Source organism: Tenrec ecaudatus, chromosome 10 (assembly GCF_050624435.1).
Source record: "Tenrec ecaudatus isolate mTenEca1 chromosome 10, mTenEca1.hap1, whole genome shotgun sequence".
NCBI classification, from domain to species: domain Eukaryota; kingdom Metazoa; phylum Chordata; class Mammalia; order Afrosoricida; family Tenrecidae; genus Tenrec; species Tenrec ecaudatus.
In genome coordinates this window covers 84,258,721-84,386,109 of record NC_134539.1, presented here as the reverse complement: position 1 = coordinate 84,386,109, position 127,389 = coordinate 84,258,721, and the positions used below count along the sequence as shown (strand labels likewise).

Genomic DNA, 127,389 nt, shown 5'->3' with positions numbered 1-127,389 from the left:
CCCCATGCTATTTATACACCTAACCAAAACCAAAATTGCTGTGCCAAATATGGGCTCATAGCGACCCTATAGGACAGGGTAGAACGGCCCCTGTGGGTTTCTGAGACGGTAACTCTTTATGGGTGTAGAAAGCCCAGTCTTTCTCCTGAAGAGCAGCTGGTGGTTTCAAACTGTTGACCTTCTGGTGAGTAGACAAGCATGCAACCACTACGCCACCACAGCGCCACCTATTTACACACAAACCTCCATATATTCATAGGTCTTCTCCTGTTCTCCTTCCCACACCTGTTCAGCTTGCCTGTCTGTTGATGTATCCACTTGTAGATTATTGCAAGATACTGTTATTATAATAGTATTTACGGTACTTCTGTTGCCTTTAATTCCTCCCCCCCCAACAGTTTTATTGGCACATAATTTACATATCATACAATTCAATAGTTCAATCATATCAAGAAGAATTGTATAATCATCACCACACCAATTTCAGAACATCCCCACCCCGATGGTTTAAAAGCCCTTATAATGAGTTGGGGGATCACAATCAGTTCTAGTGCCCCTCCCTCCTCCTGTCTTCACTGTTTATTCCTGAAGTCCCCTTTCTCTCCCTAACGCCCCCGCCCCTGCATCCCCTATAAACCCTTGTGAGGAAGTTAGTTTATTGTGCCAGCCTGCCTGACAAACACAAGTGGGATTAATTGAAGGGCGGAGAGATAAAGGGCTCGGTGAGCTGGTGAGATGCCTTTCTTGTCTCTTGCTCTTTGATGAAGACTGCCTTGCTTGTTCTGTGCCTCAATTTGCAGCTACACTACCTGTGGGAAACCTAACCTGTGGACTGTGTCACTGTAATTTGAGGTTTCTTCAAGACCTGCTTTGCCACACCATTGGAATTTACATCTCGAGCTAGGGACTTACTGTTGGTGACCTGCCTGGCTGTTCGCTGCCTGTGCTCAGATAGCTGGAATTCTCTCTACAGAGGACTACCTGGTGGCCCTCAAGACTTGAGGGACTGCCAGTGTCTCACAACTCTCTCACGGGAATGAGTTGCACTGAGCCATTTGTACTGCTTTATAATTTAACTGTTAATTTCTTGTATTATATATCTATCTGCATATAATTTAACTGTTCATTTCTTGTGTTATATATCTATCTATCTGTATAAATATATATATAAATTATTAGCACTCTGGTTTGTCTCTCTAAAGAACCCTGTCTAACACACCTTGTCTCAGTTATTACCACTATGCATCCACCCCTCCCGTGCTTCACAAATTGGGAATCCCAACAGAAACAATAACAAACAAAATTGAACTAAGATGGTAAGTATTAAATAACATAAAGACAAGAATACAAATAATGAGTAAGAAAGAAAAATCCCCCATCAACCTTGAAAAAGCCAGGGAAGAAACTTCTGTTGCGGAACAAGTAAGAGAGTCTAGCACCCAGAACACATTCAGATTGGGTCTATAGCAAGGCCAACTGGCCAAGCAATGAGTCTGTGTCATCTTATTCAAGAATGCAATGGTGTCTGCCTATTACTAAGAGGCTGTCTGAGCCTCTTGCCTGTGGCTAGCCGGGATCTGCCGGCGTCCGTTTGGCTATTCACCAGGTGGGTTTGGGGCTCCCACTGCCCTCCATACCCTTCTCCAAGTGGGGTGTTCACAATTTTAGCCCTGATGCTTTCCCCTTCACCATATTCTAATGTCCTGTCATGTTTGGCTCACACAGCTGGTGGGCTGCTTGTTGCCTGTAGTTGTCTTCGCCTTCATCAACTTTTGCTGACCTTCCTCCTACGGTATATTTCCCTTCACCCAAGTTAATATGCATCTACCTCCCAGTTAACCACGCCCCTCTCGCCCTCTCACCCCTGGTAAACATCAAATAATGTTTCCTTCAGTGTGGAAATCGTTACTTTTAAAACATAGTATTCTCATGTCATATTTGCCGTTCTATGATTTGCTGTCTCACTCAGCAAATGCTCTTCCAAGTTTCTCCATGTTGCTTGCGGGTTGGCCCTTGCTCTTTAACGGCGCCTGCTGTTCCGTGGTGTGTGTGCGCTGTGATTTGTTTAGCCCTTCCTTAAGATGTTTCCATCTTTTTATTATTGTGAATTGTTTTGCAATGAACATGTGTGTGTGTGTCAGTTCTTATTTATCTAGGATCTCTACCTGGTAGTGACATTGCTGAACCATATAGCATTTCTATTTCCATTTTTTCTCAGACAGCACCATGGTTTTCACACTGGCGACATCATTTACAATCCTACCACCCATGTATGAGGGTTCCGGTCTCTCTCTCTCCATCATTTGTTATTTTCTGCTATTGTTTTGAAATTTGCTATTAATTTGAACTTTGTTTTCATGAGCATCTGGTTTTTCTTTTAAAAAAATCATTTTATTGGGGGCTCATACAATTATCACAATCCATACACAATCCGTGGTGTCAAGCACATTTGTACATTTGCTGCCATCATCATTCTCAGAACATTTGCTTTCTACTTGGGCCCTTAATATCAGCTCTTCATTTTTGCCCCTCCCTCCCCATTCCCCCTCCCTCATGAACCCTTGATAATTTATATATTATTATTTTGTCATATCTTACACTGTCTGACGTCTCCCTTCATCCACTTTTCTGTTGTCCATCCCTGACGTCTCCCTTCATCCACTTTTCTGTTGTCCATCCCTGACGTCTCCCTTCATCCACTTTTCTGTTGTCCATCCCTGACGTCTCCCTTCATCCACTTTTCTGTTGTCCATCCCTGACGTCTCCCTTCATCCACTTTTCTGTTGTCCATCCCCCAGGGAGGAGGTTATAGATAGATCTGTGTAATCAGTTCCTCCTTTCTACCCCACCTTCCCTCCACCCTCACCACTGGTACTGAAGGGATCATCTGTCCTGGATTCCCTGTGCTTCCAGTTCCTATCTGTACCAGTGTACATCCTCTGGTCTAGCCAGATTTGTAAGGTAGAATTGGGATCACGATAGTGGGGGGGGGGGGGAGGAAGCATTTAGGAACTAGAGGAAAATTGTATGTTTCATCGTTGCTACCCCACAACCTGACTGGCTCGGCTCATCTCCTCTCCGCGACCCTTCAGTAAGGGGGTATCCAGTTGCCTACAGATGGGCTTTGGGTCTCCACTCTGCACTCACCCTCATTTACAATGATATGATTTTTTTGTTCTTTGATGCCTGATATCTGATCCCTTTGACATCTTGTGATCATAAGGCTGGTGTGCTTCTCCCATGTGGGCTTTGTTGCTTCTGAGCTAGATGGCCGCTTGTTTATCTTCAATCCTTTAAGACCCCAGATGGTATATCTTTTGATAGCCAAGCACCATCAACTTTCTTCACCACATTTGCTTATGCACACATTTGTCTTCAGTAATCATATTAGGAAGGTGGGCATCCACTGAAATTATTTTTGTTCTTTGATGCCTGATACCTTGTCCCTTCTACACCTTATGGTCACACATTGTGCATCATGGAATGCCAATTTAATAGAACAAAGTGTTCTTGCATTGAGTAAGTACTTGAGTGGAGGTCCAAGGTCCATCTGCTGCCTTAATACTAAACCTATAAATATATACACATAGATCTATTTCCCCACCAGCCTATATATACTTACATAGGTATATGCCTCTATTTAGATCTCTATATCTTTTGCCTCCTACTTCTTTCCTCTATTTCCTTTTACTTTCCTCTTGTCCCACTCTCATAGATGAGCATTTTTCTAAAGGCTAGTAATCGGGAGCATCTCTTCATGTTGGCTACCTGAATATATCCTTTGCAGAAGTGTAAGTTCATGGCCTTTACTCATTTTAAAATTGGGTAGTTTTTCTTTTTTTTTCTTCGAGGGGTTCTATAAATTTCAGAGACTTAGCTATTGTTGCAAAAGAAAAAATTTCCCCCAGTGGGGTCTCTCTCACTCACTCCTTTGGTGCCGTCATTGGAGAACAAAGACGCCCTGGTGATGTACTAGGTTACGTGTGTGTCGTGTCGGGTTTACTGTCTTGCACACGCAAAGGGGAAGTCAGTTCTACTTTGTCCTATTAAAGCAGCGGTTCTCAACCTGTGGGTAAGAAATTAAGAGAGAGACAAATGTTTTGGGGTGCTCACTTCTTCGGTGCTTCAGGAGCCAGGTCCACTCAGAGTGAAATAATGTATCCCCAACATCAGGTTATATATTCTCAGGGCATGCAAGCCCCCTGATTACAGGTAAGCACATAGGTGACCCTTAAGGTCCCCGAGTTTATTGGAGGAGTAACCTGCCACCAGTGCTGGGGTAGGTAAGGGGGAGTGGCCATCCACTGAGCAGTGAGAGCGGCAGCAACATGTCTGCTTCTACGCATAAGGCTGCCGGCTAAATAGCAATCAGCTATGTGTTGTAAGAGGTAACTTTAAGGCAGCACTATCTATGGGAGAATATAGTGGGGATTAATATTAATTATGAGAAAGTGATTGTCACTCATCTCTAGCCCACAAGTGTGAAGGCCTCCCTCCACCCAGAATCTTAAAATATGAGACTAAATAATTTGTCCACCTACACTCTCTTCCCAGTTCTCTGTTTCCCACAGGATACCAGGGTCAAGGCCAGGCATTTGGTCTGGCTCATGACTGATGCTGGGGGAGGGGTGGACATAGAACAGAAGTGTCCCAAACCTGTATCTCGGTTGCTTCTGTTGGTGGATCATACTTCCATCTACCTGGCTACCAGGAAGACATCTGGGGTCATCACAGACTACATCTTGACATCTCACCCACCCACCAACTCTGACATAGTCTAGTTACTAGGCACCCTCAAACGATGGCCCGTGGGCCACATGCGGCCTGCCGAGGACATTTATCCAGCCTGCCGGATGTTTTTTCCCTGTTTTTTTTTTTAACTCCAAAATAAGATATGTGCAGTGTGCATAGGAATTTGTTCAAATTGTTTTAACTATAGTCTGGCCCTCCATTGGGTCTGAGGGACAGTGAACTGGCCCTTAAAAAGCTTGAGGCCCCCTGGTAGTATCTCTAAAACAGGCCACATCTCTTTGGGCCCACCACTATGACTTTAGCCCAACACACCATTGCTTCTTCCTCAGACAACAGCCAACCACTCAGCCCTGGACCTCCCATTCTCCACATTGTATAAATGGTCTCTCAAAACACAAGTCTGACTTTCTCCCTCCATAGAGTCCTGGTGGGGCCACAGTGAAGCACCCCACTGCTAACTGCAGAGTCAGAAATGTGAATCTGCTAGGAGCTCCTTGGAGAAGGATGCACCGGTCTGCACCCATAGAGATGTTCAATCCTGGAGTGCTACTGCGCTGCGGGGTTACTGTCTCAGCCAACAGCTGAAAACAACGGTCTGGCCCTCTGTCAGGAGGCCGCCCTGGGAGCCAGCCTCCGCTCTCTGGAGACCCTCTGGTAAGTGTGGTGGCCTACTTCTCTTGACTGTAGTTCCAGAGGCCTAGGGCTTTCTCAAATATGTGAGCTGTAGCAGATTACTCAAAAAGCACAATTTCACCGTTTTCACCATACCAAAGCCTCTGCTTCTAGGTATGGCTGGTGTCTGCTGCTTTCTTTCCCAATTGGAAGGCACTTTCCCACAGAATCAAAGCCTCTTTTCAAACTTACAATTCCCGACAGAGATGGGTACCCAGTAAACAAGGTAAGCATGAGCGTGTTGTGCTTACTTACAAATGCTTGCTTACTGGTGACTCCCTCTGCCTGGGAGTCTGGGTGTGGGGTGCAGAGAACAGGCAGAGTGTTTATGGTGCATCCTTTAGTCTCATACATGAAGACGCCTGGCAGGTTGGGTTTCTGGGGTGGAGGGAGGCCTTCACCCTCGTGAGTTGGAGGTGAGTCCCAATCACAGTCTCATAATGAATCTAGATCCTCCCATAACAGTGCTACCTTAAAGTTACCGCTTACAAGCACACGGCCGATTGCCGTGTAGCCTGAGCTCTAACTACAGAAGCAGACAGCCTTTCACTCTATCTTCCAGCGTGACACCCAGCCAGCCCCTCTTTAATCTCCCCTCAATGCAGGTATTAGGTTTCCTCACCTGTGAGCTCAGGGACCTTGATGTAGCCCGGACTCACCTTGTGACAACAACGACTGAATATGCCTAAGATAGTACAGGGTGTCTTTCTTCTCCAGTTCCACATGGGCCATGGAGAAGAGCTGGGGTGAGCATGCTCCCATAAAATGTGTCTGACTTCTTTCTTGTCTTCTCTCCTATCTCCTTCTGATCCTTTATGACTTTTCTTGATACACTATCTTGATACACTATCGCTCTGGCCCTCTGACAACTGGGTTTAGGACCCTGTCCAAGTGACTCCTCCGGGAGGAAGCCTTCTCTGACCTGGCTTCCCCTTCTGGTCCTCAGCCTCTGGTCCCACGCACGCTCACTGTGCACGCGGTTTGGCAGCCTGTCTGTCACCCACTCTGCTGGGAGCACCAGTAAGGGCCAATTGCAAGGTGTCTATGTGGGTCACCGCTGAGTCCGGAAAGGCGACAGCAAGGTAGCCCCCTGGGCCCAAGAAAGGGGGCTGGAACCTGTCCCAGAAGCTGGAGTGGGGGTATGGAGCCCGTTCCGCTGCGTCAGGGAGGCGCTGACCGACTGGGGAGGAAGGAGGAGCCGGGGTTGGTTCCACATGGCCAGGCCCGGGAGCGCAGCGCGGGCGGTCCTCGTGCCCACCAGAGGGGCAGGGCGCTCTGGGCTGGCGGGGGTCGCGGGGCTGGGGGTCCGCGGTGCCCCGTCCCCAGGAAATTCCTCTCCGCAGCCGCAATCGGAGCGGAAGAGGCGGGGACGCCCGCAGGGCCTGGGAGCGCGCGGTCCCGGGCCTGCGCCCCGACGGAGGAGCGCCGCCTCTTCTCCGCGCAGGGGCGCCCCCTTGCCAGCAGGGGTGGGGCGTGGACGGGTCGAGGGGCGGAGTCAAATCCTGGGCCCGCCTCCCCCAGCTCTTAGTTGCCCCGGAGTGCCTGGCACCTAGGTAATTCTGGGGGGTTCAGGTGAGCATGGGGCTTGAAGGGACCCGGGAGGCCTCTCTCGGGGTCAGGCCGGTGGTCTGACTGCGGGCCCCTCCGTGTCCTGCCGTCCGGCCGGGCCGCCTCCGCGGAGCATGGGAGAACAAAGGGAGGGGGCGGTTCTGGGGCCCCTGAGGGAATCCAGGGTCCCAGGTACCTCGCCCCGCCCGCTGACGCTTTCGGTTTCTCCTCGAGTCAGAGGCGCCGCCCACGGGACCCTGGGCCGGCGGGCTCGGCTACCGCTCCGCGTTTGCCTGTCGGGCTTTGTGTCTGTCTGTGTGTCTGTCTGCCTATCTCCAAGCCGACCTCCGCTTCTAAAGCGAAGCGGCCCCGACACCGACATCCCCGGGAGCCCCGGCCCTGACCCATGGCAGGTAAGTGGGCACAGGCTGGAGGTCTCCGTTATCCCCCCCCCCCCCCCCCCACACACACACACCACACATCTGGGGGCCGGGCGTTGAATACATCCTCCGGGAATGTGAACGGACTGGCTTTGTGGGCCCCTCCCTTCCTCCCGGGAAGCCGACAGCCCGCTCCCCCGCCCCATCTTTCCCACCAAGTTAACTCTGCAGCCTCCTGGCCTGGCATGGACGTCGAGGCAATGGGACCGCGGACCTTTGCCCCCTAATCTTGACCTCTGTTTCCACAGGCTACTTGCCCCCCAAAGGCTACGCCCCTTCGCCTCCACCTCCCTATCCTGTGACCACCGCATACCCGGAGCCAACGCTGCATCCTGGGCCGGGGCAGGCGCCAGTGCCCGCCCAAGTGCCCGTACCCGTGCCCACTCAGGTGCCCAACCCCGCACCAGGCTTTGCGCTCTTCCCCTCGCCCGGCCCTGTGGCCCCAGGGCCTCCGGCACACTTCTTGCCACTGCCTGGGGTGCCTTCTGGACTTGAATTCCTGGTGCAGGTAAGTGATCCAGAGGCAGGGGTGACAGGGAGCCGGTTGTCCAGGCCAACCAGCTGACGTTGGGGGCGGCCCCTGTGCTCATTTTAGATTGACCAGATCTTGATTCACCAGAAGGTTGAGAGAGTGGAAGGTGAGTGGAGGCCAACAGCAAAGGAGCTTGGGCCCCGTGATGCGGGCTGGTCTGGTGGGCGCTAGGGACATGCCAATATTGGCACTGGAGCCTTAGTGAGACTCCTGTCTCCCTGGCAGCGCTCCTAGGCTGGGAAGCCTGCAACCGGTATGAACTCCGCTCAGGGGCTGGGCAGCCTCTGGGCCAGGCGGCCGAGGAGAGCAACTGTTGCGCCCGCCTCTGCTGTGGCGCCCGCCGCCCGCTGCGTGTCCGCCTGGTGGACCCTGGGGACCGAGAAGTGCTGCGCCTGCTCCGCCCACTCCATTGTGGCTGCAGCTGCTGCCCCTGCGGCCTCCAAGAGGTGGGCGGGTAGGGGTGGGGCCAAGGAGGGGCTGGGGTAGGTGGCTGGGTTGTGATGGGCAGGGACTGGGTGTGGTTCCATTGTGCATAGAGGGTTTGTGGGGATGGGAGGGCTAAGGGGAAGGCTGGGTGGAAGGGATAGAACCAGGGCCAGAGTGGTAGCTTGGACCAGGGAACTCTGACTTGACAGTGAGTGGCCCTGTGTGTCTCCTGCCCCAGATGGAAGTGCAGGCTCCACCCGGCACCACCATTGGCCATGTACTACAGACCTGGCATCCCTTCATCCCCAAGTTCTCCATCCAGGATGCCGATCGCCAGACTGTCCTGCGAGTGGTGGGGCCCTGCTGGACCTGTGGCTGTGGCACAGACACCAACTTCGAGGTAGTAAGCAGGGCAAACCAAGATGGCTACCTCCGTGACCCAAAATGGCATCCCCCATGAGTCAGGATGGCTCCTCCATCCAAAGGCACTGCCATTCCTACAGCCTCCATCTGGAAATGAATGGCTCCATGGTCTTCCACAGACATGGCAACGAGGGTTTCATCTTAAGAACGGAAGCCGATTGGTACCCACAGCTCTGTGTTGTAGAGGAACATCAAGGGCAGCGTGCCTCTAGGGGGAAGGTGGCTGAGTTTGAGGTAGGCTGGGCCCGTGTTACTGCTGCACATAATTCCCTGAGCCAAGGTCTAGTGGCAAGCACTCACCTCAAAGGTTAACCAGAAGTCCTAGAATCTGGATGACATCCTTCCCACTATGCATTCGTGTTACCGACCTGGAGCTTAGAGTGCCCAAGTGGTGAGACCTGGGAAGCACTTTGTTTGAGTTCTGGAAGGGAAAGACATCCAGCAGACCCTTGAGTTCTTTAAGAGCTCATTACCTCGACAGGTAAGGGAGAGGCAGCAGGTACAATGAAGCCGGCTTTCTAAAGCTTCAGGTGAGCTACCCCGCCCACTTTGAAACATTGAGTCGCCTGGAAGGGTTCGGTAATGGGAACTGGGTGAGCGTTGGCTGGGAAGGTGGCAACTTTGGAGTCTTACAGGGCCCGTCTTTTTACGTAATCATGAATGGCTCATAGTTGAGATTACACCCTTGGCACCACTGGACTGACTGCCTGGAATAGACAGGCCCCGCCCAACCTGGGGCTGGGCTGCACCAAGTGCGCCGGATCTATAGGACAGTGGAGGAAGAGGACAAAGGACGTCAAAGGAACTTCTACTTTAGATCCAATCCCTGGGAGATAAGCAGAGGAAAGGGCCCCTAGTGTCTTTGTGAATTCCAGCCACACTGGCGGGGCTTCTTGCTGCTGGGCTTGGAGAGGAAATTATAGGCCTCAGGGACCAATTCACTGCTGCCCCCTCTCATCTCTCCTAAGAGATGGTTTGAATCCCCTCTAGCTGCAGTTTACATGCAATGCTGGGTAGGGACCCCACTTGGTTTTCAAATTGGAGAAACGTTGGGTCTACCTCTGGGGCGGACACAGAGTCCCTGCGTGGTGTAAGTGATAAATAAATATATTCCGCTGCTAATAGAGAGGCTAAAGATTGGAGTCCACCTAGAAGTGCCTTGGAAGAAAGATCTAGTGATCTGCTTCCAAAATCTCGGCCACTGGAAACCTAATGGAGCCACCGTTCTGCGCTTCCCACCGCTCTCTTCATGCGTCAGCTCCAGCCCAGTGGCAACTGGTGTGGTTTTGGGTGGGAAGGTGGAAGCAGCCCTCCTCCCAGGGCCTGGGGGACTGGTGGAGCGCAGCCAGCATTGCAGCAGTCTTGCCCTCTTGGGCAGGCTCCTTGGTGAAGGACATGCGCGGCACCACCGGCAAGTGGCAGGGACACTGGAAACCGAAGCAGTCCTAGCAACCAGCCATCCACGGAGGGAATCAGACTATATCCTGTTTCCCTCTCTCCCACCACTGATGCTCAGCCATGGCTCCTACAACTTTTGGAGAGCAACAGACTCCAGTTGGAATGTCCGTTTTGCACACACCTGCCACCCTGGTTTCCAGTCATCATGGAAATCCAAGGTTGGGGAGAATCACTGTACCTGGAGGGGTAGTGGTTGCACGTTCAGGTGCGATCCACAAGGTCAGTAGGTCAAAAGCCCCAGCTGCTCCTTGGGAGAAAGACGAGGATTTCTGCTCCCCTGAACAAGAGTCGCAGAAACTCACAAGGCTGTTCTACCCTGTCCTATCAGGGTGGCAATGAGTCAGCACTGACTCCATGGCAATGAAGTTGGCTTTTTGGAGTACTTGGTCTAGTGATTTGGGCTGTGACCCATATGGTTGGTAGTTCAAAACCACCAGCAGCTCTTCAGGTGAAAGACTAGACTTTCTACTCCTGTAAACTTCTGTTTGCAGACTCAGAAGCTCATAGGGAGTCGCTATGAGACAGCATTGGCTTGATAGCAGTGAGTTTGTAGGTTTTGGGGGTTGGTGTAGTGATTCTGTATTGCGCTGTTCACCACAAGGTCAGCAGTTTGAAACCACCAGCTGCTCCTAGGGAGAGAGATGAAACATTCTACTCCCATAAAGAGTTACAGTTCTACTTTTGCCTGTAGAGTCACCATGAGTCAGAATCCACTGGATGGCAGTGGGTTTGGTTTTCTGAGGGCCTGGAAGGTACTTTTAAAATGTTTTTCTCGATGTTTCGTCTGCCAAAGACCTAATGTTACGAGTGAGAGCACTCGATGGTACCAGGGTCCTGAGCGTGGGGACAGGTGGGAGTGATCCCCTCCTCCCCAGCTGGGTCTCCTCCGCCTGACCCCCATTCCCCTCCTGGCAGGTGAAGACCCGTGATGAGTCTCGCAGTGTGGGCCGCATCAGCAAGCAGTGGGGCGGCCTGCTCCGGGAGGCCCTCACGGATGCAGATGACTTTGGCCTCCAGTTCCCGATGGATCTGGACGTGAAGGTCAAGGCTGTGCTACTGGGAGCCACATTCCTTATTGTGAGTGGCTGCACACCCCCACACACACTCTCTCTCTACCCTTTGCTTCAAACTTGGAGCTCTGTGCCCTTCCTGGCCTCCTGCAGGGCAGTTGGTGGGGACTTGGTGTAGGAACCTGGCTTGTGGTGGCTGAGCTCAGCTGGCTGTCCTGCTAACAGTATATCCTCCCCACAGGACTACATGTTCTTTGAGAAGCGAGGCGGTTCTGGGCCCGCCGCCATCACCAGCTAGAGGCTGCTTCACTGGGGGAGACCATCACTGACAGAATTCGATGGTCACGGGCTCTGGCTGGTCCACTTCTGTCCTCCACGGAGAGGCTGGGGGCCACGTGCAGTGCGCTATCCCTGCCCTGCCTCTCTGGCCTCCTTCACCTGTGGCCTCCGCAGAAGGGTGTGTACAAGAGCCCTTCCTCTGCTCCCCTCCACCACTGCATAGCTTTTACCACGCCCGCCCTCCATCCCCTCCCCTTCCGGGGCCTCTGTTCCTCAAGAGGCCTTTGGGAGCCAGGACTTTGGGGTGTTCTGGCTTGGAGGACCTGGTGAACCGCACCAAAGACTAGCAGGCGGGACCGCCCCTCCCTGCATGAGCTTAGCCAATCAGTTCAGCCTGCTCCAGAGGACAGCACTTTGAGGGGACTCCCTTCCCCCATGAACAGCTGTGGGGGTGGGTTGGGCCCTGCCCACAGCTGGTGCTTGTGCAGCTTCCTGTGTCTTATTTAACCACCTCTTCCTTCCCTCGCCCGGAAGGAGGCTGCATCTTTGTATGTTATATATCCATATAAACTTTATAATGTTTTGAACATTGGAAACTGTATGTCCTGGGGGGAGGGGCGTGGGAGACGGTCTGTGCAGAGACACAAGCAAACATGATGGGCTGCCGGCCCGTCCCATAAGACACGGCACCAGGACCAACTACCCTCGAGCCCAGAGCAGCAGGCTTCCACCACCACGCCTTTCCTGAAAAGCCAAGGCAGTCGGGGCCACGTGACCCAAGTCAACAGGGCCTCGTCTGTCCACCAGGATGGCTGTTCCCATGACCATGCGGCCCCAGCCGCTCTGAATGGCGTGTAGCAGCTCTGTTCCTCCAACTCCTCAGTTGGCAGTGTTGTAGGCAGCGTGGACTACACCTGCTCTGGCCCAGCCAGGGACCCGAGCCCTCAGAGGTCCAGGGGCAGGGGAGCGAGGAGGCACTGGCCAGTGGCAACCCTAGACTCCTGTACCTGCCTGTACCGAATCTTCCCACAGTGGCAGTCTGCCTCTGCCAGGCGCATGCCCCACTTAGCCCCACAGGGCCAGGTGCCAAAGGTCCCAGGTGTTACGTGCCCGTGTCCTTTCCCAAGGGGCAGCGCTCAGGGCCGTGCCAGGACGTAGCGGCTGGCGGCTGAGAGGTCCCAGTGGTAATGCTCCAGGATGTGGCGGCAGTCAGCCCTGGAGCGGCTGCTCAGGTGGAATAGCTGATCTACCTGTGGGGCCAGGAGAGTAGGCAGGCTGAGCTGGCTGCCCTGGGGCAGGGGCAGGGGAGGAAGTTGCTGAGAAGAGCTGGCTCTACCTTGAGGTTCTGGATGGCAGAGGCCACATCTCCCCCTGTGGTTATCAGTGCATCCCGGCACTCCTGGTGGGTGACTCCGTGCACACTGAGCTCCACCTTCGGGAGAGAAAGCCACCTCAGGGCCCCACTCTAGTCCCACAGTGCCTTCTGGATATGGGGCCCCTCCAGGCAGGTCTCACCTCTACCATCCTCCTTTGCAACTCGGGGTCCAGCAGGTGGCCTCCAGAGGGCCCCACAGCTTTGTTGGCTCCAGCTGCTCCCCTGGCGTGACTGTGGAGGGGTTCTCTTTGGGGCCAGGTTGGCCGCATGCTGGGGGACAATCTGGACTGAGAGGAAGAGCTGGATGCCAAGGGTGGGCGGGGTGGCAGGGCTGGGGGTCCCTCTGGCCCAGTTCTGACATGTCGAAGTTCAGGGGGACTCGAGCCACCTCCTGTGGGGTGAGGGCCCAGGGACAGGACTGACTCCAAGCTCTTGGACAGGACTGCAGAGTTGAGAAAGGGGCCATGTGAGAAGGGACCCCAGAAGCCCAGCCCTGCCGTCCTCAGGGTCCTGTCCTGCCAGCCCGCCAAGCCCAGCTGGATGGCTCTGCCAGCAAGCACAGATGAGCCACCTGGTGTTTTAAAGGGGGGTCCGTGTGTCCGGCAGGCCAACAACAGGAGCAGAATAGACTCAGCAAGGAGGGGATACCCCACCCCTACCGAGCCCTGAGAGCGGGCAATGCTTTGAGCAGGGGGTCTTTGTGCCTGAAGAAAGACCTAAAAGCAGTGGTTCTCAACCTGTGGGTCGTGACCCCTTTGTGGGGTCGCCAGATTCATAACAGAAGCAAAATGACAGTGATGACGTAGCAACGAAAACAATTTTATGGTTGGAGGTCACCACGACATGAGGACCTGTATGAAAGGGTCATGGCGTGAGGAAGGTGGAGAACTGCTGCCCCGGAGCAGAGCCAGGAAGTCAGCAGGCAGACTTTGGGGAAAGCATCTATGCGGAGGCCAGTGCTTCGGGGCAGGAGTAGAGACTCGTACTTATCTCCGACCTGGTGGCCGGTCCTGCTGCGTACCCACCTCTCATCCTAGGCAGGGGCATGTTCCTTCTCTGGCCCCGTGCTGGAGGTAGATCCTGAAGCTTGACCTTGGCTCTGTCCCTGTGGGAGAATGACCCAGTGTACCCTCTCTGGCCTGCCAAGGAGACCAAAATCCAGGCCAGAAGCTCGATTGGGGAGGCCAGTACAGCCTCACCTCTGGATTCCTCCCCAGGCCTCCCTCCAGGAGGAGTTGCTAGACTTGGGCCCTCCGACCCAGCTCGGCCCCTCACCCGTCGGCGCTGCCCCGGTGTCGCTGGCCCCGTGCTTTGGGGCCTCTGTGCACTGGGCTGGCGGCTGGAGGGTCTGCCAATGTAACTGCTGAGGCGGGGAAGCTGCCCACTTTGAACGTTTTTCCATTCTGGCCTTTCCAGGTGGGGGAGTCCGGGCTGTGGAAAGAGAGGCTTATGAGGGAAGAGTGGGAACAGGTTACCACCCTCCCTTTCCCAAGCTGGGGGCTATGGAGCTGTACAGCAGGGGGGGGTGGATGGGAGAGTCTTTTTCTCAATAACACAAAAACCTGTTCAGGCCACCCGTGGTTTCGGCAGAGGCCAGGGTTGTGACAATTTCCTCAGGGCCCAGGGCGGAACAAAAGATTCCCAAACTTATTTGGCCCACTGCTTCCTTTTCAGGAAAAAAAAATTACTGCGTGTTCCCCCAACCCGTGTCCAGTGAAAACTGTTTGTACAGTAGCCCATCCTCCAGGATAAAGTGTAGGTATCTGCTTTTGCAGCTTCCTGGATTGTGGCAGCCACCTGCAGGGGGCGTTATCACCCACGGTGGGAAACAGTGGGACAGACGGATCATAATTCAAAGGAGCCGGGCAGATGCCCTGAGGGAACGAAGCTCACCTGCCCTCGATGATGGTGACAGGGTCACCAAGCTCCATCCTCAGGGCACCTGGCTCCGTGACAGCCCTCACACAGTGTCCCTCAGGAGGCCAGGCCTGCAGAGACAGGAAGGAAGGGGACTGACTTGTAGTCCAGTTGGAAGGGGCATGTGGATAGCACAGAGGAAAGGAACCCTCCCTGGTGTGTGTGGCTGCCAATCAAAGCCTTGCCTGGTGTGTCCTGTGTGTTGGGCCTCTGCCCCTCCAGAGTTTAGTCCAATGGGGGAGGAAGGCACGGGGCTATGCCAAGCTAGGCACAGCCCAGGGGTCAAAGAGAAACCTGTCCATTCGGAGGGGGACCAAGGGAACTCTAGGCAAGTCATTTCAACTGACCGTGCCTCCATGGGCCCATCTGTAAAACTGAACTGATGACAGTGACCCCACTGGGTTGACAAGAGGATTAAATGAGATGCACCTGAAGTGCTCAGTATCGCATCTGACACAGATCAAGTGCGGGGAGATGCTTGCTGCTGGTTAAGAGCCACACAGATCCCTCCGTGGCACAGCCCTGCTCTTGAAGCCTGGCCACTCATACTTCCCCCTCCCACGGTGACCTTCTCATCCTCTGTGCTCCCCACAGCTAGGGCCCCAAGGGGTTTTGTTCAGAGGCCAGCACAGCGGTCAATGCGTGGGTCCTGTACGTGGAACCCAACCCTGGGGACGAAGGAAAGGGAAGGGAGGCTGTGTTTGGGGAAGGAGGGGTCCCCACCTCTTGGAGCAGACTCTCCAGGTGGGTAAAGCTAGGCCGGTCAACAGGGTAGGGGGCCCAGCAGCGCAGGGCTAGGGTGTAGAGGGCCCGGGAGCAGATCGGGGGCCTGGGCAGCCGGGCACAGTCCTTCTCTAGGCGATGCAGGATGAGGTAGGGGGGGAGGCCTGCCCAGGGCTCCTCACCCCCAGAGAACATCTCCCACAGTGTCACCCCAAACATCCATACGTCCGAGGCGGAAGAGAAGGCCCCTTGGCGCAGACTTTCTGGGGCACACCTGTGGAAACGATATTGAAGGGCCTGAGATAGGAAGAGCCCCTTAGGGTTCCCACGGCCCGCTGAGCACGCCTGCGGTGCTCCCCAAGTCGGCCCTAACCCTTCTGGTCCCAGCCTCCCAAGCCAAGCCCACAGTATATGCCCTTCGGCCCCGCCCATCCACCCGGCTCCACCCACCTCCCCGCCCCTCACCAGGCATAGGGGATGGGGCGTGGCCCGCCCATGACGTAGCGCCCCCGGGCACCGCCCAGCGGCCGCACCAGCCCGAAATCCGCCACCTTGATGGTGCGCGGCGTGGCCATCAACAGGTTGCGCGTGGCGAGGTCTCGGTGTACCAGCCCGAGGGCTGCCAGGTAGGCCATGGCCCCTGCCAGCTGCCGCAGAAAGAGGCAGAGCAGGGACACGGGCAGCGGGGGTGCAGGCGCCGGGGCTGTGAGGCGCGCGTGCAGGGAGCCCAGCGGTGCCAGCTCCATGACCTGCGGGAGCACAGCACTGTGGGAGCCGTTCCCAGTGTGCCACCCAGCCTCCGGTGACGCGCCACCAGCGCCAAGCTGTTGGGGAACCCGGGGGAGCAGGTTGGCTTTACCCACCATCTGCAGGGGCTGGCCCAGGACGAGTCCGTGCAGGCGCAGCACGTGGGGGTGTTCCAAGTTCATCATGACTGACACCTCTCGTAGGAAGTCCCCCAGCTGGTCTCCCATGGGTCCTCCCGCACCCACCCGGAGGGACTTGACAGCAACTGGGACCTGGGGAGAGGAGACCAACAGGCATGTTAAGGAACGGCTATGGGGAGGGGCGGGCGCAGGGAAGAGACTGCCTGGGACGCCTGGCCAGGGGCTCCCTGGGCACTCACACTCTTGCCACCCGACAGCATCCACAGCCCTCGATGCACCACACCAAAGCAGCCGGAGCCCAGCAGCTCCCCTCTGCACACAGCACCCTCCGGGATCAGACACTTGAGGCCTCCCTCAGGTTCAGTAGGGTACAAAGGGCTCTTTGAGGGTGGAGTAGTCTCCTGCTCAGGGACAAACCCCCCAAGGATCTAAAAAAGGAGGGAGAAATCAGAGTATGCCCAGAGGAAGACACCGCCCCCCATACTCAGCTCCACCCTGCCCACAGGCCCTGTAAGTGACCCCACCTTCTCCCCACCAGACACACCTTGTAGACCCAGTTCTTGGACTTGAGCCCAGAACGGTTCTTCTTTAGAGCTTCAGCCAGTCTGCGCTGGGCTGGAAGAGACCAGAATCAGAGGACTGGGATTGGGGACCAGGGTGCTGAAGAATGTGCAGGCCAGAAGAAGGCTAGAGGTGGGGGTGTTGGGGAGGGGTGCGGAGTTGTTTGGGGAGGAGGAGGCCAAGGACTTCAAAGGTGGGAGGTTCTCACCAGGGCGGCCCATTCCAATGCTGTCCAGGTCCTGGGGCCTTACAAAGTCAAAGTGTTCTGGCAGAGTGACATTCAGTTCTTCAAGAATGGGTCGGTAAAACTGGGCCAGCTGGATGCCCCTGAGCAGCTGGAGCAGCCACAGAGAACTCTGCTCTGGGAGCATGTCTGGGGAAGGGACCCTGCCAGAGAGAGTGTCTCACTCAAACCCCACTTGAGTACAGCAGGAGGGACATTATCAGAAACAGCCAGAACCCTACCATTCATACACACAAGGCCCCTTCCCCAGAGAACTCCCTCCTCACCACCACAGGTAAGAAACCGCTCTCCTCACACCTGGAACTTGAGTACACGCCCTGGGTGGTGCAAATGGCTGAGTGACCAGGACCAGCTGGACAGTTGTTGAAGATCTGCATCCGCGGAAGAAAGGCCTGGTGATCTACTTCTGAAAAGTCAGCCACTGGGAACCTTTTTTGTTGTTGTTACTTATTTTTTCAACCATTTTATTGGGGGCTTGTATAGCTCTTATCACAATCCATCCATCCATTGTGTCAAGCACATTTGTGCATATGTCACTCTCATTGTTTTCCAGACATCTTCTTTCTCCTTGAGCCCTTGGGATCAGCCCCTCATTGGAAACCTTATGAGCACAGTCCTACTCTGACACGCACGGGTCACCATGAGTTGGGATCAACTAGAGGCAAGGGGCTTTGGGTTTGCTTGCCTGTACTACAGAGTCAAGCTATGCTGTCCCCAGCCCACCCCATTTCCTGAGAGGACATGGCGAGCTACTTCTGTAACCCCTATGACTGCCCTTTTACACCCGAGTGACCCAGATTCACATTTGCTTGGATACACCTGAGCCACGCCCCACCCTCCGCATCCGTGAGCCCTTTTGGTCCTACCACAACATATGAGGGGGCTTCCAAAAGTTGCTGGGAAAATGCCAGTACTTTTTCATTCCATTCCCCCCGGACTTTCTGCAGTCCTCTTTCGGTACAGACACTGGGAGATATTCAGGTAGGCTAACCATACTCCCTCTCAGCCGTGCACATACACGGGAGACATGATACTCTGCCACATCCGTGTAAGGAGACATACCAAACCTAACTCACTGCCAGTGAGTGGATGCCGATTCACAGCGACCCGACAGTACAAGGTAGACCTGCCCTGAGAGTGTCTAAAACAGTAACTATTTGTGGGAGTAGAAAGCCTGTCTTTCTCCCGAGGAGCTGCAGGTGGCTTTGAACTGTTGATCTGGTAGTTAGGAGCCCAACTCGTAACCACTATGCTCATCACCAGGGCTCCTAAGGAGACACACAGCTGTGGAGAAACTTGTGAGTGTGGGACTGCTTTGTTTTTTCAGGACTCACAACTTTTCGGTGTTTAGGTAGGGCTCCACCTTTTTCACCGTCCTCATTTTTCGATGACTCTCTTAGAGGAAAATATCATCTTTGAGTTTTCCTTTTCTGACAGGTTCTGCCTTGCACAGGGTCTGACCTTCACAGCTTTTACTGTATCAACCATGTTGATACAGTAACTAGAGATGCAGCCCTCAAGGCTGAGACGCACCAGGACGCTGACAGCAACCAACACGCCTGGCTTTACTGCCACACCCCTCTTGTACACCACCTGTGCTTGAGACATGAAAGTTCACTGCTGCCCACACCTGAGATGATCGGGCCCACAGAAATACATAAGACGACAAGGGACAGCGTTCACACACACCTGGGCTAAGCAGGCACTCTGACCACAGAGAGGCCCAGGTACACTGCCTTTTAGCCAGCGTCAACCAGGGCCGAGCTGGAAATCCCAGCAGGCGTTTGTGATGGGCGGCGAAGTGTAGGCCTGCCCTGCGCTCAGGCATTGCCCAAAGAACCACCCGTGGTAGTTGCCAGGTGCACAGTCCCATCCACACCCACCTGAGCTCAGCTCCAGGTACACAGAGCCCTGCCCGCACACCTGAGTCACCCCTGTAACCTGACTGCAAGGCAGTTCCACCAACCTTTGATAAATACGGCTCTAGGCTTTCCCGTACTGGCTGCCCCGGGACACACACTTAGATACACCTGGACCTCTCCTCCATTCCCCCCACCCCCACTTTGGTTCCATGAGAGCAAGAACAGAAGGTAGGGGCTCTTACCGGCAGCCGCAGCCAGGCAGGAATCAGCGTGCGAGGGGTGGGAGCATTGGTCCCTGGAGATCCTGGACCACGGTGCTGGAAAGGACTCCAGGAGAGAAGGGGGATCCAGAAGGCCCAGCCCCCGTGGACGCGTCCCGAGCGACGGCTGCTTGGCCGGCCTGCCCCCGGCGTGGAGCGGCGCTGGGACCCTCACCTGGCGAAGGCGGAAACGGCAGCTGCGGAGCTGCCCCGCTGCCCTGAGTAAATCCCAGGGAGGGCGGGGCGGGCGGCCGCTGGGGGCGGGACCTGGCGACGGGCCGGGCCGCAGGCGTGGCGGCCCCCTGCCCCCGTGGGGGACTCGGGGTGGGTGACTAACGGACCCTCCCCCACTGCAGGCGACTGGTTCCCAGCGTAGGAGAAATCGCCCCCACCCGCCTCCGCTCTGCTGGCCCTTTCTTCCCTCTGGGCGCCTTCTCGCAAGAGCCTTGCTCACCTTGGACTTCGCTCCGAAAACTCCTCCCCTGCCAGGTCCCGCTCCCCCAATCCCTCGTCCACTAGCTCTACTTGAGCTATAGGAAGGGGCTTCCCATAGTTTGGTAGTGGGGGGGATTCGTTATCTTCCCATTCTCCCCCCACCCCATGAACTTTTGGAAGCCCCTGGCATCTATACACAAAGTTCAGAAGTTCCATTCCACCTAAGGAGTTTGGAAGGGCTCTTGGTGACCCACTTCCAATCCATCCAAACAAAGTCACTGCCATCCAGCGAGCCCCTTGTGGGTTTCCAAGACTGTCACTGTGGACAGGAGTTGAAAGCCTGGGCCAGCTGGTGTTTTCTCAACTGCAGACCGCCAGGATCGCAGCCCAACCATCAGCCCTGGCAAACCCCACCGGAGCAGTTCGACCCGATGGATTGCGTCACCTCTGAGACAACTAGGTCTGTTGTAGAGCCGCCCCCCACCCCCAATTGTATCTTGGACTTGGAAGTTCTGCAGGGCCTTAGACTCTGGGTTCCCTCCTCCTCCTCAGCGGAGGCCATTCCTAGGTCCTGAGAATGTGGAGCTGAACTGGACACCACAATCCCTTGCCGTCTAACGAGGACCAGTGTGTCATCATATTCTCTTAATAAATGGAAACAGGCTGGGCAAGGCAGGGGACTCCTTTGTAATAGAACCCGAGGATCCATGAGGGGTGGGTACTGGGCAGGAAGGCAGCTTCCCGCAGAGACTGAGCCTAAGCTGGAAACAATTGCCCTCTCCGTGTTATGGGCAGAAAGAAAAAAAACCAACTTTAGCAGACGTTTCCCAGGGTGGCCCATTTGGGAGGTCTGAAGGGAGGGGTACTTCTGAGTGACTCCCAGCCCCACCCTGGCTTCAGACTGAACAGGCATCTGTTTTTGGTGAGCCAGGACTGCTGCCATGCCTCAGGGCACCTTTCCCCATCACAGATAATCCCTGGCTTCATTTGGTTATAAGAGCCTCTCCAGACAGGCAGCCTCTGATGACCTCAGGTTCGGGCCTACAGCCTACAGCTCTGGAAAAGGGCATGCTCTCTCTTCTTACTGTAAATCCCAGACAGTTAACTGCAGTCTTAGAGACCTGGTCTGTTTCCTTCTGGTCTCAAGGAAGAAGGTATGAACCCAAGCAGCTGCCTGCTGTCCCCAGAGCCCCTTGGAGGAAAAATGCCTCTTTGTCTGGTGGCCAAGAGGTTATATGTTGGGCTGCTAACTGCAAGGTCAGCAGTTTGAAACCGGCAGCTGTTCCTTGGGAGAAAGATGGGACTTTCTACTCTCGCAAAGAGTGACAGTCTCAGAAACTCACAGGGGAAGTTCTACCCGAGGATCCATGTAGGGTGACTGTGAGTTGCATCCACTCGAGGGAAGTGAGCTGATATCTGGGTAAACACACAGAATGTTCCAGCACTGGCAGTAGCCTCATCACAGCATGGTTCTGTGGTCTCTGTGAGCCCAGTAGAGGGTCACTATGAGTTGGAACTGGCTCAAGGACACCTAACAACATCAACAATATTATTCAATAGTTTTAAAATAGGATGCTATTCAATTTCCACGTATTTTATTTTTCCCCGGATCGTCCTATTGCTAATATCTAAACTTGTAGCATTGTGATCTGAGAATATGTTTTGTAATCTTTCACTATTTCACTTTCTGAGGCTACCTCTGTGGCCTAACATGTGGTCTATTCTGGAGACTGCTCCATGTGCACTGAATAAAGAATGTATGTTGCATTGCTGTTCAGTGGACTGCTCTGTATATGTCTAAGAGCTCAAGTTGGTTGACTGTCTTTATTAAGTGTGGGGGACCAGCCCCTCACACTATCACGGATCCGGTAGGCACAATTGTATGGTCATGATATATAAAGATTATAAAGTCATAGAGAATAAGAGAGATAGAAGAGAAGGTAAAATAAAGCAGTCACACATTTCATAGTAGCATGCTCTCCTCCTGGTCGGCCATGATCTCACCAGCCAGGTCCATGCACAGTGCAGATGGAGGAGAGGAGAGGAGAGAGAGAGGGAAGGAGGGAAGGGGACTGGAGGAGAGGGAGATACTGGAGGTGTATTTAAGACCCACCATTATTATACAGTTATATGTTTCTCTCATCAATTATTGTTGAATGTATTTTGAGATTTTCATTGGGTAAATATGTGTTTATTATGATTCTATCCTCTGGTTCAGCGGACCCTTTCTTCAGTATACAATGCCCTTGTTTGTCTCTGAAGGGGCTCTGGGGGCACAGTGGTTACTTGTTGGACTGTGAACCATAAGGTCAGCAGTTTGAATTTACCAGTCACTCCTTGGGAGAAAGCACCAGCTCCTCCTCAGGAAAAAAAACAGGGCTTTCTACTCCTGTAAAGAGTTACAGTCTCAGAAACTTACAGGGGGCAGTTCTACCCTGTCCTATAGGGTCACTATGAGCCCAGGATAGACTCAATAGCAGTAAGTTTGGTTTTGAGTTCTTGTCTCTTATGCTGGATTTGGCCTTAAGGTTTATTTTATCAGAAATTAATATTGCTCGTTCCATCTCCCGCCACTGCAGGGAGAGGAGCTGCTGCCAGGCCTGTGCACCTGCAATGGATGGTCGTGCGGAAGTGCTCGAGTATCCTGATCAAGAGGAACAAGCGGACATACAGCACAGAGGCCAATACCCTGAAAGCCCACAATTCTGCTACAGCGGGCTAATTCACTGCAAGACCGTGGGAGTTGAGCCACTGCCAATGGCAAAGGGGTGGTGGTTGTCCTAAAGCAGAGGTCAGGCCAGCAGAAGCGGGTCACCTCCTACATGTGGACCACCGTGAACAAGAACGCCTGGGCCATACTCAGCAGCATCAGGTACATGATCCTCAAGAACGAGTACAACCCCCACCTACTCATGGCCGCCATCCACAGAGCCAGGGCCATCCTACGCAGCCAGAAGCCCGTGATGGTGAAGAGGAAGTGGACTCACCCCACCAAGAGCTCCTGAGCACCCCTTGCCCAGAGCACTAAAGAAAACTGACCTCCAAAAAGAAAGAAAGAAATGAACATTGCCATTCCTGCTCTTTGTGATTGCCGTTACCCTGCTTCCTCGGAAGTAAGACATCCCTGAAAATAAGACCTACTTACAGTTTTGCCTCTCGCTGAAATATAAGGCATCCCTCCGAAAATAAGGGTTTGGATGGTTATGATGATGTTCCAGAAGATGATGACATGACTGTCATTGAATAAATGAGTAAATGTACCACAGGTTGTTGTACATGGAAATAATGGTAGTAACAAGAAATTCTTGATACTGTAGGATTCACAGTTTGTCTGGTTATGCTAGTTTGTGATGACAACTACTACCGTACCGTATACAGGTAATAAATTTCCTTTTTTGTTGTTCAACAATGAATGCGTATTGTATTCTTCTTCTTGGAAAAATAAGACATCCCCTGAAAATGAGACCTAACGCATCTTTGGGAGCAAAAATTAATATAAGACACTGTCTTATTTGGGGGGAAACAGGGGAGCGTGATAGATTCTTTCCATCCTTTGATTTTAGTCTATTTTTGTCTTTGTGTCGAAGGTGTTTCTCTGGAAAGCAGCATATTGATGGTCCTGTAAAGCCGTAAACTTTGTAGGAGAACAGATGCAGACAATGCTGTCAGGTCTACTGTCAACAATGGATTAGTGGTGCGTCAGGGGTGGGGGTGGGGAGCACCTTCAAGATCTCTGTCTGAAGTGGTGGAGGCTGAGACCAGAGGCACCAGAGTCTGCGGCCACCACCAGGAGGGGATAGGGGACAGAGCAAAGCAGCCCAGCTGAGCGCGGCGTCTGAGACAAGGAGAGCGTGAGTTGATGACAGAAGCAGTACCGAGATCAGGGAACTGTTGCTACGAGTCAGAATCAACCCGACAGGCAGTGAGTTTGGCTGGTCGTTTAGTTTGGCTGGTAGTTTGACTGGTCGTTTGGCTGGTCGTTCGGCTGGTCGTTTGACTGGTCGTTCGGCTGGTCGTTCGGCTGGTCGTTCGGCTGGTCGTTCGGCTGGTCGTTCGGCTGGTTGTTCGGCTGGTAGCTGGAGGCAGAGCAACGGTTGGTTTCCTGGTCCTTCCAGGCAGAGGCCCAGGGTCCGTGTGTCTGAGAAGCTGAGGACCAGAGAGACACTTGGCTGCTGGCTGAGGAGAGGCCCAATAACTGTATCTTTACTATCTGTTGATCCGGACTTGGAGTAGCCTTTTAACTTCCCTAATAAAGCCTAGTAATGGAGGGAGGGGACAAATAGAGTATCTCATCAAATAACAGAAACACAAACAGCAAAAGGCAACAGGCATAAATGAGACCTCACAAAAATTAGAAACTTGTTCATCAAAAGGTTTTACCCCCTAAAAAGTGAAATGACAAGCTACTGAAGCAGAGAATATCTTTGGAAACGAGACATCTGACAAGAATCTAATAACCAAAAATAGATAAACCTTTGACAAACAAAAAGACAAATGGCTCAATCACAAAACATACAAAAGACTTGACTGGACATTCAAATGGCCCCAAACTCATGAAAAGCTGCTCAGGCCCGTTAGCCATCAGAGAGATGGGAATCCAAACTGTAACGAAGATGCCCTTTCACTCTCACCAGGGTGGCTAATATTTTTAAAGACAAAAGAGCCTAAAAACAAAACAAAACAGGGGAAAAATATCAAGGATGTGGTGGGAATACAAAATGTGACAGCTAGCAATTCCACGCCAAGGTATGTATCCAAGACTTGAAGCCGAGGTTCAGACAGAGACTTGTACACCAATGTCCATAGCAACGCTACTCACAATCTCCAAAAGGCGGAAACAACCTCAATGCCCATCGCCAGATGAGTGGACAAACACAAATGTGGTTTCTACAAACCATGACTCCATCTCAGCCAGTAGGAGAAAGGAAGTCTTGATAGGGGCTACGGTATGGAGGGAGCTTGAAGACATTATTCTAGATGAACAAACCAGCCAGAAAAGGGCAAACAGTGTACAACTTCACCTATATAAAAAGATAAGAAAAAGTAAATGCATAGAAACTGCAGTTTATGAGTGGTTACCAGGGATGAGAGGGAAGGAAAGGGGGGGGCGGCAGGGTTGATGGTGATCAAGAAATCTCACTGATTCAGGGGGAAGTGCACGGCTGATGATTGTAACTGCTGTCGACAAGCCCTTTGGTGGCCCAGCAGTTGTGAGTTGGACTGTGAACTGCAAGGTTAGCAGTTTGAAAACACCAGCCGCTCCTCAGGAGAAAGATGAGTCTTTACTCCCATGAACGGAAACCTACAGGGGGCACTTCTACCTTGTTCCATAGAGTCACTATGAGTTGGCATCAACTCGATGACAGCGAGAGGTAGTGTCACCAAATTATAGATCTGAAAAAAATTCTTGTGACTGGGCGAAAGTAGTGTGACAGATACATTTACCACACCTGCAAACAAACAAATAGCGACTGGGGCTGCTTGTAGACAACCCAACAACCTCACAGACTTGGCTTCTTGGTTTGTAGGTTTAGTGTCATGGTTTCATGCGATATCCCAGTTATCAGCCTAATCACTTGTTTAGGGCCTCTGTCCTCCCTCTTAGTTTGTTATGTAGTGTATGGGGCCACATGCGGCCCTCCGAGGACATTTATCTGACCCGCCGGGCGTTTTTGGCCCATTTTGTTTTTTACTTCAAAATAAAATATGTGCAGTGTTCATAGGAATTCGTTTGTGTGTGTGTATATATATATATATATAACTATAGTCTGGCCCTCCAATGGGTCTGAGGGACAGTGACTGGCCCCTTATTTAAAAAGTTTGAGGACCCCTCCTGTGGGTTCTTAAAAGCTTGCAAATAGGCTTCCAAGACACAACAATAGGTCTCTGTTTGCCTGAATCAACACCTAGAGGAGGAGAGGAGGGAGGAGAAGGAGGAGGAGGAAGAGGAAGAGGAGGAGAAAGAGGAGGAGGAAAAGGAAGAGGAGGAGGAGCAGGAGGAGGAGGAGATGTACTATGTGGTCACTGCTTCCATCAACAACCATCTCCTTTGCCACAAGATTGGAAGAATTAGGTGGCGCTCAGCTACCATTACTGAACATTTTGAAGATTCCATACAAGACTCCTGACCAAAAGAGGAGACATAGGAAATAGAGTTTCGAATTCCCATGGAGTCAAGAATTCTTGGAGTCATGGAGGATGGATGAACTCCTGAAACTATTCCCCAGAGGCCAGCTTTAAACCTAAACTAAAAACATCCCCTGAAGTCGTCTCAGCACCTAATAATAGTTTAGCTTCACTAGTAATTCAAGACAATCTGCCTTGAGCATCATTGCCTTTTATGAACTGTCTAGTGGGGTCAGATTGACAACAGCAACTCAAAAGATTAGACGAGAGCCTGAGGAGGCAACCAGTTGATGCTGACGACGGACAAAGGAATGCAGAGTAAGAATGGCTACCCAACAGGAAGAAGGTAATCAAAATCATGGGATTGTACACCTGAAAACTGTTGGGGAAAGGAAGGAAGGAAGGAAGGGAGGAAGGGAGGAAGGGAGGGAGGGAGGAAGGAAGGAAGGAAGGGAGGGAGGAAGGGAGGGAGGAAGGGAGGGAGGAAGGGAGGGAGGGAGGGAGGGAGGAAGGAAGGGAGGGAGGGAGGGAGGAAGGGAGGGAGGGAGGGAGGGAGGAAGGGAGGGAGGGAGGGAGGGAGGGAGGAAGAAAGGAACTGTTGAATTAGGGGCGGAGGGAATGATAAAAACACAAGTTTAACCAAGACTGGCCCAGCCCCTGCCCTGTGGAGCTCACAATATTTCACAATATATCCCCCTGGGGGGAGCAGTTTACTCTATGATGAGCTGGTCTGCTGGACAGCCAGAGAACTGACAAGAAGCGAAGGGCTTCATGAACTTCTATGTGTATACTGCCTGTGAAACCTCATTTTCCTCTGAAAGTCTACTGTCTCCTTACGTTCACTGAAGGTGGTGATCGATGGGAGGTGCATGAACAAATAAATATATAGGAGAGAAATGAGGGCTGATTCAGCCAGAGAGGTTGGCAGAGGCCAGGCTGTCGTCACTTAGCTTAACATAAGGGACTCTGTCTTGGTTCAAACTGCCTTGAGGCCCTGCTAGCAGTTAGCCCCTCTTCTTCTCTTCCCACTCTTGGTGCTCCCAACAAGAGCTGAGCTCTTCCGAGAGGTCTCCAAACCCTGCCTACCCAATTAGCCAGAAATGTACTCTATCTTGAAAGACCTTGAATGAGCTCCTGCAGCTGTGCTGTTCCCCGCAGCCCCGCTCTCCAGCCAACCTGATAAGAATGTAATGGCTGGACTATCCCTCCCTTTGAGCCAGCCCCCTCTGGTGAACTATGAAAAGTTTGGAATTTCCTTGTTTTGAATCAAGAGGTTTTCCAGGCGCTAGCCTACTGTTGGTCCAGCTGTTGAATAAAAACTTTAGTAATTAATATAGTGGTGTGGTTGATCTCTCCCAACAAGGCTAGACTTTACGGCATCTTTCCAGCGCCAGGTTCTGGGGACCCCGGGGAACAAGCAGACACCAGCTCAGTCCTGATGGGGTTTCAGTCTACAGAGCTTCACAGAGCCCAGGAAGGAGCTTGCCCCTTACCTGAGGGCTCTGCAAGGGGGTTTAAAGAAAGGAGTCACAGAAGGAACCCGATGGAGTCAGAGGCTGGGGAAGGGCGAGAGAGCAGAAGCCATAGGCGTGGTGAAGAGATTCTGCCCATCCAGTCAGGAGAGAGAGGCTGGCCTGCTTTGGCTGGAGGCTGGAGGGGAGGCTGAGGCCAGGGCAGCATATAGACTGGAGGCCTGATCCGCTCTACCCTGGCCTAGCAGGAAACTAGAGGCAGAGGCTCAGTCTCCCTTTCATCTCGTTGGTTTGGAAAACAAACCCAGTGTATTCAAGGCCACTTCTCATTCCTTTGGGGGTTGGCCCTCTCTGCCAAGAAGGGTGAGGTGTAGAGGGTCCGAGACAAGAACAGCCTTGACATCACTGAGGTCTGGAAGCCTCTACTGGGCACTGCCCACGTCATTTGTTTCCTCAGCCTCCGCCCTACCCTGCAGGCTCTGCTTTCGAGAAAGATGATCACATTTATAGGAACAGGGGCCAAATCTTCCCCCACAGGGCAGAGAACCAGGCGGGAAAGCAGAGGACACCCAGCTGCCTGCTCCACCACCCTGCCTTGGGTCTGGCGGGGAGGGGGCAATGGCACAGGGTGGGGAGCATCTCTGTGCTGAGCTCTGTCCTCTCCGACCCGATCGGAGCCTCCTTAGCTTCTCTTCTCCTGGCCTGATCCCTGAGATCACTGGACTCTTCTACCTCCCCGTGTGTACGCTGTGAGTTGCTGTTAAGTCCTTTTCAATGCATGAGGACCCCTTGTGTACAAAGTCGAGCTCCACTTGGCCGGGTTGTCAAGACTGACTTTTCAAAAGCAGATCGCCAGGTCCTCCTGCTGCAGCACCTCAGGGTAGATGAGAAGAGCCAGACTTTCAACAAAAGTTGTTGGTTGTCCAGTGCTTAACCCAGGCACTAAAGAAGCGAAAACACCTCAATGGCCTGGCTCTTCTGAGCCTTTGCCCAGCAGTTCACTTGACTTGAAACTTTCCTATCCCAAGATGGACTGCCTCTGACTGGCCTGGTTAAGGCCGAGAAGCCTTTCTGATCGGCTAAGCCTTTTGCTCTGCTCCCCAAGAATCAAGTGCTTCCCTGTCATTTCACTCATCACTGTTAGAACTGTTAGATCTCATCGGCCTGCTTTCTTGCTATACTTGCTTTAAGTGCCAAGGAGGCAAGGACTTTATCTTGCCTGGACCTTGCTGGGCCCACCATGCTGTCAGGACCCGATTCATGTGATAAGTACGCAGTAACCTTAGCCGCCACCGTCAGCTGTCGGTGGTAGCCCACGGATGGCTGTGATACCGGAGCTCTATCTGTCACTAGGACTGCAAATGCTAGCGACCATGGGCACCCGGGCTGGTTAGGCTTCAGCAGAAACTTCCAGACCAAGACAGATTCGAAATAAAGGTTTGGTGATCTACTTCCAAAAATTAACCAGTAAAGATCTTATAGCTAAAAAAAAAAAAAAAAAAAAAGATCTTATAGCTCACAACAGAACATCGTCAAGCCCGCTTGCTTTGGATCTGTTAGCAAGAGAAATCAGACACGGAGAGAAGACATCGTGCCTACAAGTAACCGAGATGAACATGAACATGCTGGCGACCATGAAGCTTCCTAGAAGATGTACAGCCTTGGAGACTCACAGGGGACAGGTCCCAGGCTGTTCTGTAGGGCCACTATGAGCCAGAGTCAACGTGATGGCAACAGGTCGGCCCTACTGTGCAGGGGCACTGGCGAAGGCCCATGCTCACACGGAAGCTTCTTTGTTCCCATCACCACCACACCTTGTCGACACGTCAGAGTCCAGGTTCAAAGGAAGGGACATGGGCCTGAGTTCTCCGGGGGAGAAGTGTCCAAAAGGAAAATGAGGGCAACGTTTTAAAAATCATAGTACACTGGGGGAGAAAGGGGGAACTAACCACAGGGATCTACATATACCCCCTCCCAGGGGATGGACAACAGAAAAGTGAGTGAAGGGAGACAGCGGTTGGTTGAAGACATAAAAAAAATAATTTATAAATTACCAAGGGCTCGTGGGGAGGGGGGGATGAGCTGATACCAAGGGCTCAAGTAGAAAGAAATGTTTTTTAAATGATTATGGCAACATATGTGCAAATGTGCTTGACACAATGGATGGATGGTGATAAGAACTGTTCAAGCCCCCAATAAAATGATTTAAAAAATGAAACCGCAGCACAGCAGCCTCCCTTGGGGAGGGCACAGGCCATGGAACTGGTCACAAAGGTTCAGTGAGCCCTGCATGGCCTGGGGATTGGCTTGACGTGGAGGTAGAATAGCCCCCAGCTCCATCAGACATGCTCAGCGCTTTTGTGGGGAATGCAGATCACAAGTGTTCACGGAAAGGGTTGGCACTTGCTGGGCTGCTTCCTGGTGTCTACCATGTGCCAGGCACTCAGGAAACCCAAATAAGAAACCACAGACCAGCCCTGGGTCATGGTCTCGATATGGAAAGAAACACCCCCACCTGATTTATAGGCGCACACTTGGAGAGCTGTCAGAGGTGGGACTCCCTGCCTCAGGGCTCCGAGTTGGAACCCAGGCAAAGGGAAGAGGCATGAGAAAGCTGCAGGCTGGGGGGGGGGCGCGGGAGGGTGAGAAGGGGAGGGGGCATCCAGCCAAGGGCTGTATCAGGCCTGTGAGATCATCAATGCCAGCCAACACCATTTGCCTCACCAAAGAGCAGCAGTCCCAGCCATTACATCAGGGGTGTGCTAATTGAATGTTGGACCAATGCGGCCCTTGATGGATGTTATAGATATCCGAATGGCCCTTGGCAGAAAAAAAAAATCCTGGTTAGGCAAATACTAGTGATTCAGTGTGACTCTAAGGGGTGGGGTGAAGGGGCAGAAGTGAGAGGTGAGTCTCCAGGGATGAGTGGAGCCGATACCCAGAAGCACTGCAGAGGCAGACATGTGGGCGTTCCAGGCAGAGTGGACGCGGACAATGTCCATGAGCCAGGCTTTGACAGCTCAGAGGTTCTCACGCCTTTGGGAGGTCACAGAAGGGAGGTGGGGCTGAGGAGAGGGCTACCTTTAGGACAGATGGGATCTGAGGCGCCTCTGGAGATTCTCTTTAGGTCAGGGTTTGGGGCGATCTGGCCGGAGGATCAAGGAACCCTGGGCTGCAGTGAGTTCAAGTGTACGCTGTTGTCTGCAAGATCAACCCCGCTAACCACTCTGAGGGAGACAGATGAGGCTGTGTCCTCTCACAGGTTTACCGGCTGCAACCCCCTAAGAGCAGTGACATCAGCTCGCTGTGGGCTGGAGTCTGCTCCCCAGCAGTGGGCGGGTGGCCTGAGGATCAGGGCAGAGCAGCTTGTGGGGGAGCCTGGGCTGTCAGGTGAGAAAGGCAGGCCTACGTTCTATAGGAGAGGAGGATCTCGGCAGAAGTTTAGGCAAGCAATAGTTAATATGTAATGAATGCCCATTATATGTTGGGCACTGTCCCAAGCCCTTTATATGAACATGCATTTGAACCTCACAACCATCCTGTGAGGGAAGTGGGATTGCATGTCCTCGAGTTCCAGATCTTGTGGATGGTCACACATATCCTTCTTTGCCGTGTTACCAAGGGGAAATGCCACAGATGAACACAACATACCTCCAATCGTAAGAGGACATTCGGTGTCAGAGCTGTTAAAAGGTTAAGAAGAAGCAGAGGAAGCAGACAGGGCCATGTTGGGCCGTGAAGGCGGCAAGCAGCAGCCCCTGAAAATAACCCAAGAAGCAGACCAAGGAAATGGATGAGGAAGAGGAGGCTTTCAAGTAGAAACAGGAAGAAGAGCAGAAGAAACCCCAGGAGCTGAAAGCAAAGGCTTCCGGGAAGGACCCCCCTGGCCGTAGGCGAAATCAAGAAATCGGGCAAAAAGTAAGCTGTTCTGGGTGACTGGGGCAATGATGACCCTTGAGTCCATTCCTCTGAAAACACCTGTATTCCCAGCTGTGATAGCTGTTGTCACTTACAGTTAGAATGAAGTGTTTGCTGTCTTGGAGCCTGCTGTACATTTAAGCATAAACTTTTGTAAAAAAGAAGAAAAAAAAAGAATCAATGAAATATATCCTTCTCTGCATTTGAAAGATAAGGAAAACGAGGCACCGAGAGGTCAAACTCCCTTGTTGGAAGTTCGGTAAGACACGAAGCCAGGATTTGAAATCAGGCAGCCTGGCTCCAGAGCTCCAGTTCTTCGCCATCATTTGACCCTTGGCAAGGGTTAATGAGCAGTGTGGAGGCTCAAAGGGACCAGTGTGGCCCCTGGGGTTGAAATGGGACCAGGTAGACTCAGGTGGTATACTGGGGAGACTAGAGCCCACTGTGAGAAGGCTCTAGAATGGGAAGGGCAGGGGGCTAATTAGGGTAGAGGCCCCTCAAGAATGGATAGGACTTGCTGGCCTGCTGAGCAACGTTGGAGGTGGGAAACGACAACTCCAGGATGGTGAGTGTGGGGAGACGGTCCGTCACGGGAGGGCACAGGCGGCTCGTCCAGTGCCCAGGCGAGCTGCGGGACCCAGGCAGTGGGGATGGGGGTGCTGTCCTTCAGCTTGGGCAGTACAAGGCTGACCTGTGCCTGGCAGCATTCACAAAGAATGCTAGATGGTCTTGGGCAAATCGGTCTGGGCTACACTTGAACATAAAGAAAATTAAAATCCTCACAACTGGACCAGTACACAACAGCAGGAGAAAAAGGGAGAAAAGAGCGAAGGGGTCAAGGATTTCACTTGGCTTGGATCCATAATCAGTGCCCTTGGAAACAGCAGCTGAGAATTCAAAAGACATATTGCAAGACAACTAGAGCTGGAAGCACCTCAGAATGAAGTGCGCCGGGACTTCATCTCACAGTGATTACGAGGAACCCGTTTCTGGAGAAGGACGTGGGGCAAAGGGGAAGGGCCTGTAGGAGGTGGGTTGACACCAAAGCTGCAACCATGGGCTCAGGCACAGGGACAATTGTGAGGATGGCGTGGGACTGTTTCCTTCTGTGCTGCCCTCGTTTGTAGATGAAGCGAATGAATTCGAACAGAATACAAAAAAGGGAAGAACTCTGCTTGAAGTTTCCCGAGTCTCTCCGGAAACCACCAGAGCGGTGGTTTTAACCCGAGTGCAGGGCAGCCTCCCCCCAAGCCCCGTCCTAGACCACGGAATTCAGAGTCCCCGGAGGTTATTTTCCAAATCGCCCAGGTGATCCCAATGTGCAGGTGGCGGTGAACCCCTGCTCTAGGCCCGCCGAGTGCCCGGTGTGGACACTGCTGTGCTAGGCAAGGACTGGGGTCCTCTCACTCTGTAGTTGAGGATAAATTAAAACAAAACAATGCTCACTGTCATTGAGTTGGATCGGTCTCAGGAGACAGGGTAGAACTGCTCCTGTGGGTTTCAGAGACCCTGTCTTTCTCCCGTGGTTGAGGGCGGGCCTCTCTTTGACATTCCATCGCTTAGCCCCCAACCACCAACTGTGACAGCCAGGAGAGCAAACCCAGGGGTGCGCCACCACGGAGCCACTGCTGCCCTATTGCCAGCTATCTCCAGGGGTGCCCAGACACTCCCAGTTGAGGAAAACAGTGCTGTGATGGGGGGGGGGGGGTTCCCCATCCTCCCTTGACCCTCTCCATCTGCAGAGGGAAGCCAGACAGGGGAGGCCAGCCAAGGCGGGTTCAGTTGAGCCTGGCAGCAGGGAGCCTTCCCAGGAGCCCAGGGCCTCACAGAGAACACAATGGAGAGCCAGCCTGCCAGCGGGACTGACAGATGTGGTCGCAGGCACGCACTCAGCCGGAGAAAGTTTTCCAGAGCATTCATTCCCGGATTCTTGATCAGTCATGGGAAGGCCCAGAGCCACTTCTGGGGCAAACAGCCCAGCTTTCCGGAAACGGGCAGAAGGGGATGTGGGAGGGGCGGTGATTCTTTCCTTGGAAGATATTTTCCTGGCATTGTTGGCTGCCTCTGCCTGATTGGCTGCGGGCTGGAAGGGAAGAACTTTCCAGCGTGGGTGCCCAGGGCCCAGGAGGCCATCTGACACGGAATTGTTGGGATGTCTGTCTTGGGCCATCTGGAAGTAAGTGGGTGATGAGACCTTTGGGGCTGGGACTGAGAGGTTGGCTGGGTGCTCTTCAAGGCCAGTGGGAGTCGCAGGCCCCCACGGAGAGACATGGGCATCTTCACAGGCTCCGTTTGGCCTGGAGCTGGTGAGACCTAAGGGGAAAGAGTGGGCAAGGAGAGTGAAGGGAAGGGGCGGCGGGGCAGGAGAAGGCAAGGTGGGCGGTGGGTGGGCTGGAAAGGATCAGAAGTCCAGGGAGCCGCTGTGGGCGGCCATCCTCAACTCACTCCACGAGGAGGCTCAGAACGCCCAGGAGGAGGGCAGCAGAGAAGATGGCGAGGAGCAGAATCCGGGCTTCCCAAAGATCATGACTTCCTGCAGGGAACCCCGATGGACCCATGAGCAGCCCGGGGCCACATCTGCCGCCCGCCTAAGGGATGGGATCAGGTATCTGGGTGGCGCGGTGTAACCACCTGGGAAGCAGCGCTTGCGGGGCCAGCAGAGCACGTCCATGCCACTGCAGGTGGAGCAGTTGTACAGGGTGGTGCTGCCCCCTGCAGGACAGAGCAGGACTTCAGCTGGACAGCAGAACCACCCCTCTCCCCCAAGGCCATCCTTTCAGACTGCCCACCATCCTGCCCTCTAACTCCCAGGCCTAGGGGGCGCCTGGTTCTTGATACCCCATCTGGTTTCTACTCACGGCAGGCGGGAGCACAGAGAGCTGAAATGAGAAGAAAGAAGTGTGTGTGTGTGTGTGTGTGTGTGTGTGTCTCGGGGTGTGTGTGGGGGGTGTCACTCAGCCGTACACCTCTCTTTCGCAAGGTCCCAGGCCATCTCACCACATCAGTACCTTCCCTGGTGTACTCTGGGATCTTGGTATTGCGAAGCCATTCCCAGTACAAAGGGAGCGAGACGAAAGAACCTTTGATCTCTGGGGGTGCAGAGAGCAGCTATATTGCCCAGGGCCCCACCACAGGACCAGTTCCCCTCTCCCCCTTCCCCTGCTGCCGCCTCTCCCGACGACGCAGGCCCTCATCTCCTCTCCCTGCCTCCTCAGCTCTGTCCTCCCCAATCCCTGGGCTTGGCTTTTCCCCTTGGCCTCACCCATGACCCTCAGGACTCTGTGAGTCTTCTCTGTGATTCTGTCCATGGACTCCTCATCTGGGGAGGAGGGTAAAGACCAGAGAGTCCCTCGTCAGCCCAGAAGCAGACACCTGGCCTGTTTGAGGTTCTTGAGACGCTCTCTCTGAATGAGAGGCGAGTGTGTGTCCAGAGAGGGCGGTGGACGGAGGTGAGAGTGGTGTGGCCCAGCCAAGAAGTCATACGCTATCTCCCTCGGGATATCCGATGACTGGGCCCGCCCTTGGATGCCTAGTCTCACCTAAGGCAAAGGCTGAGAAGTATCTGGAGGCCCCACAAGCCTCCCACTGGAGCCCGGTCCCACTGCAGATCCTCTCCAGGCGATCCCACAAGTCATGGGCCGGGAGGCGGCAGAAGACACAGGCCCGGGCAGCTGCCAGGACAACCCAACCTAGTCCTAGCACCCACATGAGGTCTGCTGAGGGCCGGAGGCCGACCCCACTTGTGCTGGGAAGGGCTCAGAATGCTCTGTGACCCCGATTCCAGCTCTTTGCCTGGAAGTTCTAGATTGTTTCTGACAGTGTCACTGTCCTCAGCCTGCCTGGGGAGAGCTGGGGTCCCCGGAACTGGGGGGAGGGGAGGGTGGCAGTCAGAAGGAGTTCTCTCTAGTGGGAGATGGGCAGAGAAAGCAAGACTCTCGTAAGAGAAAATGCCATTCACTCTCAGCACTCTCTCCAAGTTTGGGGTTACAAAGCAATTTTATTTGTCTTTTTATCACTCGTGGCCAGTGGTAATTAGTGACTCGCCCATGAAGAAGCTGTACAGTGAGCATCAAATCCCCTGAGACCCAGAAATCCCATCCCTTCCCAGATCCTCCCCCACTCTTCCAAACTTTGCTGTTCAGCGCCTGCCTCCCAGCCCTGGGCAGCCTTGGGCCTTCCCCAGCCATCTCCTAGCAACGGGCCCATGGTTACCCCAGCAACCAAGAGTTCCAAACAGGCCTCAGAGGGCTGGCCAAGCCTAGTGACTTCTCCCTCACTTCTCACTGTTAGTGACTGAAATCCTACCAGGGTCCTCTCTGCCTACCTGACAATACGTGAGCGTACATACACACGCACACACACACACACACCCTGTGATTAGACTCATTCTCAGTCTACTCACACTTACTACAGACACACCCTGCGCCAATTCAGTCGCTGGGCAAACCCACACGAGCCTGGACATGCACAGCACACAGAGGGCCCGGCTCACAACACAGATGGGGAGACCCAGGGTATCGGGGACGCACACATCCATCCACCAGCCATACTAGCTGACTCTCACACATGCACACCTTGGTCCCCAAGAGGGAAGGGAGGCCAGGACCCAAGAAGATGCCACTCTCCTCCCCATGGCCAGCCCCACCCTTAATATAGAATCCTTACTTGGAATCTGGAGTCCAGCCTCACAGTTAATGGGGCTACTCCTAGCTCCCTTGGGCCAACCTGGGGGCAGTCTTAGTCCCCTTTCTGTTTCTCCCTGCAAGTGGCTTGGAATACAGCAAAGAGCACCCCTCACCACATTCCAGAGGTTTCTGGCCTCTCATTGGCCAGGCCAGGCCAGCAGTTTCAGGAGAAACCTAGGTGGATCCATGCCCTTCAGCCCTGCGAGGGCCCTCCAGGGCGTGGCTGCAGCTGTTGGAGACTTTGGCAGACCCTGAACACAGTGAAGAAGTGCTGGGGGGTGGCCAGCCTGAGGCAGCCAGCAAAGCCTTAAGAAGGGGAACCTCTCCCCTCACTCCTCCAACCTCTGGGTAGGTGGCAGCCCTCACAGAGGCTCAAGTTGGAGAATCCCACCCACCCTTGGGCTCTACTCAGGTGTCCTGGGACCCCTGGCTCTCAAGGCTCCGCAGAAAGCTGGGAAAAGGCTTCAGGGAACTGCACCCTACTGCCCTCACCCAAACCGCTGCCTCTGGTCTCCCCACAAGGAAACTGAGGGCAGCATCCACCTTCAGTGTCGAACAAAGCGCAAAGATCGAGAGTTGAGCAGGTCCTCCGGGTCCGGAAAAACGGAGTCCAGGCGGAAGCCGTGCTCCAGCGCCACCCGAAGCACCTCTTCCAGGAAGCCCGCTGTGCCCATTACCTCTCGCCGCTCTGTTGGCCCCCCCACCCATAGGGGTTGCAGCCCCAGTCTCCCATACTCCACCTCAGGGAGTTCCTCAGGACGGGGAGCCCACTCCAACCGAAAGTGTGGTCCCCCCTCGGCTCGGTCCCCATTGGCCACACCAAATCGGGCCCGCATGGCGCCCAGACACTCGGGGTCCGTGCAGAAGAGGTTAGCGCAGAAGGTGTCCACCTGGACGGCGCTCAGCTCATAGTGGTGAGGGCCCCGACGGGCAGAGAAGTGCACCAGGCGGGGGCTGGCATCCACATCTGCGTGCAGCAGGGCGGCAGTGGGCGCAGGGTTCACCCGTGATGTCTCCAGGTCCCGTAGAGCATCCAGGAGGGGCCGGATCTGGTAGAAGTCAGCCTCTGCCCGCAGAAGGGCCGTCTCCCCGTACCCCTGGGGCAGGTCCAGGCGGCCCAGCCGCAGGAAGTTAAGGATGTGGCGGAAGGCCTTGCCATCCCTATCGATGAAGTATTGGCCGCCTCCCTGTGGGTTCAGGTTCGGGGCCATGGGTGTGCCAGCCCTAAACATAGCCCCCAGCATGGAGTCTGGGAAGCGAGTCAGGGTCTCCAAAGTAGTGGAATATAGCGTGCCCCCCACATTCAGGGTCACGGGGCCCCCAAAGGAGGGGGGCGAAGGAGACGAAGGAGGGGGGGAAATTTTGGGGGGTACAGGAGACACTAAAAAAGAAGAAACAGCAGAACTTCTTGGATGTGTGAAAAAAAAATGGGTTTTAACGTTCAGGATCACTGGGCTGGAGGCACAGGCGCTGGGAATTCAGGCAGCAAAGTTTGGGTGTCGGTGGTGCCCGGTGGCGCCGGGTGGTTTTGGGGGTCCAGAAGCGACCTGCAGGCGTATAGATCGGATGGAAGGGAGCTTCGGGCTAGTCGTGGGCGGTTCTGGGGGGTCCGCGGTCCTTTCAGTGGTCTTCCGGAATGCAACCAGCAGGTGACGGTGGCGAGCACAGGGCGGACTTCGTGGAAGGACCCAGCTTCCGAGTTCCAGGGCGGGTCGCTGGCGCCGCGGGCGCGTCCACGCGGGCTCCCGACGCCGGCCACGGGGAAGCCGGCCTGGGCTGGGGCGGCTCCCTGCGAGCGAGGCGAGGCTGGCGAGAACGGGCGCGGAGCCGCGTCCGCAGCGGCTGGGGTTCCGGGAGCCAGAGGGCCAGGTGGAAGCAGCCGGCGTCTCGGCGCTTGGGCGCGGCCGCCTCAAACTGCGGCCGTGAGGTCCGCTCGAGCCCAGGAAGTGGCCGAAGGGTAGCGGCCAGCGGCCCTTTAAGGGACAGCCCCGCCCCTGCGCGCCCCGCCCCCCGCCCCCGCCCCGGAGGCCCCGCGCGGCGCGCGCGGGTGGAGGTGGAAGCAGGGACTCACCCCCGACCGGAGGGACGGGGCAGGCAGGCTGGGCCGGCGGGTGGGGTCCAGACGGTGACTCAGGCACGTCGCCCGGATGTGGCTGCGAGGACCCCGCTGGCCGCGAGTGTGTGCATGACCTCACGTATGCAACTTAGCCTCTGGCCGGGTCTCGAACCCGCCACTCCTCCAAGAAGACGGGATCCCCGCGGCCCCTTACTAGTTACTCCCGCGGGGAAGTCCCTGAGGGGGCGCGTGCTGAGCTGCGGCATTCCGAGGATGTCTCAGGGCTGCCAGGCAGGGGAAGGCCATCCCTCACCCCACGCGGGCGGGTGGCCCTCACCCCTCTGGCCTGACCAGTCTGACCACGTCGTCCGAGCCCGGCCCCGCCCTCCAGCCGCTGGCCTGCGGCCGCAGTTTCCACTTCTCCCCCTTGGGCCTCTTGCGGGACTAGTCTCCGGTCCCTTCCTCCGCCTGCCCGCCCGAGGGGCTGCCGCCGAGGGGCACGGAATGAAGGAATTAGGGGGGGCGGGGGAATGAGCTGATAGCAAGGACTCAAGTCCAAAGAAAACATTTTGAAAATGATGATGGCAACATGTGTACAAATGTGCTTGGCACAAAGGATGGATGGATGGTGATAAGAGCTGTAAGAGCCCCCAATAAAATAATTTAAAAAAAAGGAATTACGAAGACACAAGCAAAGTGAAAGGATATAATGACGCTGGAGGCGGGGAGGGCGGTGGGGAGGGTCTGAGGGTGCAGGGCCATCAAAGCGTGTGAAGATCGTGGCTCCGCCGGCTCAGCTTCTCTGGGTCATCCGATGCCATGAGGGAAAAGTCACGGAAGATGTCCAGATACGTCTCATCTCCTGAAGGGAAGGGGAGGCAGGGCTGGGCGGCAGAGAACTGGGCCCCAGCCCTAGAAAGGGTGCTGGGGCCCGCAGGGCCTGGCGTGGTACGAGCCAGAGTGGAAGGGGCTCCTGCGTCCTGAACACAGCCCCTTCGTCTAATCTTTGCCCTGCCTCCGGGGCGCCTGGCACTGCGGCTGCATCCCAAACGCTGGCTGGGTACGCGGAACAAGGCCGAAGCCGGGTGCTGGACCCAGGGGTGGATACCATACCTGCCTGGCCCTGGGCAGCTTCGGCCTCCCTCATCTTTGCTAATCGCAGCCTGAAAAGAAGCGGAGTAGAGAATGACTGGTTCTCCCTGCCCGCCACATCCCTTCCTTTAGCTGGGGGGTTGCCCCAGGACCTGGTGCTTAAAAGGTGCCAGACGACAAAGCTGAGACACGGACAGCTAGCTGCTCCTCACTCAGGATGAGCTCACCAGCCTCGAACCTGGGTCCCGCCTTCCTATTACACAATTCACCCAGGTTACATCCTTTCTCTTGTCGCTGGGCACCAGACTTCGGGTCCAGAAGGGGCCGCCCCGCCCCCGACCCGGGCCCCGAGGCGCAAGCTCAGGGTCTCCCTGTTCATCCCACCCACGTGGGCGGGCCAAGCGATGGCTCCGCCCCTACACATCCTTACAACGTGACGATATCCGCGTTGGCGGTTTCCATGGCGATGGTCAGAGGGTCTCTGCCTTCAGAGTCCCGAGCCCCCAGGTCAGCTCCGCGTTTGAGAAACAGGCAGGCGAGCCTGGAGAGGGGGGCCTGGTTCAGCCGCGTTCCTTCCCGCCCCCCCCACACCCCGGAGAGCCTTCTTCCCCGCTCCCGCTCCTGCCGCCGCGCTGCCCCTACCCCGTGTGGCCCAGAATGGTTGCGTGATGGAGCGGGCCCCTGCCGGCGCTGTCTGCTTGGTTCACGTTCGCTCCGTTTTGGAGCAGAAACTCACAGGCCAGGAGAGAATTCTGTCCCAAGTGTTGAGAAAGGCCGATTTAAAGAGGCTCTGGGGGGGGGGGGGGCGGAGGCGGGGGCAGGAATCAGGAGTTCAGGGTTCTGCTGGCGCTCCCTATGTATTCATACATTAAATTCCCAGCACAACCTTATGAGGTGTGACATTCCAGTGTTACAGATTAAGGAAACAGCACAGCCAACAGGTTAGTAATTGCCCCAAGTCTCCTTCCTGGAAGGGCTGAGCTCAGGTTCACACTGCGGTCTGTCTCTGCATGGCGCCCTGTTGGGAACTAGTTGATCTAGCTTATCACTCAGGCGCTGTGGGGTGGGCCTCCCGGGGAGCAGGGGGAGGGGGAGGGGGAGGAGGGCATGGGACAAGGCTCTCACAGCAGCTGTGGCCTGGATCAGAGGTGTGGCATTCTCTTGACCACCGTTAACCCAGTTGACATCAGCTCCATGGGCAAGGGCGTCAGCCATGGTGGGAAGCGATGGTGGATGCCCAGCGGCTCGAAACAGGAGAGCCCCAGAGTGCAGGCTGCCCAGGTCATCAGAGGAGGGCTCTGCTACAGAGATTTGGTTCTGTTAAGGAGATCAGCTGGCAGGCTGGAGGAAAGTCCCTGGCATGGCTCCCTGTTACTGTGATGGGATCACAGCCCCACTCCAACCCACGGTACCCTGAGTGTTAAAAGAATAGAGTTGTTCCACAAGGTCAGTAGTTTGAAACCACCTGTGGCTCTGAGAGCAAGATGAGGCTTTCTTCTCCTGTATTTGAGAAGGATGAGGGCAACGAATGTACAAATGTGCTTGACACAATTGATGGATGTATGGATTGTGATAAGAGCTGTATGAGCCCCTAATAAAATGATTAATAATAAAAAAAGAACCCCAGTCTAAGAAACCCACAGACAGTTCTACCCTGTCTTATAGGGTCACTGTCTGATTCTACTTGATGGCAGTGAGTTTGTGTGTGTGTGTTTAATTTTTATGGAATCAGATCACCAGGCTTTGTTCCCATGTAAGTTTGAAAAGGTGAGTTAAAGAAACACAAACCAAAAACCAAAAAACCCCCAAATTCTGCCATTGAGTCAATGCCAACTCCTAGTGACAGGGTAGAACTGCCCAAGGGGGTTTCTGAAATTATAGCTCTTAACAGGAGTAGAAAGCCCCATCTTTCTAGAGGATGATGGTTTTGAACTGCTGACCTTGCAGTTAGCAGTCCAACTCATAGCCACTGTGCCACCAGTGCTCCTAGATAGGTGAGTCATGGAGCGTAAACCAAGAGCACATGTAACTTGTGCTGAGGTCTTCATGACACTTGGGCCCGTGAGGGGAGGTGGAGCTGGGTGGGGGTGTGTATTTGGGTGCATAAGTGTTCATGGTGTGAGGACTTCTGGGTGTGGGGGGCAGACGGTTTCACGTACCTCACCCTGTCCAACCACCCAGACCAGCTAGGAAGCCGGCCTGCTGACACTCGGACTCAGCTCTTGAGGCTAGCTCGGCTCCAAGCTCATCCCCATTCCCACTTTTTCTCAGGCTTGGTGATACCTCCTTATGGAGCCCTCCCTGCCTACCCCTAGCCCCATCCCTTCCATTCTTAGTGCCATGTCACTAAGGGCATCGTCTTAGTGCATCGTCACTCCCTGACACCCTTCCCTCCCTGGTAAAGTCCGGGACAGTGTTTTCTTGTCCCTGACATCCTCAAGGGAGCAGCTTAGGCCTCACACACTGTGCAACCCCTACCACCCCCCCACCCCCCCTCCCCCGCAGGCCCGACACCCAAGCTCACAGGCCCTCCATGAACGCCCACCTAACACATATACCTGTCTTTCCACTGAAGCCCCCTGGTCTGGACCTAATGATGGAAGGCTTCGGGGGCACAGGAGGATGCCCCCTGGGAGGTCCCCGGCCGCCTCTTCGTGCCTGCACTTCAGGAAGCTTGGTCAGGAATTTCTTTTCCACATATTTGGCATGAATCCAGGCCTCCTTCTCCTGCCTGGGAGAAAGGGAGAGGGAAAGTCTTCCTCTTCCCATCCCAGGCCCTCCTCTCCTCTACCCTGACCCCTCAACGGCCCCTAAAGGGCCTTCGCCCACGCCTCAGCCTCACCCACCGGGAGCAGCTGGGCCCTGGCTTCTTCACCGCCATAGCATCCACCCGCGCCTCGTAGATCTGGTTGATGACTACGTTCCCCAGCTCACACATCAGCTGCAGGCAGATGCAGACAGACAGGGAGGTGGTGGTATGTGAATGCTGGTGCCCTCACTCAAGGTCCCCCCTCTCCCCCCGTCCCTCCTGCCTCCCCGAGTCTGCACTATGTCCCAAGTCACCTTCACTAGTTCTGGCTCCCAGGAATCAAGAGTCAGAGACCGGACTTTGGAGAAATGGACACCCAGGCTCCTGGAGGGTCAGAGTGGGAGTCAGGCCCCCTGTGGGGCAGTGGAGTGGAGAGGAGGCGTCCGCTACTGTCACTCCTGAAAGGACTTGGGAGCGAGGTCCTGCCTGGGAGAGTGGGAGCTAGACCAGGAGGCAGCAGGGCGGCTGCAGCATGTAGCCTTGACCTGGTTCTGGAGGATTCAGCCTGCTCTCTGTCCCCACGCCCCATCCTGCATTTTTAGGGCCTCATACTCCTTCACCAGCCACCACTCTTCCCTTGAGACCCTTGGGTGTGGGTAACTCTCATCATGCCTTGCCCCTTCCCTCCCGCAGCACACTGACCCAGGTTGGATGGCTTTGTGGACTTGCTCCCCCATGGCCGCTTCTCTGCTATGCCATCTCACCTCTTCCAATCAAGCCAACCAAACAAACCCCTCTGAAGGGGTCCCCTAACCCTGGCCCAGACCAACCCATCAAGTGCCCTCCTAGGTCCGCCTTGTGCTCCTCTGCGCTCCGCCCAGCACTGGGATACGAGATAGAAGAGATAGAACAGAAGCTAAGGGGGGTGGGGCAAGACATACAGGAAAAGAAAGGTCCTGTATAACGGACTCTATCTGGGGCGGAGGGCGTGTGTGCATGCAGCTTGGAGTGGGGCAGGGGGGTCCACATTTGGGACTCTGAGGGGAGGGTGTGACCTGTGGATGCCAGAGCACTGGATGCAGAGGGTGACACCAAGGTTGATGCTGGCCCACTCTGGGGCTGGCTCCCGACAGTCACAGCACTGGGCATTGCCATCCACACTTTGTACCTGGGCTGCCACGTGCCCAATGCCCCCAGACTCCCTGCCCCTGGCCATCCCGCCGCAGCCCAGAGTAGCGGCAGAGCCCATGGCCAGGTGTCCTGAGCCCTAGAGAGACAGGAAGGGAAGGGAATGAAGAACGAGGGCCCCATCTCCTGGGCTAGCCTGGCCCTGCACGCCCAGGGGAAGGCACCTGGCCTGGGGTCCGCAGGTTGTCATCAGGGTGAGCCTGGCTGAAGGCAGTGGCGATGCTGCTCTGCACGGCACTAACCCACAGCTGCAGCAGACGCTCCGAGTCAGCCTGGAGGAAGCAGGACCTGGATGGGAAGTGCAAGGGAGACAGGGGGAGGGGGCAACTGAGGCCTGGGGAGCAATGCAGCAAACTGGGCAGGTGGACATTCAGTTGGTAGTCAATGGTAGCAGCGGCATTGGAAGATTTCCATGCCAATTTCCATGCCAATTGATAATACCCATGTTAACTATCACTTATAAAGGAGCCCTGGTGGTGTAGTGGTTATTCATTGGGTTGCTAACTGCAAGGTCAGCAGTTCAAAACTATCAGCTGCTTCTCAGGAGAAAGGGCCTTCTACTCCTGTAAAGGGTTACCGTCTCAGAAACCCACAGGGGCAGTTCTACCCTGTCCTATAGAGTCATGATGAGTCAGAATTGACTCAATAGCAGTGAGTTTGGCCAGGAGCAGTGGTGGAGTGGTTACTCATTGGGCTGCTAACTGCAAGGTCAGCAGTTCTAAACTACCAGCTGCTTAGAAAGATGGGGGCTTTCTATTCCTGAAGAGTTATAGTCCCAGAAACTCACAAGGGCAGTTCTACCCTGCCCCTAGGTTTGCTATGAATCAGAATCCACTTGATGGGGTGTTTGGGTTTGGAGTTAACCACTCCTGATCCTGGGCCCTCAGTCCCGGGTCACAACCTAACCACCCGTGGGTGGAGGCTGGAGCTGCCTAGACACCTGGGAGACCCGCTCCAGGGATGCCCTGTCGTCAGCCCTGCCTCTTCGGTGGGTCTCTCCTGGCCTGTCACCCCGGGGCCTGCACTCACTTGCTGGGGGACACCACCTCAAAGGAGAAGCGCCTCTCTGAGTCGGGGCAGAGCTTCACTGTGCAGAGTCGCAGGTCGTCCACCACCACAGTCACGGGGTCCTGGGAGGGAGAGGTAGTCAGGGGTGCAGCTGGTGGCAGGCAAGAGCTGTGTCTCCCTGGGATCCAGGCATCCGAGGCCCTGGGCCTACCCACCTTGTACTTCTTCTGGTACACCAGCTGGTTGCTCTGAATGGTGAACCAGCGTCTGGCAGGAGTGGACACAGAGTGAGAGACTGAGAAAACATCAAGGTGAGCTTGGGACAGGAACCAGAGGGAGGCTGTCTCCTTTGCCCTAGAAGGATCGTGCTGAGAGATGTGTGGGGCTAAGACATCCCAGAGAAGGGGGGCTATCCAAAGTGGAGGCCCTTCAGATCTTATAGAGTCCAGAGTGGACAGACTGATGACGTGAAATGCCTTGCCTATTCAAAAAAATAAAGTTTGACAAACACAAGTCTCTTGGGGATAGGCTCTCTTTTTGAATTTGTACCAAAAGTTCCAGATGTGCTGGCAATGGCTTTATAGGGGAAAGAGTCAAGTCTGAGCACATCATGTTGACGTGGGTCCCCAAGGTCCTCAGAGTGGAGTCCAAGGGCCAGGAAGGGCCTGCAGGGTCCCCAGCGACCTCATCCTCATGTACCCCAACTTGTGACATCCTTTCCCTCTGTCCAGGCCCACAGCTCCTCTTGGTTCCTGGAACATCCTAGGCACCCCAGGGTCTTGGCACTAGCTCTTCCTTCTGCCTAGAACACCCTTCCCCCAGACAGCTTCCAAGTCTTTCCCTAGAAGTCAACCTGCTCATGAGCCCTGCCCAGAGCCCCTACGTAAAAGTGGCCACGCCTCCCAGGTTTTGACCTCCTTCTCACCTTACCTTGTGCTTTCCCCTGTGGCATTCTTACCTTTGCCCATAACGTCCCATCCATCTAATGACTATACTGTTCCTCTTTGCTGCCAGACTAGAAACTCTCTGAAGGCAGGGTTCTGTCTGTACTTAGCATACAGTAACCACTCAGAGCGACAGACACCACATTTGGTGGGCCTGGCTGCTTGGGCATCCTCTCCTCACCGGCTCCATGTCTTAAACGCATTGCTGGCCCGTTTGAAGAGATGTCCTTCCATGGCCAGGCCCCCGGGGCCCTCCTTTAGGCTTGGCTCAGGCTCCTCCCCACCCAGCTCCTGGGGAACAAGAGGGTCAGAGGGCACCTGGGCCAGGCTGAGAACAGGGCCACAGGCCTGTCTGCCTTCAGGCGGCAGCCTCCCCGCTCACCTTCTGTTTCAGCAGCACATGCCTCTGCTCCATGTCCCTCTTTTCTCGTGCTGAATTCAAGACCAGCTGGTGCAACTGGGCATAGGAGAGACAGCTCAGAACCCGGTGGTCTCCCCCAACGATGCCAGGACCCACGAACCTCCCGCCATTTCCTGCTACCTGGGCACCTAGCTCCTTGCGATACTGGCTCAGCTGGCTCAGCTCCTCATGGCCCTGCTGGAAATGGACAGCCTGGGCCTCTACCAATCGCAGCACCTGGGGCGTGTGGGGAGCAGGGTAGAGCAGAGGAAGGACCCCCTTTTCCCTTCCCATCTCCATTAATCGGCTCTTCCCTCTCACCCTGGCCACCACAAACTCACAAATTCCATGATGTCAAACTTCCTTTTGTCCTCAATCACATTGATCTGAGGGCCCCCAAAAGATCTTAGGTCAGTCTGGAAAACATGGCCGCCCTCCCACTCTGCATGAGGACTGCCCCCAGCCTCCAACCTGACCCTGAGGCCCTGGCACCCCGAGGAAGGCAGGTTGAGGGCAGGCAGGTACCTGCAGGGCGTAATCCAATGCCCGTCCCCGGTACCCAGCCCGAGCAGTCCGCAAAGCAGTTCCGGCCTCTTCTGCTTCCTGGGTCCGGCGCCGGGGAACCTCAGCATTGTGAGTAAGAGCCGCCTCCAGGCTTTCGGACCCCCGCCAGAAGTCCCGGCGAGCTTCCCGGAAAGCTCGGAGACCTCTGAAGGCACGAGGAGAGGGGGTGGGTAGATAATGCAGGAATCTCGACGGGCCCAGCTACCCCACCCCACTGAGAAACCCCAGTCCCTTCAGCTAGCCTCTGTGGGTTGTCAGATGTGTTCTAGCTGGCTCATGAATAATGAAGGTGGGACCATTGTGACCATGTTTTCGTTAGCTGATTGTCAGGAGATTGGCAGGCTTTTCTTCCTGGTCTTTCTTAGTCTGGGGCATGAGGTGCAATGGCCAAGAATGAAGCCTAACCTGGGTCTCCTGCGCAGAGGTCAAGAAGTCCACAGCTAAACCTCCACTGCTCTCAAACAGCCTCTGCCCATGTGCTACTCAAGGGGGTCCCCAATGACGGGGACTCAATGTCACACTGTGTAGACATCCAGGGAAGAGGTGATAATGGGACAGAATGCTGAGGGCCCAACTCCGTTGTTCTGGGAAGTCCCATGGTCATGGGAAGAGGGCTGGAGGGCTGCTTTGGGGTCGGGTCCTCCTTCCCCCCCAACTCACTCCTTGACCAGGGTCTGGATTTGCTGCTGCAGGGTGTGCTGGGTAGCATCTAGAAGCTCCTGAGGGGAAGCAGAAGTTGGGGGTGAGGGTCTTGACCCCCACCTCAAACCATCTTGTTTCCCCCTCCAGTCCTGCCAGCCCACACTCACTGCCTGGCTGTCCAGCTTGTGGCTCAGGCTCGCAGTGAACTTTTCCAGACACTCCTAGGGAGAAGAGGCACGGAGACAGTCTTGTTCGTGAGGTGGTGGGCCCTCCCGATGCTGGACGCAGCCTGCTCTGGTGGTCTCTGGGCTTGCCCCAACCTTGCTCTGAGGTGGGCCCAGCAGACCCAAAGTCAAGCCTCCCCTCTCCATAGGACCTCCTAACACCCCAGGCCCCATCCTACCCTGGACAGAGCCCTCCACATACCGCCATCATGGGCTCTGGTGGGCCCAGGCGACCCAGATCACAAATGCCGAGGATGAAGGCGCGGCCGGTGGCAACGTAATGGCGCCCACTTTCCAAGAGGCAGGTGCCCAGCTTGAGGAGCTGGGGAGCAACACAAGGCAATGGGAGTGGTGCTGGCCATCGCCTCACCTGGTGATGCCCCTACTCCACGTCACCTCCCCACCCCCAGATCTGGTGCCCCTCCATCCGTCTAGCCCTGTCCACAATCCTCTCCTGCTCTGCCCACCCCTGCCGGGTTATTCCCACACCTGGTTGTATTCTTAACTCAGTCCCTTTGCTTGTTCTGCCCTGATTCTGGAATTAGCCCCCTGGCCATTCTCCCCAGTCTGCCACTAAGACCAGTGCGTGCTTCAACTTCACCGTGACCTTCACCCACTCCCATGCCCTGTCTGCCTGCTGGACTCAGAGCTTCCCAGAAACTAGACTTCGCTCAGTCTGACTCATAAAGAGAATGTTCAAGGTGACTGGAATTAACTTTTATCCGATTTCGGGTATCTGCTTGTCAGATTTGTGCTCACAGGAATTCTCTCTCTCACTCTGCCACTGAGTCTATTCCAACTCTTAATGACCCTAGAGGACAGAGTAGCGCCTGTAGGTTTCCGAGGCTATAAATCTTTATGGGAGCAGACAGCCTCGTCTGTCTCTCAGACATTCTCTCCGAGCACATTAATTGGTCACCTATCAGCGGTCAGGCCCTGGTATACACAATGGGGATTGAGCAAAACCCAAAACATCCACTTCCCTGTGCTCACTGAACTTAGTCTAAACCCTTGGCCACCAAGCTGATTCTGACGTAGAGTGACCGTGTGCAGGGCTTGTGAGGCTGGATATTCTTTACGGGGTCAGACAGCCTGCTTCTTCGGAGGAGCGGCCGGTGGCTGGAAGTGCTCCGTGAGAGCTCTTTGCATGCACACCCCAGGCGGCGAAAAGAATCGTCGGAAACCAACTAAGCAACTGTGATGGGCACACTCCAGTGACGCACATGCCTAGCAGGATCCCATATGATTCGGATCCTCATTTGATCCTTTCCCCTGTGGAAGAGCAGCACCTGTGACAGGTTTCTAACCACTAGGATGTGGTGAGGAGGAGGCACGCCACTTCCGAGATGGTGACAGGATAGGGATGACTTGCTCTTGCTAGCACATACTAGCCATGGGCTGTGAGGATGGGAATCGCCTAGGGAGAGAACCAGGTGGCAGGGAACTAGGTGCCGCTTCTAGGAGACATCAGCCTCCACTGTGAAATAGCAAGGCATTCAATCTGGCGCCCAAACCCCGGGTGAGACTGCGGCCCAGGTGGAAACCTTGCTTGCCGGCTGAGAACCTGACTCAGCCAGGCCCAAGCTCTTGACCTGCCGAAAGTGTTAGGCAATTCAGCCCATTGTGTTCAGCCGCTAGACTGTACTCGTTTCTTGTATGGCAGCAGAAAATTAATATAGCAGTGATCCTCCCTACCCTGGTCCCTACCAGGGCCCCTGGCCCTGCCCTCTAATCTTCATCTCGACCCCATTCCCTCCTGCTCCTGCTCCTGGAGCTTGTCTCTCGGTCAGAATCACCTTCTCCAGACGAGTCTCCAATTCTGACACTTCGGCTTCCACCAGCTCGATAGAGGCTCTGGGAAAGGAGGGTTGGGGTCACGGGCGCAGAGCTTGGGACCCTCTGGTCTGTCAGCCTGCTCCACCACACTGAGAGGTTGGGGCCTGGTGGTAGTGGGGGCAGACAGGGAACTACTGGGCTGAGAAGATCCGCCCACGCGCCCTTGCTCACTGCACACAGCCTAGGAGCCACCACGGCCCAGGCCTGAGCAGGAAGGGTAGGAGGGTGGCTGTGTCGCAGGCAGGAAGTCGCTAACCGCCCCAGAGCAGGACTGGGGGAGGGGCAGGGGTCTTGATGAGAGGTAAGGAAGGAATGCCAGTTGGGGGGGTTGGATGGGGGAAGGGGAGCTGGGGAAGACAAGAAGTTTCAGGCAGGTGGCAGAGAGCACCGAAGCAGCCAGATTTGTTAGCAGAGGCTACCGCTTGGGCCCACAACCTCACTCTTGTCCCTTTGGGGCATGCTCCCTGGAAGGAAATCGTGTGTGTGTGTGTGTGTGTGTGTGTGTGTGTGTCCCTGCGTGGGGGATGGAGGGCCTGGATCTTACCACCTCCCCCTACCTGCACCATCCTTACCGGAACCGGGGCGAGTCCTTCAGACACTCTTCAAAATCCAGCTTGACTGTCATCGCGGTGGCTGCGGCCACAGGCCCTGGAGGCCAGGTGGGCAGGCAGGGATGCAGTCCAGACGGTGATGGCACAAGAGTGGGTCCTCTCCGGGAAAGGGCCTGGGGGCGCAATTCTTTCCCCAAGGGGAAGGGGTGCACTAGGAAGGACTCTCACCCTACACTTCTAGGCAGGCCTGGGAGGGGCAGGGGCGGAGCCAGGCCGAGGTGCTCCTGAGATCAGAGAAGCCGCAGGCCCCGCCCTCAGAGAGTGGTTGCAGTCACCTTCCCACCAGGCCCTTGGCCTCTTTGCTTCTGCTTTAGAGGTGGAGGCTTCGGAGCCAGTCCAGGGGGTGGCGTGGCCTTGGGCCAGCGGAACCCTGGGGTTTCTCTGTCTCCTCATCTGGAAGACTGGATTGGGAGCCCCAACCTTCAGGGTTGTGGTTAGAATGAAAGAAGACGACACCAATAACACACTGGAATGAATCACATCGGTCCTTGCCTGTGTGTCACTCCAGCCAGCTGCAGCTTAAGCCTCCTTGGGCTCCCTGTCCTGGAGGCTGGCATCCTGGGCTGCTCTCCCCGCTGGCGGTTTCCTGTGTGTGAACTCCCCTCCCGCCTCCCGTCTCCTGGCTGATGGCCCAGGCCAGCCTGGCCCTCAACTCACAGCACCCAAGCTCCTGCTCATCGGTCTTTATTGTGCACCCCCGGTGTGGGGGAGGCAGGGGAGGTAGCCCCCACGCCATGTCGATTGGCTACATTTCCCATGGTTTGGTCTCCTTCTCCTGACCCCCTTGGCGCGGCGCGGTTTCATCTGGAGAGGGCGGGGTCTGGCTTAGTGGCTTCCTTGCAATAGGTATGAGTGCTTGCCCACAGGACCCCAGGCCCTCCTCACCCCACCTGAAGCCTACCCACCAGACCCTCTACCTCCCTGCCCAGCGAGAGCACCCCCTGGTTCCTGCCCAAGCTTACATCTAGGCTGCTTCCAGTTTGGGGGACTTTGGCAGCTTCCAGATCCTTGATCTAAGCCCGCTGGGCTTTGCCAGCTCAGGCCTTCACTCACCAACCACTGACACCATCCGGACACCAGTTGGGCCTCCTTGTCCTTAGAAGGCAGGGTAGTATCTGAAGTAGGGCAGGGTGGTAGAAAGGGGGCAAGGAGGAGACATGGAGGTAGCAGTGGTGCCAACCTGGAGGTGGTCCCAAGCTCTTTGGGCTCCACTGGTCCCTCTCCTTGATGATGTCAACTGTGGGCTCTGGGAGGTGCAGGGCCTATCCTACTATTGGCTGCGGATATGACGGTGTGAAAAAGGATTGAGGGGGTGGGAATGAGAACTTGCCAGGAGTCAAACCCAGAGAGCTGGTGGCCTGGGGTCCTTACCCAGCCTTACTGGTGTCACTCTTATCTTCAGGGACTTCTCCGAGGTCTGGTTATCCTGAAAGAGGCGTCTCTTGTGGCCCAACACTCGGACCTCGGTGTTTCCTACAGTCTGAGTCTCCCAGGTCAAGCTGGAAAAGCCTGGAAGCATCATGAACCAGAGTTGGGAGTCATCAGGCTGTTGGCCTCGGGACCCTGCCATCAGCCTGACCTGGGCCAGCTCTCACTGTTAGATGGTTCGTCGAGCTCTGGGTGGGAGCAGGACCTCAGGTATCTTCCTTTGCTGTAATACTCCTTGCGCTGAGGGTCCTGTGTCAGTGCAGGGGAGGTCACAGCTGGGGATGGATTTGCGGTGGTGGAAGCATCTGTGGAGTCAGCCAAATCAATGCTCATGGCCACACGGGGTAGTCCTGCCCCCAGGCTGGCTGTCACCACTGCAGGGGGTGGGGGCATCACAGGGGAGAAATGCAAGCCTGGAGGGGTCTCATCTCTTTGCTTATCTTCCCTCCTCCCACTTAAGGAAGCCTTCAGTAAGCTCACCATGCCACGTGCTTCTCAGGCCTGCATCCCCCCGCCACCGCCCCCATCAGCCTTCTCTAGCTATTTCATCCTGAGTGGGGACTCTATTCTAGCTGTCCTCAGGCTGCCCTGGGGTCACATCTCAGCATGAACTCCCCCGTAAACAGTAGCTCCCTGGGTCTGATACCCAGTGGGGAAGAGAACTGTGGTTGAAGACGAGAGGAAATGGCTGGACACCACAGCCCCCTTGAGTTATAGGGACCCTACCCCCCTCACCCCCCCAGAGCTAACCCTTGGCTTCCAGGATGTGGTTTCTGGCCACCAAGTCAGTCTCATCTTTGAATCCTCTGGCCAGTCCTCCTGCCCTGCCTCTCTCTGCAGCCCTGGGCTCTGAATCCTGCTGGGCACTTCTATAGCCACTGCTGACACTCCCCGCTGGGCTGTCATCATCCATAGCAGCCAGGGCTGGGCCTTTCAGAGCCTTGAGGAACTTCCCTTCATCATAGTGGGCCTTGCGGTGCTTCTCAAAATCACTGGAGTCTGTGAACCAGTGCTAGAGGTTGGCATTCCCACCAATTCTTACCAAAGGCTGACTCCGCCTTCCCTTCCCATGGAACCCCTACCCCTTAGCTCACGTGGCTTGGACATTTTTTCTGGAGACTCTGGGCTTCTGTTAACACCATACTGGAGGATTTTGGGGCAGAAATTGTCCATTTTTGTGAACCTGAAGAGGAGGGAGACTAGATGGGGACACAGAAGGGAGAGATGGTGGACAAACTCATAGGACACCCCCCCACCCCCGTCTTTTGTCAGGCCTGATGGGAGTTGTAGTACTTCCCTTTTTTGGAGCCCAAAGGCAAAGCTGGCTCAGATTCCAGTGTTAAGGGGTAGAAGGATAGGAGACTGCTCAGGCCTAACTGATCTCTGGCAGATTTCTCACCTCTTTGCCAGTACCTCAGGAGTTACCACGTGGGAAGACTGGGGGGACATGTCCTCTTCAGTGTCTTGCAGCCTGCAGAAGAGGGAGGAGCCATTGTAGGGAAGTAAGTGGGTGTCAGGGTGGCCAGTCCTTGAGGCCTTTTGTTTCCGGCCTCCTCCCAACCCCTGCTTCCTGGAGCAAAAGCTAGGGCTGAGGACTTAGCACCTGTGAAAGGGGGTGCTGGGTTCATCCACCTTCATAAGCCCATAGTCTTTGCCAGTAGGGTGGTAGGTGGCCAGGATGTTCATCTCATCCCAGTGCTGAGACTTTTTCCTGGTCAGGGGTGAAAGCAATGGGGATGGGGGCGTGGAGGGCACAGAAAATACCCTAGGGATCCCCTCCTCATAGTCCTCCCTCATTCTTTTATTCAAAAAACCCCTTGTGGTTTCAGGCATGACATGGGCAGAAGCACAGAAGATGGAGGTCAGGATCAGACCCAGTGATAGGCACCCATGTAACAAGGCCCCTGCTATTCTCCCCAAAGGCACAGGACCTCAAAATTTCCATCCAATTGTCCTTCACCTACTCTCACTTCTGGGTCTCAATTCTCCACCCCTTCCCTGCTGGCTCCACCCTCTCCGGTGTCCAGAACCGGGCTCTCCGGGTTCCAGACTGCACGTCAGCCATCCTGTGTCCCTTACTTCTCCACACTGGGGGATTTCTGCATCATGATGGAGCTATTGTTTTTGAGAATGCTCCGTGGCCGATCCTCATAGGCGTTGTAGGAATTTGGGCAAGTTATCCCGGAATTCGGATTGCATGCCAAGCTGTACACCCCAGCGCCCTTGGACAGGGGACTGAGTGCTCCAGATATGTTGGTTCCCGGGCCAGGAGTTTTGAATCCATCAGGGTATGGGCCGGACCCAAGACTGTGGCTCGCCACCCCTCCAAGATGCTGGTTGGGCCCTGGACCAAGGACTACGACCCCTCCGGGAGGCCGGCTGGAACCAGGACTGCGAATGACTGCCCCCGGAGTCAGGGATGGCCCAGAACCTTGAAACAAGACTACGCCGGAGGGCATCACAGCTCCTGACTCTGCCTCTTTGTTCCCTCCGGGCAATCCCCTGGTTGCTCCTCCGGAGGATTCCCGGCGAAGGCCGCGAGCAGCCCCGCGGGCCTCGGGCTTCTCCATGGCCCCACCAGGGGGCCACTCTCAGCTACCCGGCACCGCCTCCACATAGCCCCTCCCCCAAGGCCCCGCCCCCACCGGGATGGGGGGGCGGGGTGCTTAAACACAGGTTCTGCTCCGCTCCCTCTTTGCTCCCCGCAGCCACTGTGGTTGTCACCAAAACCCTGGATTTCGACCTCAGGCTGGAAGCATCTCTGTTCACCCCTTCCTTCTTCCACCCCAAACCCTTCTTTCTTTGTCTCTGAGATTTGTTCCCGCCCTTTTCCCCTTCACTACCCACATCGGAATCAGCCAATCATAGCTAGCGGGTCTTGCCAGGGACGGGAGAGAGCCTTAGTTGTGACGTCACAGTCCCCTAGTCTCATTGGAGACTTGGATTGGGGATTTGGCGGGGGCCGTCTGCGCCGTTGCTCTAAACTGCCTGCCCGGGTTCCTTTGGATTCCCAATGTGCAGCTTCAAATCTAAGACTTTGGTTGAACTGGTTTAAAACACCCGTGAGCTTTTGATTTCTTTCCAAAAACACTGCCTCTGAGGCAAAGCGAAGGGACTGCGACAGTGCCGGAAGCCATTTCGGTGCCGCTGGTGTGAAGGGCGGAGGCTTCCGTTGACAAAGCGACCGCTTCTTCACCCCCCGGAGGTCTCCAGACTCCGCTCACACGGCTTTAAAACGAGTTGCGCGCCGGAAGAAACCCCCTCCGGCCGTAAGAGCAGTACTTCAAGGCGTCCGCTCCCTCTCTGAGGGCGGGGTCACTGGTGCCGCGGGCTGTCGCAAAGCACTCCTCCGTCGTAAAGAGGCCTGCGGCATCGTTGCCTTCTTCCACTGTCGCAAAAGTTCCCTCCCGTCTCCGAGCGCTCAGAGCCACTCCGTTACCTCGTGCCGTAAAGCAGAACTGCCCGACCCGGTTGTCCTTCCGTTCCCACCGTGGTGGCTTTAGTTCCCTGGCCCGGGAAGCTTCATTGCCCGGCCGAGCCGTAAAGCACATCTGGTCCTATCCCCGCAAGGTGTCTGTCCGCCGCGGTTGCCACGGTGCCGCCAAGCGCGGCTGTCGCGCGGCCCCCGTCTCAGCGGCGATGGCGGCAGGGTCGGGTGGGAGTGGGGGCTCTGGGGGAGGCCCCGGGCCGGGGCCCGGCGGGGGTGGGGGTCCCAGTGGGAGCGGCCCAGGACCAGGGCCCGCGGGGAGTCTCGGCAGCGGTGGGGAGCTGCACCCGCGCACCGGGCGCTTGGTGAGCCTGTCGGCCTGTGGGCGTACAGCGCGGCGGCAGCAGCCGGGCCAGGAGTTTAACCACGGGCTGGTGTTGAGCCGGGAACCCTTGCGCGATGGACGCGTCTTTACGGTTCGCATCGACCGCAAGGTGCGGAGCCGGGGGCCGTGGAACTGAGATGCTGAGCGGTGGGAGGGGACCAGAGGAGCCTGGGCTGGGGCAGCCGATGGCGCCCGCATCAGGGTTCCCAGAGCAAACCAGCGGGGCGTGAGGCACCAGATGATGGGCAGCAGAGGATCAAAGCGTTGGCTCTTCAGGAGAGAGACCCCGAAGACACGGGCTCATCCGTAGAATGATGGGGAGCAGGCCACACGGGACCATTTCTTGGGTGCCAAGGATGGAGAAATGTCCGAGATGTAGTGGGAGAAGATAGATACCAAGGAAAGGACAATCCCAAGAAGAGGGCCTGTAAGATGGTTGAGAGGCACTGCTCAGGGAGGAAGGGTGTGGTGTGTGTGTGTGTGTGTGTGTGTGTGTGTGTGTGTGTGTGTGTGTGTGACCGATTGAGAGCAAAGAGACCTGCTTCACAAACACAGAATCTGGGAGAGTAAATAGAGGGCAGTCGGTGAGCCTGGGAGAGAATCTTGCTGTGTGCTTTTGGGTGGTTCAGGGAACACAGGCCCGGGAAGTTAGAGGACCTTAGAGGACCTGCCGTGGGGGAATCCGCCAGCCCGCTGGGGGGAAGGAGCAGTGTAAAGACTGGGGACAGGTGGGTGGTTAAGAGGAAGCAGCCCCAACAGAGCCAGAGACCAGAAAAGGACTTGTGTATGAGGCGATGACTGGAATTAGTGTCTCAGGGAGACCGAGTTCCTGAAAGCTGGAAAGAGAAGGATGTAGCCTCCCACTCACTCTCCTTACTCAATCACAGGTCAATTCATGGAGTGGCTCTATTGAGATTGGGGTGACGGCGCTGGACCCAAGTGTCCTGGACTTCCCAAGCAGTGCTACAGGACTGAAGGGGGGCTCATGGGTAGTGTCGGGCTGTTCGGTGCTACGGGATGGGCGCTCGGTGCTCGAGGAGTACGGGCAGGACCTGGACCAGCTTGGCGAAGGGGACCGTGTGGGCGTAGAGCGCACCGCAGCTGGTGAGCTGCGGCTCTGGGTGAATGGACGAGATTGCGGCGTGGCTGCCACGGGCCTGCCTCCCCGAGTCTGGGCCGTCGTGGATCTTTATGGCAAGTGCACCCAGATCACCGTGCTCCCCTCAGAGCCAGGCTTCAGCCCTCCTCCTCCCATCCCCACGCCTCCCCTTGAGCCCTCCGCACCCCCTGAAGATTCTGCTTTGGCTGAGCAGGGGGTCCCTGCAGATGAAGGTGAGAACACAGGCTGGGGTACCGTAGAGGGCTGGGACGGAGGGAATGGCTGGAGGAGTTGGGAGATGCACTGACAAATGAGGCTGGCTATGGGCTGGGCTGCTCACACTTCCTAGGTCGTTGAAGTGGGAGGGGGGTTACCGGAGGGGGCTCTCCTGGCTGTGGGCCCTGCAGCAAGGGCTGAACCCTTATTCCTGCCCTGGTCCTCAGCCTTCATGGTGTCCCCTTCAGCGCAGGCCCGGCCAGAGATGTTCCCTCACAGCCTTGAGTCGCATAATGGTGAGGGCTTGGGGAGGCCCCAGGAGGGGAGCGGGAATTGAGGTGACAAGGTGAGGCCTCGGGGACAGCTTGGGAGGGAGCCTGCCAATCCAGACAGGGTCGAGCCACCTTTCCGCTTCCTTCCTCCCTCCGTCCCTGTAGACTTTGCCAGCATGGAGCTCTCTGATGTGGTGAGCAACGCCATCCTGTCCGCCTACAATGGGGGGCTCCTGAATGTGAGCCTGAGCTCCCCACCAGCGGGGGAAGGGCCCGGGGCCAGCTGCACTGCCACCTCACCCATCCTTACTTCCAACGATGCCCTGCTCTTCCACGAGAAGTGTGGAACCCTCATCAAACTCAGCAACAACAACAAAACGGCCGAGCGGCGCCGACCTCTGGATGAATTCAACAATGGGGTGGTCATGACCAACCGCCCCCTTCGGGACAATGAGATGTTTGAGGTACGTTCAGTGCTGGGGTTTGATGCGCTCCTCACCCACTCAGCGAAAGGTAGGGCGCCCTCTCCTTGATGTTGGAAGGGTGGAGCCTGAGGAAGATCCAAAAGCTGAGGATACTCTCCGAGTTTCCATTCCCTGCCCCGTCTCTCCTCTCCAGATTCGCATCGACAAGCTGGTAGACAAGTGGTCAGGCTCCATCGAGATTGGCGTCACCACGCACAATCCCAACAGTTTGGACTACCCAGCTACCATGACCAACCTGCAATCAGGTACCACCCCTAGACGGGTAGGGGTGGTGTGGGGTGACTGCAGGGAAGGAACCTCACTCAGGTCTCCCCCTTTGCCCAGGCACCATCATGATGAGTGGCTGTGGGATCCTGACCAATGGCAAGGGTACCCGCCGGGAGTACTGTGAATTCAGCCTGGATGAGCTGCAGGTAAAGGGGGCGCCCCGAGGTTCCGGCCTCTTTCCAGGGCACCAGGGTGCCACCAGCGCTCCTACTGTTTTAGCTTCTTAGAGGAGCCGGTGGTGTAGCAGCGGTGAATTGGGCTGCAATCCAAATCACCAGCCATCTGCTCCTCGGGAGAAAGACGTGCTTTCTACTCCTGCAAAGAGTGACAGTCCGGATACGCACAGGGGCAGTTCTGCCCTCCCCCCTAGGGTTGCTGTGAGTCGTCATCGACTCAGTGGCAGTGAGTCAATAGCCCCGGTGACCTAGAACATGCCCCTTTCTCGTGAGTGTGGCACTTCCTTCCAAGGAGGCAGGCTGTGCGGTGTTCGGGTGCTGCCGTCCTGGTGTCGGCGGGCTTCAGTGCCTCTTGCTGTAAGAACCCCGTGAGAGGCTGGCCTGAAGCAAGCAGCTACCCTCTTTTGTGGCTGGGTTCCGCTTTGGGGTTTTGGGAAGGCCAGAGAAGGGAAGCTCACAGGGGTCCTGCGGAGTGCCCGGCTCTCACAGGTTCCACGGAGTACTCACCATAGAGAGGCAGTTGCCCTTGGGGCGCTTGTAAGTGGGATTAACACATGCCCGGGGCAGCACGGGTGAAGGGGAGGCCGCTGGCCTCTCCTGCCGAGGTTCCAAGTGGTGGAGCCTCTGAACACCCCCCGGGCAAGGCCACAGCCTGACGATGGATGGATTCTGGACCCAATTCTTTTCCTGCTTTGAACAGGAGGGTGACCACATTGGCCTCACAAGGAAGTCCAACTCTGCCCTCCACTTTTTCATAAACGGCATCGACCAGGGTGAGCGGAAGCTCCGGGCTTTGGGGAGTGGGGTGGGCGGGCCTATACAGAGCCTTTCCTCCTGTCTCCTCCCTGCCCCTCTATCCCCACAGGCGTGGCTGCCCCACTGACACCCCCGGTGGTGTATGGCGTGGTGGACTTGTATGGGATGGCAGTGAAGGTGACCATCGTCCACAATAACAACCACAGTGACCGTCTGCGCCGGAACAATGCCATCCTGCGGGCACTGTCCCCTGAGGGTGCCCTCCGCCGCGCTGCTCCTGCTGCCCAGGCAGAACCTGAGCGCCTGCTCTTCCACCCCAACTGTGGGCAGAAGGCAGCCATCACCCACGAGGGACGCACTGCCCTGAGGCCCCAGTATGGCCCATGGGGTGGGGAGAAGCTTGCAGAAGGGGCTCTAAGGGCATGGGAGGAGGGGGCGGGAGGCAGGCAGAGGGGCAGTGCCATGTGGGATAGCCTCAACAGAAAGGGGGGATCTCCGTGGGGGAGTGGGGGAGTTGAGATGGTTGACTCTGGGCGCGGGCACTGGGAGTAGCAGGCATCACTGGATAATGCGATAATGCTTTGACGTGCCCTGAGTTGGGGCTGGGGCGCTGGGGGAGAATCTGAGCACCCATTTCCTCCACCCTCAGTGCCACTGACGACTTCAATCATGGTGTGGTGCTGAGCAGCAGGGCCCTGCGGGATGGAGAGGTGTTCCAGGTGCGCATCGACAAGATGGTGGACAAGTGGGCTGGCTCTATCGAGATTGGCGTCACCACCCACAACCCTGCATACCTCCAGCTCCCCTCCACCATGACCAACCTGCGCTCTGGTGAGCTCACAAGAAGGGCAGGGCCAGACCGGGGCCCCAGGGAGGAAGCTGCCCCGTAGGCCTGCCCGGCACCGTTCTCCAGTTCACTTAGCCCACCGGCGAGGGCTCAGTGGCTGGAGAAGACCCTGTGGACAGGGCCTGTGACTGACTTGGGCGATCTGCTCAGATGAGAAAGGCAGCCGTTAAAAGGCAGGCTGGACCCGCTGGGCTTGGGCGGTGAGGTGGGGACTGGTCGCTGGAGGCGCAGCCCTGCCTTCTCCATGCCGCCTGCCCCTCCTCCTCCCGTAGGAACCTGGATGATGACCGGGAATGGAGTAATGCACAATGGCACCACCATCTTGGACGAGTATGGGCACAACCTGGACCGTCTCAAGGTGGGTGCGTGGAGGCAGTGCCCGATGGCAGCCCTGGGGCCAGTAGGCAAAAAGGGGCTGGTGCAGGACTAGCCCAGGCCGGGACTCTGCCTGACTCCTCACTCCAGCCCCCCCTTCTTCCAAGGCAGGGGACACCGTGGGCGTGGTGCGGCGGGAGGACGGGACCCTCCACTTCTTTGTCAATGGGATGACCCAGGGCCCTGCTGCCTGGAATGTGCCCCCGGGGGTCTACGCTGTCGTTGATCTCTACGGCCAGGCGGCCCAGGCCACCATTGTGGACGACATGGGTGAGGGCTAGAAGGAAGCAGGGCACGAGGGAGCGGGGTACTTGGAGGGTCTTGGCAACACCTGGACCCCTAATGGATAATATGCACTCTTGCAGAAGTGCCCCCAGTCCCCGAGCCATTCCCTGAGGGCAACAACCAGGTGTCTCCCAGCTCCCCGTCATCAGGGGCCGGGGGCTCCGACCTGCGCTTTCACCAGCTGCACGGCAGCAACGCCGTCATCACCAACGGGGGCCGCACCGCACTTCGCCACAACTGCCGCAGCGAGTTCAACGATGCCATCGTCATTTCCAACCGGTCTGTGCCTGACCTTCATTCCCGCTCCAGTGCCCTGCATCAGCTACCCGGGCCCCTCTAATTGTCCCCTTCCCTGGCAGGGCCCTGCGGGACGGAGAGCTGTTTGAGATTGTCATTCAGAAGATGGTGGACCGCTGGTCCGGCTCCATCGAGGCTGGTGAGAGGCTGCGTCTGTGTGAGCATGGAGGGGGCGGGTCGGGGGAGTGCTGGCCACCTGTGGCTGCCGAACCAGCCCTGATCTGCTCCTGCCTCCGTTTAGGAGTGACTGCGATTCGACCTGAAGACCTTGAATTCCCCAACACTATGACGGACATTGACTATGACACCTGGATGCTGAGGTTGGGCGGCCTGCGTCGGGGCATGGCTGGGCTGGGCAGAGAGGTGTGTCATGAGGGAGGCAGGGCTCCGGGCCTCTGGTGCCCACTAGGGCTCTGGCTGTCCCCTCCCTTCAGTTCTGCTTAAGTCTCTCAGTCCCCTAGGGGCTACACCCTCCTTCCCTGTAAGGTATTTCTTGCTATTCCCTGTGGGGAGTTCATAGATGGAGGAGATACGATTGGGCTTCAAACCCAGATCGAAACCCTGGAAGGTTGTGAGAGAGAGGGACACGGAGCGTGGACAGAAGCCTGGGTGTGGATGAAGCTGGGAGGCTGATACCACCATCCCCCTTTGCCACCCTCTAGTGGCACAGCCATCATGCAAGACGGCAACACGATGCGCAACAACTACGGCTGTGACCTGGATGCGCTGGGCACAGGCGCCCGCATCGGCATGATGCGCACTGCCAAAGGGGATCTGCACTACTTCATCAATGGCCAGGACCAAGGCGCCGCCTGCTCAGGCTTGCCTCCGGGTAAAGGTGACTACTCCGCGGCTTTCAGCTTGCCTACCTCCTCAGCCCGACTCGCCCCAGGCTACTGGGCTTCTGACCCCTTGTTTCCCACCCAGAGGTGTACGCGGTAGTGGATCTGTATGGTCAGTGTGTCCAAGTGTCCATCACCAGTGCCACTGGCCCCCTGGACAACAGCCTGGCAACCAGCAACACGGCCACGGAGAAGTCATTCCCCCTGCACTCCCCAGGTCCTGCCAGCCGGGAGGGAGGGAGGGAGGGAGAGAGGGAAGGAAGGAGGGCTGTGTCTGCCGGTGTGGGACCCAGGCTGCTCTGCATCCAGGCTGGGGAACTTCCCAGGCAGGCTGGCTGCAGTGCCTGCAGGCTCATGAGAAGGAACGACCCAGGGTGGGAATCAGTTAATGCCTGGTACCCACCCGCACCTGGTGGTTTACCTGCCTCCAAGCTGCCAGGACCACGTAAGCTGGGTGTCCTTGTTCTGTGGGTGTAAACAGTGCACACGTGATTGGCCTTAACACGTTTTTGTTTTTACAGTGTGGGAGACTAGAAGTCCCAGTTCAGGGTGCCAGCTGTAGGGGACACTTTCTCTCCGTCGACTGTAGGGAAAGGTTCTTGTGTCTTCTGAGATTCCACTCCTGGACAGCCTTCATGTAGCTTCGCAAGTCTCTTCTTCCATCTCTATGTTTCTATGTGCCATTTTAATTTCTCTTACACTTCAAAATCTACACACAGTCTAAACTAAGCCTGTCTTATGAGTGTAACAGAGAGAACGCATTCCCAGATGGGCGCAGCACCTCAGGCAGAGGTTAGGATTGATAACATATTTGGGAAGGGGTGGGAGCACATTTGAAGCTCTGACATTCTACCCCCCACCCCCTTGGATTCAAGTCCTTGCTACCTACAAAACATGTTCACCTCATCACATCATCCTCAAACTCTTAAACCAACTCCATGTTCAAAATCTCCTATCTCGAGTCCCTGAATCCACTATGGGTAAGACTTCAGGCATACTCCATCCTGGGCAGAATCAGTCTCTCTTCACCTGTGAAATCCGGATGATGAATGATCAGTTTCCAAAGTACAGTGGTGGGACAGGCACATGAGGGAGAAATTAGAGAGAAAGAAGAAATAATAGACAGCAAGCAAGTGCAAAACCCAGCAGAAAGATTCATATGAGCTCCAGAATAGTCTTTGGGCCCATCTGGGCAGTGGCCCCACCCACTGGATTCTCAGGGGAAACCCCCAGTTTTAAACTTTGGGTCCACCTGCCAGGCCTACTGGGGTAGCAGCTCTGCTCCCTGAACTTTGGGTTGCTCTGTTTACCCCATTTGAATGGTGACCCTTCTTGGTTCCAGCAGACCCTTCCTCCTCGTGTAGCCTTGGGCAGTGGCCCCCCTCCGGCGCTCGTGAACAGCAGCCCCACTCCACTGGGCAGATTGGTTCTGTTCTGCCCTGCCCCACCCTTTGAGTTCCGCCAAGCTCCGGGCTGCTGATAGCTCTTCATTTGCTTAGAGGACAAGAGACACCGCTCCTCGGACCTGTTTTTGCCGTCAGATCCGCAGAGGCAGGCAGCATTCCGTCCTGGAGTTCTTTGTGTACCCGTCAGTCTGAGCGGAGGGTGTGCTTCTGGCGGTTGGTGAGGTCCTCCCGGCACAGACTGCAGAGCCACGTCCCCCGTGAACATTCTAGGACAGGAGCTCTTAGCGGTTCAGCGGAGTTCTCCAGGTCTTGTGAGGCATTTTGTGTTTGCATTTTGCACAGTTCATTTATTAAAAAAATCAATTTATTGGGGGCTCGCACAACTCTTACCGCAATCCATCCATCCATTGTGTCAAGCGCATTTGTACTTTGTTGCCCTCGTCATTCTCAAAACATTTTCTTTCTACTTGAGCCCTTGGCATCAGCTCCTGATTTCCCACTCCTCCATCAGGGTTCATTTTGAAGTCTACCTCTTCTCCCATTTCACTGGAAGCCTTTTAGGTCCTGCTTCCATAGCCAAGTTCATGTCTGCTAAATTCTAGTCTCCGTCAAAAGTTTGGGCCTAGCTCCGACAAGTTCTTGGCCGCTCATGTTCTGTCGCCCGATCACGCGCTCCTCGTTTTCTTTAGAGTAGTAGTTCTCAGCCTTCCCAACGCTGTGACCCTTTAATACAGTTCATATGGTGACCCCCCAACCACAAAATTATTTTTGTTGCTACTTCATCATTGTAATTTTGCTACTGTTAGGAATTGGGCAACCCCTGTGACAGGGTGGTTCAGCCCCCTGAGGGGTCGTGACCCACAGGTTGAGAATCACTGTTTTAAAGCCTCACCGAGGACACTGAGCATCCATGTTTCTAGAGACGTTGCTGGTACCTTGCACCTTCTCTGGGATGATGGAGATTTTCCCGAGGGCTCTGCTAACTTCCTGCCGGGCCCTCGCCAGGAACTGCCTTCGCCACCCGTCAAGGCAAGCTAACCTCTACTCCTCCACCAACCACAACCAGAAGTTTATTTTGTTACCGTGTAGGAGCCTAGAAGACTGGCTTCCATGGCCTGGCTCTGGGAGAGGGCTGCGTGTCTGTCACTCGTCTAGAGGGAGGTCCTTGTCTCCTGAGCTGCTGCTTCTGGGTAGTCTTCAGTCTTCCTCCATCCATGCTTCCCTGCATGCTTGTTGAATGTCTTTCCTACGTCAAAGGAGATGGATTCACGGCACACACCTGTCTCATCAGTGCCACAGAGAGCCCGCGCCTAGATGTCGAGGATAGCCCAGTGCTTACAGCTTAGCTTTCGGGGACAGCTGAGCCCACGACTCGGGGCATACTGGATTAGGGAATGAGCCTCATTCTGACAGTGTCAGCGGTGGTCCTGGAGGGTCGTGGCAGGCACACCTCCTGTCCCACTGAAACCTTGTGCCAGCGTCTCCTTGAGACTTGCTAGCCCACTCACCCCTTCCTCTGATGCCCTGTCTGCACAGTGGCTGGCGTGGCCCACCGCTTCCATAGCACTTGCGGCAAGAACGTCACCCTGCAGGAGGAGGGCACGAGGGCCGTGCGGGCAGCTGGCTATGCGCACGGCCTTGTCTTCAGCACCAAGGAGCTCAAGGCCGACGAGGTCTTTGAGGTGAGCTGTGGTGGTAGGGCAGCGGTGGCTCAGATGCTCTTGGCCGTCGGCCCCCGGCCAGTGTGGCCTGCAGTGGTCCCTCTTACAGGTCAAAGTGGAAGAGCTGGATGAGAAGTGGGCAGGTTCCCTCCGGCTGGGGTTGACCACGCTGCCTCCAGGGGAGATGGGGCCCAGCGTAGGAGGCAGCCCAGGCCTGCCTCCCTCCCTGCCAGAGCTCCGGACGAAGACCACCTGGATGGTGTCCAGCTGTGACGTGAGGCGTGACGGGCAGCTCCAGAGGATGAACTATGGCCGGAACCTTGAGAGGCTAGGGGTGAAGCAGCCGACGCTGAGGGCGGGGCTGGGGCTGGGGCTGGGGCAGAGAAGTGGACTAAGCGTGGGTCCGGTTCCACCTTGACTCCTAGGTGGGGAGCCGCGTGGGCATCCGTCGGGGAGCAGATGATACGATGCGCATCCTGGTAGATGGAGAAGACCTGGGACCGGCAGCCACCGGCATTGCCAAGGTCAGAGGGAGACCGTCCTTGGGGTTGGGGTGGTGTGAGGACTCCTGCTGACCTCTGCCCTCTGCCCCCAGAATGTGTGGGCTGTGCTGGATCTGTATGGACCCGTACGGAGTGTGTCTATTGTCAGTTCCACAAGGTTGGAGGAGCCAGAAGGCACCCAGCCTCCTTCCCCCAGCTCCGACACTGGCAGCGAAGTCGAGGAGGAGGAGGAGGAGGAGGAGGAGGAGAACGAGGGAGAGGAGCGTGGTCTGGGAGTAAGAGGCTGCAGTGGGGCCTGCTGGGGTCAGGGGTGGGTGGGTGGTGGTTCCTCTGGCCAAGGATACCACCTGGCCAGGCAGAGCTCCTTGCTCCTGCTCCTGCTTGGCAAACTCAAGGGAAGTGGGCCGGGCACAGCCTCAGCCACCCCAGCAGTTCCGTCTCTTCTCTACAGCAGGGCCAGCAGCAAGTGGCCATGATGCCCTCAGCCCTGGAGTTCTTGGAGAACCACGGGAAGAACATCCTCTTGTCCAATGGGAACCGGACAGCCACACGGGTGGCCAGCTACAACCAGGGCATTGTGGTCATCAACCAGCCCCTGGTGCCACAGCTTCTAGTTCAGGTGGGCCTTGTGTCTGTATCCCTGTTCTTTTTGCTTCAGGGGACCCAGAGCCAGCCTTCCTGAAGAAGGGCCCTTCCAGGTTGAGGGAGAAGTGGAAGGCACTTTTGTTTAGACCCTCCGGTGGGGACTGCAGACCAGTTAGCTGCCACAAAGCTGTCCTGTGGTCTGCTGAGGGCTGGGGTGTGGGAAGCTGTGGCGAGGGGTTGGAGGACTCCAGAAGCCATGTCGGGGGCAGAGGAGGAGGGGGCCTTTCTGCTGCAAGCTGAGGGATGCGTCGGGCAGCCAGGGACAGGAAGCCCCTGGCGGGGAGGGGTCTGCCAGGGCAACAGCTCAGCCCCGGTAGGAAGGGGAGGAAGCACCGTAGCTTCTGGGCTTTCCAAGCTGAGTAGGAGCAGTGTCCTTGCAGCACCCCCTGCCCCCCGGTGAAAGGAAGGCCCTGACCAGGGGTAGCTGTCGTCTCCCGCAGGTGCGCATAGATTTCCTGAACCGACAGTGGACGTCTTCCCTCATCCTGGGGGTCATCACCTGTCCACCGGAGAGGCTCAACTTCCCTGCTTCCGCCTGTGCCCTTAAGCGGGCAGCCTGGCTGCTGCGTGGCCGTGGGGTCTTCCACAATGGCCTCAAGGTGAGGAGGGGCTAGAGAGAAAGAAGAGGCTGGAGCCTTAACTCTTGAAGATGTGTGTAGCTCCCTGCTCCTGTCCCTGCTGAGGAGTGACAGTGGGGGAAGGGAAGGGGCAGGGCCCAGGACTGGTACTGCAGTGAGCAGGGGCGGGATGGCGGGGGGGAGGCTGTAGGGGGAGGCTAGTTTTTGGTAGACAGCTGGTCTCTCCTCCCAGATTTGTGAGAAGTTCGGGCCAAATCTAGACACTTGTCCTGAAGGCACCATCCTGGGACTGAGGTTGGATAATTCTGGGGGGCTACATCTCCACGTGAATGGGGTGGACCAAGGAGTGGCCATGCCCGATGTCCCCCAACCTTGCCATGCCCTCGTGGACCTCTATGGGCAGTGTGAGCAGGTCAGTGGCAATTGGTGATGGTGGTGGGAGGCAGTCGGGAGATTGGGCTGTCAGGAGTAGAGGGTCGACTGGGGTCACTGAAGGGGCTCAGCCAGCCTGGGGGCTGACCACCCCTCTCCCTGCAGGTGACAATCGTGTGCCCTGAGCCAGGGGCTGCCAGTGGTAAGGGTGCTACAACCCAAGGAGACATGGAGAAAGCTGACATGGTAGATGGTGAGGCAGCTTGAAGGGACTGGGCACAAACAAGCACACGCCCTTACCCTGACGCTTGAAGCACCAGCTTCTGTGACCCATGTCCCCTGCTCCCTCAGGTATCAAGGAGAGTGTGTGCTGGGGGCCGCCTCCAACTGCTAGCCCTCTAAAGAGCTGCGAGTACCACGCCCTCTGCTCCCGGTTCCAAGAGTTGCTGCTGCTTCCTGGTAAGTCCCCAATTCCTGCCCGACTCTGCCCCATTACTGGCCAGGGCCCTAGACAGTCAGGAGGAGGCAGCAGGGCTGGGAGCCACGTCGGGAGCCACAGCATCAAGCTTGCCCCTCCCTCCCCCACAGAGGATTATTTCATGCCTCTACCCAAGCGTAGCCTTTGCTACTGTGAGTCTTGCCGGAAGCTTCGAGGGGATGAAGCCCACAGACGCCGAGGAGAGCCTCCCCGGGAGTATGCCCTGCCCTTCGGCTGGTGCAGGTTCAATCTCAGGTACCTGTGGGTAAAGCCATGCATTCCCTTTACTTACTGTCCTTTGCCCCTTTGAAAAGGGCACGTTCTCAAGGTCCAAGCATGAAGTCTAGACATGCTCTGCTCCTTCTGTCCACCTCTAGAGTGAACCCCCACCTGGAGGCTGGAACGCTAACCAAGAAGTGGCATATGGCTTACCATGGGAGCAATGTGGCAGCTGTTCGCAGGGTGCTGGACCGAGGGGAGCTGGGAGCAGGTACTGTGGAGCAGGCAGAGACAGGCCAGGCCGGGCCGGTGGGTTGGGGAAGAGCAAAAAGGGCTAACCCAGTTGTCCCCACAGGCACTGCCTCCATCCTGAGCTGCCGGCCTTTGAAAGGAGAGCCTGGGGCGGGGTTTGAGGAGCCCGGGGAGAACTGTGCACCTCCTCGGGAGGAGCAGCCTCCTCCAGTACTGCTTTCCCCCTCCCTTCAGTATGCTGGGGCTGAGACCCTGGCCTCCAAAGTGCAGTGAGTATGCAGTGCGGGTGGGTGAGTCCAGCCGAGGGAGCCCCGGGGCCACCTGGGCTCCATGCGTTGCCCTGCCCTCCCCTCTCATCGGCCTGCTCAGTCCCTCAGCCTTCCGAAAGCCCCTTTTTTCCACCTAACGAACAAGCAGCACGCACTTCATGCTCCCTCTGGGAACAAGTGACTAGGAACCTTCCTCTTGTGGAATTTGTTTTTGCTCTCTAGATTGAGCTTTTATGTACACATAAAATACGTATAATACATAAAAGCTATTTCGTAGTTTCAAAGGTGGTAAGTACTTGTGGTGGAGAAAAAGGACGATTTGGGTTGAGCGGAGCAGAAGTGTGGGTGTGGTGGGGACTGATACTGGCTCCTGCAGAGGTAAGATAGCAGCAGGCCTGCAGAGGGCCCTGGGCTGGAGCAGGGAAGCCGAGCCTCTCCGGGGCGTGTGATGACTCCAGGACAAGGGAAGGGGTCCCCTGTTCAGTTTTAAGTGGAGAAAACAGTCTTCCCTGAAGGTGGGAGCATTTCCTAGGGCAGCCAGACCAGGATACCCCAGGAGCTGCGTGCCCAGGGGTGAAGTGAGGAGGGCCAGAGGCTGTCTTTCCTGACAGATTTCCCTGCTCTTTCCTGGCAGATTCCGGGACTCCAAGTCCCAGCGGACGCACCAGGCCCAGGTGGCATTCCAGGTGTGTGTGCGCCCAGGATCCTACACCCCTGGGCCCCCCTCTGCTGCCCTCCAAGAGCCTCCTGACCCTCACTTCAGTGCAGCTGAACTGGAGTGGGTAACCAAGGAAAAGGGCGCCACACTCCTCTGTGCCCTGCTGATCCGGGTGGAATGAGGGGTGAGACCCCACTACTTCAAGCACAGTAGGGCCCTAGGCCCGCGGACTCTGGGCGCTGACTGCCTCCACTCATTCCAATGACCCATGGCATGCACGGGTGCTCAGTCCTGGCAGATCTGCAGGAGCATGTAGACCAGCTCGGGTCTCGAAGGGAAGTGGAGGGCATCTCCAAGGCGGAGGGGGGGAGGGGGGCGTGCGCAGATCAGCCCTCTCATGTGAGGGGCCTGCGGGTCGCCCAGCTCCAGGCCCTGGGTACCCCCCTTCATGCACTGATTTGGGGAACAAGACTCCCTGTTACTCCCCTCCCCGTATCACTTAATTTATTTCCGTTGTGTTTTTTTGTTTTCTCTTTCTGGTTACTGTGAACCCCAGGGGAGTCTCCTGTACCCCACGTGAAGCTGCTTTTTTCTCCCTGGGGTCATGGATGGGGCGGGGTGGGGAAGGCCAGGCCAGGTGAGACGGGAGCCCCCGCCCCCGTACAGTTGTTACTGACTCTGATTTCTAAGGAGCCAATAAACACTGTCTGAGAACATCTGCCCGCGTGTCCGGGTCGCTTCTTGTTGCGCCTGCTGCCCAGGTCCCAGGTCCGGGAAGGGGGGCCGGACCGCGGGCCCCGGCTCGGGCGTCTGCGAAGCTGCGGGTTCCCGCCTCGGCTACACCGCGCGCCCCGGCGACGGGGTTTGGGCGCCACAGGCCTCCGTCACGCGGCGCCTCCGCAGACTTGCCGCCGCCCAATCCGCACGGCCGGCGGCGCTCCTGACCCCGGAAGAGCTTGGCCGGGTTGCCGGATGTGACGCCGGTGACCGAGGCGCGCCCGAGGCCGCGGCGAGAGTGAGGAGCAGGCAGGTGGGAAGGGGCGGGCGCCTGGGGCCCGAGAGGAGGGGCGGGCTCGCCGGGGCGGGTGCCCCGGGCCTCGCCGCGCGCGCGTTCCAGCCTCGGGGCGGCCCGGCCGCCCGGGGCACGTGACCGGGGCGGCCGCGGACCCGCTTCCTCCTCCCGCCCCGGGGGCGGCGCGCGCACGGGCTTCCTCCTCCGACGGGCCGGCCGGGGGAGGTCGTCTGAGCGCCCGCTTCCCCACAGGCCCCAGCCGAGGCCTGGCAGTCCGTGACAGAGCCGGGCGCCCACGGCCCGCGCGCTCCCGACGGCACCATGCCCGCGCTCCTGGAGCGCCCCAAGCTTTCCAACGCCATGGCCCGGGCGCTGCACCGGCACATCATGATGGAGCGGGAGCGCAAGCGGCAGGGTGAGCTGGGGCGGCCGCGGGCGGGCCCGACGGCAAGAACGCCCAGCCCTGCCTGCGCTGTCTAGGGGCGGGGGTGGGCTCGAGACTTTTTGAGCTGGGAAGGACCTTGGAGAGCACCTAATAAATAGCCCGAACCCCGATTGCAGCCACGGGGGAGACCCATGCCTTCAGGGGGCGCCAGCTGACTACAAAGGGCATAGTGTAACTGCTTCTCTTGATCTTAACTCACTTCCCCATTCTCCTGACTCTTCCTCCAGAGGAAGAAGAGGTGGACAAGATGATGGAGCAGAAGATGAAGGAAGAGCAGGAGAGGAGGAAGAAAAAGGAGATGGAAGAAAGAATGTCACTGGAGGAGACTAAGGAACAAGTAAGCAGCTCCTTGGCCCCTCCCAACGCTGACTTCTTTCCTTGGTCTTTTTGCCTTCATCACTCCCCTCCCACTTCCAGATCCTGAAGTTGCAGGAGAAGCTGTTGGCCCTACAGGAAGAAAAGCACCAGCTTTTCCTGCAGCTCAAGAAAGTTTTGCATGAGGAAGAAAAACGGCGGCGAAAGGAGCAGAGGTGGGTCCCAAGAGCTAAACCGTACTATGGGGAGGAGAGTGGGACTGGGCACCCATCCTTGTCTTTGACCTGCCTTTCACTCCAGTGATCTGACCACCCTGACATCAGCTGCCTATCAGCAGAGCCTCACCGTCCACACAGGAACGCACCTCCTCAGCATGCAGGGTGAGGGCAAAAATAACGGGCGGAATGGGAGGCTGCAGGTTCCCGTGGGTTGCAGCATCATAGAGTCCCCATCTTTCTTTCTAGGGAGCCCAGGAGGACACAATCGCCCAGGCACCCTCATGTCAGCTGACAGAGCCAAACAGATGTTTGGACCTCAAGTGCTTACTGTGAGTGGAATAGGGTTGAATGCTTAACCAGACCTTGGCGCCCATGCTGCCAGTATTGAGATCATGTGAATGTGTAAGGGGACGTGGATCCTGCAGAACACACTCTATGTTCAAGGTGTTCTTACTTTGCTTCCTTTAGACCCGGCACTATGTGGGCTCTGCAGCTGCTTTTGCAGGGACCCCCGACCACGGGCAGTTCCAAGGTAGCCCTGGGGGCGCTTATGGGACTGCTCAGCCCCCACCTCACTATGGGCCCACACAGCCAGCCTACAGTCCAAGTCAGCAGCTCAGAGGTGAGTGGTGGGAAACGAGGTCCAAGAGGAGTGTTTGGAGAAAATAGAAAATAAGTCCTAATGGCATTTCTCTCTGCCTTTCTCAGCACCTTCAGCATTTCCCACTGTGCAGTACCTGTCACAGCCACAGCCACAGCCCTATGCCGTGCACGGCCACTTCCAGCCTACCCAGACAGGTGACGAGGGTCCTCCCTTCCTGTTCTGGTCATTATACAGACCTCTATCTACAGTAGATATACTAGGGCCACTAACCTAAAGGTCAGCAGTTCAAACCCACCAGTGACCCTTATAGATTGTCTCACAAATCATAGGGCCCTATAGATGGGCCAGTTGGACTAGGTGGCAATGGGGTCTTTTGGGGGGTTTCTTCTCTAGGGTTTCTCCAGCCTGGTGGTGCCCTATCCTTACAAAAGCAGATGGAACACGCTAACCAGCAGACTGGCTTCTCTGACTCAGTAAGTAGACCCCTGGAGGCCAGGGTGAGGAATTGTGCGCCCAAGGGAGACCTGGCTGCCTCAGGTGTCTGTTCTCTTGTAGTCTTCCCTGCGCCCCATGCACCCCCAGGCCCTGCACCCAGCCCCTGGTCTCCTTGCATCTCCCCAGCTCCCAGTGCAGATGCAACCAGCAGGAAAGGTGAGGATGGTAATCAAAAGGTTCCCATGATACCAAGGTGGTGGGGTTGGACAAGGGGGGTCTCCACCCAGCCGCTGTGGGCACCATTTTTCTGTGGGGGTGGGCCAAGTTATTAAAAATGGAAAACGTACATATTGATGAAAATAAAATGTTTATTACCACTCCCAGTCTGGCTTTGCAGCTACCAGCCAGCCAGGCCCTCGGCTTCCTTTCATCCAGCACAGCCAAAATCCCCGTTTCTACCACAAGTGACCATCAGATTCTATCTTCAGCCTCACTGCCCAAAGCACTGAGGGCTCCCCCACTGTGTGCCCCAGACCAATAAAATCTACCTGCCACTGCACAGTGCTGTTTGTGTTGCCTCTAACCCCCAATGTCTTGAACAGGCCAGGGCTGCCGGGATGGGAGGGCAGTTGGCTGGTAGGTTCAGAGGAAAGTAACTGGGATAGTGGTTAGCAGTTAATGGAAATTGTTTCTGGCTTCTGAATGTGCAAGGGAAATTTTTACTCTCATGAAATTGTGTGAAGCTCCCTTGTGCTTTCTAGGCAACAAAGTCACATTTACCTCGGATCCCACAAAACAGCAGCTAAATTGGAGGCTTCATATTAAACTTGTTTTATTCAGGTTTGATTTTAACAAATGCGTTGGGGAGAGGGCCCAAAGGAGAAGATGAAGCCCGTGGGAGCAGGGCCCTCCCAGATGCCTGAGGAGGGGCAGGTCCCCTCCTTTCTCCTCTTCTTCCCTCCCCCATCTAAAGGGGGCTTAGGGGAGAGATAGGCAGGGGAGGGGCTGGTCCCTAGTCTGAGGGTGTTGTTTGGAGGGAAAGGGATACAGGAACAGGAGACCAGACTAGGGACGAGAAGGGCAGAGGACCATGACCAGAATCCATAGCGTTCTGATTCCAGATTGAATTTTAAAAAACAACAAAAACTAAGCCATAAGCAGCACCTGTCCCCTTCCCCATCCAGGGCTGTAGTGCGAGGGGAGAAGAGGAGGGCAGCTTCCCCAATGCCATTGCTCGCTCCTGGCCAAGGGAGCAGGGTGAAGGGCAGGGGGTCCCCGACAGATGGGAGAGGGGGAGGAGAAAAAAACCCAAAATAAAACATCAAATAAATTGTGTAGGAGTCCAGCCAGGGGCCAGGCCAGGCTGAGGGAGGGGCCTCTGCAGGCTCCAGGATCACTGCTGCCGCCACCACCAGCCTGGGTAGGAGAGAAAGAGACCCTGTGAGACACGACACTGCCTTCAACACAGGACTTGGTGAGGGGCAAGATAAGCAATGGACCAACAAGACCAGTGGGACTTTTGGATAGAGGCAATAATGTGTGATGGGATCATTCTACTTACTTACCTGGGAGCCATTTATTTCGCCATGGCCTTGATTGCAACAGCTGCCTCCTCTGTCATGGCAGACAGCACTGTGATCTGGGGAGCCAGAGTGTAGAGTCAGCAGATGGCCAAACTTGGAAAGAAACCCAACAAAGCTGGACCCAAAGCAAAAGGGACAGGGCCGCATCCTACCAGGATCTCTTCTCCACAATCATACTTCTGCTCAATCTCCTTGCCGAGGTCTCCCTCAGGCAGACGAAGGTCCTCCCGAACCTCTCCACTGTCCTGGAGCAGTGATAGGTATCCATCCTGAATGCCAATCAGCTGGGGGTAGATAAGAAAGGATGCTGAAGGAAATCCAGGTAGATGGAAGACAAAACGCCTATACACGCTATGATGGCAGTAAATACCGTTCTCCTGCCACCCCACCCCCCCCACAATTCCTAGCACACACTCTTTTTGATCCTACTCATCCCCAGCCCCACCCCAATCCCACTAACTCAACCTCTCTCGGGCTGTCTACGTACCTGGAAGTCATTCCTTTTGATGTTGGGAACATCCATATTATGAGTTGAGGGGCAGATATCTTCATATTTCTTCCCAGTAAAGATGTCAATACCAACCAGGTGAACCTGTATGTATGTATCACATCAAAGATAAACCAAACTCCAGGATGGAAGAGAAATACTTAAGGTGTCCCTGACTGGTATGGGAAGTCAGACGAGGGCAAAGAAAGGAGTGGGGGGGTTGAGCCAATTTAGGAGAAACACTAAAGGCTCTTTAAAAAAAAAGGGGGGCCCTCAAGGCAAACTCCCTCACCATTGAGATTGAGGTTGATAGCATGAGAACTTAGTGAGCAGACTTTAAAAGCCCAGGTTAAAGGGAAGGATTTTCTGGACAATAGATTAAACAAGTGAAAGCCTTGGAGATGAAGAGGGCAGAAAGACAGAAGCCGAGCAAGTTGAGAAATGAGACAGGAATCCAGCTGAAGAGGAAAATAAGTTCTATTTAGGAAAGGAAGCCAGCAGGCAGGCAGGGGACCTGGGCATCAAGGGAGCATTAAAGGACAAATGCTAAGTCACAAGGATAGAGCAACAAAGATGAGGGGACAGAACAATTCCAACGAGGATAAAGCAAGATGGGCAGCCTTTTGAAGGAAAAAAGGAAAAATCAAAGGCAAGGGCAGCACTAGCTAGCATGCATGAATGTTAAGAACTGAGAAGCAAAGTGAATTTGCATTCAAATTCCAGGAGGGGCTGACAGAGGCAATTTGCTACCCCCCAAGGACCCAAGGGAAAGAGGGATCAAGAGTAAGCAACACCGAGATGACTTCTGTGTTAGGACCAAGAAACCATGAGCAAAGTGATAAAAACGGGCAAAAAAGAAAAAAAAAATCAGCAAATAAGAACCAGCCAAATAGGCATTAAGAAAGTACCAAGAAGTTGGGAGATTGGTACCAAAGACTACCAGCGAGTGGTGTAAGTCCAGAGGTCAAGTACGGAAGAAGCTAAAGACTTGGGAAACTGGTAGTCCGAATAAAGGACGGAATGTGGAACAAAAGTTATTAAGCGGAAAGATAGGTGCTAAAAGAGGCAAAGGGCCAGGACTGTTGACAGCTTGTTGCTGGAGGTGTGGGAGGCGAACGCAAAGTGAGATTCTAACCTTGGCGTGGCCATGCTTGCCAGTCTTGGAAGTAGACATTTCGACGATCTTACATGGCCGGCCTTTGAGTACCACAAAGCCATTCTTCCGTAATGCTGAGCACTGCATTGGGAAGGTGGCTGAGGCCCCTGCATCTCCTGTCTCGAAGTCCAAATCATCTGCCATTTTAAAAGGCTTTGATTCCAACTGGAGTCAAGAAGAGAGGGGGAGGGGGGTCAGTGAAGAGAGAGGGTAACAGGATCTCCCATCTAGCCCACTGTCTGAAACACGGCTCCATTTCCGCCCCCGTGCTCTATTGCTTTAAACCAAACACACTGCCACTGAGTGGGTCCTCACTCAGAGCGACCCTGTAAGGACAGAGTGGAACTGTCCCATAAGGTATGCAATGCTGCAAGTATTTTCACATCTTGCTGCTGCGTAGCAGCTAGTGGACTTGGGCCACTGACTTTTTGGTTAGGAGCCAAACGCTTTAACCAGAGCCACGACGACGCACTTTCATTACCTTACCAACCTAAAATAAGGGCTGTTTCCGGATTAAATGCTGTTCAGAATCAGATACCTAAACACAGTTGGGAAATGAGCTATCTGGACTCACCCTAAAATGAACCCTATATAGAATGGCTCAAGGGAGATGAGATACCAAATTTCAGGGATGGGCAAAGGCCTAATTCCTGGGAGGGGGAGGACTCAGGTGTTACTGAAATCACCCATCCTTCAGTCACACAAACCAGGGCTATAATTAGGTGAGCAGCTATGAGCCAGCAAAAGGGCAGGGCTAATGGGGGAGGAGATCAGAGGACAGGGCCCCACCCGTCTGTTACCACCCCCCCACCTCCCATTCAACACTAGCCAGTCACTGGGTACAGGAAACCACAAGGCCTCTTCGGGGGATTCCCACCTCCCCTAAATGCGCTCGCAGATGCAGCAGAGAGGAAGAAAGGAAAGTTGTTTCCCAACCAATCCTCCTGCCAAACAGAAGGGATCTCGGTTCCCGAAGGGAACCCAGGCACCCAGGCTCTCTTCAAGGGCCCTCCCACTTTTCCCAGGATGCACTGGTCCTGTCGGCTTTTCAGGCCGGGCCTGTACAGTCAGTAGAAGTGGGGGTGTAGGGGGTGGTGAGTGACAATAAAATGAAAGCAAAAGGTTGGTAGTAGAAAGTAGTAGAAATTACACTAAGCTACTAGAATTAAGGACTCTTAAAATCGAGCAACTCCCAAATTAAGCACAACGGAAAAGACAGCGGCAAGGTGAGAGCACATCACTACGGGGAACTCGTGTGCCCAGGAGTTGAAGGCGCTGTCGACAGAAGCCCAGAAGAGTTTGGGAAACTGTCCAATCGTCCTTGGTTCCCCCATTTCTCTGGCCTCTCAGCTCGGAATGCCACTTAACACCTGGCTGGCCACCTTACTTCACATGAGAATTGTGAGAAAAGCTTCCAAGGGCCCACGAGGTAGGAGAGCGCTAACATATGCCCGCATCAGACTCTTAATGCTGGTCCCGCTCCCCCCAATTCCAGGCTCCTCTAGGCACCCACGAGGCGCAGCCCTACCCGAGATAGGGGTTGCCGGCTCCCGCCCACCATGTGCCCGCCCGGGGCTTCCGGTGGCCCGGACCTGGGGGGAGGGGTCCTGAGCTGCCATGCGGCCCCCGTCCACATTCGGCCATGCGGCCTCCGACCCTGAGGACAGCCTCCCATGGGGGGCACTTCCGGTGGCGCTGCTGTCCCCTTAAGGGGCCCGCCAGGGCCGGAGCCACGCCGCCTCCCCTCCCCCTCGCCGACCGCCAACCCCCCCATGCCCTCTCACCGAGTCCCCTCCCCCACCTCACGTGGCCGAGCGGCGCCCGGTACTCAACGGCCCAGGTATCCTCGTCCCGGCGGGCCGATCGGCCCCCGGCCCTCGCCCCGGCGTGGCCGCCTGGCGGCCTCTCCCGCGTGGCGGCCTCGCGGTTCGCCTTCCCCCGCCCTGCGTCGCCCCAACGTCACCCGACCGGCCTCAACGGCCACCCCGCGCGCCGGCCGTAGGGCAAGCCCGCATTTCTCCGCACCTCGTGCCGCTCCCATACCGAACCCCGTGCGTCGGCGGCCACCGCTCCACTCTGCCCCCTCCCCGACCCCCGCGCAGTCCCATCTCCCCCCAGATCCGAGCCAAGGTTCCGCGCACGCGCGCCCTAGCCTCTCTCACCTCGCGCGAACGCACTGACTCGACCCCGTCCGCTCGCCGCGAGCCCAACCGCTGCCCCCGAGCCCGCTGCCGCCGCCGCCGCCGCCTCTACCGCCGCCGCCGCCGCTGCTGCACACGGGTCTTAGTACGCAGGCGCCGACTCCCCACTGACCAACCAAGCAGCCCTATGACAGCCGCGCAAGCGTGCTACCAGTCTCCTCCGCCCTCCACCCACGCACTGCGCAAGCGCAGAGACCCCCTCTCCACCCTCTCTCCCACCTACCCATCCAATGACGTGCAGACGTGACCCCGCCCCTCCCAAGCCCTAAACGCTCCCAGCTAGTCAGCAACGCGCGTGCGCAGCCGGTTTTTTTTTTTCCCCCAATCCCTTCACCCTCCTTTTCCCTCCTTCAATAGAAGCCCTGCCTTACCGGACAACCCTTGCGCATGCGTAAGACGGAGCTCGGGCCTCCACACCCTCCATAGGAAACGCCTCGGCCTCAAAGCGCATGTGCGCTAGACGCCCCTCCCACCGCGGACGTCTTCTGGACGCCGGGCGTGCAGGGCCCACGCCACGGAGCCGCCGGTTCCGCCTACGACGCATGCGTGCCGGGGAACGCCCTACCTCCGCTCTAACGGGCCTAGTTACGCACACGTTTGCAAACGCTTGCCCTGGGCCCTCGCGACGTGGGCTGGTCCATTGTCCCCCGAGCAGGTCTTCAGATCTACTCACGCGCGAGCGATGGCTCTCGGCTTGTGCTCCCAGTGCTTGCGCAGGGCGTCTCCCCTGGGCGTCTCCCTCAGCCGCACTGCACGCCGCTCCCGTGCCGTGGCGTCCACCCCAGACACCATCTTGTGGAACACCTCAGTCCGCACCGGTCCTCGGGGCTCCATGGGTCGTTCCACGCCTGCATTTAAATGCAGCGGTTTACAAAGTATTTCTCTGTGTTTCTCGCTACTCTGCGGACTCCACAATAAACTGTCTACCCAGGAAAGCTTGTCTTTAAAGAAGACATTGTATACATCAGAAAAGCTGGAAACAAGGTATCACCTGGAGTTCTATTTCTGTCGCTGGGCCTCTTGCTGGGAACTTCTTATCCGGAAACGACTCCTTTTCCCCTCCAGTTCCCGCGTTTCCAGGCCCTTCCTCAGGCTTATTTTGTTTGCTTCAGTAAGCTAGGAGGACACACAACTACGGGACAAGATAGGTCAGTGGTTGCAGAGTTCAGTTGGGCCTCCACAACTCTGTCGGTGTGGCTATGAGAGGTCATTTCAAATTGCAGCCTTAGGTTTCTGCCCATAAAACAAGGACTAAACGATGTCTGGTCCTCTCCTCATCCTTACTCACCAGGTTCTTGTAAGAATCCTGTGCTGTAGGGTGAACTGCCAACACCGGCTTAAATTGTTATCTTGGTGCAGCAAGCGAATTGCACCTCCATGCCCCGCTCCATCCATTCAATCTTCTCTGCCCCTTCGTTTCTTCTTTGTAAATATCATTGTCTTGGGGGCTCTTAACAGCTCTCATAACAATCCATACATCAATTGTATCAATCACATTTACCCATAGGTTGCCATCATTTTCAAAGTATTTTCTTTTTACTTCAGCCCTTGGTTGGTATCAGCGCTTCTTTTTGCCCTCCCTCCCTTGACCTCACACCCTCTGAACCCTTGACTCTTCTGTTTTCTTTGTAAATACTTTACTGGCTGCATTATCTAAAAGCCCACTTTCTGGGAAGGGAAAAAAGAGGAGCTGATCCCATGAACTCAATAGAAAGTAAATGTCTAGAAAAGAACGATGGCAACATATGTAAAACTGTCTGATACAATTGATGTATGGATTGTTATAAAAGTTGTAAGAGCCCCCAATAAGATGATCTTTTAAATAAATTAAATAAAAGCCTAATTTCTGCTCTTCTCAAAGATACCCACATGACGCCGCGATTCTCCTAGCTAAGAGTGAAAATTCAAACTCACTGTCATGAAGTGGAATCTGACACATAGGAACCCTGTAGGACAAAAGCCCTCCGCCCTTGAGGTTTCCCAGGCTGTAGATGTTGCCCAAGAGCAGGAGCTTTATCTTCATCATGGGGGGCTCGAATTGCTGACCCAGCAGTTGCAACCAAAGCACTAGCTGGGCTTCTTTAGGTAGGAGTATAGAAGGACACCACCCTTAGCAGAGGGGCGGCGAGAAAGAGGAAGGCTCTGGACAAGATGGATGGACACAGTGGCTATAACCATGGCCTCAAACATAAGAACAAGTGTGAGGCTGGCACCACACGGCTGGGTCGTGTGTCCTTCTGGCTGTGCATAGAGTCCCTGTGTATTCAACTGCCTCATGGCACCCAACAACAACAACAACAACATAGGAGGGTAAGTCGACAAGTATTGCTTCAAAAATAACAGCTCTAGCAAGCAAAACTATCAATATGTGAACCAATTGTTTCCTGACATACACCTTTATCTATTTGCTTTAGCTTTCTTATTACGTTAAGGTTAGTTAGTTTCACTCTTAACACTTACTATGCATTTTGTTGAATTCATCCATTACAGTCACATGCAGGTACCGCGTCATGATGCTTCCTTCCACCCTGTGTTTCCTTCCTGTCTCCATCTTTCTTCCTTTTCTAACCCTCTAAACTTCTGTACTTTGTCCGTGGGTAGATGCTGCCTTTCCCCCCTCTTAAATGGTTGCTTATTCTAATACAGGTGAGTTCATTTCTAGACCTGAAGTATGACTACGGGCCATAGTCTTGAGGGTCCCACCAGTCTTGATCCAACTTGTGAGCCTAGTCTCTTATGATTTTGGATTTTGTTACACGTTCCTCCCACTCTATCCAGGGCCTTCTAATGTGATCCACTTCTGAGCAGTTGGTGGTCCTAGCCAGGCACCATCTAGTTCTTCTGGTCTCAGAGCTACAGAGACAGATGTTTGCCTGGTCTCTTGTTCCACTGGACTAATTGTTTCCATATCTTTGTACTGTTGCCCCTCTTCTCCCCTCTGGCCAGGGAGAGACCAATAGTTGCACCTTAGGTGGCTGCTCATGAGCTTTTTAGACCCCTGTTGCTACTCAGCAGAGTAGGATGCAGAATATTGTCATTGTGAACAATGTTATGCCAGTTGACCTGGTGACCCCCGAGGCCCAAGGGGCTCATTCCCTCAAGGTGTTTGGTTATGTCTAAGAAGTTTTCATAATTTAGCTCCCTGTATGCTCCACCATATTCATGGATATCTTTGCAGCAAAGGCAGTAAATACACTTATAAATATCCTCTGTTAATTCTAAACATTATATATATATCCATGCACCACCCTCTCTCACACTGGTTAAGCCTACAAGCTACTCAAACATCTACACAGAGCACCTGTGCAGGACTGTGTATGCACAACAGTCTTCGCCTCTTTTGTTTCTGCTCCAGCAAACCTCCCACTGTCTTGCCCTTCTTCCATCATTTTTGGCCGACCTTTTTTTCATTGTCTATTGCCGCCCCCTTCATCCAAACAAACACTTACCTACCCTCTCTGGCCAGTGACATGTTCTCTTTCCCATCACATCCAACCCTAGCAACCATCAAAGAATGTTTTCCTATGAAAACCTATTCTTGACTTTTTATCATAGTGATCTCATACAATATCTGTCCTTTTATAATTGACTAATTTCAAATAAACCTAATGTCTTACAAGTTCAACCTTTTTACGAGGCGTTTTACAGATGCATTGGTATATGCAGCAGTTCTCAACCGGTGGGTCACGCATGACCCCTTTGGGGGTTGAACGATCCTTTCACAGGGGTCTCAAAGGGGTCGCCTGATTCACAACAGTAGCAAAATGACAATTATGAAATAACAACAAAAATAATGTTATGGTTGGGGGGTCACCACCACATGAGGAACTGTCCGAAAGGGCCGCGGCATCAGGAAGGTTGAGAACCCCCAGTTAGATGCTAACATTGGCATTATTCCATGGTGCGTGTATTCAGATGATTTGGTGATTCTTCCAATGATGGGCATTTAGGTTTCCATCGTTTTGCTATTGTGAACAGTGCTGCGATGAAGATGGTTATCCAGACAGGTTTAACTGCTACAGTAGTGGCTCTCCTATTTCTCTAGAATACATACTGGATGGAGGAATTGCTGGGTCATTCTGGGTGTTTCCAGTCCTGACTTTTTCAGGAAGTGCTTCCCACACTGGGAGTACCATTGTGCAGTCACATCAGCAGTGCATGAAGGGCCCAGTATTCTTTGCACCCTTGCCAGAGGTTGATGTGGACTTTTGTTTTGCTTTTCAAGCTGGTGCGAAGTGGTAACTCGTTTTAATTTGCATCTCCCGAATGGTTAATGATCATGATCGTATGTTCATTGTCCACTTGAATATCTTCTTTGGTGATGTGTCTGTTCATGTTCTCTGCCCGTTTTTTTGTTTTGCTTTTTATCATTTTATTGGGGGCTTGTACAACGCTAATCATAATCCATCCACCCATCCATTGTGTCGAGCACATTTGTACATTTGTTGCCTTCATCATTCTCAAAACATTTGCTTTCTACTTGAGCCCTTGGTATCAGCTCCTCATTTTACCCCCTCCCTCCCCGCTCCCTCCTCCCTCATGAACCGTTGATAATGTATAAATTATTATGATTTTGTTATATATTACACTGTCTGATGTCTCCCTTCATCTACTTTTCTGTTGTCCGTCCCCAAGGGAGGAGGTTATATGTAGATCCTTGTAATCGGTTCCTCCTTTGTACTCCCACCTTCCCTCCACCCTCCAGGTATCGCCACTCTCACCACTGGTCCTGAAGGGATCATCCGTCCTGGATTCCCTATGTTTCAGTTCCTATCTGTACCAGTGTATATCTTCTGGTCTAGCCGGATTTGTAAGATAGAACTGGGATCATGATAGGGCACGGGGGGAGGTGGAGGTTGGGGAGAAGCATTTAAGAACTACAGGAAAATTGTATGTTTCATTGTTGCTACACTGCACCCTGTCTGGTTCATCTCCTCCCCCAGACCCTTTTGTAAGGGGATGTCCATTTGCCTACAGATGGGACTTTTGGGACCCTACTCCGCACTCCCCCTCATTCACAGTGATATGATTTTTTTGTTCTTTGATGCCTGATAAATGATCCCTTCAACACCTTGTGGTCACACAGGCTGGTGCGCTTCTTCCATGTGAACTTTGTTGCTTCCATGCTAGATGGCCACTTGTTTACCTTCAAGCCTTTAAGACCCCAGAAGCTATATCTTTTGATAGCAAGGCACCATCATCTTTCTTCACCATATTTGCTTATGCATCCATTTGTTTTCAGTGGTTTTGTTGGGAAGGTGAGCATCATGGAATGCCAGCTTAATAGAATAAAATGTTCTTGCATTGAGGTACTTGAGTGGAGGCCCAATGTCCATCTGCTACCTTAATACTAAACCTATAAATATATGCACATCCATCAATTTCCCCATCCTCATGTATAAATATATTTTCATATGTACATGCCTTTCTTTAGACCTCTATAAATGCCCTTTGCCTCCTAGCTCTTTCCTCTATTTCCTTTTACTTTCCTCTTGTCCCACTATCATGCTCAGCCTTCATTAGGGTTTCAGTAATTCCTCTCGGTTACATTACCCTTGACCATGCCCTACCAGGCCTCCTATGCCCTCCTCACCACCGATTTGGATCACTTGTTGTTCTCTTGTCCCTGGGCTGCTTAACACCACTTCCTTACCCCTACCTCCACCTCTTCCATGTCCCCCCAGAACCGTGGGTCCCGTTGTTTTCTCCTCCAGATTGTTTATCCATCTACCCATTTTAAGTTGAATTATTTGATTTTTCTTGTTGCATCCGTGAAGCCTCCTATAAATTTTAGAGAATTAGCTTTTGCCCAGTAAGTCATTGGCAGAAAAGAGAGTCTGTGGACTCTCTTTTGGCGAACTCTTGTGAGTTTTAGGGAGCCTTATCTATTTTGTCTTCTGCTGTTTGTGTGTTTTCGTTATGTTTGACAGTATATTTATGCTATGTATTAGGTCCCTAAGGTTTGTCCCTATTTTTAAAATGATGATCTTTATAGTTCTAGGCATTTTACATTTAGTTCTTGGATGCACCTTGATTTTGTTTTTGTGTTTTTTCTGCAAATGGATATCCAGTTCTGCCAGCACCATTTATTAAAGAGACTCTCTCTTTACCGTTTAATCTGTTTCTGCCTTCTGTCACAGATCAGCTGGTTGTAGGTGAATGGACTTGCCTCCTGCTTCTCCATTCTACCCCATTGTTCTTATCTATCACTGTGCCAGTACCAAGCTGTTTTCATTACTGTAGTTGATGACTCGCTCAATATTTCTTTAAAGAATGATGCTGGAAATCAGGGTAGGGATTGCATTCTATCTCTAGTATACTTTGGATAGTATCAACATTTTCTTTCTTTCTTTAAAAAAATCATTTTATTGGGGGCGTGTACAATTCTTATCACAATCCATACATCCATCGTGTCAAGAACATATGTACATTCTTCCTAGCCGTGAACATGATAATATTTTCCAGTTATGTAGTGTCATGCAGTATTTCCACTTCTGGAACCCTAACTAGAATTCTGCACTCTTCAATTTACACTTCAAAATGGCACTTTTGGCCTCCTCTAGGGAGTCAAGTCATGTTTCTTTAAGTGGTCTTTGAGCTTGGGGGACAAAAAGACAAGACATCTGCAGGGATAAGATCAGGGGTGTAGGGTGGATAGGGTCAGGTTTCTCAACAAAGTTCTCATGAGAGCCCAATGTTTTTGGCTTTTTAAAAATAATACAATTTTCTGTTTTCTTTAACATTTCTGCTCAACGAGCCCTTGTGTTCATCCTGTGTCCTTCAAGAAAATCTATCACGACTGCCCCCTGGGAATCTCTAAAAGCAGCCCCAGAACCTTCTGACCTTACCTCTTGGCTTTTTCTTTTTTCAACTCTTTGTGATTTAGCTGAAGATCTGCCTTGAATGTAACTGGCCCAGCAGATCCTCCTGGAAGTCACTGTTTTCGATGAGACTTTTATTTTGAAGGCCCCATTCAGGAGACTCAGACAAGTATATTATGAGAGACCTTGTCTGCAGCATCTACTGATCACAGAGACAGTTTTAAACACCCTTTGCTTAGAATAGACCCATGCTTATACGAACACTAGCAGCAGTACTTTTTCATTTATCCTCATGTCTTTGCTTTTTGTTTCATTCTGCTTTGTGCGCGTGTGTGTGTTCCAAATTCTTAGCATTGTGCCTGACAAATACTTCATATGCTATAAATATTAGTCTAGTGTTTAATAAAATACAATCAACTGAAAACTAGATTCAAAATGGAATTACAAATAAATGGCTGTATCAACTTGTTTATTTATTAATAGTGAAATGGTTAAGACAATGGAAGATCTATGTTGGCTGATTAGTCTGTCTACTCTTTTAAAAAGAAAATATAAGTGGAAAAGCAAAATCCCATTAGGGAGTCTTGATATCAAAGCAAGAGAATCAGCTGCAACTGCTTTATTACTAGCACAGCTCTAAGATAATGTTGCATTTGTCTTCAGTGTCAGAAGAGGCCTGTCTGTCTCCTTCAAGGAGAATTCTAGAGCATGAGTGATCCTCCGTCAACTGAACACTATTCAAGGACCTCTCTTTGATCTTCTTCCCTGGTTTACATGCTGAGCATTCCTCTTCTGTTCACAAATAAATTTCTTTCTTGATAAATGGTTCAAATATAATCAATCGATAAGATTTATCTTATCTTAATATTCACATTCTTTTCCCATCATCTTGTAGTTACACCCTGTCACCAAGAGTAGGGTTCAGCTAACCCGCTATAGAGTGTCACTGACTGCTTGCTGAGTCAGAATGGACTCAATCGCAGTGAGTTTTGTGTGTGCATAGCACAGCACAAACAGTACTTCAGGGAGTGTTAGATCGCTTATGTTAGCTCTCTCTGGAGCTAGAGCTATACCTTGGTCCTTGGCCCCGAGCGAGAAAGAATTCACGCCGAAGCCTGGTTCGTGATCCAAGTGAGTTTTATGAGAGTTAGAAGAAGTTTCAGGTTTACACGGCACCCATAGGACTCCTCCCGACCATGCAACCTGGCGGAAGCTGCTTGGCGTCATGCAGAAAAGAGTCCCTGGACTCTGGGCTCCTGCCTTTTCAAGGATTCCACAGGGAGGCGTGGTGGACGACCCCTGATCGACCCCATTGGCTGAATTGAATTCACCTGGTCTAGGTGGGCCGATCCAGGCAGCCTAGGTGAGCCAATCCAGGTTCAGCGGCCTACCCATGCCTACAGGTACAGGCGGGAAACCTGAACCTCTGAGCATGTGCAGTGTGCCACTCCTTTGTTCCCGTGGTTTGGCCAGCTGGGCACGCGCTAATGGACGTTCCCTAGTCCTACGCGATCATACCTAACAGGAGCACCAGTACAATGTTTTTTGCATGGGGACTGATGGCGCAGTGGAGGCCATTTGTATAGGTTTATAAGAACCAATGGGCACCCCCTTACAGAACGGTCACAGGGAGCAGACAAGCCAATCAAGGTGCAGGGTAGCAACAACGATGAAACATACAACTTTCCTGTAGTTCTTTAATGCTTCCTCCCCCGCCCCTCGCCCCAATCATGACCGCAACTCTACCTTACAAATCTGGCTAGACCAGAGCATGTACACTGGTACAGATAAGAGCTGGAAACACAGGGAATTCAGAACAGACAAACCCTTTAGGACCAATTGTGGGAAACAAGTATTTCTCCCAAGTTGTCTCCCCCAAATATATGCCAAACTTAGCTGCTTGTGAATGACTATACACTTGGAGGTCATCAGAAGTAGATCAGGGGTTATTCTCCCTAAGAGCTATCAGCCATCTAGAGCAAGCAGTCACCACTGTTTATCCAACAACAAATAGGGCCCACTCCCTTCTGATAAGGATAGTAGTCTGTTTCCTTGTAGGAGACCCCAGAGAGGTCAAACCTGCCCAAGGATGATCAAGGTTAGGTCGCCATCTTGAATCTAGGGTCCACCCTTCTTGTCACTTGCATGCCCCTAGTCCCTCCTCTTCCTATCAGGTGTACACCTCTAGCTCATCCCCTTCCTGCCATTGTACGTCCCCTTCCTAATAGGTGTATGCCTATTGTACTGCCCCTTCCTGTGACGTGTGGTTCCCTGTAATCACGCCCCCCCCCACCAAGTAGATATAACCCTGGGTTAGCAATTAACCAGGCTCCAGCCTCCTGTCCGGTCCTTCAGTCTCCTGCCTGGGACGCCAACCTCCTGCCCGATACTCAAGCATCCTGCCAGATCCCTGCCCCACACTGTGTGGGCCTGGCTGGTAAGATCATGGCCATCAGGAGGTGAGCATGCTACCATGAAGTGTGTCTGACTCCATTATTTGACTCCTCTTCTATCTCTCATGCTCTCAATGACTATAATATAATATATATTATATAACTCAACCGTACAATTGTGCTTACTGAACCCGTGATTAGTGGTGGGGGGTTGGCACCCCATTCCAACCACAACCAATAATGAGAGTAGTGATAACAGGAGGGGAAGGGGAAAGTGGGGGAGAAAGGAGGAACTGATCACAACGATCAACATACAGTCCCCTCCCAGTGGGATGGACACCATAAAGAATGGGTTAACAAGTGGAAGGCGGATTTTGAGAACGACGAGCGCAGTGAATGTATAAGGGTGCTTTGCTCAATTGATGTATGTATGGATTGTGATAAGAGTTGTATGAGCCCCAATAAAAAGATTTATTAAAATTTAAAAAATATAAAGCAGTAGGAGTAAAAAAAAGAATGGCTTAAGGGAGACAGCAGTTGGTGTAAGACATGACAAAAAAAAGATAAATTATCGAGGGTTCATGAGGAGGAAGGGTGGGGGAGGGGGGAACATGAGCTGATACCAAGGGCTCAAGTAGAAAGGCAATGTTTTGAGAATGATGATGGCAACAAATGTACAAATGTGCTTGACACAATGGATGGATGGGTGGGTTGTGATAAGAGTTGTATGAGCCCCCAGTAAAATGAATTTTAAAAAAAGGGACCAGTTGTGTGCCTTTTTCACCTGCTTCATTTTCAATGATGTCTTGTTGGCAGCCTTGAAATTGGCCATGATCCAATTATTTATACCATGGAACTTGCCAGAGGTTGCAAACTGGCATCTGTTCACCAGCACCAGAATCCAAATGATTCAGTTCTTCTTTGTTCTTACTCGTTCACTGTCCAACTTTCACATGCTGACAAGTCTATTTCATTTTGACTCATAAAGACCATTTACAGGAGTCTTTAGGTGGAGCAATTAAATGGTTAATGTGCTCAACTGCAAAACTTGAAGGGTGGAGTCCATTCAAAGCCACCAGCCTTGCTGGGAGAACAATGAGAAGACAGGCTGCTTCTGAAAAGATTTCATCTCAGAAAAGATCAATGGTCAAGGTTGTTGGAAATTGTCCTGATAACCTTGGGTTTGCCTTTAGGATAGGCGTGGGAGGGGGGACCCTAAGGATATGCTTTATGTATTTTTTACCCTCATCTCAATTGCGCTAAGAAGAGGGTGGCGATGGAAAGACTGGAACTAGCTGGTTCTGGACCTGGGAGAAAACCTACCCCCAAGCCAGTCTCCTCCCCCACCCCTCTGCCCTCCCCCTTCCCAGAAGTCTTGCTGAACCTGGTTTTCTCCCCTCCCAGAGGGAGGATGGGTACTCAAGAGGGAAGTCAGAGAGCTTCTTAGAAACCAGAAAAGAACAACCAAACTCACTGCCATCAAGTTGCTGCCCAGCGACCCTCTAGGACCGGATGGAACTGCCTCCTGGGTGTCCAAGATTGTAATGGTATACAGGAATAAAAAGCCCCATTTTTCTCCTGAGGGTGGTTTTGAATGGCCCACTTTGCTGATCATACCCTAATTCGTAATCCATGACACCACCAGGGACTCTGTTTCTTCAAAACTAGAGAAACTGAATAAGGAATAGGGGTGGGGGTAGAATACAGACCCACCTCATAGAGCTAAAAGCCTCCATGAGCCAATTAAATGATGATGGAGCGATGATTCTGCTTCTGTCTTTGCTCAGTCACTCATTCTCCTGGGGACAACTGAGGCTCGTTCTGTTCCAGGTCCTATAACTAGTTCAGAGACTAGGAGGGAGGGCAGACTGACAGATCCACTGCAAGCAAAGGGAGCGCCAGCACTGGGCCCAAACCCAGCCTAGAAGCCCGGAAACTTCTAACAGAATCACCCGAAGGGACAATTGACCTTCAAAAGGGTAGCATGGGGGCTGGAAGTTCTGTTGCGGAGAATCAAGAATCACGCGCTCCGCTTGACTGGTCGAGGCACATCCACAGAACACTATGAGGTTCGGCAGAGTAGGTGAAGGGCAGATGAAAGTCAGGGCTGAGCAGGATGGGCTTCCTCTTGTGATCAAACTCATATTCGTTCATAGGTGCCCCTCAGCCTACCCCCTGCCCCCACACACACTTACAGTGCCTTCAGGATGGAAATCCGCCTTCGCCTCCCCTGCGATGGCAGCTCCACAAGCTCGGGTGGACCGGGACAGCTCCTTGTGTGCCTCAGCGACCACCGTGCGCACTCCATCCAGCTCCTCCTTGTCCTTGTCCGTGTCCCTCACAGTGAGCTCCGTGAACGCACCAGCATCCGCTGCAGACCCCGGAACGCGTGAGGAGGAGAATTCAAGGGGAGAAACTGCCCGATGCTCGAGTTGGAAAGCCATGAGGTGTGGCTTTGAAGCGAGAGAGGGTGAACGACATTGTCAAGGGCCAGCAAGACACCGAGACCTGTGCGCGCTTCTCCCTGCCAGGCTCCCTTGCTCTCTCCTTTGGGAAGTTTGGGCCAGCTCAGACAATCTGGTTCTTGGCACTGGTGCGCTCAATTTGTCCGTTCTCACCCACGAAGGAGAGAGAAGGCCCCTGCAGAGGGAGGAAGATGGCCTACCTTTGTGAGGAGTTTGACCTGAGGGGCCTTAGAGCCTTGCCTGGTCAGAAAGAGACCGTATATACTCGAGTATAAGCCGACCCGAATATCAGCGGAGGAACCTAATTTTATCACCAAAAGCTGCATTAAAGGTGTGCTGGAAAACTCGGCTTGTACATGATTTTACGTGTAAAATTCCCTCATAGTGTCAATGTGAAACTTTCAAAGGAAAAAAAATATCGCAATGTGAAAATGAATCAAATCCCTACTTTTCACTTCTCTCTTCAGTTCTGACGGCGGCTGTCTGAGGTACTTCCTTCTTTGGCCCTAGCTGCCCAGAGCTGGGTCAGCTCAGGTGAAGAGGGGGCCATCCAGTCTTCAGGCACGGGCTGTGGCAGTGGAAATTGGCACAGCCATTGTGGGGGAGTGAGGTCATTACTCAAAGCCTAGCACGTAGAGTTTCGACAGGACCCGGGGGCCCAATCCTAGCTCTCTACCCAGGAGAGGTGAAGGTAGAAATGCAAGCAGAAACCTCTACACTAGTGGTTCTCAACCTGGGGTTGCAACCCCCTTGGGGGTCGAACGACCCTCTCACAGGGGTCGCCTGATTCATAACAGTAGCAAAATGACAGTGATGAAGTAGTAACAAAAATAATTTATTGGAAACAAGTGGTCATCTAGCTCAGAAGCAACAAAGCCCACGTGGAAGAAGCACACCAGCCTGTGTGATCACAAGATCGAAGGGATGAGGTATTAGGCATCAGAGAACAAAAAAATCATACCATTGTGAATGAGGGGAAGTGTGGAGGGGGGACCCAAAGCCCATCTGTAGGCAACTGGACATCCCCTTACAGAATGGTTGCAGGGAGGAGATGAGTCAATCAGGGTGCAGTGTAGCAATAATGAAACATACAACTTTCCTCTAATTCCTAAATGCTTCCTCCATCCCGTACCCCCGACTCCCCGCCGACTATCATGATCCCAATTCTACCTTACAAATCTGACTAGACCAGAGGATGTACAGTGGTACAGATAGGAAGTGGAAACACAGGGAATCCAGGACAGATGACCCCTTCAGGACTAGCAGTGAGAGTAGCGATACCGGGAGGGTGGGGTAGAAAGGGGGAAATGATTACAAGGATCTACATATAACCCCCTCCCTGGGGGACAGACAACAGAAAGGTGGGGGAAGGGAGATGTCAGACAGTGTAAGATATGACAAAATAATTTATAAATTCTCAAGGGTTCATGAGGGAAGGGGGAACGGGGAGGGAGGGGGAAAATGAGGGGCTTACATGGAGAGCAAATGTTTTGAGAATGATGAGGGTAATGAATGTACAAATGTGCTTTATATAATCGATGTATGTATGGATTGTGATAAGAATTGTATGAGCCCCCAACAAAGTGATTAAAAAATAAAAGAAGAGAAGAATGGTGTGGTTGGGGTCACCACCACATGAGGAACTGTGTGAAAGGGTCGCGGAGTGAGGAAAGTGGAGAACCGCTGGTCTACACCAACACTCCTGCTGTTCACAATGCCCCTAAGTGAAACAGCCCAGGTGTCCATCCACCAATGAATGGCCAGATAGTGTGTCTGTGTGCACACAATGGAACGCAACGCAGCCATAAATAGAAGTGAAATTCTGAAGCACACCACCACACGGACGAACCCGAAAACCTTGTGCTGAGTGAAATAAGTTAGTTGCAAACTGACAAATGCTGTCTGACTCACTTTCACGAAATAAGCAAATGTAGAGCAACTGAAGACGATTTATTAATGATTCCCAAGGGAGGAGCAGGGGTTTATGCCTGAGGATATTGAGTCCAGGTTAGGCCAGCGGCTTTTAGAAAGGGCTTGTGACCATGCTGGCGCCACATGAACGGATGTCATTGGGTTGGACATGTGGGAGCTGTGTTGGCAAATACTTTGGTGTATATTCTTCTGCCACATTACTTTTCAAAAAGGAAGGGAGAAAAGGTGCAGGATGGATTCCTTCCTTCAGACTGGCCTCCCCTTCTCCTGACTTGCTGGTGAACACCCCTTTGGATGTGAAAATTCACTGGAGCAACTCACAGAACGCCTGGAAAGGACGGTAGTGATGGTGCCGGTTTACGATAACAACAACAACATAATACAAAGGGAGAGCTGCAGACGGTGAGGCGTCCTAGGGGAGGCTCTGGGCATAGTGCTTCCTGATAGCCTAACCCGTTCATTGCACAGGAAGTCCGCGAGCTTTGAGTGAAGTCTCATTATCTAATGCAAGCCCAGCCCCTCCCCCTGAGGTCAACTGGTTTCCTGCATTGTCAGGAGGTCTGTCTGCCCAGCCCCTGACCCCAGGGTCCCCTCTCCAGCATATCCTATCCTTATCAACTGAAAAACCCAAACCCTCTACCACTGAGTCAATTCTGACTTCTAGTGACCTTATAGGCCAAGGTAGAACTTCCACGGTGTTTGCAAGACTGTGCATTTTTACAGAAGTAGAAAGCCTCTCTTTCTCTTCAAGAATAGCTGGTGGTTTCGAACTGGTGACCTTAACAATTAGCAGTCCAACCTCTAACCATTATGCCACCGGAGCTCCTGCAATCCTTATTCAGGACATTTAAATCAGTTGGGAAATTCTAAGATAGTTTTTGTTTGCTTGTTTTATTCTCTCATAGACTCTCAGGAACTGGGGAACAACACACGATTCTTTGGGTAAAATCTTTGGGGCCAAGCAGTATTTGTTTACCTTTGGCCTACTTACCGTATATACTCGAATACAAGCCGACCCCAGTATAAGCCGAGGTACCTAATTATTACCTGGGAAACCAGAAAAACTGATTGACTGGAGTATAAGCCTAGGGTGGAAAATGCAGAAGTTATTGGTGAGTTTCAATAATCAAACAAACAAAAATAAAATTACTAAAAATTAAGACATCAGTGGGGTAATGTATTTAAATATTTATTTTAAATAAAAATCATAAATAAAAGGACAACAAGTCATTTAACATTAGTAAACCAGCACAGTAAGTGGAAAATAGGTTCAACAAAAAACAATAAGGTATCAACATTGATACCTTAAGAGTACTATTCCCTGAGCTCAATCAGCAACCAAGCCAAAATGTAAAGAGTTAAAATCCTTCAAAACTGGATTCCTCATCATCAACTGTATCCCAATGCAGAGCTTCAACTGGTGTGAGGTCATCATAGACGCTGTCCTCACTGAGATCGCCGTCATCACCATCACTGCTGTCATTTTCATACAAAGCGCAGTCTTCACTGCCATCCATAGCATTACTAATACTACATTTCTGGAAGGCACGTCGCACCATGTCTTCTGGAATGTCTTCCCGTGCATCTCGAACCCACTTTGCTATTAACTCTATGTCAGGCTTCATGAGATTTCCTCCTTTTGTTAGTCGGGCTTGGCCAGATGACATCCATTCATGCCAGATCCTTCGCAACACAGTCTTTAAAAGGCTTATTCAAAGATCCATCCAGAGACTGCAGTACAGATGTAAGCCCACCTGGAATAACGGCTAAAGTAACTTTACTAGATTTTGTCAAATTTTTTTTATGTCATCCGATAGGTGGTCTCTGGACATATCCCAAACAAGTAACGATGGCTTTTTCTTAAGGCTGCTCCTGGTCGTTGGATCCAAATTTCTTCCAGCCATTTTTTTTGTTCCAGCCTTTAACATGTGCACACACAGTAATTCTTGGTGAGAAATTGATCTTTTTAGGCAAGGTCTTTCTCTTAAAAATAATGACAGGATGCAGCTTAGTTCCATTAGCCAAACATGGTAGAACAACTGTAAAGTGTGTTTTTTTCACTTCCTGTGGTTTTGAGAAAAATGTTTTTTTCTCCTAAACTTGCCACAGTTCTGTTGCTTGGAAGGTCAAAAGTCACGGCAGTTTCATCCATATTCCCAATATCTGCCAGGTCATAATTATAAATCCTTCTTTGTTTTATAATAAATGACTGGAATGACATAATTTTTTCTTCAAGCTCTTGTGGCAATTTCTGGGAAATCTTTGTTCTTTGTCTCAAACATAGTAGGCCAAACCTATTCATGAAGCGGGTACACCATCCTGCTGATGCAGCAGATTTTTCAATGCCTGGTGCTTTATATTTGTAACCATTTTGATGACACTCCATTACCCATTTATGCAGTTCACTCTCTAGAGCCCCATAAAAGATGAGCTTTTTTAGCTTTTGGAATCTGTTCCAAGTCAGCCTTCATTTTCCATCACTCCCTCACTTGCTTTTCGTCAACACAGAATTCCCTACTTGGAATACTGTTATTGCTCTCTTCTGCTCTTGAAACAACCTTCATTTTGAAACCAGCCTCATATGACTGGCGTTTTTGTTTTGGTTCAAGAGTATTCATTTCTAATAAGATAAAAAAAAACAAGACTTTGAAAAATAACTTTCCTGGTAATACCCCCCACCCCACCCCCGACCTGTTAGCCGGAGGGGGCTGGGAGTCCATGTGGGCCAGAGATGCAGGATGTGAATTAACACAGAGACCAGAGGGGAGAGACGGAGCGCAGCTACAGACACATCTTTACCAGTTCAGCTGCCAGCGTAAGTGAATCACTACGGGTGCTTCTGCGAATTGGAGCCATCCACGTCATAGGACGGCTCTGAGTGGTTAGGTGTGAGTAAACAAACATTCAAAGCCCTGCAGTGTCAGCGGGGCTTTGAATGAACAGCAAAGAAATGGCAATCGCCTGTGAGATAACGGGCGCTCATCCCGTTACCTGGGGTGGGGGGCAGCGAGATGTTACACCCATGTATGAGCCGAACCCCAGTTTTTCAACACATTTTTTGTGCTGAAAAACTCGGCTTATACACGAGTATATACAGTAATTTCTCTGGGACGACCTATAAGAATAGAGAGGTCAACATGCACATCCACTCTCAAGGCTTTAAATACCATCTGTGTTCAATGCTTCACGTGTAAATTCCAGCCCTGACTTTTCTCCCTACTTACAGACTCACACCTCCCATTGTCCGCTTGGATTCTCCACTTGGATGTTTCAAACTAACCCCAAATGAAGCCCCTAGCTATGTCCCTCAAGGGTTTCCCATGGAAACGACGAATGTAGCACCACCCAACCACTCAAGTCTGCGTAAGCTTCCTACCCCTTCACCCCTACATCTGGTCCACCACCAGGTACCATAGACTATTTTGAACACATACTTCAAATTGGTCCACATCTATTCATCCTCATTGCCACGACTCTCACCCAAGGCCGGATCCCTTCTGCCTCCTCCTCGTTTATTCTCCACACAATAGCCAGAGCTCTTTAAAAATATATATATAAGTACAGGTGACATCATTTATTCTCTTGTTAAAACCTCTCAAAGACTTCCCATCTTATATAAGGGTGTGGTAGTTACATAATCTGGTGTGAATTTGCAAAGGGGTGGACACTAGCCTGTCAATCAGGTTGCAGCTTGATGACCACATTTGAGTCACTGCAGGCCAGACACACACAGACTCTCAGTTTGGTATTCCAGATGCAGGACAAGTGGAGCTATGCTATATCCCTGGAGCTGGAGGATCCACATGGAGACCCACGCCAGCACTGAGATGCTTACCCCACCACTAGATACAGACTTTCCACCCACTGGCCTGTGATCTTCCTGCATTTGGCATCATTGCATGTGTTTCATGAGTCTGAAGAGGAATTTAAAGATTGGTATTGGACATATGGGCTAATATTGGACTTGATCTAGACTGAGCTGGGCTGTTTCCTCAATATTCAATTGCTCTTATAGAAAGCTCTTTCTTATACACAGATGAGTTTCTATGAATTTTTTCTCTAGTCAACCCAGACTGACACTAAGGGTAATCAAAAGTATTGCTACTAGGGCTCCAGTGTATACACACATGGGTTTATTCCAAATAGAAGGTGTGGAAACAGTCACTGTGATCAGTAGTTGACTGCAGGCAAGTTCTCTCAGTCATAGGCATATTTATTTGTCTTTGGCTTATTGGGGTACCCTCACCCCCCCAAAAAAGCCAATCAAAACATTGCTGCCTCAGGGGATCTGTTGAACCAGTTAAATTCAAAGCAGAGAAGTTAGCACCGAAGGTAACAGTGAGGGGTGGGGGGCGATTCTATAGGAATCATATTTTTCTCTTTTGGGGCCAAGAAATAGAAAAGTCATTTTAATACCCACAATAATAAGGTTGTAATAAATGCCCATCAAATGCCTTCCCCATTCCCTTTGTTGGAATTAGCCCCCATGAAGTCAACCCCGATTTCTCTTAAGCAGCGGGTGGTGGGTCACATGCCCTTATGTGGTTGTGTGACGGAAGACCCCAAGCTGAGCACCCTCTTGGACGTCCTCTTACTCTCTGACCCCGCTCCTGGTCAGAGGCAGTGGCAGGGGGAGGAGGAGGGGAAGGGAGGGTCTCCCTCTCCCAGGCAGGTGCACAGGGGCCCACTCCAGCCTTTAGTGGTCTTGGGCTTCTGGGACGCCCCCGCCCCCAGTTCCACACACATGGGTGCTCTTTTCCACGGGGTTGTTGCTCAGGCCCACTTGGGACTCCCTTTGTGACTGTAAAACCTGGAACCTGCCCTGTCCTTCCTAACAAGCCACTGGGATTACAAAACGGGCTTCGCGTGCATTCTCTCATGGAGTGAAGCCCAGAACGGAGGCACAGCCACCTGAGACACCTGACACTGCGGTGTATGCTGCTGAATCAGCAAGAATGGTCCCGAACCCTCCGGAAGGCGGCCCAGGGAGGGCGTCCTCCTCCGAGGCCACCATCTGCTGCGCCTTTCACGAAGAGCAGAGTGTGTGCGCGCTGTGGCTGCGCAGAACGAGTGCCTGGCACCCTGGGGAGCCTCCTCAACACCCACACCTCCGCCCCCCCGGGCAGCAGGAGGTGGGCTGGCCAGGGAGGACCGTAGAGAAGTCAAGATCCACTTCCTTCCTGCTCTCCAAGAGCGCATCCAGAGCCGGATCCGCATCAGGACTTATGGACGCACGCACTACCCCGGGCTCCTGGATTCTGGAAGGTCGCTGTCAACACGCACTGTCATCGTAGGAAAAAATCCAGCAGCAGCAACGACTTTCACCTGCTGCACGCTGAAGTCCCAGCCCAGGTGGTGGAGGGGTCGGGGATGCAGACAGGTGCTTGGGACCTGAACTCCGTACCTGAGCGCCGTCTGTCCTGTGGGCGGGGCTCGCTGCAGAGGCATGACCTTGATAGTGCTTGCAAAGGACAAACAGAGGGTTTCTCGCGTGGTAAAGCAAAGGCCAGGAAAGGTGTGCCAGGGATTGTTTTTTCTCATCACGACCATGCACCTGCTTGTTCCTTGACATGGACAGACCTATCTCATCCACCTGATCCTGACTCGTTTGCCCCTCAAACCCAGAGCACTGAACCCTATCCAGTCCCTGAGGATGCCTGAACTGACAGATGTAAGGGCATGGGACCCTTCAGGGTAAGGGAAAAGCATTGGAACTGCCCAAGACAGGCATAGATCTAGGTAAAAGACGTGCTGAAAAACAATAGCTTCATTTCTTGATTCTTTTGTTTACTAAAAGTTTCTATGATTTTGCGGCAATATATTTTGACTTGCTCCCCCCATAGAACACAAGCCAGGCTCCCAAGCTCTAGTTGATCTGGTCCAGCCTATGTTAGCAACCTCCTCTCTCTCCCCACTTTCCTGACTCACTTGATGTCAGCCACACTGGCTGGCATATTTAAAAAGCATCGCGTGGCTGCCAAAGGGCCTTTACACTGGATGTCTTACATTTTTAGAACTCTCTTCCTGCATCCTTTCACTTGACTGCCTCCTCATCCTCACATTACTGCACAAGTAGCCCATCTCCCACGAGTGTATGCCTGACTGCCTAATTCTAAATTATCCTCCTGCATCCTCTCATGACCTATCCCCTCAGTCTGTGCATTTCCTTCACGACTATGCTATACATGAAATTATCTTGTGTATCTGTTTATTAGGAGCCCCGGGGGCATAGTGGTTATTTGTTGGGCTGCTAACCAGGAGCGTGAAACCCCCAGCCACGCCATGGAAGAAGGGGCTTTCTAGCCCTGCTAAGAGTTACAGTCGCAGAAACTCACAGGGGCATTTCCACCCAGCCCTACAGGACCCCAACACTATGGCAGTAAGTTTGGTTTCAAGGTTGGTTGGTTGTTTTTCATCTGTTCACTTGCTTCTTCTTTATAATCAGGGGGGCTCTTGAGGACAGGAATGTGGTGTGCCGTTGTCACTGTATGTTCCCAGGAGCTTTGACAGCACTAGTACCAAGTAGGCATGCAACAAATGCCTGAATAAATAAATAAATGAATATTCATATTTTACTGTAAACTACCTTTGGAAGAAGGCTCAAACAATTAAATAATTTTTCATAAGTAACAAGCACTGTCGTGATCGATGGTGTTGGCTGAACTTTGTGATGGTAAGGGCCAAGGGAGGGCCCTTCAGCAATAAAGACAAGGTGAGAGTGGCGACCTCAGTGGACACTGGTCAAAGCACTCATCAGCATAGTCTGACTTGAATGGATTTCCGGTGCTGAGGACTTAGGCATGATGTCCTGAGGATAAATGACGGGTAAAGCACATCTTTACTTGACCTGTGCAGGCGCAGGAATTCGAGGTCCAGGGAATGGCAGTCTGAATTCAAAGCTAGAAGGAAAGGGAAGCCTGGTCCCTTTGAGGAAGGATCCTACTACACTGCCAGAAATTTATACTGTGCAACTCTCTCCCAGTCTTCTCCAAATGGCTCTGTGGCCTTTTAGAGGAATGACTGTCCACTGGGACAAAGGAGACAATCAGACTTCGTAGGGATTACTGGATATTGGCTCTGAACACACATTAATTCCAGAAGACCCAAAACATCACTGTGGTCAACCGATCAGAGTGGGGGGAAATGGAGGTCAGGTTATTATTGGTGTCTTGGCTCAAGTGTGTCTAACAAAGCCCACCTGTAGAGACTTCCCTAGTTCCAGAATCCAAAATTGCAATAAATATATTCAGCAACTGGTAAATTCCCTTCAATGGATCTCTTACATGTGAGTTAAGGACAATTATGATATAAATAGCCAAGTGGAAGTCATTAGAACTACCCTTCCCTAAGAAAATAGTAAACCTATAGTAGACACAGCATGGGAATTGCGCCTGATCTGATCCCACCACACCGAGGCAAAACACCAAGGGTGTGCAACAGAACAGCAAGGGGAACAGAGCAAGGAAGCCCCTGGGGAATACGAAAAATAGAAGGGCCAACAATCAGTCTTTGAACTAACTACAGGCTTTTCTTTGTTGTTTTGTCATTGGCTTTTAGTTGTTGTTCTGTTTTGTTGCTTGGTTCTGTTTTGTTGCTCTGTCTTGTTTTTGTGCATGTTATTATCTCCGCAGGTCTGTTTAAATAAGATAGGCCGAATATACAATCTGGAGGGGAAAACAATGGGATCAACGGTTCAGGGGGAACATGGGAAAGGTGGGGAGAAAGGTAGTGGTGTTAACAAACCCAAGGACAAAAGAACAACAAGTGATCCAAATCAGTGGTGAGGAGGGCGTAGGAGGCCTGGTAGGGTGTGATCAAGGGTAATGTAACCAAGAGGAATTACTGAAACCCAAATGAAGGCTGTGTATGATAGTGGGACAAGAGGAAAGTAAAAGGAAATAGAGGAAAGAGCTAGGAGGCAAAGGGCATTTATAGAGGTCTAAATAAAGGCATGTACAAATGTAAATATCTTTATATATTATGATAGGGAAATAAATCTATGTGCATATATTTATAGGTTTAATATTAAGGTAGCAAATGGACGTTGGGCCTCCACTCAAGTACTCTCTCAATGCAAGAGCACTTTGTTCTATTAAACTAGTATTACATGATGCTCACCTTCCCGATACAATCACTGAAGGTAAAGCAGGTGCATCTGGGGTCTTAAAGACTTGAAGATAAGCAAGCAGCCATCTAGCTCAGAAGCAACAAAGCTCACACGGAAGAAGCCCATCAGCCTGTGTGATCATGAGGTGCTGAAGGGAATCAGGTATCAGGCATCAAGAACAAATAATCATATCATTATGAATGAGGGGGAATGATGGGACCCAAAGCCCATCTGTAGGCAACTGAACACCCCCTTACAGAAGGATCTCGGGGAGGAGACGAGCCAGTCAGGGTGCAGTGTAGCAACTAGTTCCTAAATGCTTTCTCTAGTTCCTAAATGCCTCCCCTCCGCCCCCACTATCATGATCCCAATTCTATCTTACAAATCTGGCTAGACCAGAGGATGTGCACTGGTACAGACAGGAATTGGAAACCCAGGAAACCCAGGACAGATGATCCCTTCAGGACCAGTGGTGAGCGTGACGATACTGGGAGGCTGGAGAGAGGGTGGGGTAGAAAGGGGGAACCAATTACAAGGATCTACATATAACCTCCTCCCTGGGGGATGGACAACAGAAAAGTGGTGAAGGGAGATGTCGGGCAGTGTAAGCAATGACAAGTTAATAATTTATAAATTATCAAGGGTTCATGAGGGAGGGGGGAAGTGGGGAGGGAAGGGGTAAAATAAGGAGCTGGTGCCAGGGGCTTAAGTGGAGAACAAATGTTTTGAGAATGATAAGAGCAACAAATGTACAAATGTGCTTAAAGCAATTGATGTGTGTATGAATTGTGATGAGTTGTATGAGCCCCCAATAAAATGATTTTAAAAAGAAAAGGAAATAGCAAGCCATTAGAAACAGTAACCCCAGTAATGATTCCTGGAAGGTACGGGAAGGGGGTGAGGGGAGCTGATCGTAAGGATGACTCTATAACCCACTCAAGGGGAAAGAATATTGGAATTGGAATTGAATGGATATATTGAATCGGGTAAGAACATGTTTTGAACGGATTTATACAGTTATGCTTAACTAACTGAATTATGGAATCTTATGAATGATATCTGTAAGAGATCCCAATAAAATGATTAATAAACCAAAAGAAACTAGTAAAGCAAAAGCAGTATTACATTCCTGGGTAATTGCAGAGATCACTGCCACCATCAAGGACTTGAGGAATTCAGGGAGAGTGATTCCCGCCCCATCCCCATGAACGAACCTGCTTGGCCCATGTATAAAACCGGTGAGTCTTAGAGAATGATAGTGGATTGTCATAAACCTCACCAGGTGGGGATTGCAAATGCAGATGTTGTTTCAGATGTGGTTTCATTGCTTGAACAAATCAATATCATTTCCTAGTTCCAGTAGGTAGCTACTAATCAAACCAATTTTTTCTCTCTCAATTCTGTTTTTGAAAGATCAACAAAAGCAGTTTGCCTTTAGCTGGCAAAGCCAGGAATACATATGCACTGTCTAGTTTTATTAACTCTCCGGCTTTATGTTATATTTTATCTTCAGAGACCTTGATAGACTTTCCCTTCCAGAAGATGTCACATTGGTCCAGTTAATTAATGATGTAATGGTGATTGGCCCAAAGAAATGTCAATGACTCCAGAATTATTGGTAAAACCAATTATTTGCCAAAACCTAAGAAATCAAACCTACAGCCCCTGAGTTGAGTCCAGCTCATAGTAACCCTATTGGAGAGAGTAGAACTGCTGAGTCATAAATCTGCAAGGGAGCAGGCAACCTCATCTTTCTCCCATCGAGTAGCTGATGGGTTTGAACCGCTGACTTTCAGCTAGCAGCCCTACCCTTATCCTACTGCACCAATTAACCCAACAGAAAAAAAATTTTTTTAACATTTAAAAAATCATTTTATTAGGGGCTCATACAACTCTCATCACAATCCATACCTACATCAATTGTGTAAAGCACATTTGTACATTCATTGCCCTCACCATTCTCAAAACATTTGCTCTCCACGTAAGCCTTTGGCATCAGGTCCTCATTTTTTCCCCTCCCTCCCCGCTCCCCCCTAACCCAACAGAAATTGAGGTCCTTCCACTCAGTGAAAGGTCCACGGGCCTAGGTGGTACGTAAGTACATAAGTACGTAAGTACGAAGAGGCCTTCTACTGCCGTAAAGAGTTACAGCCTTGGAAACCTCAGGGGTACTTTCTAGGCCACTGTGAGTCCGAGTTGAAGTGATGGCAGTCAGCTTGGTGTTTGGAGGATTTAAGTTAAGAAACTCCTTTTAAGGGGGAGAATAAATTATTGCATCTGGCCATCACAACTGAAAAAGAGGTACAATGCGTAGTGAGCATTTTGGGATTTTGTCAGCAACTTGTTCCTCATTTGGGAATGCAGCTCTTGTCAGGGGCCATGGAATGGCTTCTGACCCATAGCAACCCAGTGCACCAAAGCACTATGCCATCCTTATAACTGTGGTGACCCCTGGGTCAATCCATCTCGTTGATAGCTGCTCTTGCACTTTGCCAAACACGATGTCCTTCTCCAGGGTCTGGTCTCTCCTTACTTATGTCCAAAATATGTAAGATGATGTCTTATTACCCTTGCCGTTAAGGAGCACTCTGGCCATACTTCTTCCAAAATAGATGTTTGTCCTTTTAGCAGTCCACGGTACTTTCAATATTCTTGTCCAGCAGCACAATTCAAATGCATCAATTCCTTTTTGGTCTTCCTTATTCAATTTTCAACTTTCACATGCATGTGAGGTAACAGAGAATGCCATGGCTTGGGTCAGGCCCCCCTTAGTTCTCAAGGTAACATCCTTGCTTTTCAATACTCTACGGAGGTCTTGTGCAGCAGAGGTACCCAATGCAACTCATCCTTTGGTCTCTTGACTGCTGCTTCCATGAGCATTGATTGTGGGTCCAGCCCTTGACAATGTCAACCTTTCCCGCATTGATCGGGGTGTTACCTATTGTTCCAGGTGTGAGGATTTGGGTCTTGTTTACACCGAGTTGTGATCCACACCGAGGACTGCCCTCCTTGATTTTCATTTCCAAGTGCTTCAATTTCTCTTCACTTTCAGCAAGCAAGGTTGTATCGTCTACCTATCACACAGTGTTTTTTCAACAGTTTTATTGGCAACTAATTTACGTATTGTATAATTAAATAGTTCAATGATTGAGTCATATCAAGGAGAATTGTACAGTCAGCCCCACATCAGTTTGCTTTCCCAGAACATTCCCCCTCCCACAGTCAAATCACCTCCAAGGTGAATTAAGCAATCACAATCCATTCTAGTGCTCCCTCCCCCCCTGTCGTCACCATCCCTCCTGAGACCGCCTAACCTCCCATCACCCACCCCACATCCCTACATTCCCTGTGACCCCTGGTATCAGTTATTATCATCCACTCCTCCTGTGCTTCCCGGTTGGGACGCAGTTTGTTAATAAGCCTTCCTCCAATCCTGATGTCACATTCTTCTGCAAATTATCCAGCTTTTCTGATGATCTGCTCAGCATACAGATGGAACAAGTAGAGGGATCCAACCTTGACTCATACTTGTTCTGATTTTAAACTATGCAGTATATCTTTGACATGACTCTTGATCCATGCACAAGGACCACATGAGCACAATGACGTGTTCCGGAATTCTTATTCTTTTCAAGATTATCCAGAGTTTATCATGGTCTACACGGTCGAACCCCTTTGCATACACAATGCAACACAAGCAAACATCCTTCTGGTGTTCTCTGCTTTCAGCGAAGACCCATCTGACACCAGCAATGATGTCCCTTGTTCCATGTCCTCTTCTGGATCTGGCCTGAACCTCTGGCAGCTCCTTGTCAATGCACAGTTGCAACCATCGTTGGTTGATACTAAGCAAAACCTTACTTTCATGTGATTTCAATGATATTGCTCTATAGTTTGAGTGTTCTGTTGGGTCACCATTTTTTGGAATGGGCATAAATATGGATCTCTTCCAGGCAATTGGACCAGTAGCTGTTTTCCAACTTTCCTGGCCTTCTTAGACCTATTCATTCAGTGACGTGCAAAACTCATCGTGTTGAGTGAGGACTGGAGCAAGAGAAAACTCTGCAACATGTTCAAGTTGCTGTGCTGGCTGCTCAGTCACTTGGGCCCATAATCCAGCCGATCCAATGGTGTCTGAAATATCAGTGGCAGGTAGAGAAATGCAGGTCTGAGTTTTTGGCAAGCTCCTATTCGTGAACATGGGGATTTGGGATTCTTGGGATTTTAGCGCTAAGCTCTCTGACCATCTCTATAGAAAACTACTCTCCTTTTGAGAAACTGCTTTTGGCTTGTTCATGGGCCTAGCCTTGTGGGCTAGCAAATCACCACATGGAGGGAGGGGGGAAATGAGGAGCTGATATCAAGGGCTCAAGTAGAGAGAAAATGCTTTGAAAACGATGAGAGAGCATATGTATAATGCTTGACCGCTCTCTTTCGTGGCATCGCCGAGGCGATCGGCTGCTTCACCATGAAGGTGAACATGTTCTTCCCAGCCACTGGCTCCCAGAAACTCATTGAAGAGGACGATGAACACAAAAGTCACACCTTTTATGAGAAGCAAATGGTTATGGAAGTCGCTGCCGCCGAGGCGCTGGGCGATGAATGGAAGGGAGATGTTGTCCGCATCAGTGGTGGGAATGACAAGCAAGGTTTTCCCAGGAAGCAAGGTGTGTGGACCCACGGCCGTGTCCGCCTGCTGCTGAGAAAGGGACACTCCTGCTGCAGACCAAGGAGAACTGGGGAGAGGAAGTGCAAATCTGTCCGGGGCTGCACTGTGGATGCCAAGCTGAGCCTTCTCAACGTGGTTATCATAAAGAAAGGGGAGACAGCTATCCCAGGACTGACTGACACGACTGTGCCTCGTCGCCTGGGGCCCAAAAGAGCCAGCAGACTCCGCAAACTCGTCCATCTCTCTGAAGAAGAGGACAGCTGCCAGTACGTCGTGAGAAAGCCCCTGAACAAAGAAGGCAAGAAACCCGGGACCAACACGCCTTGCGATTCCGCGGGTCCTGCAGCACAAGCGGGGTGCACTGCACCCAGACAACAAAGAGGAGGCCACCAAATAGGCCAAGCTTTTGGCCAAGAGAATGAAGGTGGCCAAAGAGAAACATCAGGAACAGACTGCCAAGAGACCAGGCTGTCCTGTCCTCGCTCAGGGCTTCTACCTCTGAGTCTGAGTCCAGTCAAAAATAAATAGAGCCTTGAATAAATAAACTCATTTCTTTGGCTTGAGTCTTAAAAAAAAGTGCTTGACACAATGGATGGGTGGATGGATGGATTGTGATAAGGGCTGTATGAGCCCCCAATAAAATGTTAAAGAAAAAAACCAATCACCATGTGGCCTGAGCTGCCCAGCATGAACTCGTGTTGTCTGATCCGCAGTCATAAAAGTGGGTTCACACAGCAGCAGCCATCATGTAATGGAAATGCCATATCAGACACTGAGCTTAAGCAGAACCCAAAGGTACAAGTAAGTTGCATGGATAAATGGTCCAAGCACCCATGGTCTCCATTCCTGCCGCATTGCCATCCCTTTCTCGGTCTGTACCTGTGGCCTAATGGGGAGCCAGTGTCAAAAATAGATGGGTCATAAGTGAATGAGAGGGAATTATCCTATCTTGGCTGAGGAAGAGCAAATCAATGCCTGAAGAAGAGAAAATTGGCTGATAAAGAGAAAACGAACTCAGAAGAGGATGGCAGCAACCTTACAGCCCTTCCTGGGGTCTCCCTGGAAAACAGCAATGAGGGAAAGCCACCCGGTGGGCAAAGCCTCAGCAGTTTTTCATGGAAGTCGAAATTGCCAAATATGTGATCCCAATTTGTGGACTTTGGCTAAGAATCTGGCTGGTAAGTCAGGGATGTGAAAGTATATTAATTGTAAAACTGGTAAAGTGATTTGGGGAAGAGGTATGTGGATTGACTTCTCTAAATGAGCCAGCGAAGTGAGGAGAATTGTCTCCTGGAATGCTCACCAAAGGGTAATCCTGGTTGGGTCCCAACGATGAAACATACACCTTTCCTCTAGTTCCTAAATGCTTCCTCCCCCGACTATCATGATCCCAAATCTACCTTACAAATCCGGTTAGACCAGAGCATGTACACTGGTCCAGATAGGAACTGAAAACACAGGGAAACCAGGGCGGATGATCCCTTCAGGATCAGTGGTGAGAGTGGCAATACTGGGAGGGTGGAGGGAAGGTGGGAGTACAAAGGAGGAACCGATTACAAGGATCTACATATAACCTCCTCCCTGGGGGACGGACAACAGAAAAGTGGGTGAAGGGAGATGTCGGACAGTGTAAGACATGACAAAATGATAATAATTTATAAATTATCAAGGGTTCATGAGGGAGGGGAAAAATGAGGAGCTGATTCCAAGGACTCAAGTAGAAAGCAAATGATTTGAGAATGATGAGGGCAACAAATGTACAAAAGTGCTTGACACAATGGATGGATGGATGGATTGTGATCAGAGTTGCATGAGCCCCTAATAAAATGATTAAAAAAACAATTGCAAGAGCCTTCAATAAAATGACTTTTAAAAAAAGGTAACCTTGGCAAAGGAGAGCTTCAACAATCAAGTGGATTGGATGACACGTTCTGTGGAAACTAGCCGTCCTCTTTCCCCCCATTTCTGCCATTGCCCAACGGTTCATTAGCAACGTGGCCATGGCAGAGGGATAAAGGTTATGCATAGTTTGGTAACATGGACTTCTACTCACCAAGGCCAATTTGGTTATAGCCACTGTTGAGTGTTCTGCCAGCAGCAGAGACCAACGCTGGATCCATGATTCGGCATCGTGCCATCAACCAATCTGCCACCAAACTGGTGGCAGGTGGATTAATTGTGCCATGTGTATCATGAAAAGGGCACCACTCCCTTCTTAGTGAGTCTGGATATGAATTTGCCTTTCGTGTATTTAGTACGTGTGTCAAAACTACCATCTGTGGGCTCACGGAATGCCGTATTCACCCCCATGGCATCTCACACAGCATTGCCGCAGGTCAAGGGACTTACTACAAGCATAGGGAATGCAGCAAGGCACATATGCTCCTGGAATTCAGAGCTTACCATGTTCTCCACCACTTGCCAGTCAGTGTGAGTGTGCTGTGCTGTGGTGACTTGCAGGCTGCGATGCTCTGCAGCTGGGCTATTAGTATTTCAGACGGCAGATGTCAGCAGAGCTTCGAGAAGAATATGAACCGAGGAAGAGGGCACAAGGGATCAGCCAAAGTGAACAGCAGCAGGGCGGTGTCTGACAGAGTACTGGAACATGAGCCCTTTATATTGTAAGGTGTGTAACATACCACTGGAGACTCCTGAAAACAGAGTGAACCTTTTTTTTTTTTTTACATACAATATAAACGCTTTATTGAACAGTCGCAGCTCATCCCCGTGGATCAAGTGGTCAGCCAGACTTCCGAGACCCGGCAGCGGCCTCAGCGCAGCCTCCAATCTTCTCGCTCCGACTCCAACAGGGTGAGCACGTCGCCCTCGCGCACGGGGCCTTTCACGTTGCGGATGATGGAGCGGCTCGTGTCGTCCATGAACTCCACGCGCACCTGCGTGCACTGTCCCTGGGAGCCGGTCCGGCCCAGCACTTTGGTGACTCTGGCCAGCTTGATGGGCTGCACGCGGCTGGTGTCCATGATGGCGGCGCGGCGGCGGTCGGGCGGAGAGCCAGAGTGAACCTTAATGACACGGATGGAGCAAAGCTTTTGGGTCCTCATGTTCTAAAAGTCCGTGATGCAAAGTGAGAATAAGCAGCAATAAATATCAGATAATGAATCATTGGAACATGGACTATACAAAGGATGAATCTAGAAAAGTTGGAAGTCATTGGAAATGAAATGGAGCACATAATGATAGATATCTTAGGCATTCGTGGCCTGAAATGGACTGACATTGACCATTGTGAATCAGAAAACCACGTGGTTTACTCTGCCGGGAATGAAAGAATGAGGGCCGGAAGGACAAATTCAAGAAGAATAACATCGCATTTATCCTCAAAAGTAGCATTTCAAGTTCTATCTTGACGTACAATGCTGTTTGTGGTAGGATAATGTCTACAAGTCCACAAGGAAGACCAGTTAATAGAACTATTATTCAAATGTATGCACCAGCTACTAAAGGCAATGATGAAGAAATTTAAAACTTCTACCAATGTCTTCAGTCTGACATCGACCAAACATGCAATCGAGATGTAGTGATAGTTAGTAGTGATTGGAATGTGAAAGTTGAAAACAAAGAGGAAGGGTCGGTGGTTGGAAAATATAGAAAATAATCTGGAAATTGTGCGATGTAATTTTGCAAGGCCGATGACTTCTTCATTGCAAATACATTTTTTCCTTTCCTTCTTTAATAAATCGTTTTATTGGGGGCTCCTACAGCTCTTATAACAATCAATAATCAATTGTATTGAGCACATTTGTACATATGTGCCATCATCATTTTACTAGATCCCTTGGTATCAGCTCCCCCTTTTTTCCTCCCCCCCCAATATCTTTTTTCAATAACATACATGATGACTGTACACATACACTCAGATGGAATACCCAGAAATCTAATAGATTACATCTGTGGGCAGAGATGATAGAGAAGCCCAATATCATGACCCAAAACAAGACCAGGGGCCAATTGTGCAACAATCAATTGCTCATATGCAAATTCAGGTTGAAGCTCAAGAAAATTAAAACAAATCTATGAACACCAAAATATCAGCGTGAACATGACTCAAAGACCATCTGAAATACATATTTCAGGCATCAAACACAGATTACTGAAGACAAGTTGTGCGATGATATCAAGAGCATCATTCATGAAGAAAGCAAAGGCGAATAAACAGAGAGGAAAGAAAGGTCAAAGTGAATGTCAGAAGAGATAAAAAACAAGTTTTTTTAATAAATCATTTTATTGGGCCTCATACGACTCTTATCACAATCCATACATACATCAATTGAGTAAAACACCCTTATACATTCGTTGCCCTCATCATTTTCAAAATTCGCCTTCCACTTGGGTTCCTGGAATCAGCTCATTTTCCTTTTTTTCCTCCCCTCCCTCCCCGCTCCCCCCTCCCTCATGAACCCTTAATAACTTATAAATTATTACTCTATCCTATCTTACACTGCCCGGCGTCTCCCCTCACCCACTTTCCTGTTGCCCATCCCCCAGAGAGGAGGTTACATGTAGATCCCCGAGATTGGTTCCCCCTTTCTACACCCCCTTCCCTTCTGGTGTGGTTACTCTTACTGCTGGTCCTGAAAAAAACAAGTTCTTGAATGTAGAGTAACTAACGTGAATGGAAGAGTTAATTTGCTAAAAGAGTGTACAGAAAAATTCAAAAGACATTTGGAAAAGACAAAGCAAAGTGGTATTATAATGAAAAGTGGAAATACTTGGAGTGAGAAAGCCAAAAAAGAAGAACATGCCCATAATGCCTCAAACTGAAAGACCTGAAGAAAAATTCAGACCCTGAGTTGTAATATTAAAGGATTCTATGAGCAAAATATTGAAACAATTCAGGAAGCACCAAAAGACATGAAAGGAATATATAACATCAATTTACCAAAAAGAGGTGGTCGATGTTCAGTCATTCCAAGAGGTAGCATATGATCAAGAACTGATGGTATTGAAGGAAGAAGTCCAACTGTACAGACAGCATGAGTGAAAAACAAGACTCCAGGAATTAGTGGTATACTCATCTAAATGTTTCAGCACATTGATGCAGTATAGGAAGCATTCCCAAGCCTATGCCAACAAAATTGGAAGATAGGTTCTTTCCTAGTCAACTGGAAGAGACCCATATTTGTGCCCATTCCAAAGAAAGGTAACCTAACAAAATGTGGTGATTATCAAGCAATATTGTGCTAGTCCGGGTTGACTATAGAAACACATTCAGGGACACTCATCTGTGTGTAAGAGAGTTTTATATCGAAGAGTAATTGCATATTAAGAACATCCTGGCCCAGTCTTGATAAAGTCCATAATTCGGATATTGCTCCTATGTCCAATACCAGTCTGTAAATTCCTTTTTAGACTCACAGCACATGCAATGATGCCAAATGCAGGAAGATCATAGGCCTGTGGGTGGAAAGTCTTGTGGAGCCAATGGTGGTGGAAGCATCTCTAGGGCTCTGGCTGCCATCAGTGTGGCTCCATGTGGCTTGTCAACAGGAAGGTGAAGCAGAGAGTGCGTGTCTCGCCTCCAGGGAGGAAGACAGGAGTTCCCGAATCCTCAGGAGAAACCCATGCCCACACAGAGGCCTCATTGGCTATGATCTGATTGACAGGCTAGGCTTCACCCCTTCTCTCAAGTTGACAGTAGATTATATAACTGCCACAGACCACCCCTTGTCAACTTGATACTTTCACACAACTCTAACTCTTTAGCCATATGTAATTTTAAAACAAAGCCATAATAAAATCATATCTGTACCTAATAGGAAAAACTAAAATCCATATAATTCAATATGTGCCAGACTCATTTACACATAATATTCTGTAAGTGAAGAAAACAATATTCTATGCCTAACAATTGCAGTTAAGTGAACACCGCCACCATAATCCTATGAATATATCCCCCACTATGAAAGTTTGTGGTACCAGGCATCAAAGACCCCAAACAAAAAATCTTATCAATGTGAATGAGGGGGAGCACGGAGCAGAGACCCAAAGCCCATCTATAGACAGTTTGACATCCCCTTTCAGAAGGGTCACAAGGAAGAGAAGAGCCAGTCAGGGTGCAGTATAGCACCGATGAAACATACAACATTCCTCTAGTTCTTTAATGCTTCCTCCCTCTCACTATCACGAACCCAATTCTACCTTACAAATCTGGCTAGACCAGAGCATGTACACTGGTACAGACAGATAAGAGCTGGAAACACAGGGCGTCCAGGACAGATAAACCCCTCAGGAACAATAATGAGAGTAGCGATACCAGGTGGGGGGAGAAGGGAGGAACTGATCACAATGATTGATATATAACCCCCTCCCAGGGGGACGAACAACTGAAAAGTGGGTGAAGGGAGACAGCGGTTAGTGTAAGAAATGAAAAAAAAATTATCAAGGGTTCACGAGGAAGGGAGGAAAATGAGCTGATACCAAGGGCTCAAGTAGAAAGAAACTTTTTTGAAAAGGATGATGGCAACATATGTACAAATGTGCTTGACACAATGGATGAATGTGTAGATTGTGATAAGAGCTGTAAAAGCCCCCAGTAAAATGATTTAAAAAACACACAAAAGAAAGTTTGTAAGCTAGTCACTTCATGCTTTTATCTGCCCTATTTTGGGCATCCAATTTCTATGCTGCCACTTTTATCAACTCAGTGCTCTGAGGAGACATGTATGTTTTTGATGTGAAGACTCTTCCCTCCAGGTGGAACTTTGTAAGTCTGCATCCATAAGCCAAGGCAAATCAGGACTCCCATCCATAAAGTCAGCAGCAATGTGCACCAATTCACAGGCTCAAAAAATCTCCTCATCTGGTCGCGTTCTGGTCAGCTCACTTAGCCTCATCAGGGTGCCCATTGGCTGCCTTACCTTTAGACCATGGCCCCATCATAAATTGTCAACAACCCTAGCCCCTTGAGCTAGGTCATGACCTTCAGACCCACCCTTGTCTTCTCCTCTAGTCCCTGTGAATCAGGTCCATGGGTGTCAGTGGCCCACTCAGTCCATCTCATTATTGTTGCATTTCTCCTACTTCTTTTTTTTTAAACAATTTATTGGGGCTCATACAACTCTTATCACAGTTCATACATATACATACATCAATTGTATAAAGCACATCTGTACAGTCTTTGCCCTAATCATTTTTTTCTCCTCTTTTCTTTTTTTACATTTTATTAAGGACTCATACAACTCTTATCACAATCCATACATATACATACATCAATTGTATAAAGCACATCCATACATTCTCCGCCCCAATCATTCTCAAAGCATTTGCTCTCCACTTAAGCCCCCTGCATCAGGTCCTCTTTTTTTTTCCCCCCTCCCTCCTGCATTTCTCCTACTTCTACCAGATAAATGGATCCAGGTGGTCATCTAGCAAGCATTTCAGTTTGACCTCAGGTTACCTTTAACATTCAGTCCTAGAAAGTTTCTGCATGGCTTTAGCTACTAGCACAAACCACTAGTTCAAAATTAAAAAAAACAAATGGTTCCTTTGTTCCCCTCGATCTGTCAACAGCTCTCTAGGCAAGTCTCTTCACCTTCAAATGTCCTGTGCACTCAAAACACTGGGTGGGGCTTAGCTTTTCAGAGCCTTTGCAGGAGAGTCCTATAGCTGAAACAGTGGAATTACACACTGTCTGTACTTTGCAATATATATCAATAATTACATCTATAACAATAGTCAAAAGAACACAGTATAAACCTAGTACAAAATAATAATAATTTATAAATTATCGAGGGTTCATGAGGGAGGGGGCCCAGGGAAGGAGGGGGAAAATGAGGAGCTGATACCAAGGGCTCAAGTAGATAACAAATGTTTTGAGAATGGTGATGGCAATATATATACAAATGTGCTTGACACAGTGGATGTATGCATGGATTGTGTTAAGAGTTGTAGGAGCCCCCAATAAAATGATTAAAAAAAGAGAGCAAGAACAACAGCTAAAAAACCCTACAAAAACAAACCTAGAACAGCTAGATCCTAAATGCAATTCTTCAATCCTTAGTTATCTTATCTTAATCCTTATCTAGACTACTCCATTGGATACCAAATATGGCCTTAGGCCTCTGGCTGAATCAGGCCAGGGCCAGGCTTTCTGTCAGCCATTCTCACTAAGCAGCATGGTCTCTGAGAAATTCAAGAGGTGATTTTGCCACCCAAGATTAAGATTCACATTTATCACAATCATTTTCACCATTTCAGAAAGGATTGACCAAAGATAATTTCTAGGAATCAAAACTTTAACTTCCCATATTCTTTCCAGAAAACAACCCAGTAAACTGCATGATCATATCTGACCTCTGGCTAGCCAAAGAAGAAAAATTCCCATGAGGCAGAGATCATCCATCCTCCATCTTTATGATTTGTTTCTCTAGTACTCTACTCCTGGTATCGTAACGAGTAAGTCCAGGTTGACTAGAGAAACAAATCCAGAGATACTCATATGTGTATAAGAAAGAGCTTTATATCAAAGAGCGATTGTATATTAAGAATCATCCCAGTCCAGTCCAGATCAAGTCCATAAGCCTGATATTAGCCCATGTGTCCAATACTAGTCCATAAATTCCTCTTTAGAATCACACAATCATGCAATGACGCCAAATGCAGGAAGATCACAGGCCAGTGGGTAGAAAGTCTTGTAGACTTTAGGGGCTCATACAACTCTTATCACAATCCATACATACATCAGTGTGCAAAGCACATTTGTACATTTGTTACCCTCATCATTCTCAAAACAGTTGCTCTCCACCTAAGCCCCTGGCATCAGCTCATTTTTTCCCCTCCCTCCGCGCTCCCCCCTCCCTCATGAACCCTTGATAATTTATAAATTACCATCATGCTTTTCAAAACATTTCTTTCTACTTGAGCCCTTGGTATCAGCTCCTCATTTTCCCCCTGAATCTCCCATCCTTCTTCCCTCATGAACCCTTAATAATTTATAAATCATTATTTTCATATCTTACACCAACCACTGTCTCCCTTCACCCACTTTTCTGTTGTTTGTTCCCCATGGTGGTGGCCGGGGGGCGGGGAGGCGGTTATACGTCATTGTGATCGGTTCCCCCTTGCTCCCACCACCTCCCCACTACCCTCATGGTATGCTACTCCATCATTGTTCCTGAGGGGTTTACCTGTCCTGTCCTGGATTCTGTGTGTCTAGAGCTCTTATCTATACCAGTGTACTTGTTCTGGTCTAGCTGAATTTGTAAGGTAGACTTGGGGTCATGATAGTGGGAGTGGGGGAAGCATTAAAGAACTAGAGGAATGTTGTATGTTTTATCGGTGCTATAATGTATCATGGCTGGCTCGTCCCTTCCTTGTGACCCTTCTGTGAAGGGATGTCCAATTGTCTACAAATGGGTTTGGGGTCTCCACTCCACCCTCCCACCACCCTTGTTCACAATGATATGATTGTTCTGAGTCTTCTGATGCCTGATACCTGATCCTATTGATACCTCTTGATCACACAGACTGGTGTGCTTCATCCATGTAGACTTTGTTGCTTCCCAGTTAGCTGTCTGCTTGTTTATCTCCAATCCTTTAAGACCCCAGATGCTATATCTTTTGACAGCCGGCACCATCTGCTTTCTTCAACACATTTGCTTATGCACCCATTTTGTCTTCAGCGATCAATAGTGTCGGGAAGGTGAGCATCACAGAATGCCAGGTTATTAGAACAAAGTGTTCTTGCATGGAGGGAGTACTTGAGTAGAGTCCCAATGTTCGTCTGCTACCTTAATATTTAGCATATAATATATGTACATAAATATATGACCTTATTGTTATATAAAAATATATTTACATATGTACATGCCTGTATTTATACCTCTTTGAATGTGCTTTGCTTTCTAGTTCTTTCCTCTACTTCATTTTATTGTCCTTTTATCCCACTATCATGTTCAACCTTCATTCGGCTTTCAGTAATTCCTCTCAGCTGCACTGCACTTAATCAAGTCCCACCAGGTATCTTATGCCCTCTTCACCATCGATTTTATATCACTTGTTATTCCCTTATCCCTGGGTTTGTTGGCTCCCCCTTTCCTTCCCCTGCTTCCCCATCACCCATGTCCCCCCAGAACTTTCAGTCAAATTTTTTCTTCAGGATTGTTTATGCTGCCTATCTTATATAGACATATAAAAACAAAAACAAAAAAAGGAAAAGAAAGGCCTGTAAATAGTTCCAGGTCTGTCTGTTGACCTTTAAGAATGTTTTCCAATCCAGTCTGATGGGGTGCCAAGCCCTGCCCCAAAATCTATTTTGGCGATTCCTAGGGGACTTCATTGCTTTGCTCCCATTACTGCTCTGTTGCATGCCCTTCATGTTACGTGCAGGTGTAAGCCATGGTATTTTCAATCACCTTACATACATGTGAAAGCGGACAATGAATAAGGAAGACAAGAGAAGAAACTGATGTCTTTGAAGTATGGTGTTGGTGAAGAAGATTGGAAATACCGTGAACAGCCAGAAGAACCATTAAATCTGTCTTAGAAGAAGTCCATTGAGAATGCACCTCACACGCAAAATGGCCAGATGTTCTCTCACATACTTGGAGACGGTCTCTAGAGAAAGACATTGTGTTGATAGAGAGTCATGGTCAAAGAGGAGGGTGCCCAGCAAGATGGACTGACTCAGCCGCGGCAGCAATGGGCTACACTGGTGACGGTGGCCCAAGACTGGGCAGTGTTTTGTTCTACTGTCTATAGGATCCCTGCAAGTGGAGGACACCTGGTGGCACACCGTGTTCCCTGCCATCATCAAGCAGCTGGCCTTCTAGAGAATGGAATGGAGGTGACGATACCTCACAGACTTGGGGCAACGTTCTCCAGAGGGGTGTATGCTCCACAAACCAGCATCAGACATGTGGCACTGTTTTCTCCGATAAGCAGACCTATTGCCCCTAGTGACACACTTGCAAACCTTTTGTTTCCTGCCCCCTTGCCCTTTGCTCTGTAGGCCTAAGGGTCCCAGGGAAAGAATACTCCCAGCTGAAGACCCAACACTTCACTGAACTGAACGTTAAGAAGGCCACCTGGCCACTTGGGGGTTGATCCCTGACTGGATCAACAGGTAAAGAAGAGTTACCGTATTGGCTGGTGTGACTGATCCTGATCACCGAGGGGAAATTTGACTTCTATTGTTACATAACGGAGGTCAAGAAGAGTATATCAGGAATGCAGGCAATTCCTCAGTGCACCTTGTAGTACTGTGATTAAAGTAAGTGGAGACCATAGCAATCCACTTCTGATATGACTACTAATGTCCCAGACTATTAGTTTGCGTCAGCCCACCAGACAAGGAATCATGACCAGCGGAGGTGCTTGCTGAGGGGAATGTAATATGGAATGGGTGGTAGATGAAGGCAGTGTTCAAATACCTAGTGGCAGAAATAAGGAGTGTTAATTGTTATGAATATTTCTTCCTGGTGTGTGTGCATCAAATATTTTTGTTTTATTCATTTATAAAATAAAAGATGTACAAGGAACTAGTACATGTTTAACTGTACACATAAGCTGTGTCATGTTAGGCACAAGTATGGCTTTATAATTGTCTTTCTTTAGATTACATGTGGGTCAGGAGATGTGTACAGGTGCCAGTTGACAGGAGGTGGACTATCACGGTTAAGGCTGTGTATCAGTTTAGCTGAGTCAAGAGCCTTAGTATGTAGTTTGGTAGTTATAACATATTGAAATTTGGCGGTCACATAATCATGTAGTTATCTGAAATTTTGTGATCACCTCCACAATGGGATCTGATGTCATACTTTGCTGTGAGCAGCCAATCAATTGAAAGGGGATGTACCCTGCCTCAAGTATACAGAAATAGCTCTTCCAGCAAGGCGCTGACTTGTTCTGGATCCTGAATCCGGCCTGGTTCCTGAGGTAAGTGAGCTTCCTCCCCATCTGACCTACTGATCTTGCACATGCCAGCCTCTGCAGCTGCTTAAATCATGAGAAGCTTCCAGCCTGGCCCATGGGCTTGGACTTGCCAGCCTCGATAACGGCATGAGCCTTGCCTTGAGCTGAAGCAATTTGTCTCTCTCTTTTCACATGTATGTGTATGTATGCACACACACACTTTGCTGGTCTTGCTACTTTATAGAACCTTGTCTAAGATACACATTTTATATAAGTAACAAATACTCTAATTACCAGTACAGTTCCCAATGCACATAGCTCCCTATGATATGGTCAGAGAAAGGTACTCAACAAATATCATTGAAATTAGTCCAAATAGGGAGGCCCTGAAACTTTGTGAACAGAAGATTTAGTGTCATGAAAACTGAGATTTAAAGACATAGTTATTTACTAGATCTTTCTTTATGATAGAAATGTTTTAAATCTGTGTTAGTCTGGCATCACCAGAAGTATGGGACTCTTGAAATATGGCTAGCAGAACTGAGGAATACATACTGAATTTTACACTGAAGGATCATATGTTGCTGATGGCTCTCATATAGAGATGTACAGACCGGTGTCAGGGGACCAGTTAGGAGGGAGGGCTCGGAGCTGGAGAGGGTGGGGGTGGAATGGGGAGACAGAGATGGGGGCTTAGGCCCTGAGTGTTAAAACTAGGAAGAGGGAGCTCTCCCTGAATCTTCCTTGGAAAACCAACCACTAAAGAGTTGTAAGCAGAAGAAAACACCTCATTCATTCATTTTTTTAGTTCCTTACTCTATTCTCATAGCTTTTCCTCCATTAGCAATTACTGCTACTATATATCTTTTTGTCTTACTAAAACTTATTATGTATGGAAAAGTGTTTTATGTACACAGTTTTTATATCATTTTTATCGGGGGTTCTTACAGCTCTTATAACAATCCATCCATCCATCCATTGTGTCAAGCACATTTGTACATATGCTGCCATCATCATTTCGAAACATTCTACTTGAGTCCTTAGTATCAGCTCCTCATTTTTTTTACCTCCCTCCCTCATGAACCCTCGATAATTTATAATTTTTTTCATGTCTTACACCAACTGGTCTCCCTTCATCCACTTTTCAGTTGTTCATCCCCCTGGGTGTATGTGTGTTATACATCAATCATTGCGATCAGTTCCCCTTTTCTCCCCCTACTTTTCCCCCTACCCTTCTGGTATCGCTACTCTCATTGTAAGTACTGAAGGGTTTTATCCATTCTGGATTCCCTGTGCTTCCAGCTCTTATCTGTACCAGTGAACATGCTCTGGTCTAGTGGGATTTGTAAGGTAGAATTGGAGTCATGACAGTGGGATGGAGGTGTGGGTGTGTGGAGGAAGCAAGCATTAAAGAACTAGAGGAAAGTTTTTTTGTTTTGTTTTTAGAGGAAAGTTGTATGGTTCCTTGGTGCTATACTGCACCCTGACTGGCTCCTCTCTTCCTTGTGACTCTTCTGTAAGGGGATGTCCAATTGTCTACAGATGGGCTTTGGGTCTGTACTCCACCTGCCCCCTCATTTGCATCTATATGATTATTTGTTCTGGGTCTTTGATGCCTGATACCTGATCCCATTACCTGATCCCATTGACACCTCGTGATTGCACTGGCTGGTGTGCCTCTTCCATGTGGGCTTTGTTGCTTCTGAGCTAGATGGCCACTTGTTCACCTTCAAGCCTTTAAGACCCCAGACGCTGTATCTTTTGATAGCCGGGCACCATCAGCTTTCTTCACCACATTTGCTTATTCACCCACTTTGCCTTCAGTGTGCGATCGTGTTGGGAAGGTGAGCATCACAGAACGCCAGGTTATTAGAACAAAGTGTTCTTGTGTTGAGGGAGGACTTGAGTAGAGGCCCAAAGTCTGTCTGCTACCTTAATACTTATCATATAAATATATGTACACAGATCTATTTCCCTATTGTTATATATAAATATATTCACAAATGTACATGCTTTTACCTCTACCTCTATAAATGTCCAGAGGTACAGGTTTTTTTTTTTTTTTTTGAGGTACAGGGTTTTATTGGTGATCTTTCATTATGCTTCTTACCCTTTTTCTATAAGCGCTGTGTGTTTAACAGTCTTCTATTTTGCCACCATACATCAAATCTCTTGCTTCTACTTGTTGGATAATACTCCATAATGCACACCCATGCCTCGTTTCACCCGCCACCTTCCCAGTAATGGAGGTTCAAGTTGGCTCCAATTTCCCACCAACACACCGTTCTGCATGTCTTCCTTCAGACCCGCAAGAGCTTCACTTGGGATCATGTACCCAAAGATGATTTGCTGGGTCATAGGGCATGCATTTTTTATTCAATGTCCCTGAATATTGGGGATGGTGGTGGTGGTGATGGAAGTAGCATCGCAAAAAGAACATTCTGGCTACCTTCGTTCATTTCAAGGGATACTTACTGATCACCTACTAGGTTTCAGGTATAGATTTAGGTGCCGATAATACAGCAGTAGACAAGACAGACAAGATCCCAGTCTCACACAATACAGGCCTGTAAAATGAACAAGAAGATATCAGGTACTGGTTCATAGAGTGGAAATAAAGCAGAGTGCTTGTGCAGAATGGCTGAGGATTACTTGCTTGTGAGGTGCTTCGTGGGAAATTGGTTGCAAGAGGGGAACCATTAGAAGCAGGGAGATCAGGTCCTCAGAAGGCCATTACAGTGATTCAGCTGAAAGATGTTGACAGCACGGGTGAGCTAGGCAGTGGAATGGGGAGAAATTCATGCAGGTGAGAATGAAGAACTGGTAGGACCTAGAGGTGCCCTTCACATTCAGTCAGCAGTTGGTCATCATGGGTCTGGAGCTCAGGAGGGTGATGCAGACTTGAGGATTATCCACATGGGGATTGTACTGGAAGCTGTGAGAGTCGATGAGCTACTCACGGGAGAGGTTATAGACTCACAAAAAGGAAAGAGCAAATGATGGCTCCTGTAGACCCTAACCTTTATGAAGGGGAGAGTACAAGACTAAAGAGAAGAAGCCTGGAAGGAAGAGATCTTCAGGTGGATCTGCCACATGCACAAAGGTAGAGCAGGTATGTGTGCACGGAGCCATATAATTCCAGATGTTAGCAAATTTCCTGAAAGCTGGACCGAGGGTAGAAGCAGAACCTCAGTCATACAGTTTATTAAGAGCTTGAAAAGAGGACAGATAACCCCTCAGGAACAGTAGTGGGAGTAGTGATACCATGAGGGTAGGGAGAGGGTGGGGAGAAAGGGGGAACTGATCACAAAGTTGGATATATAACATCCCCCACATAGGGGAATGGATAACAGAACTGTGGGTGAAGGGAGACAACGGACTGTGTAAGACACGAAATAACAATAATAATAATATATAATTGATCAAGGGTTCATGAGGGTGCGAGGGGAGGGGAGGAAGGGGAAGACAGAGGAGCTGACACCAAGGGCTCAAATAAAAAGAAAATGTTTTGGAAATGACCATGGCAACCTATGTGCACGTGTGCTCGGCACAGTTGAATGATGGATTGCATAAGCTCTGTAAGAGCCTCCCAACAAAGTGAATTAAAAAGAAAGAAAGAACTTGGAAGGAAAAAGCAGACATATGGAAAGTTCTAGAGGGAATGTATTATTGGAAAGTATAGTCTCAAAACAGAGGGTGGAGGCTGGTAGAGAAGAACACAGTCTCTGGAAGCTCCAGGAGATGACAGTCTGACAATGACACGTGTGCAGACCGTGCTCAGCATCTCTCAAATGGATCAACCCTCGTGCGAAATACTCAAGGATTGTGTGGGCTCCTTCGAAGCAAGGTGGAGCCTTTGTCTCACATACTTGGGACATGTTATCAGGTGAGACCCGTCCCTGGAAAAGGACATCATGCTTGGGACAGGAGAAGCGTATGGAAAAAGAGGAAGGCCCTGGACAAGGTGCATGGACCCAGTGGCTGCAACAACGGGCTCAAACACAACAACTGTGAGGTGCTGCTGGATCCGACAGTGTTTCGTCCTGTTGGGCACAGGGTCGCAAGGGGCTGAGCCGACTCAATGGCGCCCAGCCGGCACCACAGCCGTGACTACCAGGAAAGGAAACAACAAGCCAGGAGGGGTTTGCAAGATGGACACAGTAAGTCATGATGTTGGATAGAGCAGACCGAACCAGGAAAGGATTGAGAAGAGGCCATGGCCTGGCAGTGCGACGAGGCCTGCACAGTTGGCTCCAATTGCCTTTATTTCACAGGACATCCAGTGATCACCTGCCAGGCACCAGACATGGGTTCAGGTATGAGAATACAGCAACGAAGAAGACAGGCAAGGTCCCCATCTTAAACATTCTAAACCCTTAAACAAATGAGCAAGAAAATATTAGGTGACACAAATATTAGACAGCTGCAGTAAAAGCAGCTAAAAGTAGAGAAGACCAATATTTTATTGACTGTGCAAAGACTGGGTGGGTCGTAACATGTTATGCATAACATTGCAAAGAATGAGAATTCTAGAACACTCGATTGTGTTCATGCAGAGCCTGCACCTAGGCCAAAAGGCAGTCCTTTGAGCAGAACAAGAGGGTACTGCATGGTTGGAAGTCAGAAAAGACTATTTTCGCACATGCTTTTCAATTAGGATAGTGAGTGAATATTCCAGGCAGCTGGGCTTTGGATGCAGCCTCGGGATTGGAGGAAGCCGCATTGGCCACCTGTGAAGTGAGGCTGACACAAACTTGCTCGCTGAAAGTAGAGAACTTGAAGCACTTACTGATGGAGATCACAGACTAAAGCCTTCCGTGTGGACTATACCCCAACATAAAGAAAACACACATCCTCACAACTAGATCAATAAGCAGCATTCTGATGGAGAAAAGATTGTCAAGGATCTCATTTGACTTGGATCCACAATCAATGCTCATGGAAGCAGAAGTTTAGAAATCAATGTATTGCATTAGGCAAATCAAAGGCAAAAGATCCCTTTAAAGGGTTCAAAAGCAAATATGTCACTTTGCGGACTGGTCATTTCAGTTGTCTCATATACACCTGAAAGCTGCCCAGTGGTTATATAATAAGGAAAAAGAAAAATTGATGCTTTTGAATTATGGTTCTGCCAAGACTATTGAACGTACCATTGTGGTAGTTATACAACTTTATGTCAACTTGATAAAAGAATGAAGGGGTGGAGTCTAGCCTGTCAATCAGGTCACAGCCTGATTGATCCCTCCTTGTGAGCATGGCCTTCTCATGAGGATTCTGGGAACTCCTGTCTTCCTCCCTGGAGGCATGACATACACTCTCTCTGCTAGACATTCCTGCTGACAAATCACATGATGCCACACTGATGGCAGCCAGAGCCCCGGAGCTGGAGGAGTCACGTGGAGACCCACGCCAGTGCTGAGATGCTTCCACCACCACTGGAGCCACAAGACTTCCCACTCACTGGCCTGTGATCTTTCTGCATTCGGCATCATTGCATGTGCTGTGTGAGTCTGAAGAGGAATTTATAGCCTGGCATCAGACATATGGGCTAGTATCAGACTTATGGACTTGATCTGGACTGGGCTGGGATGTTTTCTCAATGTACAATGGCTCTTTGATATAAAGTTCTCTCTTGCCCACACGAGTGTCCCTGGATTTGTTTCTCTAGTCAACATGGACTGACACAATTATGAACTTCCAGAAGAATGCACAAATCTGTCTTGGAAAAAGTACGGTGAGACTACTCCTCATAAAGGAGGTTGGAGAGGCTTCTGATGTGCTTTGAACATGTCCTCAGGAGGCGGCGGCCCTGGAGCAGACACCGTTCCTGGTAAAGGAGAGGCGCGGTGAACAGAGGATGACGCTCCCTGTCATAGACTGACCCAAAGGGCTCAAACAGAGCAACATTTGTGAGGAAGGCACAGGACAGGGCAGTGTTTCATTCTGTTGTCCATGGAATGTTATGAGGGGGAACCAACTTGATGGCCTTGAATGACAATAATAAGGAAAGAACTGGGAGGGAGAAAATGGAGACTCTGGGACATTCTGTAGCACCCACCACTGCTCCTGAGTCACCATTGAGCCCATCCTGATTCATAGCAACCCCATAGGATAGAGCAGGCCTGCTCCTTCTGGCCTCAGAAGTCGCCAATCTTTATAGGATTAGACAGCCTCATCTTTCCCCCAGGAGTAGCTGGTGGGTTCGAACCGCTGACTTTGCAGTTAGCAGCCCAGTGTGTATCTCACTATGCTCACCAGGCTTCTTCTGTCTGTTACAGTTGAGAGTACATGTGAGAAATAATTTGAAAGAAAGAAAGAACTCAGCAGGTAGTAGAAGAGAGAAAGGTAAACTTTGATTCAGGCTGCATCGAGAGAGTTGGGGGAAGGTTTGCTGGGGGAATTTGATACTATCTTTCAAATAGTATCTCAATTTGAGACCATAAATGTTCACGTTTGCTGAGCCTGGGCATCTGGAGAGACTCTTAAGACAAATAAGGGAGGGAGGGGGAAAATGAGGAGCTGATGCCAGGGGCTTAGGTGGAGAGCAAATGTTTTGAGAATGATGAGGGCAATAAATGTACACATGTGCTTTACACAATTGATGCATGTATGGATTGTGATAGGAGTTGTACGAGCCCCTAATAAAACGATTAAAACTTGAGGCACCGAGTTGTGAGCCTGCTACGTTTCAGAAGACTGGAGTGTAATTGCTGAAGCAAAGTGCAGCCAGCACATGGGAGAGGATCCGCGTTGGAAACATCAGTTTTGGGTAGCCATGAAGCCAGGGGCATGGGTGAAATGGCTGGAGACCCCCCAGGTTTTTCTCCTTTCATCCCTGAAGCTAAGCAGAGTCCGGTCTGGTTAGCATTTGAATGGAAAGCAGATAAAAAAACAGTGAAGGCAGGTGGGTGAGGGACAACTTTTGGTGGGCAGGAGCAAACAGAAAGGGAGTAACCGGAAAAAGGGGAAAGCCGGTCCCTACACTGCCTGAAGCCTTGGTTTCCTCTAGTTCCAGAGGGGCCGGGAGGGGTGTTAAAGGACCAGAAGTGTACTTGCACAAACCTTCTGGCTCCACAAGGCCGTTCATTGCGTCTCTGCTAATTTTATGAGGTCAGAATGCACGTGACTATAGGGTGCTGTTTCTGGCCTGCATGTCATTTACCCGTTTACATTCCTGTCTCCTAGTCTCCCGCCATACTGTTGTCCTTACAGTATGTTGTCCTTACAGTATGACTGACCCCTTCCTTCCTAAAAACTCACGGAACCCAACCAGTCCACACCGGAGCTTCCCCTGTAAGGACCACAAGCTAGCTCACACAGTGAGATCAACTAGCCTCTGGATGCAGGGTCTGTGACGGCTAAGCTCTACCCACCACCCCTGACTTCAGGGCCTGCCTGACATAGGTAAATTGTTTCTTAAGAGATCGAATGATGGTAGTCACTCATTTTTTAATCAGTCACCTCCTTGCCTTAGGATTTAGAAAAGCAGTTCTCATCTTTTCTTTTTTTTTTTTAAATGCCCACTGTGCCCGATGCTATGGGATACAATTCTCAGTTCCTAGAGGTGAGGCGGGTGAGATGCCAGACCGGGCGCTCCCGGCAGAGGGCGAGCGGGGGCCGGGAGAGGCTGGGCTGCAGTTCTGGGCCCGGCAGGCGCCCAGCCTGGAGAGGAGCGCGACTCCTGCACGTGGAACGTATTTGTGGCCGAGGGCAGCAGCGGGCACGTGTGCTGTCCCGAGCACGCTTTCCTGGCTAAAAATAAAGCGCAGTAGAGAGCAGCCAACCTGGGTGTGGGAGGCGGCCTTTCGGACGAAACCGCATTGTTCTGGGAGGGAGATTGAGGCTCCGGGCTGGATTTACAAAGTTTTTATTTGCTATTGACCGGCACCCTGGTGTAAGCGGTTACACATTGGTCTGCTAACCGCAGAGTCTGCAGTTCGAAACAGCCAGCCGCGCTGGGGGAGACCGACAGGGCTTTGTACTTAGTGTTCCAGTCTTGGAAATTCCCAGGGGGCACTTCTACCCTGCCCTATGGGGTCTCGCTATAAGTCCGAATAGACTCGATGGCAGTGAGTTTGTTTTACTTGTATTTGCTATCAGGAACCCTGGTGACGCAGTGGGCTACAGGTTGAGCTGCTAAACGCAAGGTCAGAAGTTCGAATTCACCGTTGGCTCCATAAGGGAACGATGGGGCTTTCTATTCCTGCAAAGATTTCCAGCCTTGGAAAGCCCTATGGGGCAATTCTGCCTTATAAGGTCGCTTTCAATTTAATCAACCGGATGGCAGTGGGTTATTGGCTGTGGAGCTTACAGTCGTACTCTGGTCAGAGGGCAGCTATGAGTCATCATTAACTAAAGCCAGTTACACGTATTGGGGGTGGAGCGAATAAATAAGCCAACAAGTAAGATAACGTCATATTTTTAAAATGTCTTGGCACGTTTGAGGCAGAGGATGGTGCAAGTGAAAAGGCCTGCATTAGCTGTACGAGCCCCCATAATGTGATTTAAATAAATAGAAGAAAAAAGAAAAGGCCAGGGTTGAGCGAATGCTGGTGCGCTGGAGGCGGGACAGGGCTGGGAGCTGGGAGAGGAACGGCGCCAGCTGTGGAAGCCCCTGAATCCGCAGCAGTAGAAATACCAGCAGCGGAAGGGCAGGATCCCGACAGGAAAGGGTTCCCGAGAGCGTCCTGGGCCAATGGGCCATAATTAGGGTGTTGGTAACAGGGTGCATTGATGGAAACTCAGCAGATCTTAACACTGGTGGTCTGGGCATTTTATGTAAACTATCCCCTGAAAGCAAGTAACATAAAAACGAGGGCTCTGGATGGTGAGTGGAGAGCAACTGTTAGCAGCTGCTGGGCTTCGCTTTCCCGCAGGCCCTGTGGGTGCACAGTGCGGTCCCGGGGCTGGGACCGGGGCGTCCTCCCCAGGGTATCGAGAGTGGGAGAGGGGAAGGCGTCTACACCAGGCAGGGTCCGCATATCGGGTGGAGGTCGCGGCTAGCCGGGTAGGGGTGCTCTCCTACCCAGAACCTCCCTCCCTCGCTTGCCCTGGTCGTCAACAGCAACCCTGCGGTCACGCCCCTGGCCCCGCCCTTCGTGCCAAGGCCAGGTGGCGGTTGGGGCGGGACGAGCCCGTTTGATTTCCCGCGGCCGGTGGAAAGGGGCGGGGGGAGGGGGAAAGGGCCTGTAGACCAATGAGTTGGGCGAGGGCTCGTCACGTGGCACCCCGAGGGCGGGGCCCAGGTGTACTTACTGAGCCGCGGGCGGGGCCCCGGCCCCGGTGCGAAGTCCAGGAGGCGGGGCCGGCGAGCGGGGCCCGGCAAGCTGCTGGCCTAGGATTGGCCTGGGGCCGGGAGGCGGGGTCTGCGTGCGCAGGGGCAGCGGGCTGCGATTGGCTTCGGCTCTCGACCCGCTGCGGGCTTGCGGGCGAGGCTCGGGGCTCGAGGACCGAGCGGGGCGGCGGGTTCGCGAGCCTGGGGGTGGGGCCGGGGCGGTGGCGGAGGCGGCGGTGGCGGAGGCGGTGGCGGCGGCGGGGGCCGGTACTGGATCCGGCGGGATGAGCGAGGCGGAGGCGACAGTGGTGGCGACAGCGGCCCCCGCGGCGACGGTGCCCGCGACGGCGGCAGGGGTGGTAGCAGTGGTGGTACCGGTGCCCGCGGGGGAGCCTCAGAAAACAGGCGGCGGGGCGGGCGGCGGCGGGGGCGGCGCTGCCTCAGGCCCCGCTGCTGGGACCCCCTCGGCGCCGGGCCCCCGCACTCCTGGCAACCTGGCGACGGCGGCCTCGGGGACCCCCGCGCCCCCGACCCGGAGTCAGGCGGACAAGCCGGTGCTGGGTGAGGGGGGGCGCGCGCCACGGCGGCTCTAATGGGGCGAGCGGGTTGGGGGAGGGGCAGCGTGGAGCTTGGGGGCCCAGAGCCCCAGAAGACGAGGAGCAGTAGACCAAAACGAGTGGAGTGGGGAGCCCTGCGGGCCCTTCTGGAAGGGTGGCAGCACATGCTAGGGCCTTGAGGCCCAGGGAAAGCCTCCGGCACTGACCACGCCCCCGGACGGGCAGCTTGGGCCAGTTGACTTTGCTTAGTACTAAGTAAATCCATGAGCCCAGACAGCAGATGAACTGGGACCCTCTAACGGGGTGGCGGTGGGCGGGTGGAGGAAAGCCCTGGCCCTTCCCTCGTGGACCAGGTGAGTCTGTAGTTGGCGGTGAAGTGCCTAGATTTGTAAGCATGTGGGGAACATGCCTGGAGAGTTGGAAGGGTTTGAAAGTAGGAGCTTCGCTGTGGTCCATTGGAAGCCAGTTGAGGAGCAGTGAGGTAGATTAGAGGTTGAAGTGTCTGAAACTGAGCCCAACCCCGTCTTCTCCCCTCGTCTTACTGCCCCCCACTGCATCTCTGCCTGGCAGCAATCCAAGTCCTGGGCACAGTCAAATGGTTCAACGTCCGGAATGGTTACGGATTCATCAACAGGTATCCTAGGAACCCAAGGAGGGGGTGGGATGGGTGCCTTCCTTCCAAACTGGCCTGTGGGATTGGCCACCATCCCATCCAGCTCTCTCTCTCTCCTCACTGAGGCACATGGTTGCCCTCTGCACTGCGCAGCTGGTACTGATTGAAAGTCTTCCACCCCAGCACCGATGTGTGCTTAGCGGCAAGATGAAGCCGCCTTGGTCACATCTTCAAGGGCAGCAGAGAGTTAATGAACTAGGATCTTGGCAAACATGCTTCCAACCCGGACCCTCTGAGTGGTGGCTTTGCGCTCACCTTTCAGAATCACCTCCTCCTCTGTCACTTGTTGTGCCTCTGAGGCAGAAAGTACAGTCAAGCCCTGGAATCCTCACCCATTTCCTGTTCTGAGTGGTACACCCGCAGGCTCATTCAAATCCCCCGCTGATTGAGGCTGGGTGGGGGGAAGCAGTCGGCCCAGCTGAAGCTGGCTGCCTGTCTTCAGTGTGGCAGGCCCTCGCTCGCTCTCCCAGCACCCAAAGGATTGATGGTGGTGGATTGATTAGAGCCAGGGCTCCCACTGTGGGCTCCTCCCCATGCCGGGCACCTAGCCCGGCCCGGCCCGGCCCGGCCCCCTGGGAGGCCCTGGTTCCCTCTTAGCCAACTGACCTCTGTGCAAAGCTGAAGTGCTTTAAAGTTAGCACGCGTTCTCGGGAAGGGTCCCACCCTCACTCTGGAAGTGAGGCCCTGGGTGGTTGTACAGGGGCGGTTAGAAACCAGGGTAGCAGGCAGGGCAGGGAGTGTGAGCTCTTGCACCTTTGGCCTTGTGTGTGTTGAAAGGGGGTCTGACATTGGGCTTCACCACCAGGCTGAGGGTGAGAGATCCGGGTTTTGTGGCTGTTTGGAAGAAGCCCCCTCCTCCGCACCTTGTCTCTCCCACACCTTGTCTCCTGCAATGGTTCACTTTCACTTTCCCTCTGAGTGTAGAAGAAAGACAACTGGAGTCTCCGAACCACGATGAGCCAGATGGGGCCCGAGGGGGTATATGGGACAGTTGTACCTAGCACTACCTGGTTCTAAGGTGCCCTTGCGGTGGAGGGTGGAGCATTTAGCAGGTGAATGGCTGTCCCCAGCTCCTCCAAGGTGACCTTGCCTCTCCCCTAGCCCTATTCCTCAGGAAGGCCAGGTTCCCTGTAGCTTCAGGTATACCAGTGGACTGGCTCATGGAGGCCTTGTTAGTTGTGGCCTCTCACTCCCTGGGCCCTGTCTTCTAGCAGCCAGTGGTGGGACGCAGGAGAGGAGGGCCCCCTGGTGAGGAATGGGCAACTAAGCTAGTCAGGCTTCAGTGGAGGCAAGCCCATCTTGGCAGTCACGCCCTTAATGACCCCCTCCTGTTCTGCAGGAATGATACCAAGGAGGATGTCTTTGTTCACCAGGTAAGAGCTAGGTTGGTTTTCTCAGGGAGGGACTGGCCCCCTCATGGAAGCCCTGTGCAGTGCCATCTGTCTGCCCAGCTTTCATGTCACAGTGGTATGCCACCAAGAAATAGTTGCCCCTCCCATTTGCCTCAGGGCGTCTGTTTTGAACCTCCAGTAGCCTCACCTGGGTGACTGAAAGTCTGCAAGAAACACCTGCTGTCCAGGCCTGGCATGCTTGCCGGGCTGGAGCCTTAGGCTAGTGATCTGTGGGTACAGTGGTTCTCAAAGTGTGGTCCCTGCACCTGCAGCATCACCATCACCTAACACCCAGACTGAGGCTCCACCCCAGACCTACCTCTTCATACTTGGGGGTGGGGCCCAGCCATGGGGTTTAACAAGCTCCCCAGGTGATCTTGATGACAGCCACAGTTTGAGAACCACTGCTTTGGTGGCGTGCATGCAGTAGGAGAGAGCTAAGAGGCGCTTGGTGCACTTTACCCGCTTAAGGCTGTTTTGCTTTTTGCCTGACTTTTGAGCTCCTCTCTCTCGCCTCCCCTTTTAGAAATCCCCAAGGGAGAACAAGGGGTGGAGTGGGGGGGGGGCGGGTAGGGAGTCCGCCCGAGGCCTGTGGTAACTGCACGGTCAGTCCAGAGGCTCCTAGTTCATGGCTTTTCCTCTACTGAACTCTTGGCTACCTCCTCCATGTTCTTCCCGTGCCAGTCCAGCCCCCAAGTAACAACTTCGAGCCAAATTGGGTGGTGGGCCCAGAGGGGCCTCCTGTCTTGCTGTCCTCACCTTTAGCGACCTTTCCCCCAACCAGACAGCTATTAAAAGAAACAACCCCAGGAAGTTTCTGCGCAGCGTGGGAGATGGAGAGACTGTGGAGTTTGATGTCGTGGAAGGAGAGAAGGTTTGAGGGCTCTTGGGGATCCTGGCAGCGGCTGGCATGTGGGAGGAGGGCCTGGAGCTTCGATGGGCTCTTCCTCCGGGACTGGAGCCCAGGCTGTAGGGAGGGAAGGGGTCCCTGCATGGGCGCAAAGGCTTAAGCACTCAACTGCTAACCAAAGGTGGTTAGACACCCACCCCACGCAAAGCACCTTGGAAGAAAGGTCTCCATCTACTTCCCAAAGAGCCCTGCCACTGAAGCCTGCGGGGCAGTTGGGCTTTGCCCAGGGGCAGGCTCCCTGAGGAGGAAGCAGCCCTGTGACAGCTTGTTTCTTTCTGTGGTTTGGGGGAATGAGGTGGTGTCTGAACCCAGTCTTTCTGAGGTAGAGCTGCTCAAAATCTCAAACTGGGCCC

The 127,389-nt window shown here is 52.3% G+C and overlaps 11 protein-coding genes and 2 pseudogenes across 29 annotated transcripts in view; 6 read left to right on the top strand and 7 right to left on the bottom strand.

Annotated features, from left to right (window-relative positions):
- The first annotated feature begins 6,365 nt into the window (after positions 1-6,365).
- Positions 6,366-12,127, top strand: PLSCR3 (phospholipid scramblase 3). 7 transcript variants are annotated; one of them, XM_075560834.1, is made up of 8 exons: positions 6,366-6,506; positions 7,207-7,385; positions 7,661-7,920; positions 8,008-8,050; positions 8,170-8,390; positions 8,609-8,770; positions 11,167-11,328; positions 11,503-12,127. In XM_075560834.1, exons 2-8 carry the CDS (start codon positions 7,379-7,381, stop codon positions 11,557-11,559), a joined length of 912 nt encoding a protein of 303 aa, XP_075416949.1. In that variant the 5' UTR covers positions 6,366-6,506; positions 7,207-7,378; the 3' UTR covers positions 11,560-12,127. The 7 variants fall into 7 exon arrangements, with proteins under 7 accessions (XP_075416949.1, XP_075416953.1, XP_075416951.1 ...); XM_075560838.1 differs by having other exon boundaries at positions 6,395-6,506; positions 7,211-7,385; XM_075560836.1 differs by lacking the exon at positions 6,366-6,506 and adding an exon at positions 6,828-6,977 and having other exon boundaries at positions 7,211-7,385.
- A 549-nt stretch (positions 12,128-12,676) lies between these two features.
- On the bottom strand, positions 12,677-17,374 carry TNK1 (tyrosine kinase non receptor 1). Of its 2 annotated transcripts, none has more exons than XM_075559112.1 (12): positions 17,212-17,374; positions 16,987-17,057; positions 16,682-16,870; positions 16,419-16,574; positions 16,021-16,304; positions 15,556-15,829; positions 14,809-14,903; positions 14,191-14,361; positions 13,941-14,020; positions 13,056-13,357; positions 12,877-12,972; positions 12,677-12,790 (listed from the first exon to the last, which is right to left on the bottom strand). In XM_075559112.1, the coding sequence occupies exons 1-12, from the start codon at positions 17,372-17,374 to the stop codon at positions 12,677-12,679; spliced, it is 1,995 nt and encodes a 664-aa protein (XP_075415227.1). The 2 variants fall into 2 exon arrangements, with proteins under 2 accessions (XP_075415227.1, XP_075415229.1); XM_075559114.1 differs by having other exon boundaries at positions 14,191-14,346.
- A 614-nt stretch (positions 17,375-17,988) lies between these two features.
- LOC142458581 (large ribosomal subunit protein eL28 pseudogene) lies at positions 17,989-22,892 on the top strand (annotated as a pseudogene).
- A 10,707-nt stretch (positions 22,893-33,599) lies between these two features.
- TMEM95 (transmembrane protein 95) lies at positions 33,600-35,210 on the bottom strand. Of its 2 annotated transcripts, none has more exons than XM_075560829.1 (7): positions 34,860-35,210; positions 34,583-34,639; positions 34,329-34,409; positions 34,179-34,199; positions 33,952-34,056; positions 33,766-33,853; positions 33,600-33,633 (listed from the first exon to the last, which is right to left on the bottom strand). In XM_075560829.1, exons 1-7 carry the CDS (start codon positions 35,026-35,028, stop codon positions 33,600-33,602), a joined length of 555 nt encoding a protein of 184 aa, XP_075416944.1. In that variant the 5' UTR covers positions 35,029-35,210. The 2 variants fall into 2 exon arrangements, with proteins under 2 accessions (XP_075416944.1, XP_075416945.1); XM_075560830.1 differs by having other exon boundaries at positions 33,952-34,032.
- Positions 35,211-35,297: 87 nt separating this feature from the next.
- Positions 35,298-37,939, bottom strand: KCTD11 (potassium channel tetramerization domain containing 11). Its single transcript, XM_075560828.1, has one exon. The coding sequence runs from the start codon at positions 37,247-37,249 to the stop codon at positions 36,551-36,553; it is 699 nt and encodes a 232-aa protein (XP_075416943.1). The 5' UTR covers positions 37,250-37,939; the 3' UTR covers positions 35,298-36,550.
- Positions 37,940-38,753: 814 nt separating this feature from the next.
- Positions 38,754-49,412, bottom strand: ACAP1 (ArfGAP with coiled-coil, ankyrin repeat and PH domains 1). Of its 2 annotated transcripts, none has more exons than XM_075560820.1 (22): positions 49,281-49,412; positions 48,669-48,726; positions 47,075-47,194; positions 46,816-46,869; positions 46,667-46,725; positions 45,968-46,151; positions 45,784-45,828; positions 45,584-45,679; positions 45,425-45,499; positions 45,224-45,333; positions 44,314-44,365; positions 44,120-44,220; positions 43,255-43,378; positions 42,958-43,169; positions 42,217-42,286; positions 42,000-42,094; positions 41,712-41,884; positions 40,279-40,454; positions 39,796-39,905; positions 39,584-39,694; positions 39,175-39,224; positions 38,754-38,923 (listed from the first exon to the last, which is right to left on the bottom strand). In XM_075560820.1, the coding sequence occupies exons 1-22, from the start codon at positions 49,331-49,333 to the stop codon at positions 38,823-38,825; spliced, it is 2,229 nt and encodes a 742-aa protein (XP_075416935.1). In that variant the 5' UTR covers positions 49,334-49,412; the 3' UTR covers positions 38,754-38,822. The 2 variants fall into 2 exon arrangements, with proteins under 2 accessions (XP_075416935.1, XP_075416936.1); XM_075560821.1 differs by having other exon boundaries at positions 40,279-40,451.
- Positions 49,413-49,991: 579 nt separating this feature from the next.
- On the bottom strand, positions 49,992-53,334 carry LOC142459342 (uncharacterized). 5 transcript variants are annotated; one of them, XM_075560824.1, is made up of 8 exons: positions 52,827-53,334; positions 52,147-52,218; positions 51,830-51,930; positions 51,498-51,746; positions 50,915-51,052; positions 50,691-50,828; positions 50,282-50,434; positions 49,992-50,123 (listed from the first exon to the last, which is right to left on the bottom strand). In XM_075560824.1, exons 1-8 carry the CDS (start codon positions 53,315-53,317, stop codon positions 50,065-50,067), a joined length of 1,401 nt encoding a protein of 466 aa, XP_075416939.1. In that variant the 5' UTR covers positions 53,318-53,334; the 3' UTR covers positions 49,992-50,064. The 5 variants fall into 5 exon arrangements, with proteins under 5 accessions (XP_075416939.1, XP_075416937.1, XP_075416940.1 ...); XM_075560822.1 differs by lacking the exon at positions 49,992-50,123 and having other exon boundaries at positions 50,217-50,434; XM_075560825.1 differs by lacking the exon at positions 49,992-50,123 and having other exon boundaries at positions 50,217-50,434; positions 51,842-51,930.
- Positions 53,335-54,177: 843 nt separating this feature from the next.
- Positions 54,178-68,235, top strand: NEURL4 (neuralized E3 ubiquitin protein ligase 4). Of its 3 annotated transcripts, none has more exons than XM_075560818.1 (29): positions 54,178-54,668; positions 55,447-55,891; positions 56,102-56,170; positions 56,312-56,610; positions 56,765-56,876; positions 56,956-57,044; positions 57,775-57,847; positions 57,940-58,204; positions 58,480-58,661; positions 58,950-59,035; positions 59,160-59,322; positions 59,418-59,616; positions 59,697-59,773; positions 59,876-59,954; positions 60,297-60,466; positions 60,562-60,693; positions 63,419-63,564; positions 63,653-63,877; positions 63,969-64,067; positions 64,139-64,321; positions 64,501-64,665; positions 65,132-65,290; positions 65,502-65,681; positions 65,807-65,894; positions 65,993-66,100; positions 66,230-66,374; positions 66,497-66,609; positions 66,694-66,859; positions 67,494-68,235. In XM_075560818.1, exons 1-29 carry the CDS (start codon positions 54,387-54,389, stop codon positions 67,696-67,698), a joined length of 4,704 nt encoding a protein of 1,567 aa, XP_075416933.1. In that variant the 5' UTR covers positions 54,178-54,386; the 3' UTR covers positions 67,699-68,235. The 3 variants fall into 3 exon arrangements, with proteins under 3 accessions (XP_075416933.1, XP_075416932.1, XP_075416934.1); XM_075560817.1 differs by having other exon boundaries at positions 54,179-54,668; positions 60,297-60,472; XM_075560819.1 differs by lacking the exon at positions 56,102-56,170 and having other exon boundaries at positions 54,179-54,668.
- A 257-nt stretch (positions 68,236-68,492) lies between these two features.
- GPS2 (G protein pathway suppressor 2) lies at positions 68,493-71,098 on the top strand. 3 transcript variants are annotated; one of them, XM_075560812.1, is made up of 10 exons: positions 68,493-68,547; positions 68,782-68,944; positions 69,202-69,311; positions 69,392-69,504; positions 69,590-69,669; positions 69,754-69,836; positions 69,976-70,129; positions 70,216-70,305; positions 70,505-70,762; positions 70,931-71,098. In XM_075560812.1, exons 2-10 carry the CDS (start codon positions 68,851-68,853, stop codon positions 71,053-71,055), a joined length of 1,107 nt encoding a protein of 368 aa, XP_075416927.1. In that variant the 5' UTR covers positions 68,493-68,547; positions 68,782-68,850; the 3' UTR covers positions 71,056-71,098. The 3 variants fall into 3 exon arrangements, with proteins under 3 accessions (XP_075416927.1, XP_075416929.1, XP_075416928.1); XM_075560814.1 differs by lacking the exon at positions 68,493-68,547 and having other exon boundaries at positions 68,554-68,944; positions 70,505-70,584; positions 70,694-70,762; XM_075560813.1 differs by lacking the exon at positions 68,493-68,547 and having other exon boundaries at positions 68,554-68,944; positions 70,505-70,584; positions 70,667-70,762.
- Positions 71,099-71,361: 263 nt separating this feature from the next.
- On the bottom strand, positions 71,362-76,369 carry EIF5A (eukaryotic translation initiation factor 5A). Of its 2 annotated transcripts, none has more exons than XM_075560815.1 (6): positions 76,345-76,369; positions 73,752-73,937; positions 72,617-72,721; positions 72,282-72,413; positions 72,112-72,185; positions 71,362-71,962 (listed from the first exon to the last, which is right to left on the bottom strand). In XM_075560815.1, exons 1-5 carry the CDS (start codon positions 76,360-76,362, stop codon positions 72,123-72,125), a joined length of 504 nt encoding a protein of 167 aa, XP_075416930.1. In that variant the 5' UTR covers positions 76,363-76,369; the 3' UTR covers positions 71,362-71,962; positions 72,112-72,122. The 2 variants fall into 2 exon arrangements, with proteins under 2 accessions (XP_075416930.1, XP_075416931.1); XM_075560816.1 differs by lacking the exon at positions 76,345-76,369 and adding an exon at positions 75,935-76,116.
- A 25,790-nt stretch (positions 76,370-102,159) lies between these two features.
- LOC142458060 (small ribosomal subunit protein eS6-like) lies at positions 102,160-102,884 on the top strand (annotated as a pseudogene).
- A 2,145-nt stretch (positions 102,885-105,029) lies between these two features.
- On the bottom strand, positions 105,030-105,365 carry LOC142458059 (small ribosomal subunit protein eS28-like). Its single transcript, XM_075559111.1, has one exon. The coding sequence runs from the start codon at positions 105,339-105,341 to the stop codon at positions 105,132-105,134; it is 210 nt and encodes a 69-aa protein (XP_075415226.1). The 5' UTR covers positions 105,342-105,365; the 3' UTR covers positions 105,030-105,131.
- Positions 105,366-123,779: 18,414 nt separating this feature from the next.
- YBX2 (Y-box binding protein 2) overlaps positions 123,780-127,389 on the top strand; it is a 6,684-nt gene continuing 3,074 nt past the window's right edge. Inside the window, exons 1-4 of the mRNA XM_075559110.1 lie at positions 123,780-124,066; positions 124,633-124,696; positions 126,075-126,108; positions 126,911-127,000. Of these exons, the coding sequence (XP_075415225.1) occupies positions 123,790-124,066; positions 124,633-124,696; positions 126,075-126,108; positions 126,911-127,000 (465 nt within the window). The 5' untranslated portion in view covers positions 123,780-123,789. The remainder of the gene's footprint in view (positions 124,067-124,632; positions 124,697-126,074; positions 126,109-126,910; positions 127,001-127,389) is intronic.

Coding starts and splice junctions, on each gene's coding strand:
- PLSCR3 (XM_075560834.1), top strand. Junction 7,921..8,007: donor GACTTGAATTCCTGGTGCAG/GTAAGTGATCCA, acceptor TGCTCATTTTAG/ATTGACCAGATCTTGATTCA. Junction 11,329..11,502: donor TGGGAGCCACATTCCTTATT/GTGAGTGGCTGC, acceptor TCCTCCCCACAG/GACTACATGTTCTTTGAGAA.
- TNK1 (XM_075559112.1), bottom strand. CDS start 17,374: ATGCTCCCAGAGCAGAGTTCTCTGTGGCTGCTCCAGCTGCTCAGGGGC. Junction 14,904..15,555: donor TGGAGAGTCTGCTCCAAGAG/GTGGGGACCCCT, acceptor CTGTCTCTGCAG/GCCTGGCCTCCTGAGGGACA. Junction 12,973..13,055: donor TGCAAAGGAGGATGGTAGAG/GTGAGACCTGCC, acceptor TCTCTCCCGAAG/GTGGAGCTCAGTGTGCACGG.
- TMEM95 (XM_075560829.1), bottom strand. CDS start 35,028: ATGTGGGTGCTAGGACTAGGTTGGGTTGTCCTGGCAGCTGCCCGGGCC. Junction 33,854..33,951: donor CCGCAAGCGCTGCTTCCCAG/GTGGTTACACCG, acceptor GGTTCCCTGCAG/GAAGTCATGATCTTTGGGAA. Junction 33,634..33,765: donor GTTCTGAGCCTCCTCGTGGA/GTGAGTTGAGGA, acceptor CTTTCCCCTTAG/GTCTCACCAGCTCCAGGCCA.
- KCTD11 (XM_075560828.1), bottom strand. CDS start 37,249: ATGCTGGGGGCTATGTTTAGGGCTGGCACACCCATGGCCCCGAACCTG.
- ACAP1 (XM_075560820.1), bottom strand. CDS start 49,333: ATGACAGTCAAGCTGGATTTTGAAGAGTGTCTGAAGGACTCGCCCCGG. Junction 45,334..45,424: donor ATGTGCTGCTGAAACAGAAG/GTGAGCGGGGAG, acceptor CTTGTTCCCCAG/GAGCTGGGTGGGGAGGAGCC. Junction 41,885..41,999: donor CCAGGGCCCAGCTGCTCCCG/GTGGGTGAGGCT, acceptor CCTTTCTCCCAG/GCAGGAGAAGGAGGCCTGGA.
- LOC142459342 (XM_075560822.1), bottom strand. CDS start 53,317: ATGGAGAAGCCCGAGGCCCGCGGGGCTGCTCGCGGCCTTCGCCGGGAA. Junction 51,931..52,146: donor CCTGAGGTACTGGCAAAGAG/GTGAGAAATCTG, acceptor CCTCCTCTTCAG/GTTCACAAAAATGGACAATT. Junction 51,053..51,497: donor CCACATCCTGGAAGCCAAGG/GTTAGCTCTGGG, acceptor CTGACTCCACAG/ATGCTTCCACCACCGCAAAT.
- NEURL4 (XM_075560817.1), top strand. CDS start 54,387: ATGGCGGCAGGGTCGGGTGGGAGTGGGGGCTCTGGGGGAGGCCCCGGG. Junction 59,774..59,875: donor GTCCGGCTCCATCGAGGCTG/GTGAGAGGCTGC, acceptor GCCTCCGTTTAG/GAGTGACTGCGATTCGACCT. Junction 66,375..66,496: donor TGGTGCAGGTTCAATCTCAG/GTACCTGTGGGT, acceptor GTCCACCTCTAG/AGTGAACCCCCACCTGGAGG.
- GPS2 (XM_075560812.1), top strand. CDS start 68,851: ATGCCCGCGCTCCTGGAGCGCCCCAAGCTTTCCAACGCCATGGCCCGG. Junction 69,505..69,589: donor CGGCGGCGAAAGGAGCAGAG/GTGGGTCCCAAG, acceptor CTTTCACTCCAG/TGATCTGACCACCCTGACAT. Junction 69,837..69,975: donor TTGGACCTCAAGTGCTTACT/GTGAGTGGAATA, acceptor TGCTTCCTTTAG/ACCCGGCACTATGTGGGCTC.
- EIF5A (XM_075560815.1), bottom strand. Junction 72,414..72,616: donor TCAAAAGGAATGACTTCCAG/GTACGTAGACAG, acceptor ATCTACCCCCAG/CTGATTGGCATTCAGGATGG. Junction 72,186..72,281: donor ATTGTGGAGAAGAGATCCTG/GTAGGATGCGGC, acceptor CTGGCTCCCCAG/ATCACAGTGCTGTCTGCCAT.
- LOC142458059 (XM_075559111.1), bottom strand. CDS start 105,341: ATGGACACCAGCCGCGTGCAGCCCATCAAGCTGGCCAGAGTCACCAAA.